The sequence below is a fragment of the Zalophus californianus genome, chromosome 4 (genome assembly GCF_009762305.2).
Source record: "Zalophus californianus isolate mZalCal1 chromosome 4, mZalCal1.pri.v2, whole genome shotgun sequence".
NCBI classification, from domain to species: domain Eukaryota; kingdom Metazoa; phylum Chordata; class Mammalia; order Carnivora; family Otariidae; genus Zalophus; species Zalophus californianus.
The window spans coordinates 13,613,007-13,754,540 of NC_045598.1; the positions used below are offsets into that span (position 1 = coordinate 13,613,007).

At 55.3% G+C, this 141,534-nt stretch overlaps 3 protein-coding genes across 4 annotated transcripts; all 3 read right to left on the reverse strand.

The window, feature by feature from the left end:
• Positions 1 to 11,981: 11,981 nt before the first annotated feature.
• Positions 11,982 to 36,577, reverse strand: TAS1R2 (taste 1 receptor member 2). Its single transcript, XM_035726984.1, is given in 13 exon segments — positions 11,982 to 12,103; positions 12,106 to 12,903; positions 14,180 to 14,303; positions 21,785 to 21,994; positions 24,438 to 24,537; positions 24,539 to 24,632; positions 24,635 to 25,208; positions 26,691 to 26,991; positions 28,740 to 28,923; positions 30,214 to 30,324; positions 33,790 to 33,943; positions 34,080 to 34,145; positions 36,533 to 36,577. Coding segments are annotated over 13 exon segments (2,883 nt in total).
• On the reverse strand, positions 35,891 to 65,071 carry ALDH4A1 (aldehyde dehydrogenase 4 family member A1). Its single transcript, XM_027568768.2, has 15 exons — positions 64,789 to 65,071; positions 56,039 to 56,132; positions 55,373 to 55,465; positions 50,129 to 50,176; positions 49,204 to 49,359; positions 47,665 to 47,814; positions 47,508 to 47,582; positions 46,267 to 46,454; positions 43,954 to 44,027; positions 41,670 to 41,866; positions 41,455 to 41,502; positions 40,476 to 40,628; positions 39,654 to 39,775; positions 38,816 to 38,934; positions 35,891 to 38,161 (listed from the first exon to the last, which is right to left on the reverse strand). Exons 1-15 carry the CDS (start codon positions 64,848 to 64,850, stop codon positions 38,049 to 38,051), a joined length of 1,692 nt encoding a protein of 563 aa, XP_027424569.1. The 5' UTR covers positions 64,851 to 65,071; the 3' UTR covers positions 35,891 to 38,048.
• A 2,319-nt stretch (positions 65,072 to 67,390) lies between these two features.
• Positions 67,391 to 114,635, reverse strand: IFFO2 (intermediate filament family orphan 2). Of its 2 annotated transcripts, XM_027569925.2 has the most exons (9): positions 113,659 to 114,632; positions 82,535 to 82,595; positions 81,184 to 81,279; positions 79,828 to 79,968; positions 78,415 to 78,554; positions 74,344 to 74,464; positions 74,158 to 74,250; positions 73,115 to 73,245; positions 67,391 to 71,908 (listed from the first exon to the last, which is right to left on the reverse strand). In XM_027569925.2, the coding sequence occupies exons 1-9, from the start codon at positions 114,327 to 114,329 to the stop codon at positions 71,803 to 71,805; spliced, it is 1,560 nt and encodes a 519-aa protein (XP_027425726.1). In that variant the 5' UTR covers positions 114,330 to 114,632; the 3' UTR covers positions 67,391 to 71,802. The 2 variants fall into 2 exon arrangements, with proteins under 2 accessions (XP_027425726.1, XP_027425735.1); XM_027569934.2 differs by lacking the exons at positions 67,391 to 71,908; positions 73,115 to 73,245 and adding an exon at positions 73,393 to 73,657 and having other exon boundaries at positions 113,659 to 114,635.
• Positions 114,636 to 141,534: the final 26,899 nt, after the last annotated feature.

Sequence of the window (141,534 nt, forward strand, 5' to 3'; positions counted from 1 at the left end):
TCTGGAACTGTCCTTCAAAGGGCCTCTGCCTGGCCCTCAGCTGCCCTGGGCCAGGGTCACAATCCTGAGAACAAGCTGGGGTTGAGGGAACACCCTGGTACCAAGGTCTAGAATAAGGCTCATCATCAGAACCTTCCGGGAAGGTTCGTACCCAAGCTGGGCACCACTCCCCTTTTATGAATGGGGAAACTGAGGCCCCAAGTCAGGGAGTGATGAGATTACTGGTTGTCCCGGGAAGAAGGGCATGGCAATTTCACAAACGGAATGCTTTCTCAAATTCTCGGACTCCTTTGGGGGATCCACGTGGTGGCACCGGCAGGCGTGGGTGAGGCAGCGGGGAACACGCTGGGCTCTGCCCTCGCTGGGAAGGCCCACGGTGGCCCCACCCAAATGGGTGCACACACAGTTAACCCCCGTGAAAGGAACAGCAGAGGCGGGGGGGGGGGGGGGGCGGCAGGAAGCCGCACAAGGATGAGGGATGCGAGGAGGGCCAGGCCACAGTCCCACAGCGCGGGACCCTGGCCCAGTGCAGGAGGCAACGTGGCCCTGCATTCTGCTGATGGGGAGCCTGAGGCCCAGAGGGTGGAGTGGTTCCTGAGGTCATAGGAGCCGAAGGCTGGCTGGGAATTGGCCCAGGTCCTCTGGCTCCCAGCGCAGAGCTCTTGCCTTCTACATGGCTGGCCCCTTCCTTCCCTGGGGCTCAGAATCACCCATTCCAGGGGCAGGGGGCTCTTTCCGCATCCCTGGTGGCCATGGCTGAGTGAGGCCCTGGAAGGGTCTGGCTGGCCTCCCTCCTAGACCAGAGGGCTCTGGTGAGCCTCACAGTACAGGGGGCCTGGACACACGGCGGCCTCGAGCTGGTTCCTAAGCCCAGCCTTAGGCCAACCCACATCCCTGTCCCTGGCGGCCTCCTATGAAGGGGTCGATGTCACAGGCTCTCGGGGGCTGAGGGATTCCGAGCATCAGTGGTCAGATCACGGTAGCTACTGTTTATTAGGGGGTGTGGGGTCGTGTCCCTGCACGTGTACCCTTCTATCCCACTTACGGACCAGGAAAGCAAGCCGCGGGGAGCTGCAGGAGTCTCCCACCCGCACAGCACCCCTAGTGGCTGCACCAGGACTCAGAGCTGGGACTCTCGCCCAGAGTCCAAGACCCCGCTCCCTGGCCCCCTGTGCCAGACACAGGCCAGGACAGCGCTTGCGTCTTTGAATCCATTTAGCAGGATCGGCGCTCCACTGCGACACGGGTACGCAAACACACAGAAGTTCATTAACAAGTATTTATTAAGCACCCACCTGCTGTATCTGAGGATACAGCAGAGAATTAAACCAACGAAACTCCCTTCTACTGGGAGACAGACACACAAGATGAATCAGCGAAAGACACACCCCACCAGATGGTGATACGGGTCGTGGAGCCAAGCACAGCTTGGAGGCAGGATAGGGAGCATGTGTATGGGGTGCGGGTGTGACCCTACATAGGAGGAGGGTCAGGGAGGTGTAACTGAGGAGGGATTGTTGGAGCAGGGACCCGAAGGAGGTGAAGGAATCAGCCAGGTGGACGCGCCTTCCAGGCTGAGGAACTAGCATGTGCAAAGACCCTGAGGTGGGGAAGCATGTGAGGTTAGCGTGCTGGAGAAACAGCAAGGGGGCCCGTGTGGCCGGAGCAGAGCGAGCAGAGGGGAGAGCAGGAGGGAGTGAGTGCAGAGGGTAACAGGGGGATCAGGTAGAGTCTTGTGGGCCCCCATCAGGACTCTGGCTTCCACTCTGATGGAATGGGGAGCCATTCTGAGCAGGGCAAGTGGCAAGCCCTAACTTAAGTCTCAAAGGGCATTTTGCTGTTTTGTGCTTAAAAGACTATAGAGGGAGCACAGGCAGAAGCTGGGAGACCAGTGAGGGGCTGCCCAGAAATCCGGGGGAGAGATGAGGGTGGGTCAGGCTGAAAGAGGTCATATTTGTGATCTGTTCTGAAGGTAGGCATGCACACGCACGCACACACACTCATAGAGGAAGCCACGAGTGGACCCACCCACAGCTGTAAAGGGACCAGCTACACCAAACCACTCGCTCTCTCTCACGTGGTCCTCAGGTGATCAAACTGCACCAAGGCAGAGGCCCAGCCAGGCAAGCTGACAGCAAGCCCAGGCAGGGTTACCAAGGGAGCCCAGTGCGGACTCCCTGTGTCACTGTTGCCCCAGAGGCAGTCCTGTGCCACTTAAACCTTCAGCTCTTGTCCCATCCCCTCATTACCTAAGTGGGGAAACTGAGGCACAGAATAGCAAAGGGATTTGCTAGTCATTCAGGGAGTCAAATCCAAGACACAGTCTCCTGGCTCCCCACCCAGTGCTCTCTCTCTCTTGTGCTGCAAGCCCAAGGCCTGCCCTGAGGACTGTGGTGACAGAGGTCAGGGGCTTGGTCAGGCCTGCCCACCCTCTTCTACAGAAGGGGGTTGAAGTGGTGGCTGGGAAGGAACAACTTTGTCCACCAGACTTCATCCCCACTCTACTCCATCCACTGTCTGCTCGGCCCCAGCCAGAATCTGGATGGATCGTCTAATGACCCAGATCTGACAAAGAGCAAAGTCTACACCCTGCTGGTATAAGCAAAAACAAAAGAAGTGACCTTGGCCTTTGGCCCCTAAATCAGAGGCTTAATGAAGGCATTCAGCCAGAAAGAAAAGGATCAGCATTAACATGTTCTTCACTGTCACCACCACCACCACTACCACTGCCACCATCACCAACATCACCAGGACAATCACTGACATCGCCAATACAGCTAACCCATCACCACCACCACCACCATCACCAACACAACCAGCCCATCACCATCACCACCACCAACACCAATACAAACACCACCAAGAACACCACCAGAACAACCAGCCCATCACCATCACCACCACCAAAGCCAATACAATCACCAACAACATCACCAGCACAACCAGCCCATAACCATCACCAACACCAATACAACCACCACCAACATCACCAACACAACCAACCCATCACCAACACCACCACCAACACCAATACAATCACCAACAACAACATCACCAGCACAACCAGCCCATCACCATCACCAACACTGATACAACCATCACCACCATCACCAACATCACCAGCACAATCACTGACATCGCCAATACAGCTAACCCATCACCACCACTACCACCATCACCAACACAACAAGCCCATCACCATCACCACCACCAACACCAATACAAACACCACCAGCACAACCAGCCTATCACCATTACCACCACCAATGCCAATACAATCACCACCAACAACATCACCAGCACAACCAGCCCATCACCATCACCAACACCAATACAACCATCACCACCATCACCAATATCACCAGGACAATCACTGACATCACCAATACAGCTAACCCATCACCATCACCAACACCAATACAATCACCACCATCACCAGCACAACCAGCCCATCACCATCACCACCAACAACACCAATACAATCACCACCACCCACATCATCAACACAACCAACCCATCAACATCACCACCAACAACACCAATACAATCACCAACAACAACATCACCACCACAACCAGCCCATCACCATCACCAACATCACCAATAACACCAGGACAATCATCACCACCACCAACACCAATACAACCATCACCACCATCACCAATATCACCAGGACAATCACTGACATCACCAATACAGCTAACCCATCACCATCACCACCACTGTTACTACCAATAGCATGACCACAACATAAACACTGCCACCACTGTCATTACTGCCACCATCACCTTCACCCCCAGCATAAACACCATCATGATAGTCATCTTCATCATCATCACCATCCACACCTTGTCACCCTTTCCACCATGCTGAGTGGACCTGAGTTGGGTTGCACCATGGAGCCGAGGGAGTGCCCCGCAGCTGACACCAAACCCAGAAATCTAGCTGGAGAGAATGAGGGGGCTGAGTCCCAGGCCCTCTCCCCCATGGAAAGCCAGATGACCTGGTTCGTGGAGAGGGAAGTGGAGCTGGGAGGATTGGATGAGCCTAGTGTGGGAACTGGAGAGTAGAAGCAGCAGACAGGACCTCTCCAGTGCAGGGGTCAGGCTGACCACAAGGAGGAGGGACTAAGAGTCTGAGCAACTAGAACACAGGTGACAGTGGTTCAAATGGAGAGAGGAGAGCAGCCCCCCAGGAGCCCGCTCATGAGGCAAGGGCTCAGAGTGAGGGGCTCCTCAGTTGGGGTTCAGCAGGCAGGTAAGCCTACCCCAGGGGAGCGAATACCAAACCTGAACCATCATGGCTTCCCACTCCTGTCACGGGGATGGCCCGCACCATCACAACAAACAGCCTCGTGACAGCACGACATATCCCATTACCCCGCCACAAAGCCAGCCTCCCAAAGCTGGTTGTCGCTGCCCATCTGTGGCCCCTCTCCCTCCTTCCCTTAATGGCACGCTCCCTCGTGCACTTGATGGATGCCTTTGCAGGTTCTTCTCCCAGGAAGCAGAGCCCGAGATGGACATTAGTGGGCAGGTTTATTGGGGAAAGGAGTGGGGTTGAGTCCAGAGAGAGACCCGGCTGCAGACCCCTCAACGAAGGTCTCGGCAGACCCCACGAGGACCTCTTCACAGCTGTCTTGCATTGTACCTAAGAGACTTGGCCTTGACGTTCCTGGTATTCCAGCAGCCCCCAGTCCCTTTCACTTAGACCTGGATCCATCACCAAACAGGGACCCAGGACGCCCCTGAGTCTCAGTCCTCTCGTCCGTGAGGTGGGGATAAGAACCCCCCCAGTGGGTGACTATGAGATTAAACGGGATGATGTGTGTGAGATGCTAGACACAGCCCGGGCTCACAGGAAACACTCATAAATGGCACCCACCGTCACTGTCGTGGTTGCTCTTTCTCTTCCTAAAACACCTGTGTTGACCAACACGGGAAAGCCATGCCTCAGCGCCTCCCTGGGTCTTGGAAATGTGCCTGCTGAGGTGGGGGGCCCGAAGTCCCACAGCTAGAGCCTGTGCCTTCATGTCGAGTGACCCCCAGCAGGTTCCACAGGGAGCAAGGACCAAGGTCCCCCCCCCACACACACACCCAGTATCTCTTTGACTCCTGGATGTCCCAGGCACGGCCACCACCATCAGGAAGCCACCCACCCGAGAGCTCCTCCCTCCTCCTCAATGTAGGAGCTCATGTGGGGAGTGCCGGCCCCCCCTCGTTGGTGCGGGGGGCAGAGGCAAAGCGGCATCTGCCCGGCGCTTCAAAGCTCTTTGACACTTGTTAATGTCTTCCCGCTTCCGTGCAAGAGGGTCTGGTTCGCATTAGCACCCCAGGCCCCGAGGTGGTCAGACACAGGGCTTGGGCTCCGTCCAGAAAGTGTCAGACTCCGCTGGGGCTCCTCGGACTACTTATCTAACATGGAACATCGAATGGTTTGATCTGCCAATTAGGCTCCCTCGGAGCTGCTAACTGGAAGCAGATGAACCTATACGTTATTGTATGGAAACCCTGCACGGCCCTCTCCCCTCCAGAAGCCCACCTCCGCCCGCCCACCCTGCACACGCCCCCGGATGGCAGCAGGTCTGGGGGCCTCCTCGGGGGCCCTGGGGTGGGACACCTGACCAGGGAGGGTCGGCCCCACCTCCGATTCCCAGAGCTGGAGGACACTGCTGTTGCCGGACCGGGAGTGAGCTGGGATGAGAATCCACCCACGCGGCCCCCAATTCCCAGAATGTCTACAAGCTGCTGCCGCTGGTTCCCTCCATCGCAGGGCTTTGTGTAGCAGATCAGCACTGGCCCCAGGGAGGTGTGAACGAAGGGGTCCCTCGGCTGGCCCAAGCCCACCCACAGGCTTCTCCTGCCGCTGGCTTCTCCAGCCGCTCCCACCCACCCCAGGATCCCTCCCGGGCCCACCTGTCACCAAGGGTGGTGCCCCAACTCCGTGGCACCACGGGTCCAGGCCACCATCCTCGCTCAGCGGGACCTGGTGGCTGACACCCAGGGGGCCTCTCGCCTCCTCTCTCAGACCCACGTAGCCTGTCTCCTCTCTTCAAAAGCTCTTCAAGTGTCTCTCTTAGGACAAAGTCCACGTTCCTGACAATGATCGCCGCTCACACCTGACCCTTGCTCTGTAGCAGGCATCCTGTAAGCGTTCTCGTGGGGCAGCTCATGTGGGCCCCTGGGCGGCGGGCGCTGTGACCATCACCCCGGCTTATAGAGGAGGAAACTACAACCAGGAGGCGGGGAGGGGGGTCCGTGAACCCCAGAGTCACGAAGCCGGAAGCCACTCCCTCCGTCCTCTGTCTCTTCTCTCTCTGCTCCATCTGTCTTCCTCCCTCCCTCCTTCCGTCTCTCTTTCCCTCTATATCCCTCTGCCCCTTCCCCTGTCTCCCTTCATCTCCCTCCTTGTGGTGTCCTGAGTCCTCCACTAGGACACAAGCTGCCTGGGCACAGAGACCGTGCTCTGTATCCTCCGTGTGCTGCGAGGGCCTGACCCTAGCCGTGCCCACGAACCACCGGTTGAGTAAATGAATTAATGAGTGAGAGAGAATGAATGCACCGGTGAATGCCCCTTCCAACACCCTTCCCTTGCTCGCGGACCTGAACCACTCACCCTGACCATTACCTCCCTCCCCTTCCGACCTGCGCCTGGTTCTCCTGGCTTCCGTCCCCGCGATCTGTCATGGTCCTGGCCCATTCGTTGACTCATTCACCCAACCAGTATTTGCGGAGAGCCTTCTCTGTGCCAGGCACTTTTCTAGGTGCTCGGGATGCATCGGTGAACAAAACAGACGAAACTCCCTGCCCTCAAGGAGCTTACAGTCTAACTGGGGGAGAAAAACAACACACAAGCCAAAGAGGTAAAACATATAGTGTGTTAGTGGTAAGCGTTAAAGGGAAAAGGCTAAGCAGGAGGAGAAAATAAGTGAAGGAACCAGCCGTGTGACAATCTGAGAAGGAGCATTTCATGAAGAGGGAGCAGCCAGTGCAAAGGCCCTGAGGCATACACATGGCACGTCTGGGGATGGTGAGGAGGCCAGCGTGGCTGCAGAGGCGTAGAGGGAGGGGTGTCCACAGCAAGGTGGGAGAGGTGGTGGGGAGCCCTGTGGGCCTAATGCCAGCACAAAGACCATGGCTCTTCATCTGAGAGAGATGGGGAGCCCCGGGCACTGGGCAGAGGAGGGATAGGAAGTGACCTAAGTTGTACAAGGAACAGCCTGCATATGGTGGGGACCAGGGCAGAAGCAAGGAGAGCAGCTAGGAGGCTGTTGCTGGAACCGAGGCTTACCCCGGGGCTGGGGTCTCTTCTGAAGGTAGAGCCAACCATGTTGCTGACAGATAGGATGCAGGATGAGCGAGAGTGGTCAGCGAGACTGAAATTTCTGGTCTGAGTGGTGGAGGGGCTATCAAGTCCGCTACAAACCTGTCCTTGCCTGGGAGGCCCAGCTCCAGCTTTCTGCCTTCCCTCGGTCACCCTCTCCCTTCCCCCTGCAGCCCAGCCACCAGGGAAGAGCACACTTGGCCTGGCCCGGCCCCTGGGCCCCAGACCGCAGCCAGCTCCCACCAGCTCCCACCAGCTCGGTGCCAGCCCTGCAAAAGGCCCCGGCATTTCTTCACCCAGCCAACAGGGGCCCAACGCCTCGAGCAGCAAATGCATCAGAGGGGACATGAGAGCTGAGACGAAGGCCACACAGAGAACAGCCTGCCCCTTGACTCAGGTGGTCCCAGACCAGAAAGGCACGTCAGCAGCACCAGCGGGAGTTGAACTCAAGCAGCTCAGGGAGTACCAAGGATTTCCTCTGCCCCAAGGCAGGGAAGTCTTCCTCAGGGAGGGAGCATTTAAACTGGGCCTTAAGGGATCAAGGTTAAGGCCAGCAGGGGGAAGAGAGAAGGGAGAGCTTGAGCATACGTGTGAAGCCAGGCAAGTGTTTGGGGAAGAGCCAGGAGCCCACCGGAGCCACCGGGAGGTGAGGCTGGAGAGGCGAGCGGGACCCCGATTTCAAAGCACCTGATCGGCACAGAAGGAGGCTGGGCGGTGTCATGTAGGCACCCGGGAACCATGGAAGGGGTCCAAGCTGGGAAAGCTTGTGACCAGGACGGGGCTAAGGGGACATCACTCAGCTGCACTGGTGTGGGAAGGATGTCAGGGGCCCGGGAGAGGGAGACTCGAGAGATGCTCTAAGAGAGGCGTTTACAGGTCAGCGTGTGCCCAACAGAGAGAACTACGATGGTGCTCAAAATCGGGTCCGAAGGGCAACTGATGACCTTTAGACCAAGAAGAGATGATCTGAAAACGCAGTACCATACGCCCCAATTCTCCAAATCCCAGCTCCCTGACTTAGAAGCTGGGTGACCCTGAGCAAGTTAATCAGCCTCTCTGAGCTTCAGTTTCCTCTTCAGCAGGATAAAGATGTGTTGGGTTGCCAGGGGCGGAACACACAACTCCAACTACCGTAAGCAATAAAGCACATGAATGGACTCAGCAAGATTTCAGAGGGGGCACTGCCTTCAAGCCGGATCCGTCAGCTCAAAAGTTTCCAAGGACCCCGTTGGGGTCCAAGGACTCCCACTTTATCTTCTGCGAAGTCCAGCTTCCCTCTAAGGCTGACTTGCCCTGTGGTCCCACAGGAGTTGCTGAGTCTCAGGCTTACTAGTTCCTACAGAAAGAATCCCTGTCCCAGGAAACGTCCTGAGAGTCCCTCTGATCAGACCAACCCTCGGCCTGGGTCACCTGCTCCCCCCCACCGCCCGGAGCCAGGACAGGGTCAGCTTCCCCAGAACAACATAGATCTCTCCTGGGAGAACAGGGGCTGCCAGGTAGGGTGGGACAGAAGAGGATGCCGGTAGGCATCGGCACATGGCCACGGATGGCCACGGGTACCCACCGGGCAGGGGCGTCGCGGGGACTACAGTTCGCAGGTGTGAGGCACCTGTCACAGGGTCAGCACCCCCCGAGAGGCAATTATACTTGTTGCCACTACGTACAAAAGACCATCATGAGAAAGAGGAATGAGATTGAATTTGTGGTCCCCGAAAGATGGAACTAAGGTCCGTAAATAGAAATCCCGAAGAGCCGGGTTTGATTCAATCTAAGGAAAATTTCACTGGCGTTGTCCTCCGTGAGCCTCCCGTCCCTGGAGGTGAACAAGGAGGACGAGGCTCTCAGCTCGGGGCAGCTGTAGAGGGAGGTGTGGAGCAGGTGCCTCTGAGGTCGGTGGGATCCCGGGGTTCTCTCTCTGATGGCCGTCCGCGAGGCAGAACCAGGAAAAGGAGGTCATTATCTCTGAAAAAAAAATTTTAAGCCAAGGCGTCAGAAGCATGCAAGAAAAGAGAATTAAGAGCTTAAAACTCCCTGAGCCTGGCAATCTGGTCCCGAGGGCGAGGGGGACGGGGCACAGACACATCCAGGCACAGACAGCAGAGCTGCTCGCTGGAAGCTCAGGGCTGGGGTGAGGTCTCCCCCTGGGCCCCAAGAGCAGGGGATGGAGGAGGGATGCGCACACACAGCAGTCCATCCTTGGGGTCTTCCCCCGCGGTCTCCAGCCGTCGGGCCAGGCCAGGGCTCAGGACTGTGTGTGGGAAGAGGACAGAGGCGAGGGACAGCCAGGGACAGCCCCTCGGGGGACCCAGGACGGGACAAGCCAGCATGCGCACGGACGCTGGCGGTGGGCGCCAGGAGGACAAGCTCAGACCCCCGGTCAGAGTGCCCCCACGTCCAGCCCCAGCTGGCCTTCCAAGCCCGGTTCTCACACGGGCCACCTTCAGCCCTGCGCTCCTGGTCAGGCTGCCCGGGCCACCTGGCACCCCACCTTGGCTCCTGCTATCTCCCCACTCAGACTCCCTGCCTTCCAGGCACTGCTCTGCCTTTCATTGTTCTTTCCAGATGCCAGCTTCCCCCCGGGGTCTTCCCTGGGCACCACATCGTCCAGCCGTCTCCCTAAAATCTGAGGCCCCCCCGGCACACCACAGCACCTGCTGGAGAGACTGCAACCCCCCTCCACTGTGATCATGGCTCTCCCCACACCAGGTCCCCAGGCAGGACGTCTGGGTCCTTCTCCACAGAGGGTCGTGGCTCCAGGGACGCGCTGGGAGGGGCCAGGGAAGGTTCATGACCTCTGGGAGGGCCCTTCTTTCCCCACCTGTAAAACAAGGACCCTAACAGTACGGGACTGCTGGAGTTTGGTGAGGAAATAGTGAATGATGCAGCAAAGCCCGCAGGGAGAGTAATTCATGTTTGCTGTTGTCCTCATCGAAGGTGAGCACAAGAGTTTGTTTTCTGTTTCTCGATGCCGCTCAGGATCCGGCACCAAAGGCCACGAGACAAGCATGGAATTAATGATGCTGTGGCTCAAGGGAGCGGGGTCGGGGGTGGGGGCAGCAGAGTGACTTAGCTTCTCCGTCAGTATTCGTGGAGCACCTGCTCTGGGCCAAATCTGGCAAGAGAAACAGGGTCTGTCCCCTGATTCTCTTGGGGTGGCTGATGAAGAAGCAGCCCCCAAACGTCAGGGCAGTTCTCCCAAACTCCAGGTGATTCAAACCAAGATCCCACCACCCACCTCCTTGAAGCATGAGAAGGGTAAATCCAGGACAAGAAGGAGATAGTCCTGCCCTCCCTGCTGCAAATGAGCTTCGGGAAGTTGCTCCTGCCAGGGATGGTGTGGGGCCAATCTAGAAACCGTTCCCGGGGGGCTCTGAGATAGTCACAAGGTCACCCCGGTAACTGGGTCTTCAGGGAGCCTGAGCCTCTGACACTCCTGCTCCCACCTTCCACCTGGCCGCCCTGGAGCCGGTCACTCAGCCTCTCTGGGCAGCAGTTCAGAGGCCTCAGCACTGAAATTCTGGCTCGCCGCGGAGCTCTGAGAGGCCAGGTGTGACCCCCGGACAGAAGGGTCAGGGCTCCTCCTGCCATCGAGGGTGATGGGCATAGGCACAGCCGCACCCAGAACAGCCCCTTCTCGGAGCTTCAGCTGTGCCGAGATGGCAGCACACGTGAGGCCCAAGCACCCCCCCCAGACAACACCCAGAATTTTCTGGGGGCCAAGTTAGTTTCCAACAGAGGCAATACCCCATCGACTAGAATGTGTACCATGGACATTGGGGTGTAAAAAGGAAACACAGCCTTCTTTTGACCCTGACGGTTCAAGGGACATGTGGATTTGCAATAGTTGGCATTTATTGAGTACCCACTGTATGCACCCCACACCCATTCTCTCTGATCCTTCAGTGTCCCAGCGAAGCAGTTACTGTTCCTATTGTAGAGACGAGGAAGTGGAGGCTCTGAAAGGGTAAATAATTGGCCCCAAGTACACAGCTCAGAAGCGGCAGTGCTGGGAGAGAAACTGAGGTCACTGACTGAAATTTTCTTTCTCTGAGGACCTCTGCAAACAAGGAAATTCATTCACTTCGCCCAAGTGAGATTTATTTCCATGCATTTATGAAGCAGCCCCAATGCCCAGCCGTTACTCAGAGGCGCTGGGTCACAAGCTCTGCAGGAGTCTGGGAGGTGAGGTACGGACCCGTGGGCAGCTAGTGACTGACCCCCGGCAGACATCCCCGCACACCAGCGCGGCCTCCCTTCACCCTGTGAACAGGACTGAAGGGAAGGAGCCCGAACCTGCAGACAAACCAACTGTGGCCACCAGATGGCGACTGTCGGCTGCTTAAATCCATCTCTGCCTTGGAGACCAACAGGTCACCCTGGATAGGTTTTCCTAAAATAGGTGGCAGTGCCTGGCAAGCCAAACAGCTATAGGGAAAGTGTGAATATTTTTAGGCATCCACCACCAGGGGGGTAAACATGGCCAGGATGAAAAGAAACCTGGGGGGGGGGGGGGGGGGGGATACCAAATCAGAGCAGGGTGAGACAGTCAGGGATAGCATCCCTGTGCCCAGCTGGGGCTGAATAAGCAAGCCCCCCGCCCCCTGTCTCCATCTCCCAGGGCAGAGCCTTCCAGCCCCCTGGGCAGCCAGTGGACGGTGCTAGTCCTTCCCCATGGTGTAGCCCTGAATCATGCTGCTGAAGTAGACCTGCGTGTTACGCTCCGGATAGAAGAGGACCATGTAGCGTTTGGGACCAAAGTAGCCCGGGCTGATGCCCAGGGGTTGAGCATGGTGACCAAGAGGTCCATGTTGGTGACCAGGACCCCCTCGTAGACAGACATGAAGATGCAGAAGGAGATGGAGGAGGTGAAGTAGAAGGTCATGCAGAAGGTGATGAACTTGGCCTCGTTGTAGTTGGTGGGCAGCTCCTTGCCCATGTAGGCGAAGCTGAAGCCCACCACAGACAGGAGCAGGTCCAGGCTGGTGTTGACCAGCAGTGCCTTGTGGTAGTTGCAGGACAGAACCATGATCTTGGGGTCGTCAGGGTCAGTGCGGGCGGTAAGGTTGGCGCTCACGGCCAGCACATTGCCCATCACAATGACCACCTTGAGCACGGTGAAGGACGCCACGAAGACATAGGGCCCATGGTAGCGCACCCAGTAGCCGTAGGCACGTGGGAGGCGCCTGGCCATCTTGAAGATGCAGACGATCTGGAAAGAGCACACGGTGATGCAGGAGATGCAGATGGTGAAGCAGAGGGTGAAGAAGGTCTGGTGGCAGAAGCACGTGAAGAACGTGGGCTGCCCTACATACATGGGGACCATGGTGTATGCCAGCAGCAACGGCATCAGCCTCAGGAAGCACATGGGGCCCCCGGCCGAGCGAACCACGGGCGTGTGCAGGTGCCTCCAGGAGATCACCATGATGGCCAGGGTGCTGAGGAAGCCCAGGATGGACAACATGGCCGCAGTGAGGGTGGATGCCTCGTGCCATTCAAGGAAGGCCAGCCGCCACTTGAAGCAGGAGGTGTCATTCCTATGAGACCACTCGTAACTTGGGCAGGACTGACAGTTGAATTCGTCTGCAAGAGCCCACGGGAGCTCCCGTCAGCCACACCCGCCTTGCTGGCACCCGCATCCTCTGCACCTGTCCCGTGCCAGGCTTCGGGGTGGGGGTGCGTGGAGCTGAAGGCAACGCCTACAGTCCTAGCCGCCCCTCGCTGCGTCCCTTATATCCATCGGCCCATCAACTCCTCACTGCAACCCCATGCTCAGGGTGGCTGCTCGCAGCCCCAGAGTCACATCCTATCTGCCCGGTAACCTCAGGAAGTCAACAGTTGGGTGCTGTTACCTGAAGAAGTTGGATTAGGTGTCAAGCAAGCCAAACTGGGTCCCTACAAAGGTCTGAGGCTCAGCCAGGCAGTCACAAAACCAGTAAGAGGCAAGATTTGAACCGAGGTTCCCTTGACCCAGATCCTAACAACGGTAATCCCTTCCTTCCAAGACCTTACCCTCTGGTGGAATAGACATTCAAGCATTTAGTCAAAGAATTCATTCAACAAATGCTTTTTCGAGCACCCTCCGTGGTGGTGGGCATCTGAGGTGGGGAGCCACAGACATGGATAAAACCTAGCCCCCTGACTTCAGGCTACTGACTAACCAGGAGAGGAAAAGCCTGTGAAGTCATCCAACAAACTTTTGTTGAGCACCTACTCTGTGCGCTGGGCTCTGCTGGGCACATAGTAAGTACTATGGAAGCACCGATCTACTGACTGGTAGATGTCTATGTCCACTTATTTACTAATCAGGGAAGTCATAAAAAAATAATTTGAGCCCCAACAGTGAACCGTGCTCAACACTAATATGGACATTGTCCCCACCTTCCTGGAGTTTATGATCTATAGGGGAAGATATTAATTTGTCTAATCAAGGATGTCATTCAATAAATATTCACTGAGAAACCATTATTTGCTCCGAACTACACTAGGCACCGGGAGGTCAGAGAGATAAATCAGATCCTGTCCCGACCTGCCAGAGACATCTCTTCTATGGACAGAGACATTCATTCATTCATCCATCCATCCATCCAGTGGACCTTCTCTGATCTGACACCCCTGGGCCCTCGGCTACATGTGTATGGAGTGAGGATCAGTGACAGCCTTGCCTGGTTGAGAGCTGTTCCTTCTCCCACTCTCCCTAATAGTGTGCACTGAAGATTTTTCTCTACACCAGCTCCTAGGGAGATACACTGGAATCAGACACAATCCCTGGGGGAGACTCCAGAAACCCTGCTAAAGATGAAGGGCCCTGGGCAAGGCAGGGTGGGGCGGGGCAGGGGAGTGGGTCTGCAAGTCCTACCTGCAGTTCAGTTGAGGAAGGTGTCCGGAAGGCAGTCAAGACACTCGAAGCAGCAGGGATGGATGCCCACGGGCTTCTTCCTTTGCCCAGGCTGGTCGTCCTTGGAACACATGGACACAGGGATCTGGAGGGAGGAGGACAAGACCCTGAGCCCAACTAGCAGGATGCTCAGGAGAGAGAAGCCTGGCCCCTGTCTGGGATAGGGAAGGAGCAGGAACTGCCATTAGAACTGGACCTTTGTAGGGGCCCTCTTAGTTTGGCCTGCCTGACACCTAATCCAACATCTTCAGGTGACAGCACCCAACTGCTGAGACAGAGACTTCCTGAGGTTGCCGGGCAGATAGGATGTGACTCTGGGGGCTGTGAGCAGCCACCTTGTCTCCATGGAGGGGGAACACTCCCAAGGAAGGAACTGAGATCTGGAGAGAGACCCTGGATCCATCCATGCCTGAAGTCCACATGGTCTACCCCTGGAGTTTTCAATGATAGGAAGCAACAACTTCACTCTGTGCTTACATCACCTTCTGCCATGTGCATATAAGAGTCTAATTAACACAACCTTTGTGGAGGGGCAGGGGTTTTCAGAAGAACAAGAGCAGGTAGGCAGTGGCCATGTCTGTTGTTCTTACTGCTCTATTTCTAGAGAACAGAGGAGCCCCCCTGATGGTTTATTGAGCACAGGAATGAATTACAAGCAGAGGGAACAGTAAGGGCAGGGGAATAGAAGGGAGTCAGCATGCCCCAGGAGAAGGGTGGAGAGTGGGAGAGCCACATCCTGAAGGCTTGTGTGAGGCACACGAAGAATGAAGGGGCAGTGGGAACCAATGAGGGCCCCTGGGTGGGGGGCAGCCTGATTAGATCCAGGTGGTACAAAAATTGCTCTGATGCACAAATAGGAGGGTGTTGTTCCAAGAGCACACATATGGAGGGCCAGGGCCCAGACAAGGGGAGCCACAGTAGGACCACTTGACCCCAGAGCCCCTCCCTTCTTGCCTCTGACCGGTCACCTGCCTTCCTGCTCCGCCCCGTCGTCCCTCCTGCTCGTGGCCGTCAGGAGACACCTCCAGACGTCTTGTCTCCTGCCTGAAGCTCCTTCCTGGAAGAACTTCAGAGGCTCTCCATCAGCCAAAGTGAAACATCTGATCCCCCACCAACCTCTCCAGGCTGCTGGCAGTCTTCTCTGCCTCCCGTGGGACCACACACATGTGCCCACCTACACACATGCGCGCCTTATCCAGACCTACACCTTACTACCCCTTGCCTTGTGTGGTCCCCACCACCACCTTCCAAACTCATCTCTTCACTATTCCCTAAATAGCTAACTTAATTCTACTCTTACTCATGGACTCTCAACCTGCTATTCACTCATTCATCCATTCATTCAAAAAGGTATTGAGCTCATACCGATGCCAGACACTGAGAATTCAGCAGTGAACGCAAGGAGGCCAAATCTCTGTTCTTAAGGAATGAATACTTTCATGGGGAAAAGGCACAATACGCATATAAATATGTAACTTGACTGGTGGTAATAAATACCATGAGGGAAAGTAGGGCCATGCAGTGGGGATGGAAAGTGATAGAGGGGCTGATTGCGAATTTTGAATGGGGTGGGCAAGTGTGGCCTCATTGAGCAGCTGACACTGGAGCAGAAACCTAGAGGCTGTGAGGGACCAAGCCACTAAAAGATCTGTACAGGCCAAGGGAACAGCATGTACAAAGGCCCCATGGCAGAGGGCACACGGCATGGTCGCTGAGCAGCAAGCCTCACGTAGCTTGAGCACAATGAGCACAAGGGACAGCAGCAGATCCGTTCGAAGAGGTGGCATCAAAATACTTGGGCTTTTACTCTGAGTGAAACGAGAAACTACGAGAGGCTTCCACACAGAGGAGTGACAGGATCTGACTTCCTTTTAACAGGTTTGTCCTGGGTTCCATGTTGAGTTTAAACTGTGAGGGACAAGAGCAGAAGTGAGTAGGGTACTGTCACAATAGCCCAGGTGAGAAATGGTGGTGGTTCTAGCTAACGAGGCAGCAGCAGAACAGAGGAGAAGGGGTCAAAACACTTCTGAAAGAAGCTGAGACCTAAGTAAATGGAAAGACATTCCACGTTTATGCCTTGGAAGACTTAACATGGTGAAAATGTCAATACTGCCCAAAGTAATCTGCAGATTTAATGCAATCCTTATCAAAATCCCAATGACTTTTTTTTTTTTTTGCAAAAATAGAAAAACCCATCTTAAAGTTCAGATGGAATCTCAAGGGACGCTGAATACCCAGGGTACTCTTGAAAAAGAACAAAGCTGGAAGACTCACATTTCCTGATTTCAACACTTATTACAAAGCTACAACAATCAAAGCAATGTAGCACAGGCATAAAGACAGACATACAGACCGATAAAATAGAATAGAGTCCTGACACAAACCCTCACACATAGGGTGAAATGATTTTTGGCAGGAGTTCCAAGACCATTCAGTGAGGGAAAGATCATTTTTCCAATGAATGGTGCTGGGAAACCTGGATATCCACATAAAAAAGAATAAAGTTGGACCTAACACCATATACAATTACCTCAAAATGGATCCATGACTTCAATAGGAGACTTAAAACCATAAAAACAGCTAGGAGAAAACATAGGGCACAAGTTTCATGACGCTGGATCTGGCAGTGATGTCCTGGATAGGACTTCATGAAAATTTACAACTTCTGTCCATCAAGTGACACTCCAAGAGACAAGCCACAGAATGGGAGACAATGTTTGTAAATCATATATCTGACAAGGGGTTAATATCCAGAATATAGAGAGAACTCCTAGAACATAATAACTCAATTCAAAAACGGACAAAGGACTTGAATAGTGATTTCTCCAAAGAAGAGATAAAAATGACAAATAAGCACTTGAAAAGATGCTCAATCATTAATCAGTAGAGAAATGCAAATCAAAACCACAGCGAGAGACCACTTCACACCCATTAGGTTGGCTACTATGTAAAACAAAAACAAACAAACAAAACAGAACATAAGGGGTGTTGGCGAAGACGTGGAGTGTACTGGAACCACTTGTTCACGGCTGGGAATGTGAAATGGTGCGGCCGCTGTGGAGGAACGCGGTTCCTCAAAAAATCAAAAAGAGTATTAACACATGATCCAGTTTCCACTTCTGGGTGGATACTCAAAGGAGTTGAAAGCAGGGTCTCAACAAGATATTTGCACACCCATGTTGATAGCGGCATTATTCACAATAGCTTAAAGGTAGAAGCAACCCAAGTGTGCCCATCGATGGATGAACGGATAAGCAAAAGTGATATTTTTTTACTAGATTATGATTATTCATAATCACAATCCATTGATTGAATGGATTAGTCACTCTTGAAAAGGAAGGCAATTCTGACACACACTACAAAATGGTTGAACCTTGAGGACATGATGCTGAGTAAAATACGCCGGTCACAAAAAGACAAATACTGTGTGATTCCATTTTTAGGAGGTTCTTAGTCAAATTCACAGAAACAGAAAGTAGAACGGTGCTTTCCAGGGCTGGGGAGAGGCTGGAATGGGGAGTTAGTGTTTAACAGGCATAAAGTTTCCGTTCTGAAGATGAAGAGTCCTGGAGGGAGAGGCTGGTGGTGCTAGCACAGGAATGTGAATGCACCTAATACCACTGAACCGTGCACTTTAAGATGGTTAAGATGGTAAACTAGTTATGTATATCTTGCCACAATAGGAAAATTTGGGGAAAAAAATGGTTGAAGCGGTAAATATTGTTATAGGGTTTTTTTTTACCATAATTTAATTTTTTTTAAATTAATATATACCAAAGCTTATAGAATGCAGTGAACACAGTACTTAGAGGGATATATACAGCTCTAAATGCCTACTGAAAGAAGAAGAGAGCTCTCAAATCGCTAGCATTTACTCTCACGGCAGAGCTAAGTTTACGCTTCGCTCCATCAGGGTTTGGTCTACACGGAACTAGATCACTCTGGAATTCTGTAGAACGTCATGCTGGTCCACTGTATCTATGGCATCGTACTCATTGGATCTGATGAGTAGGAAGTAGCAAGTACTCTTTATGCCCCACTAGGACGTGAATCCTTAGGGATAAGTGTATATGATAAACCTTTCAAAGATTCAAAGGGGGCCTGCCACACCGGTGATGCTTTTAGCGGTCCCGTGGTCTGGGAAATGCCAGGACATCCTCTCTATGCTAAAGGACGAGTCATTACATCTTACATCTCCTACCATTAAAGAAGTATGGCACTTGATGAACCTTCAGAGGTGGGGGACAGCGTAAATTGCTCTTGGAAATACTGCTCCAACCCACATTTGGCAGGCGACTCCGATGGCTTCCGGTTTCAAGGTACAGAATGACAAGCCTAGAAAAAGACTCTGAAGAAGGACCTGGCTGCAGGGCACGCTCTCCTCATATGGCCAGGCAGATGTGCTGATGCCAAGGTCACCTGCAGAGGACAAGATGGGCAAGCCCCAGTAAGAGAGTTACACGATACAGCCACAACACGCCTTCCACAACAAGGTACGACGCAGTTTGCAAATCAGCTCCCGTGCCCTGCTGGGCCTTCGTGGAAAAACAGCACGTGGCCTCAGGACCTCAAGTGACCTCAGACGCACGGAGTCGTGGGGTCGGGCAGGAAGAGTGGCAAGTCTCCATGCAACGGAAATGATGTGCTCAGGATCAGGCCAAAACAGGCCAAGGGGGAGCAAGTATATTCCTCAAATCAGTGATGATGACTTTTGTGTCTCATGTGAATGCCAATCCAAGAACGCACGGAGTGAGAAAAAAAAAAACAGACGGAAAGGATGAAGCCCCCAGCACAGGTCAGCTGGCCTCTGCCCTCGCCGCCACCGCCTCCCCGGGGCTCACACAATGGGCCACGAGCAGAGTGCCCACGGTGTCAGGGATGGAGGCTGTGGGCGTGAGCGCAGCAGCGTGGGCCCCTGTCTCCTTGGTCGACAGAGCTATGGCCACGGCTGAGCACCCAGCCTTCCAGCCCAGAGACCATGATGAACCCTGGATTTGCTTCCACTCTACGTAGACGCTGGCACATCTACCACGTCGGGTGTCTTCTTCCCTGGAGGGAGCACTGATGCATCCGTGTAAAAACTCGCCTCTCCCATCCACAGTGCAATGCCACCTTCCAAGGCTGCACGGACTGACTGAGTCACCCTCATGGGTCCCCCCAGAACATCCCCTCAGACAAGAGACCCTTTGTATGGCAAAGGGGGTGTGATTGGGCACGTGACCCCCGGATCTACCGATCCCAACATAGACCATGTCGCCTGGAAGTACCCAGCCTAACGGGATGATGGTATGGCATACTAAGGGTTCAGGTAAGCTACCAGCTTGCGGAAAACACCTTGAGGGTAGGGCCACAGCCCTTTAGGATGAAGTATAAGCACTGAATGGGAGGCTGGTATATAGCACTGTGGCCCCAACAGCTAGAATACAGGGGTCCAGCAACCATGGGGCGGAAGGATTGGCCACGCTCACCATGGTTCTCGGGGGCTCACGGTGGAGCTGGGGTGTCTCATCCCCACAAGCCTGGACTCTGCTAGAACACAGGTTCTGGTCTCCAAAGAGGGACTACTTCCACCAGCAGACAAAAGAGGCTGTCTGGTTCCCGCCTTGGTCATTTCAGGGGCCTGATGCCAGTGAACAAGACAGCCAAGGAAGGAGGAGGTAACGGATTTGGATAAGCGTGAGCGGCTAGGAGGCTGGTAGTCAAGAGGGTAAGAAGCACTGGGTCTGGAATCCGGGAGGTTGGCCACGGCGGCCCAGTCCTCACTGCTTGCTGGACACCTGCCACAGCCACAGGCCAGCAAGGACAAGGCGACCACAGGCTCAGACACCTGGGGACGAGTGTCTGGATCACCCCAGCAGCCAAGTGGCTGAGGGTTAAGGACACTCCGGGATGGGTGGCAGAGGGAGACATGAGGAGTAGGGGCTCCACCTGGGACCCCGCTGAAGCAGCAGGGGCTGTGGGGGTTCCACTCAGCTCCCGGTAGAGGAACTGGGCTGGCTTCTGCCCTCGAAGCTCCACCCCACTGGCCGGGGGAAGGACAGCATCCCATCTCTGTGGCCTCCCTCACATCTTCTCCAACCTCCTTTTATTCCTGCCATGGCCACAGCAACTGCATCTTGTGGGCGCTACCTGTCAGCACCTCACCTAAGTGGTACTCTGTCTCTTTCGCTCTCTGCCCTGGGTCCTGGGTGTGAGATGCTGGTGGGAAATTGCTGGGCACCCACACATGAGTGAGCCGGAAGCACAAGAAGAGTCAATGCCCCATGGGGCGACCCCTGACCACAGGCAGGTGGGGGGGGGGGGTTGGTACAGATCCCATGGACCCATCCCATCTTTTTCTCTCCCTTGGGGACAGCTCTAAAGTGGCCCCTCAGAAGGTCCCGGTCAGACTGAGCTCAACCGCAGCTTGAGAACGTTCCCTTCTACTGACGTTCCCTGTGTCCCTGACGAGCTCTCCCCCATCACCTACTCCTATACCCAGGGAGCAGATCCTGGAATAAGCTATCTGCGGATAAACCTTAGCCTCAGGCTCTGCTTTAGGAGAAACCCAGGCAAAGACACTCTTATTTGTTGAATTGCCTGCCCTCAAAATTCACAGATTAAAGTCTGGACCCCCAGGACCTACAAATGTGACCTTATTTGGAAATAGGATCATTGCAGTTGTAGTCAAGATGAGGTCCTATCGGAGAGGGGTGGGCCCTACTCCAATAGGACTGAAGTCTTTACAAAAGGGGAGATTTGGAGACAGACACACCCACAAGGAGAAGGCCATATGGAGGCGATGGCAGAGGCCAGGGGAGACCACCCCAGCCAAGGAAAGCCAGAAATGGCCAGCAAACTACCAGAAGCTGGGAGAGAGGCCAGGAACATTCTCCCTCACAGACCTCAGAAGGAACCAACTCTGCTGACACCTTGAGTTGAACTGCCAGCCCCCAGAACCAGGAGACAGTGCATCTGTGTTGTTCCAACCCCCAGACTGTGGTCCCCTGGGAGAGAGGCCCTCCTCACAAATTAATCAAGACACCCACCCAACCGACTCCATGAAAATCCCCACAAAGCGCAGAAACTAGCAGCACCAAACCCCCCAGAGACGAGAATGAAGTGTGGGGGGCGTGGGGAGGATGCCGATGAAGCCTCCTGGAGCTTTTCTATCCGCTCCCCCTCCACACAAGGCTGGGTCTCTGCCCCTCCCCACACCACCGCCATCGCGACAGCTTATTATCAAAGAGGGTAAAACAAAGGAGCTTTCGAATGACAGATGGCAGACTCGGTGGAGGGGACAGCGACTGTAGCAAAATCATGAGCATTGGTTGACATGAGAACTGAAATCCTGAACACCCACGTGGCACAGCCCCTGAGCCCCTGGGTCCTGAGCAGCCAGAAAGCCCTAGACGTCCCCAGGGCTTAGTCACTGGGAGGGACAGGGCCCCGACACTCCCCCAACAAATAGAGCCCCCACCGGCTGTCGATAACAGATCTCGGGCCCAAAGCGCCCGGGGCCACCCCAGCCCGAGCCGGCCGCCCAGCTACAGGCCCCGGCCCCCCAGCAGCCGTGCGGGAGCCGACCGTGTTGTTGGCGTTGTGCCAGGAGACATTGTGGGTGGTCTTCAGCTGCCACCGCTGGGGGTAGTAGGAGGCGATGCTCCGGAATGGGTTCTGGCTCAGGTCCCATTGCCACTGGATGACCTCCAGGCTCATGAGCAGGTCCCCTTGCTTGTCAAAAAAGATTTCGTGGCCCCGGAGGGTGAAGCTGACCTTCCAGATTTCCTGAAGTAGCTGGAGGGGCCAAAGGGAAAGGAAGGGAGGCTGGCACAAGTCCGGGCCAGACCTGGGGGAAATTCTCCCCACCTACTAGCCTCGATTTCCACAGCCGCCCAAGGGGGCCGTGGGACTGTGCAGGGGGCCATCCGGGAGGCAGTGGCTGAGAGCGCAGCTCTGGAGTCAGATACCTCTGGGTTTAGACACCAGCTATGGGGCCTTGGACCTGTCGCTTGACCTCTGCGAGCCCCAGTTTCCTCTTCAGCGAAGTAGGACAACAAAAACCTTGCTTCCTGGGCTCTGAAGCCATCAGTGAGTTTACCTATGTTGGGAACTTAGCACAGTACCTGAAAACGAGTAAATACTCACCTCCCGCAGCGGTGTTGGTGGTATTCCTTCTCCCTGGAAGTCACCTCCGCCATCCCTTGGGGATCCAATACCTGGGCTCCAGAGCCCACTGGCCTCTCTCACCCGCAAGGGTCAGCTGCACCTGCCCCTGCCCTCTGGGTGCTTCTTGCCTCCCCAACCAGTGGAGGCCACTCTCCAGTCTCTCCCGATGCCATCCCCCATCACTCTGAGTGCGCAGAAGCTGGTACAAACTGGAACATGCTTTGGACTGGGCATCCTGTGGCCTGAATTCCAATCTGAGCTCTTTCCCTAATTTGCTGTGTGACTTTGGGCAAGCCATTGAACCTCTCTGGGCTGACCCCCCAAAAGAACTTCCAGTGTAGATACTCCATCAATCTGGCTCCTAGATTTTTCCCTCCATAAATGGGAGAGTCTATTGGGCTATATCTCGGGAGCCCAGAGCTCACCTCCACTCTGGGACCGACAGACAGCTAGCCAAGGAATTCGGGGCCCTGGCCTTCTTCCCACTCTGCCCAGGGAGTGAGGTCCTGGCTCTGGAAGCTTCTCTGGAATTTGCACATGTTGCTAACACTAAGGGCAATGGTCTTGGGAGCTGAGAGGAGGGAGGTTCCTCCCAGGTGGTAGGCCTATGGGCGGGGGTCAGAATGGTGGAGTCCCGCGGGGAGCCGGGTCCTGGTGTCCAGGTCATATCCCCACACTGACCTGGCCAGGCCAGACTGAGCAACCTGGGATTCCAGGGCTCCAAGTTAGGGGGTCAGAAAGGATCCTCCCTGGGATGCCAGGGTGGCTCAGTTGGTTAAACATCTGCCTTCAGCTCAGGTCATGATCCCACGGTCCTGGGATGGAGCCCCACACCATGCTCCCTGCTCAACGGGAAGCCTGCTTCTCCCTCTGCCTGCCACCTGCCCTGCTTGTGCTCTCTCTCCCTCTCTCTCTCTCTTTCTCTCTCTCTGACAAATAAATAAATAAAAATTTTTTAAGAAGGAAGGAAGGAAGGAAGGAAGTATCGTCCCTGCAACTCTCCTGAGTGGGAGGAGGCTTGGACTATCATTGTCCAGACACTGGTGTCAGAAATGGATGCGGACAAAGAGGAAGACATTCAGCTCCTCTCTGCACCAGGTCCCGGGCACACGGCATGGTCAGTCCTCCCCAGAACTCAGCACAGTGCCTGTTATTCCTTCTATTTCACACATGAGAAATCCAAGGCTCAGAGATATTCAATAACTTGCCCAGAGACAAGGTCTCACAGCTAGTGGTGGCAAAGCTGGGATTCAAACCCAGGTCAGCCTGAGTACAAAGCTCTGCCTGCCAACAGATGGACAGAGGGGCTGTAGCTGAGAATTGGGGGTGGACAGAGGCGGAGAGAAGGACGCAGTGGAGAGCAAGTGAGGATGGTGAGCAAATGACCCAGCGTGCGGTCCTGGCTGGCTGGTCACTCTGAGAGCTCAGAGATGCTGGATAACAAGGTCTGAAGTGTACATCTCTGATGTAAATCCCTCCGCTTCTCCAGATCCTCAGGAAAATCTTCTAGCCCTGTGAAGATTTCATGGTTTGGGGTGTGTGTGTGTGTGTGTGTGTGTGTGTGTGTGTGTGTGTGTGTGTGCGCGCGCGCGCGCGCGCGCACGCGCAAATCAGAAAAACATAGATTTAAACTCCAAGTCTGAATCCAGATGACACAACCCTGGGACAAGAGAAGATGCATAAACCCCAAGCAGGGCCTCAGAGAGCAGACAGAATACATAAGCCCGCCCCCAAGGCCTCCAGCCCAGAGAGAGACGGCAGGGGACCTGGGGCGCCCACTGCCTGCCAGGCTTCCTTCCAGGGAATTTCACCCAAATCTCCTCCTAGGACAAGCCATCTTGGATGGCAATGATTACATTAAGACAAAAAGGAGTTTTGTCACCATGAAGGACTTCTGTCTGGTTCTGTGTGTCTGGAGGCAGGGCATGGTCCCATGGCCTCTCCCCCCAGTTTGCCCAGAAGACAGCAAGGAGGGGAAGGCTAGTGCAGAGGAGGTGCACCCAGCGGTCTCCATGGCGACCGCTCCATGCCTGCCCTGTGGGACCCTGACTTTCCATGGGCGGGGCCTCACCGGCCAGGGGTTGACCACCCTCTTGGAGCAGGTGGTCTGGGTGCAGCACAGAAGGCTGTGTAATGCCTGGGCCACAGCGTAGACAGCCGAGTACATGCTAGACCACGCGCTCACCAGAGAGCGCGAGGATGGTGTTGAAGGACGCGGTGGTGTCCTGGCAGGTGTCGCACTCCTGGTTGCAGGTGGCCCCCAGCTGGTCCTGTTGGGCGCAGGTGGCCCAGCCTGGGCGGGGTGCATGCGGAACTCGCTGAAGCCCGGGATGGGCACGCTCTGGGTGGTGATGCCCAGGAAGGTGCCCGTGTTGCGCAGCTCGGTGAAGTTGTGCGGGACCGGGTCGATGGCCCGGGACTCAGAGGCAATCCACACGGCGCCCGTGAAGTTCTGGCGGAGCACCTCACGGAAGAAGTTGTGCGGGACCAGGTCGGGCGAGAACAGGACCACGATGCGCGCCGAGCTCTGCTGTAGCTTGTCCACGATGGCCTCCAGGCGCTGGCGCTCCCACTGGGTCACCTCCTGGTTGGGCTGTGGCGTGGGCAGCGTCTCCTGGAAGGCGATGCAGATGTCATGGGTGGTCAGGCGCTCGTTGAGCAGTTGGCTGTTGTAGCGTCCACAGTCATCGCCGCTCACCAGCACGATGATCCAGTTCGAGCGGAAGTGGAGCATGACCTGCACCATGGCCTCAATCTGATGATCCGCACCCGGCACCATGAGCAGCAGGGCAGGGAAGCACTGCTTGTCCCGCAGCTCATCACTGATGGCGCTGTAGGTGATCTGCCGGAGGGGACCGCCACCAGCGTGAGCAAGGGCCTCCCCAGGCCACTGTTGCCCCGCCTGGGTCCCCACAGCAACCCCTCCATCCTTCCCCCTGCGGTCTCTGCTGAACGTGGCAGCCAGGGGACCCGGCACGCACGTGTCAGTCACCTTACTTAACTCCTCTGCTCAAAACCCTTAACAGCTCCAAAAGTCACTCAGGGGCAGCCAGAGTCCTTAGTGGCCCCCAAGAGGCTCCATCACTGACCCCAGCCCTCACCTCTCTGACCTTATCTCCTTCTACTCTCCCCGGGGTCCCAGTTCTGCTCACAGGTTCTGTGAACACACCAGGCACCTGCCGGCCTCTGCATTCGCTGCCCTCTCATCCTGGAGGCGGGGGGTGCTCTTCTACACACCCACATGACTCCCTCACCCCTTCACCTCCCTTGGGTCTTCATCCAATTGTCAGCGAGACCCGCCTGACCACCCTGCTGGAAACTGCAGTCCCTCTCTACCCACCTGTCCACCGACCTGTCCAGCCTCCCTCACCCTGCTTGCCTTTTACTTCTTGCTTACTTTACTTGCTTTACTTGCACTGCACTTCTCACTTTCCAGCAGCCTTATCCCGTGGTTCCTGACATGGCCTGTCTCTCCCGCTAGGAGATGGGCTCTTATGTTTTGTCCCCTCCTGTATCCCGAGCCCTACAACAGCACCTAGCACCGGAGGAGCTCAATAAACGTTGGTTAAGTGAATGAAAGCATGAGTTCAGTCCCAGACTAGATGCCTCACATAAGTATACTAACATTTACTAAGCACCTACTATGTGTCAGACCCTTGGTGCTTTGCATAATAAAAACGACGGCAGAAACTATAGTATTTGTAACTACTGACTGTGGGCTGTCTTCTTGTGCTAGCTGATCATTAATGCATGAAAATTTCAGGCCAATTCTGGTCAAGGCATTTTCAGTCGTGATGACGATGACACTTACAATAATAGTACTAATACTAATGGCCCTTTTTGAGGACCTACTGTGTGGTAGACCCTGTGCTAGGCAACCGTACGGGATAATAGTAAGCACTTTCTGAGTCTTCATTTTTGTGTAAAGTGCTTTACGTAATGGCCATTGCATCACTGAAGACATACCGTACCCCACAAACTCCTACAGAGGTTAAATCCTTTAACTTTCAGACAGTCCTAGGATGGAACTCTTATCATTCTGTTTTACAGGTGGGGAAGCTGAGGCTCAGAAGGGTTAAGAGATTTGCTCAAGGCCTCACAATGGCCAAGACTCAGAGCCAAGAGGCACGCCCAGGTCTGTCTGCCTCCAAAGCCTGAGCTCTTAACACATCGGCCAGGCTGCCTTCCCAGGGCTGGGGTTGGCATCCCTACCCTGCTTCCCGCCTCCTCCTACCCCCATGACTAATGGGGGGAAGTGAGCCCTCTGGACAACCACTCCTCTGCGCCCTCCCCAGCTACTTCTCCCAGGAGCCGGGGGCCTTACCTGTGGAAGGAGGAAGAGGGAGAGGAAGTGGGCCACAGTTGCGGTGGACTCGGAGTTGTCAGGGCCAATGACGGCCACTACCCGGGGCACATAGTGGCTGTAGTCCTCCTGGATGGGCAGGGAATAGTCCTCCTGAGCCAAGAAGTAGAGCGCGGGCTGGACATTGCTGGAGATGTAGCAGACATCCACCATCTCGTAGCCCAGCAGCACGCCGGGCAGCAAGCTGCTATGGTTGTTGATCTCCTCCACCACAAAGCGCATGGCCTGCAGGAGGTTGTAGCCCAGCACCTTCGTTTCATACCTGGGGGAGCCGCGTGGGGTGGGGTGGGAAGCAGGTCCAGAGTGAGAAGGGGAAGGGATGGGAGAGCCAGCTTGTCCCCTCTGCCTCCCATAGGAAAACCCAGGAGTTGTCCAAGGAGCTGCTCCAGAAGACTCGCATTTTTATCACACCACGGGCCCCATACCATACCATATCTCTAGAATCACCATCATCCCTAAGACCACCTCTGATGTTATGATCTCTGTGGCTACCCTCGATCACTACCATTGTCACCACTACCACCTTCCCTATGATCTCTACCACCACTCTACCAATGTCCACCAATGTGATCACCATTACCCACTACAATCTTTGTCATCACTGTCACACTGCCACACCCTCTATTCCTATGACAGTATCATCACCTCTGCCATCACTAAGACTGCATGTCTGTGACCACCACAACCAATGCCACCATCACCTCCACTGCCACCGCCATCATCACCATCATCGTCTTCACCACCATCATCATCTTCACCACCATCATTACCATCATCTTCATCACCGCCCTCACCACCACTGCCACCACCATCACCATCATCATCTTCGTCACCACCGTCACCTCCACTGCCACCACCATCATCACCATCATCATCTTCACCACCATCATCACCATCATCTTCATCACCATCGCCACCATCACCACCATCATCTTCATCACCATCGCCACCATCACCACCATCATCTTCATCACCATCATTACCACCATCTTCATCACCACCCTCACCACCATCATCACCACCATCACCACCACCACCATCATCACCACCATCACCACCATCACCACCACCACCCTCACCACCATCATCACCACCCTCACCACCACCACCATCCTCACCATCACATACTCCTCACCATTTGCATTATCACCAGTATTACTGCTATTAACATTATCAATATCACCCCCCTCACCACCATCACTTCACTGGACTCCCCACCATCATCACAGGCATCAGAACATTCAACAATGAGCCCAGTACCATCATGGGCGCCATCACCCTCACCATTCTCAAACCAGCCTATAACTTTCCCTAACATCACATAAAGGGTGCATTTCTTAGAGTCAGCCCTTTATCATCTTTTGCGCACTCCTTCCTTTATCCCGCTCGCTCAGAATGCCTTCACCCTCTCTGTACCAGGTCACTAATTCATAACCCCATGCTTGCATGAAGATGGCCCACCTAATCTCGAGTGATGCCGCCACCCCATGGGGCTCACAGGGGAAGGGTGAGCAAAGGAAATCCCTTCCAGTCCTGGAAGCACCCCACCACCACCACCTAACCACAGCCCTAGGGAAATGCAAACTTTCCCCTCTAGTCTGAGAACCTGCCACAGAAAAACCACATTTATGCCTTCCAAAGGCATAAGCCTTGGTTTCTAGACTGGGCCTTGACCATGGACTCCCTTGCCAAAGTGGGTGGGGGTGGTTTTGATAGTCTCTACAACCCCTCCAGGCTCAAATATCCTGTAACTCTTTATTAAGAGATGTGACATTGGGACAACCAGGTCTCCATGTTTCAGGACACAATTGCCAAAGATCTTGGTAACATGAACTATGTGGGTTCTCCCTCCGAGCCAGTGGGGATAATCCAGGATGAGGGTTTGGCAATGAATGAGGAGGAGCATTTTGAGCCCTGGGTCCTGGCCCGGTCCCCCTGAGGACCGCAGGACCAGTGCAGGCTTCCCACCCTACCCCCATTGCCGCTTCCAGCCTCACACTGGAGACTCACTCCTTGCACTGGGGCACCTGAAGGAAGTTGAGGTGGACGATGACTTTCACGTTGGCATGGAGGGTGAAGAGGCCACCCAGGAGGTAATCCCCAGCCAGGTAGAAGGCTGAGTTCTCAGCTGGCACAGCCAGGACCTGCAGCAGGATGAACACGGAGCAGACTGCCTTGGCCTGGGGTCCTATGGCTGGGAAGTGGGGGTCCCTGGAGGTGGCCCTGACTCATCAGAGAGCTGGCAGCTTGACACCAGGGGATTTGCACAGACATTTACATGTGCATGGCCCATGGGGCGGGGAAAGCACCTGGGACAGATGGAGAGGTTTGAGAACTCTGGAGGGGAAGGAGGATGCTGCAGTCCCGGGATCGAGTCCCGCATCGGGCTCCCTGCCCAGCAGGGAGCCTGCTTCTCCCTCTGACCTTTCTCTCTCTCATTCTCTCTCTCAAATAAATAAATAAAATCTTTAAAAAAAATATTTAAGATGATCTTTTCCTCGGGCACGTGGGACCTGGGGGGCCTGGGAGAACCCCATGTGGAAGTAGAGAAAGCATGTCCTGCTAACTTGGACACTCCCTAGCCTTCTGCCACTTGATTGAGAACAAGTTTCATGCCCCTAATGTTTCCAACATTTGGGAGTCCAGGACACAGATACTCACCCAGGAGACAGAGTAGGCTGGCAAATGGATCCCAAGCTTTAGAGCCTGATCAAGTGGAGCCTGGCATATAGTAATTCATATACGGCATCTGACCCATAGCAGGAGTTCCAGAAGTAGCAGCCGTTGTCAATAAGAACCAGGCATCATGCTACGTGCTTGCCATTCACCATCTCGTTTAATGCTCACGATGACCAGGACTATTACCCAGCCCCATTTCACAGATGAAGAAACTGAGGCACAGAGAAGTTAAGAAACCCGCCCCTGGTTGCACAGCCAGCAAAGCTGGGATTCAAATCCCACAGTCAGATTTTAAGGCCTGGCTCTTAATCTCCATGATATATTACATCATGAAGTGATTTCCTTTGAGAAAAAAAAAAAAAAAAAACCAGGAAAGCAGCCACAAAGAGAATGGAGGTGGGAGTATGGGGAGGCAGCGGCCATCTGTTAGCGCAACAATCCATCAATCAGCTCTGCTGAGTGAGCCCCCTCGGGGCACCCCCTTGCACCCAGCACCAAGGGGCGGGGGTACTATCAAAAAGGAAAGCTGAAAATTTCCAAAGTCAAAGGCGACTACCCCCAAGGAGTGGGATGGAGGGGGAATGGTTCCAGCAAACCAGGCACCCATTTGAATCAGAGACCCAGACCACGTAATGTCGTGTTGGTCCTTGCCAGCCCTAATGATGCATGGCCTAGTGGGAGCCTCAGGGCACCTGCTGTGGAACGCCCAAAACAGACAGGTCCCATCAGGGCCCCTGGGGTCCAGGGCTATGGGGAGAAGAGGCTTCAAGGCACAAAAAGCTGACCCAAGTCCCCACGGTCTCACCCTGTCCCACTCCAGCCAGGCCTGGCTCCTCCTTCAAGGGCTCGTCGGAGCCTTGCCTCCTCCAGGAGACCGTCCCTGGCCCCAGGGCACAGGAACCACCCTGGCTCCGATCTGCAACGACCCTCCGGTCCGAGTGGTCACGGGGCACGGCTCAGCCTTACATGGTTGACTGGTTCCCGCCCATGACTCTGTCCACACTCGAGGCAGCTTGAGGCAACATGACTCTGGCCAACCTGGAGTGAACAGCGCGGTTTGCTGTGTGATCACAGGCAGGTACTAACCTCTCTGAGCCTCCATTGTCTCCCCTCCTGAAATGGGGACAATAACTCCAGGCTCGCCGGATGGGGGTGGGGATTACATAAAATGGCACGTGGGAACTGGGGGGTGCAGAGCAGACCCTGGAGAAAGGTAAAATGGCTGAAGTGCAATATTGTCCCTTCCCGTAAGGAAATGAACTGCCACGGGGGGCACCACGGACGCTGGACCTTGCAGAAAGAGCCCAAAGCTTCGTGAAGCTCCCCTGAAAGGTGCTGGATATCTTTAGCAGCTCCTGAGGGAGCACCTCTCCCTCACCTGGACCCCTCCTGTGGTGAAGTCATCCTGCAGACATTCAGAACGACAGGAAAAGCCTCCTGGTGACGTGGAAACACGCAGGCTTTGCTGTGTGATCTTGGGCCTGTCGCTGCCCCTCTCTGCAAAGCAGCCATTTTTACTCCCATTTTTAAAAACAAGGAAACTGAGGGGCATCTGGGTGGCTCTGTGGGTTGAGTCTGCCTTCGGCTCAGGTCATGATCCCAGGGTTCTGGGATCGAGCCCCACATCGGGCTCCCTGCTCAGCAGGGAGTCTGCTTCTCCCTCTGCCCCTCCCCCTGCTCATGCTCTCTTTCTCTCTCAAATAAATAAAGTCTTAAAAAAAAAAAAACAAGGAAACTGAGGCTGAAAGATTAAGCAACTTGCCAAGAGTCACACAACTAATAGGATTTAGACCCAGGCCGCCCCAGCTCTTAACCCCCGAGCTGTCTGACTTTGGGGTGGTCTTTCCACAGCAGCTGTTGCCATGATGCCCACCATGGGGGGGCGCGGGGGGGCTGCGCGCTGCCCTCCCCTCTGCAGGTGCCGCCCGGAGGCCAAGGTGCTAGAGAAGGACCAATCATTCCAGGGCATGATGACCACACACTGCCGTTCTGAAGAAGGAGAACCAAGATGCCGGTTGTGGACAGGCTCTGGGACGTCCTGGAGACTCCCAGCAAAATCAGCCAGGCTGGGGGTTAAGCAGATGGTAGAGAAAGAAAGCATCGAAATTAACCGGAGCCCCTGGGCGCGGGCCCAACCCCCGGGGTGCGGGGCTGGGGGTGGAAGACAGGGTTGGCCAAGAAAGCCATTCACCCAGTGGGCACTGGTGAGCCCCCCATGTGGCAGGGCCAGGTGGGGCCCAAGGGCCACAGCCGGGACACACAGGGATATGGCCTCCGTGGAGGAGGCGGCGTCTGGGCCACGCGGCCTGGGAGGACAATGGCGGCGAGGCACATGGTCACTTCCGTTGCTAACGTGTTCTACGGGCTCATGACATGCCAGGCACGGAGTAGAGTCCTCTCCATCCCCGTCATCCTTCCGATGTGCTACTGTTCTGTCTCCATTTGGCAGATAAGGAGGATAAGGTTCAGAGAGGGACAGTAACTTATCCAAAGCCACACAGCGAATATGTGGATTAGAGAAATCCGGGGCCCTAATAGGGGCTGCAGGAAATGGTGGCGCCTGAGGGGCTCCAGTGAGAAAGGAATAAGGGCCCCCTTGACAGGGATGATCTCTCTGAAGACCAAAATCTCTTGAAGAAGGAGCACTGGACAGAGAGTCAGGAGTCCTGGCTTCCGGGCCCGCTTTGCCCCAACTACCCTTGGGCAAATCACTGCCGTTCTCTGGGCTACAGTCTCCCTACCTGTAAAACTGCCTCAGTGCTTCTTAACATTTCAGGGCCAAGGATCCCTTTGAGAGTCTGACGAAAGCCCTGGACACGGATGCACGCAGAGGGGCAAGTGGGTGAGGCTGGGGCGCTGGCGGCGCTGAGGACAGGCACCCGGGAACCCGCGGCGCTGTGACTCGTTCAGGGCCGCACGCACAGCACGTGCTCCAAGGTGGCCGGGACCCGGCACAACTGTCACCCTCACGGCCCAGTCCAGGCCCGAGTCCCCATGTTCGCACCTGTGTGGCCATCGGCGGCCAAGGTGGCAGAGAGCCATGACAGGCTTATGCAGAGTACACGGGGGAGAGGAGACAAGGACACGGGGGTCAGGAAAAGCTGCCCATTTGCCTTGCGTCTGCTTCCCCCGCCCCCCGCGCTCACAGAAAGAAACTGGCCACATTTGCTTTGGTCTGGAAGGAGCTGCCCTGAGCCTCCCTCCTCCCCCTGCCGTGATGGTTGGAGGGGGGATAGAGCCCAGGGGGCGCCCCAAAGAGAGGCCTGACCCAGGGACTGGGGGCTGCGTCAGCTCCTCTCCTCTACCCGACCCTCCAGTCTCTCTACCGACTTGCACGTCGTTCCCTCTCCTGCTCTGCACCCCCCAAGCCCCCCCTCCAACCCACCCCAGCATTTTCCTCCCCTTTCTTCCCTGCCTGTGCCGCCTCCTCCAGAACGAAATTGGGCAGCTGGAAACCTAGCTCCAATCTGGCCCCGGGGCGGGGGTTGGGGGGGCCCAGGGGCAGCAGGACCTCCGCCCCCGGAAAAGTTCTGGCAGACAGACAGCCGCCTGGTTCAGAGACACCCCGGAGGAGAGGGTCCCTCAGGAGGCCTCAGAGCCAGTTCTCAGGAACCCCACCTCATCAGTCGCTCCTCTGAGAGAAGTTTCAAAGTCAAAAGTGGAGCAGATGGTGTGGCCCCTGAAGGAGGCCACGGGGTGGAGAAAGAAGCAGAAAGCATGTCCCGCAGGGAGCGGATGAAGGAATGAGGACATTCAGCCCGGGGAGGAAGGCTCAGCGAGCTCTTGCCAGGAGCGGAAGGGGCCCGGACGGGGAAGGGGGTGGTCCTGTTCCGTGCAGCTCTAAGGGTCCAGCCCAGCCCGGGGGTCAGGGGCCAGGGAGCAGGCCCTGACTCCTCTCCACTTCCTCGCCTCTAAAATGGCCACAGGCACCCTTGATGAGGGCGAGTCAATGAGATGAATGCGTCAGGAATCTGCTCAGTGAATGATCGCAAACATCATACACCACAGTGTCAAGGGCTTTGTTCCTGGCCTGGCGCTCTCGATTTTAACCCCGATAAAGCGCTGGGCTCTAGGACTCTGCACAGCCCTTCTGAGGCTCCCATCTGCCCAGCCTGGTTTCCGATCCTGGCTCTGCCACTTACTGGCTGTGTGAGCTCCCCCAGGCCTGTCCCTCTCTGAGCCCCGCTCTGCTCCCGAGGCCTGCTGGATGCACGTCACGGAGCAGGTGCCCGATGGCACCTCGGCTCCCTTGCTCTGCCCCGCCCAACCCCGCCCCCCGTGCCAAGCGCTCCAGGGGCTGAGGGCGACTGCCTGGCCACAGGGGGTCTGGAGGGAGGACATGGCAGAGCCCTTGGGCAGAATTCCAATGTCCATCGGGCACCTGGGGGTGTATCGCCCTTGTCCCACCATCCAGGGAGGCTGCCAACAACCCGAGTGAGAGTGGAGATGGGCTGCTTGTGTTTGGAGCCACAGTGACAGCCGTGCCTCATGCCGCCCACTCGCCGGGTGGCTCCCACCCAGAAGCTGCTGGGTTCCTGCAAGGGACCAGGGCGAAGGGACCAGGGGCTGCTGGTATGGTCCCCAGGGAAAGTTCTGTCCCTGCCCCTTACTGAGCGGGTCTTCCTTCCCTGGGCCTGTTTCCTCATCTCGGAAACAGGGCAAAAAGCATACCGCCTCCCGTATGGCCCCAGATAACTGGTGGGAGCCACTGGCCCGGTGACAGGTGCTCAGGGACGCCTGGGCACAGGTATCCAGGACGAAGGTGTGGGGGAGGGTGGAACATAACAGGTTCTTATTCACCGAGCACCTTGGTCTGCAGGGTACGTATCATGTGATCCTCAGCTCCCCAAGAAACGCCAAGTCTGAGGGGGGGAGTGAGGGCCAAGCCTCAGGGAGGGGGGGGTGGCTAAGACGGGACGGGATCCCAGGCCTGCCTGACACCAGGCCTGGCAGGCAGAGATGGGGACCATCTGCTGGTGTACGAGTTACTTCAGCCACACATGCCTCAGTCTCCCCTGTAAGAGGGGCCTCCAGGGGCTGTGGTGAGGCTCTGAAGATGTGGCGCAAAGCCTGGCCCACGGCTGCAGCCACGGAATGTGGCTCCTGACAGACCACACGCAGGGACCGCGCCCACCGTGGCTTCAGGAAAACGAAGTCACAAGCTTGTGAAGAGGGTGGGTCTCCACCCTGCCTCTTCCTCGAGTGCCCCCCCCAAGCCACCCCCCACGGGGAAGCTCTGGGTTAGCCTGGAGGCCAGGAGCCGGCACAGGTGGCCCCTCATTTCCCTAGAGCGCATGCCCGACTGGCAGCCCGTGGGACACTGGTGGCAGGGACATCCGGCCCCAGTCAAATGGTTCACACTCCGAGCCCGGACTGGTGGCCGGGCCCCCGAGCACTGCAGGGAAATGAGGAGGCTCCTTGGGCCCCTGCGGACACGGGCACTGATGGGGGCGGCCATGCAAAGGGGGCGGGCACCGGGCCCTCAGGAGCCACCAGCCGCAAGTCAGGGCGCCAGAGCAAAGGAAGGGAAGGAAGGGCTTGGGGCCCCCTCCCTGCCTCCCCCTCCCCCAGCCCTATAATTAAAAGGAGGCAAAGGCACCAGGTGGGGGTGTTGCAATGGAAAAGAAACAGCTAGAAATCGTGGACCTGACAGAGCGGCTGGCAAGGAGCACGGGCTGTGGACACACAGCCCCGGGTTCAAACCCGGGCCCTGCTATGAACCTGCCGCGTGACCTCTACTAGTCCTTCCACAGAAGGCAGGTAACAGCCAGTAAGGTCAATGTCGGCTAGATGAGACCAGTTAGATAAAGCCAACTCTGCTGTGTCAATGTGACCCTGAGCAAGCCACTTCATTTGCTCAAAGACTCTAACCAGCCCTACACATCCACTATAAATGCAGCCACCACCTTTCCCGCCTGGGAGCTCCAGCCAGGGCCCTCTGGGGGCAGCCCTTTGTCCCCGAGTGAAGAAGCCCCCTCTGGCACAAATCCCTGGTAGCCCCTGGGGAAGCCAGTTGGGGGTGCTGCAAAGGGCAGAGTCTCCATCCCCTCCCCACAGCTCTTGAGATCCTGCCCACCAACAGCCCTGACCAATGAACCCTGGGACAGGGAGGTGTCACTCGTCTAGGAGCTCTTTTTACGTCCTTTGGAGGCAGACCAGGCCAGTTTCCCCTCCACGTTGGCCAGCCAACATGGACTTCAACCCACAGATTGTGGGCTCAGGCTAACTGGCCGGGGTTGCTTGCCAGCCCCCACCCCCCCAACCCCCATCATTTGGTCTTTCCAAGGTAGGTCAGTGCTGTGTATGGACATCTGGGGAGAGGACAGCAAACGGGTTTGGGAACCACAGGCGTGGCCTTATGTCCCAGTGATAGACCGTACCCTTGGCGAGCCCCTTCATCCCCTGTACCCGTCTCCTCTTCTGTGAAATGGGAGCATGGCAGCGTGTGACTGTGTGAGAAAACAGTCCTCCAGAGAAGCAGAACCAACAGCATACACAGATTTATTGTAAGGAAACTGCTTGCACAATCTTCTAGGCTTGGTTAAGTGCAGAATCGGCAGAGTAGGCCAGCGGGCTGAAGACCCAGGGAAGAGTCACAGCTGAGTCCAAAGGCTGTCCATCGGCAGAATCCCTTTTTGCTTGAAGGAGGTCAGTCTTTGTTCTATTGAGGCCTTCAACTGATTGGATGAGGCCCACCCACAGTATGGAGGACAATGGGTTTTGCTCTGAGTCCAGTGATTTAAATGTCAATCTCATCCAAAAACCACCTTCATAGAAATATCCAGAATGTTTAGCTAAATACCTGGGCCCCAGCTAAGTTAGCCCAGCTAAGTTTTCACATAATCCTAACCATCACAACACAGTAACAATGGCTGTTGCAATGTATTCGTGGTTAACAAGGTTGAATCATTAATTCTGTACCTGGCATTGTTCTAAACAGTTACATGATCTCATTCAGTCATCTCATTCAGTCGTCACGACAATCAGCGTGCATGTGCATGTGCATGTGTTTGTGTATTAGTCCCCATCTCACAGATAAAGAGAGAGAAGATCAGGGAGGCTGCACAACTTTCTGAAGGCAGAGAGCCGGGATCTGAACCCATCTGACTCCCGAATTCCCATACCTCCAGCCCATATTCCCCAAAATCAGCGTCCACCGTTCCTTCCATCACACCGAGGGCCCTCACTCCTGGACGTGAAGGACGTATGAGCAACATATGTCCCACACATCAGCCTTTGTATGAAGAAGCTAGCCAGCCCCCAACACCCCCACCAGAAAGATCGCGATTTGATTAAGTAACAAGTATTTATTAGGATGGCAGCAGAGCGAATCACACCGCCACCTCACTGTGTCGCACCAGTAGAACCAGGCCCACCTCCAGTGCCTCTCCCCAGCCGACTGCCCTGGCCTCTCCAGGCAGAACCTGCGCTCTGCTCCGGAGGCTTGACCCCGGGCCGTGGGCCACAGTGGCAACCATGGTGCTCGGTGGCCAGCCTCATGGGGACCCCTGCCGGTGGTCTTTCACGAAGGGCCAGGACTCTTGGGGACCCTTAAAAACTGTCCTCCGAAGTCACCCCTTATTGATCCCCAGCCCCCTGCAGTCCAATTTGCAGGTGTTTCTGAGTGTCCACCAGCTGGCTGCATCAAAGAACGGGGCCGCCTAGGGGCCAGTCCACACAGAGCCACCTCTGTGCAAAGGAGGGAAGGTTCTACGGGCCATCCTCAGCTCAGGCCAGAGGGGAACCCAAGGCCAAGTCTCGGGGCTGGGAGAAGGTGGGAGCAGTCTCCCCAGGCCTGTTCTACCACAGGTGGTGAGGGCCGAGCCCCTGCAGGAAAGCCTGGACCAACACAGGCGGAGAGGTGTGAGCCGATCGCAAGCTGAGATAAATGGCACCAAGGCCCACCCAGGGTTTTCCAAAACCATAGCCCAAACGGGAAGGCCCACCAAATCCTGTACCTCGGCAGATAGTTTCTGCCGGCCCCCCAAGCCCACCACACGAAGACTGCCAGGAATCACGCGGGCCTCGGGAGAACACAGGTGCCCTGGGGAAAGGCGCACGGGTGATTAAGGCATATGGTCAGGCCCAGGTACCTGCTGGCCCAGGTGGGCGTGGGCCAACCGCTGGTGAGGAAGGTGGGCAGCCCAGACCAAAGAGGGCCAGGCCAGCTGGTGCCCCCGTGCCCTGCAGCCACCCCAGGTCACACCTCATCCTGGAGCCCTGGAGGAGCCAAGGCCAAGGCCAGGAGACTCTGTGGATGCTCAGGTTCGCCAAGGAGCCCAGAGCTGCTTCCCTGTCCTGTAAGGGATCCTGGGAGGCACTCTATTGCCATTCCCCCGGTCCCTAAGCCACTGGGCCGCAGCATAGAAGAAGACAGGCGGGGAACCTGCCAGATAAAATCTCTACAACAACCGTGATAAAGGCGTGGCAGCCCTGTTCCTCCCCAGCAGGGTCTCAAATCAGAGCCCGCACCTGCCCCCGAGGGGTGGGACAGGCCAGCATGTAGCCCAGTCAGGGCAAGGGGGCAGTCTCGGCCCTGGAAAGGCGGCCGTGCCACGGGGAGCAGGTCAAAGGGGCTGGAGTGGGACCAGGGCACTGAGGTCAGCCGTCCGGACAAACAGCAGAGGCGCCAAGCGGGGCTCACTGCATGTAGGCGTAGCACCAATCCCCCAGAGGCTCGTGGGTCTCCTTGATGACCTGGGGCGACGTCCACCGCAGGATGTAGTGGGGTCCCCCTGGCTTGTCATTGGTTCCTGTGGAAAACACAGCTCTGTTTTTCTCTGAAAAGATAGGGCAGCTCCAGGCAGAAGGGAAAGGGGTGGGAAGAGCTGACAGACTAACCGGGGCACCAGCACAGGCAATAAGCAGCTCAACAAAAACTGAATGTGTCCACGAGGCCAGGGTTCCCTGAGCACGCCCAGGTGGAGGTCAGGTGAGGCAGGACCCACGTTCCCCGGGTCCATGTGCCCCACCTGCCCAAGGGGTGTCTGGGAGCACTGTGGAGAGAGCACTGCACTGGGAGCCAGGAGCCCTGGGTTCTGGCCCTGGCTTTGCACTAAGGCAGCTGGGATCTAGGGTGAGTCACCGCCCCACTCTGAGCCTCAGTTTCTCCATTTGTAAATAGGAGGAGTTGCACTGAGGTGACCCAGAGCACGGTGGTAAAAGGCGTGGGTGGTGGAACCAAAATGCCAGCTCTACTACTTCCTAGCCATGTGCCCTTGAGCAAGCCACTCCAGCTCCCTGTGCCTCAGTTTACTCCTCTGTAAAATGGGAAGAACTCTACCTTCCTTAACTCCAGCCCACAGAGTTTGCTATTACTCTTAACACCCTTGACGTGAGGGGTGTTAAGGCAGGTTCTGACCTCCTGAGAGAACCTGCCTCCCCTCTGGAAAGGAGGACCCACTCACCAGAGGCTCGGGCCCCCCCAAAGGGCTGCTGGCCCACCACAGAGCCAGTGGACTTGTCGTTGATGTAGAAGTTGCCGGCCGTGTTCCTCAGCATCCTTGTGGCCTCCTGGACAACATCCCTACACGGCAAGGCAGCGTTAGGGCAGCCGGCTCACCTGCCCCCAGCCCAGCCCACACCGGCTGCCTGGCTGACGGGGGCTGGGCCACAGGGGCTCTAGACCCCTCGGGCGGGGTCTGAGAGCCTCTGAGCCCCCTCCTCCTCTGGGAAGTGGCTAGCACGTCTCCCTCGCAGGGCTGCTACAAGAGTGGAACGGGAGGGCGAGGGTCAGGCTGCGTGCACTCAGGGAGCGGCCCATTCTGGTCCAGTTTTCCTGGTCCCCCAGGAGCTGGGGGAACCCCCAGACCCCCACCCTGCCCCAGGTTCCAATCTCATCTCCACCTTAGAGGCCGACGGGGCAGCAGCTAGTGCCACTGAGAAAGGAAAAGAAAAGGGTTTAGCATCATGGCATCCTGGCTCAAATGTGGCCTCTGCAAGATGAGCAGTGAGCCCCTGGCCCCTGAGCCCAGTTTTTCTGCTCTGCAGCATGAGGCAATGACCTTGCTGAGCGGGGCTCCATCGGACCCAGGGGAGCTGGTCAAAGGCTTGTATGCTGTGGCCCTGCCCCTAGAGATTTAGTTCCGCTGCCTCTGTGTCCCTGTGCTTGGGATGCCTGCCTGCCAGTCAGGGCTGAAGAGGGGCAGGGGCGGCATTAGCACTAGGATCCTCATCCAGGGGGTGGGTGCAGGACAGGGTGCGGCAGGACACAAGGCCAACAGCGCAAGGCCGGTGGCCACTCACTTATCCTGGGCGAACACTGCCCCCGTGAGGCCGTAGCTGGTGGTGCTGTCGACCAGCCGCAGCGTCTCCTTGTACTTGTCGTCCGGGTAGACATAGACGGTCAGCACCGGCCCGAAGATCTCCTGAGACAGAAGCCCCAGGGTCAGACTGCACCCGGACCGGAGCCCCAAGGCCTCCCAGTCCCCCTGCTCTAAACTCTGCCTCTCGCCTGTCCCCCCGCCTCGGTCCACAGCTCAGCACCTGCAAGAAGGCCAGGCACCTCCCGCGGGGCTCCCTCAGGAAAGAGCCACGCCTGGTTCCTGCCCCGCCGACCCCATCCCAACCTGGCAGAAGATCCCAGGAACCTTTCTGGCCCTTGGTGCCAGCCAAACCCACACCTGAGAGCAAGACTCCTGGCAGCAACTGGCACAGGAACTGCCCAGCAATATCACGGTCCCCCTGGCCACCCATGCACTGCCATCCTGGGCAAGTGCTTTGACCCCTCGGAACCTCAGTTCCTCATCTGTAAGATGGGAACAATAACACCGATAACACCCTCTCCTCTCAGTCAAGGGCCCAGCTGTCACCACAGGCCATAGAAGTGCTAGGACACCGCCAGGCTCAGCAGTGTCCAGGACACAGCCCTGGATTTGGGGTCAGGAGGCCTGAGTTCAAGGCCTGGCTCTGCTCTCGCTGGGAATGAGACACTCCCTTTCTAGGACCTCACACTCCCATCTGTGAAATGGGGTAGCACCACAAGAAGGAAGCAACACACAAGCGTCCTGTGTGCGCTGCGCTCAGGGGAGACTGACGTCTATGTCCCAGGCTGCCCACCCCACTCACCTCCTTCATGATAGGCTCCTGAGGGTCCTTGCTCTCGATGATGCAGGGCTCCACGAAGTAGCCCACAGAGTCGTCACACTTGCCCCCGGCCAAGATGGTGAGGCTGGGTGAGGAGCGCGCGTGCTCCAGCCACTTCTTGATGCGACCGAATGACTGGGATGGGTAGGAAGGAAGGGGTGTCACAGATGGGCTAGGGAGGCCATTCCCCAGCAGCAGCGCCCCCAACACACTTGCTCCTGAAGGGCCCAAATTCCGGAATGGGGGAATGGGGAGAGGGCAAAGCCAGGGTCTGGCCAAGCCATGGCAGAAACAAGGACACGCACGCCCATTTGAGAGAGAGAGAGAGAGAGAGAAAGAGAGTGTGTGTGTGTGTGGCAGAACCACAATTATACTTACAGAAACACAACACACATGAATGTACACACAGGCATGTGCACGGCCACGAGGCTTCATGCATAACTACATGTTTACATGCATGTCTGTGTTACACATACATGTATGAACGCACACGGCCATCTATATACAAACAAACGTACACATGAACACGTGTGTGCACACACGAGGTGTATCTGTTCATGTCGGAGAACATGCAGAGGCGTGTATGTGGGCGTGTCTGCTTCCACGGGTGACCCACACACCTGCCTACACACCCAATCAGTGTGTTCGTGGGCACACGCACGCACGTGTGTGTTTGAGCGCATGCTGCAGCCCTGCAGGCCGTCTGCGCGCGCGTGTGTGGACCTGCACTTAGTGGGGGCTTGTCCAGCCTCAGTGCGGGATGCGCGGGAAGCAAGTTGTCTGGTTACAGATGTTTCTGCCGGTTTCAAAGCGCAGGGGGGGGCGTCCGTGTGGCCACCGGGCTGCCTTGCCGGAAGCAGTGGGCCCGGGTCAGCCCCAGTCAAGGCCCCCACATCTCCTCCTCCCTCTCCCACCCGGAGCAGGGCCCGGCCCCCCAGGAACGCCTGCTTCTCGCCCGTACCTTGGCATCAATCACGGCAGAGAAAAAGGTCCCAAAATCCTCTGCTGGCTGGAGGCGAGGGAGGCACCAGAAGAACTGAAGTCACCACAGGCCGGAGACAAAGGGAGCCCCTGCCCCGCACAGCGCCCCCCCCAACCCCGGCCCGCACACCGCCCAGGAGCCTCCAATCCCATCAGCCACCCGCTGGGCCGCGGCGGGGAGGCCGCGCCACTCACGTCGCCCACTTTGATCCTGCCATGCTCCTGCAGCAGCCGCCCTTTGATCTGCGGCCACAGCGACTGCGGCACATAGAGGCGGGAGCAGGCTGAGCACTTCTGGCCGCCATACTCGAAGGCTGAGCGCAAGGTCCCGCTCACCACGCTGTCCACGTCGGCTGAGCGGTGCACGAAGTGGAAGTTCTTCCCCCCACACTCTGCAGGGGAGAGGGGGCATGAGGGGAGCCGGCTTCCCAGCCCTCCCACCGCCCCACCTGCACCTATGCACAGGTGTGCGCAGCCCCAACCCCGGAAGCCGGTGAGCCAGGCCCATCTCCCACCCTACGGCTGGGGAAACTGAGGCTGGGGCAGGGGTGCTCCCATCATCAAGACAGAAGGACCAGAACCCAAGGCTCCCAGGAGCCAATCCATTCCCAGAAGCGGGCGTAGCTTTCTTGGCGCCTTCCTGAACCCCCAACCCGGTGAGAGGAGAGGGAGGGGCTCCACTCCATGTTGGCTACCAGGGCTGCTCCCTCTTCCCTACTCATGGCAGTGAACCACCCCCCTCATTTTCTCAGCCCCTGGGCCCTGGTTTCCTCCCTCCGTGAAACACGAGTGACCAGCAGCTCCCGGTCACAAAGCACTAACCACCTGCCAAGCTCTACTCAAAGCACTTCCTGTTTTGTCTCATGAAAGCCCCAAAGCAATGCTGCTACCAACCCCATTTTTAAAGACAAGAAAACAGCGCATGGCTGGCTCAGTCAGAAGAACATGCAACTCCTGATCTCTGGGTTCTGAGTTCGAGCCCCATGTTGGGCGTAGAAATTACTTAAATAAATAAAAACTTAAAAAAAGAAAAGAAAACACAGAGAGATTAATTCTGGAGGCTGGGAGGTGATAGAGAAGCAGTGGTCTCCCTCCCTTGGAGCACAGCAGGAAGAGGGCAGAGAACAGAAACCCAGAGACAGCTTGCTGCTCCCACCTTCTAAAAGGTGGACTGGGGTAAAGATGCCACAGCTGGCTGAGGGCGCACCTTCCCTGACCCCAAATCAGAGTGCCCACCAGCTCAGGAGTGGGTCCGGTCTCCCTGCAGACCCCACATCATCCACAGGAGCAAGAACGCTGAACCATCAGCCCCCACTCTGCGGTTGCTGTGTGACCCTGGACGGCCCTCTCTTATGCGCTCAGCCCTCTCCCCAAAAAAATCTTGGTCCATGGGGGCCTCCACAAAAATGGGGTTCTATGAGCCAAAGAGTTTGGGAAACACTCATCAGTCCTTGCTCCTGAAGATACATCATGCCTTTAAAAGCATTAAAGGCTCCGGGAAGTCCTGCAGACACGGAATCTGTTTTGCTTCAACACAGCAAATCTCCTTGACCTTGCAGGTGTTTCTTTGTGGGAAACTTAGTAATATTTCAGTAAGCTCCAGCCTTGCTGAGCTCTCGGGCCCCCGTCCTGCCGGCCCGCGCCCCCTACGCCACCTACACTGGCCTCATTCCCACCGCGTGGCCTCCGCACCCGTAGGTCCCTCTGCCTCGATCTCGGTAAATAGCCGCCACCAGACACAAGTGGCTATTTACATTCACACTGATTTAAATGAAGCAAAACAAGCCATTCACTTCCTCGTTCACACCAGCTGCCTATCAAGTGCTCAACAGGCACCCATGGCTACCGACCACTGGCCACCAGCCACCGGCCCGGACAGCACAGACACGGAGCATTTCCATCACCGCACAAAGCTCTACCACACAGCACCAGGGCCCGCTCTGTTCTGCCTCCCAGGTCTTTGCGAGGCTGACTGGCTTCCTCCCTGCATCCAGGTCTCAGCTCAAAGGCTCCTTCCTTGAGGAGAGAGCCACCCGACCGGTCACCCTAGATCACCCACCACGCCCGGTCCTGGGGACTCTGCACGCCTCCTTTCTCTCGTGGATTCTGCACATCATCTGTGTGCCCATATCTGCCTCCTCCTACAGAACTCAAGTTCCTGAGGGCTGGGTCTGCGTCTCTCGCCATCCAGGCATCCCTGGTGCCCAGAAAGTGCCTACGTAGCTGCTTAATATTTTATTTGCTGAATGAAGAATGAATGAATAAATGAATGAATGAATGAATGAACAACTGCACAATCTAGGGCACAAGCCTCAGGATCTAGCAGAGCTGAGGCTCCGCCCCTAAGGCCTCTCACGGCTCAGCTCCTGCAGGGCTACCCCCCTCTACGGGGGTATCACCTCTGCCTCTTCCTCTTCCATGACAGTCAGGAAGGGGTCCCCAGGGGCCACAGGGAGGGCGCCGGGAGAGGGATCCTTACCTCCAGCCAGGCGTGGGAAGGTGCGGAACCGGTCCAGGTTCTGGGCCACCTGCTTCCACAGGTGTTTGAAGGTGCTGAAAGCAGAGGACAGGGCAAGGATTAGGAAGTGAGGCTCAGGCCCCTGGGACAGTGAGGGTCCTGGGGAGTGGGGAGCAGGCCCTACTAGAGGAAGGGGCCCCAAAGCCCAGCAGGTGGGGGCAGGGGTCAGAGCGAGGGCTGGAGGGCAGGAATGGAGTAGGTGGGGGCAGCTGGAGACAGGCTACATTCGGGACCCGTGGGGAGGGAGCAAAGGTAGGCTTGGTGGCAAGATGATGCAGACAAGGCCAGGGGTCTCGACTCCGACACTCACGGCCATGTGACCTTGCACTCATCACTCAACCTCAAATTGTGCACCTCATCTGGGAACTGCAGAGAACATTCCCACCTGGCAGAGCTGTTCTGTGGTGGCTCTAATGGGAGTCAAGTGCTTAGGTCGGTGCCAGACACACTGCAGGTGCCTGGTAGGGGACAGACATGGCCATGGTCTGGGAGGGGCGCCCCCAGCCCAGCGCCCCGGTTCCAGAGGCCAAACCAAGGAGGGTCCTGGGAGAGGGAGTGCAGGCCCCCACCTCCTCCCCAAGCTCCGAGTGTGACCAACCTCAGCACCACAAAACAATAAAAATGCTAATCACCAGGGAGCCTGCGACACAGTAGCTAATACTAATTTATGACTCTCCTACCTTTAAGCCTGCTGCTCATCAGAGCATGGCAAATGGGGGCCAGGCCTGCTCCGCCTGCTAATAGGCAGGGACCCGTGGGGCCTGCGCTGGCAGAGTGGGCCTTTTTGGAAAATGGTCCTCCTCAGCAATTCTAATGCCTCCATCACACCCGGCAAACCCTGGGAAGGGGGGGTAGGAGAGCCTGAGGCCGGGTGAGGGAGAATGGAAGCTCCAGGAAGGACGCCCTAAGGCAGACCCCGACATCTCCACTCAGATATCTAACCGTGAGGCACCTCACAAAGTGACTAGCATGTGACTTGTCATGTCCACCCACGCCTTCCAAGTGCCCCTCTGCCCAGAGCCTAGACTTTCCCATGGACCCCCCCATCCACTGATCCAATCCCACGGACACGTGATCGCGCCTCCCTGCCACCTGCTCACTTGAATCCACTCCCACCGTCAACCCTGGTTCAGGCCTCTGCTGTCCCCTCCTGGACGTGGACAGCCTCCTCACCACTCTCCTGCTTCTGGCCACTGGTGACTTGTCCACAAAGCAGCCAGAGTGGCCATCCGGGACAGAGGCTGCGAATGCAGGGCGCCCGCGGTGCCAGACCAGGAAAGAAGGACCACGTAACAGAGAGGCCTGGTGCCTGGTGACGCTGCCAAGGATCAGAGAGCACTCCATCCCACCTCTAGCCAGGGGTGCCCCATGGGCACACAGGCCAGAGGGGCAGGTTCTCAAAAGCAGCCTGAGATCTCAAAAAGATTTTTGCATGAAACCATCCCAACTGTACAAGGAGCCAAAGTAGAGCCACTTGCCAGGTTCAACTAGAGAGCGACCATCGGCAGCCTGTTTGAAATAAAGCTGCTTCATGCACATCCTGCGTATAAAACCTTCCACGGCTCCCAGTCACCTTCCAGATAAAGTCTAGACACCTCTGTGGGCTCATAGGGTCTTACAGTCACGGGACTAAACTCCCCAAGAACCAGGACTCGTCCACACATTCTTTGGACACACACACCTGCTCCTTACTGAATAAATGAGCAGTCACGATCGAACCATTTCCTGCTCACATGCTTACCTCGGTCCCGGCACCCCACACTCCAGCCCCACGGAACCACCCCCAGCTCCCCGAGCACAGAGCTTTAGCCCTGGGGCCCTGCACGTGTTGCTCCCTCTCCCAAAGCACTCTCCCTACCCCTGCTTTGCTTGGCTATCTCCTCTGCCTAGATACCACCACCTCCAAGAAGCCTTCCTGACTCCCGTCCAATTCATTCCAGGCTCCCTTGTGCCCTTCCCAATGACAGAGGTGGCATCAACATCGACATCACCAAATGTCTGTAGGCTGCTTCCAGTCTGTGAAGTTCTTCCTCTTTGTTAACTCACTGGAGCCTCACAATTACTCTGCAAGGCAGGAACCATATTCCTGTTGAGCAGGTCAAGAAATGAAGGCTCAGAGAGGTGAAGTGGGCCACCCATGGCCACACAGTGAGTCAGTGGGTATGGTCAGTGCCTGACCTCCGGCTCCTGCAGAGGTCATGAGGCGGTCGCCTGGGGAACGTACGTCCCCATGCCGCCTGACCCACCCCACCCCACCCCACCCCAGGGGCTTACGGCACGCTGCCTGTGAAGTTGATACCGCAGAGGTGTTCCGAGCTGGTGACAGTGTCCCCAAATGTGGGCCCATCGGCTGGCACAAACTGGATGATGTTGGGGGGCAGGCCCGCCTCCCGGAGGATGCGGTAGACGGCATAGCTGGCCAGCATGGCCGTGTCGCTGGGCTTCCACAGGACCACGTTGCCCTGCCCAGGAGGCACAGTGATGACTCACAAGGCCAGGGATCACCACCCGACTGCCCCCCTCCCTCATCCTGAAGCACAGCCATCCCTCACGTGGAGCCGCCAGGTCCCCCAGGAGGCTGGGATGTCCCCACTGCCCCAGGTGTCGGGCATTGTGCCCTAAAAACCCTCACCGGTGGGACCACACCCTGCCCCCACTGCTCCTTCACTCTGGCCACGGCCCCCTTCTTCTGGAAGCCTATACGACTGGTCCTGCCAACGCCCCTCAGGCAGGTCTGCTCTGCGTGTTTCCACGTCGCTGAGCACTCACTGAGTGTGGCCGGCAAGGGCTCACGAGGCTGAGGACACGTGGGCACCTGGGTACGTGCATGTCTGTCTGCACACAGATGCACAAGGACAGCCCTGGGCAGGAGCATCCTCGAGATCAGCCGGCCGCCCCACTTGGGGCCCAGGCCCCCGCCACCTGCCAGCCCTCCTCCTGCCACCCCATGAGCCACCCAGGCCCTCTAAGGGCAGGGCTGCGTCACCCCCTTTGGCGGGAGCTCATGAGGGCAGCGGCCACCTTCTCCCTGACAAGGGCAGAGGAGCCAGGGACTTGGAAGCTAAGCCCGAATCCTTACTGTGTGGTCGTCTCCTAGACCTCACAGATCTCTGGCAGGGCTCACAGTAGGCACTGGAAAGTGATCTGCCATCACCATCAACATTCCCCGCACACGAAGCCCGCACCAGGCCAGACGTGTCCCACGCGCGTGTCCCACACACAGCTTCACTTGCTCCCCACAACCCTGTACCCTGGGCTTTCCTAGATTTCCACTTCGAGGAGGAGGAAGAAACCACCTCAGAAGTTTGGGGGCTTGCCTGGGGGATCCCCCAGCACGGGGCAGAGCTGGGATCCAAACCAGTCTCGGATCCCAAAGCCTTTCCGGGGGGCGGGGCCCGCACTGCTTCTGCCTTCAGGGCGGCTGTCGTCTGTGGAGGCAGGAATGAGAGCCCCCCGCCCGCCTCCCCAGTCTCATCACCAAGGTCATCCTCTTACCATCAAGGTCATCATCTTACCATCAAGGCCGGCGCCCCCGCCAGGTTGCCACCGATCGCCGTGAAGTTAAAGGGGGAGATGGCTGCCACGAAGCCCTGGGGAAGGGGAAGAGGGAGGTGGTGCCAAGCCCGAGGCTTCCTCTTGCAGGCTCCTGCCCACCCCGCCGCCAGTGGGTACCTCCAGTCCCCGGTACACAACGCTGTTGGTGCTGGGCGGCACGCTGAGGGGCTGCTGCCCCTCTAGCTCCATGGCAAACTTGGCATTGAACCGGAAGAAGTCGATGAGCTCGGCCGCCGCGTCGATCTCCGCCTGGATCACCGTCTTACCCTGTGCGGACAGCCAGAGGGTCAGGGGCAAGAGAATGCCTCCCGCTGGCCCTTTTCCAACACCGACCGTGTGCCCACGGTGACATGGTGCCCACGGTGCTGGTGGCTCCGTCCCCCCGGGTGAGCAGGTGCCCCCACTAGGGGCGTTTGGAGCAAGAAGCAGGAGGCCTAACAGCAAACCCGTTCCTCCCGACAGACTTAAGGGTCGGGGAGGGCCTCTGGGCTGCAAGAATGGCGCTTCTCCATATCAGGGCAGCCCCTTCTTGGCACACAGGGTCACTGGTGGTGGTCACCCTGCTTGGGACCTGGAGCCACAGCAGCTAAGATGCTCTGGCCCCGGCTCTGTGAGGCCACCACACCTCCTACAAGCTCCTGACTCTTTAGTCCAATAAGGCACCTTAATCTGGCTGTCGAGTGTGTGTGTAGCTCCCCCGGGACACTGCGGAGCCCACAACCACCCCAGGGACCACTGAGAATCAGGAGACCCTTAGCTAGTAAGGAGCTGTCATGCCACCTCCGTGCAGCAGAGGGGGCCCTCACTACAGGACGGGGAGCTGGCCCGGCCAGGGCGACCTGAGGGCCTAAGGCTCCCTCCCAGGGAGGGCGAAATTAACCCTTTCTCCCTGGGCTCCCTTCCCCACTTGGGGCTGCTGGTGCCACTCCCTGGCTCCTCATGCACTCAGTTGAAAAAGCTTCGCTGACTCCAGGGAGATGTGCTGCAAGGCCCAGGAAGATGAAGAACAGCTAACTCGATGACTTTCTCCAAAAAGCTTGTAGAGAGGTGACAAACACAGGAACTCATTATACCCAATACGATCTGAGCTGTAACTGGCAAACGAACAGCATGCTACAGGAGCACAGGGGTGGGACGAATCCTTTTGGACAGAGAAGATTCTGGAAGCCTCACAGAGGAGGTGCTATCTGGGCTGGGGCTCGAAGGGAAGAGTTCACAGGACAGAGAAGAGAGAGTGAGCATTCTAGGCAGAGCCACCGGGCAGAAGCCGGGCAGGGAGACGGGATGCGTGCAGTTTCCAGGAATCCTGCTAAATCCACACTGGTGACCTCATGGGCAGAGCAGCCGGCGAGCTGGACACGGGCCGGAAACAGAGGGCCCTGAGCGCTGGGCACAGGACTTGGGACATGACTGTCGGTGAGAGAGAGGCCCTGGTGGTTTGTAAGGCCGCAGTGACCCGCTGGAGGTGTCGGAGAGCCCACTCTGAGGGCTGCGGAGGTCCGACTGCGCCCGGAGGACGGCACGGGGCCTCAGTCTCCGGCACGCAGAGCACGTCCTGGCACCCAGAAGCAGCCCAGCTGATGGCTGCCATATTGGATGGAGTGGGATGGCCTCCCTCCCCCCACTCCCACCCCACTGTGCCCACGGGTACCTCACCTGTCCCACCATGGTCTTGGCAAGGACCTCTGCCCTGCGCGGCCCGCTCAGCATGTCCGCCGCCTTCAGGAAGATCTGGGCCCGGTCTGCAACAGGCTTCAGGTCCCACTCTTTCCTGGCGGCCAACGCGGCCTCGATGGCTTTGTTGAGTAGGGCCTAATGAAGAGGAAAAGGTTCAGGGCTGTCTCCCACAGCGGGAAGGGCCCCAGGGGAATGGGCGAGGGAGACTGGAGGCCACCCTCCACTGGAGACCCGTGGCTCCCCTAGCTCCAGTGCTCTCTCCCACACACAGCGGCAAACACAGTGTCCCATCACCTGCCGGCCCACCCCAGGCTCCGAGCTTGTCTGAGGGACTTGCCAGGTAGGTCTGCATGCCAGGGACTTGGCACTGAGTCCCTCAGCTGTTAAACGAGCTCTGCTTTCTCTTGCGGTCTCATCAGGGCCTCACCTTCCTCCTGGGGCCCCCAAACCCACCCACTAGCACCGCCGGCCCTCAAGGTCAGGTGGCTGCCCAGAACCACAGCCTGAGTCATTCACCTGACACCAGCATGCCCTCGCTGCCCCATGAGCCAGCTCCTAGACCTCCTGCCACAAGGCACCGCAACCCCTCTCGCTGTCCCTCCATGAAGCCGATCCTCTGTTTGCCTTCCTATCCATGGTGTTTCCAATGTCCCTGACTCAGCCTTGCAGAATCTACTCCCCTTTGAAACCCCGCTGCCTCGCAGCCATAGGCATGTCGGGGGATGTCAGCCCTGGCCCACGCAGCTCTCATCAGGCTCAAATGAAGCCCCGGCGGGCCCGGCCTCGTGAAAGACTCCACCCCCCACGGCCAGGGAGGGAAGCAGCAACTGACATCCGCCTCCATGCCGGCAGCCAGTGGGGAACAGAGGGCCAGCGCCCCTACCCGAAGTCGCCAGGGCCTTACCTTGTCTGCATAGCAGAACTTGGCCACCTTGTGTCCATGGTTGAAGGGCTGCAAGATGAGAGAAGAGCAAGGTCACTGCCCAGCAGGGAGGTGCCAGGACAGGTGGGGACGTGGCCAGGCTCAGAGCTCGCCTTCCGGGCAAGAGTCCTCAGCACACTCGCCCTCTCCCCTCTAATCCCCACATCCATCTCTCTGACCAAGGGTTACAGAGCACCTGCTTTTCGGTGAGTAAAGATCACTCCTGCTCTGGAAGGTTCACGGTCCCGGAGAAAAGCATGGACTGCAGTCTTTGAGGAAAAGTGTGGACTTTGTGGTCAGACAGACACAGCTTCGCATCCCAGCCCCGCCACCTACTAGCTGGGGGCCAGAGGGAAGTAAGCTCCCCTTTCCAAGTCTCCTCCTGTGGGAAATGGGGACCCCCTGCCTCACAGCATGTGGAGAAGACCCAAGTGGGCTCAGAGGAACATGCTGCCAGAGCGCGTGTGGCACGCGGCTGTGACTCAGGCATAGGCGCTGTCCCCCCGCGAGGCCCCCAACGATGCACTGCAATTGAGACCCACTCAGGATTTCTGCGGTCCCGAGTGCCTGGGGGACAGACCAACCGCTTCTCCAGCCCCCGGCACGGGACCCACACAGACTCATGGAAAAGGGAAGACCCTCCACAAACATTTACAAACAGAACCTGGCAGCGCCAGATGCTAGCGTAAGCAATAAAGCAGGGAGAAACTTCCCTTCTTTCCAGCACACTTGTCAGTATTTTTGCCACCTAGCAGTCTGCCAGTGGGCTGTTTGGGGCTTTCCTGTCAAACGTGGCAGCCACTAGCCACATGTGCCCGCTGACATTTCAACCCCGTTCCTCGGCTGCACCTGCACATTCCATGTGCTGGACAACCACGCGTGGCCCTTGGTGGCCATAGTGGGAGAGCATGAGGATCCTGATCAGCCTAACTGCAGAAAGTTCTACTGGGCAGTGCTGGTCTAGGGTTCAGGAGAAAGTGGCCCTCTGCCCCTTCATTTCAACCCCCAGCAGTCACCTGTATCCTGTCCACACCTGAGACTGGCCTGTGATGCTCAGGGGCTGAGGAGGCACCCCGGGGCCAGGCCCTTCGACTCAGCATGCCCCCGTGGACCGCATGTCCCCCACGCCAGCAGCCACGTGCCGACCACTGCCTCCCACGCCTGGGCTCCCCCAGTTACCACGTGGCCAGGTCAGAGAGGCACCGCGAGCCATGAGAATGGGAAGTGCCTGCCCAGAGGGTGACCAGAACCCTAGCTGGCAGCTGGGACAGTGCTGAGGGGCCGGGTGAACTGAGTGATTGTAGGCTTTGCTCCCAGGACTGCGGGTGTCAGGCCCTCTGGTCGCCGATCAGTAGTGGGGGCTCCAGGCCACCCCCTGTGGGCAACTCCTTCCCGGGGCATCCTCAGAACCCTCGGAGCTGGGGGCCGATGGTCCTCACCCTTACCCGGCACGCACCTGCTCAGGGTTCCATCTGGACAGAGCCTGAATGTGCCTCCCCCATCCGCAAAAGGGCCAACCCTTTACTCTCCCCCAAATTACAGATCTAGGAGTTTGCTGGTCCAGCCAAAGTGTAGGTCAGTTCCTGGCTCAATGACCCTGAGCACGTGGCTTCTTAGGCTAATGTCATCAAGGGGCTTAGCCCACTGTTGGCCCCTAAACCGCCTTCTGGAGAAATCCATCAGGAATCATGGAAGATGCTGTGTGAACTCCTCAGGACCTTCCTTGCCTGTGGGCAGGACTCAGTTATGGGCTGGGCAGTGTGGCCGTCTGGCAAGTGAGGGACACCACAGAAAACCCACCCTACACCTGCCCGAGAAAGCCTCCTGCCATCACGGTCAATGGCTTCCAGAGGTTTGAAACACAGACGGGTCTGTCCCTCATGCTTTTTTGGATGAACCAGCTGCAGGCTCTGAGGGAAACAGGGACTGTTTCTGTCACAGCTGACGTCTGCTCAGAGGCCTGCACGCGGGCACCAAGCACTCGGCACGGATCAATCCGTTCACCCTGACAACAACCCTATGCACCACAACTGCTACCCCCATTTTACAGATGAGAAGACTGAGGCACAGGAAGGTCAGCCAGCGGGCAGGAAGGGGAACCTTTTACACACAGGGGCCTCCTTAATGGAGACTCGGGTGACCTGCAGCTCGGCCTCAGGAAGACTCAAGGAGCCCGGCCTGAAAACTGAGGCTTCTCTCGTCCTCTCTCCTCCTCTGTGAGGCAGTGCCCCGCACCTTTCAAGAGACCCACTGTGTCGCGTGTCTCAGAGGTGGAAGGTGTCCTCCCCGTAGCTTCCAGCCCCTCAAAGCGAGATGTCTGTTGCCAGTTTTAAGTTCTAGGGCCATAAATCCAACCGGCCCAGCTGGGGTCGAGTGCCCACTTCTGGGCCACAGAGTGGAGGCCCACGGTTTCGAAGGCAGCCAGCGGCCACCACCCACCACCGTGGGGGCAGGCGGGGAGCTCACAGATGTGGGCAGACCCTCCAGAGAGGTGCGCTGTGCTTCCCCACCTGGGGCTGCCATTCCCCAGGCTTTGTTCCGGCTCTTTCACGGCCCCCTGCATCCCAGCTCCTCGCCTGGCTCTCTCCCCACCTTCCCGCCCAACTCCCCAGCCACCCAGCAGTCCCGGACCCCCAGAGGTCTAAGTCTGGACTCACAGGTGCTGCCAAGCCCTCACCTCTTCACTCTGCTGTCCTGAAATTAGAAAGCATTCTCTTGTAACGAACAACAGGGCTCTTCTGGAAAGTCTGGCCCTCCTTAACCCCCTCCAGTGACTCCCCAGAGCTCATGGAATAGGTTCCCTAAGCACAGGTGGTAAGAACCTCAGGAAGTCACGTCCGCCCACCCCTCTGCCCTGAATCCTCCATCCCGCTAGCTTCCTCTCTGTTGTGCAGCTCACTGAGCCTCTTCCCAGCTCGAGACTCGACCCGAGGACTGAGCAGCCCTCTGCCTGGCAGCGAACCCCCACCCACCCTCATCCTCAGGCTTTGACTCAGAGGTCACCCCTCCATGGAGCCCTCCGACCGCGCTGCCTGATGTGGCCCCCGCAAACCCAGCACCGCCCCTGTGCCTTCCCCTGTCCCTCACCCGCTGGAACTCCCGTTTCTTTCTTTGTTGACCCAGGACCACCTGCTCTCCAGCAGGGCAGCTCCAAGAAGGCAGAACCTGCCATCTGCCCCGAGCCTGGGCGCGAGAGGCGCGGCTGGCTGGCTGGGTTTTATTATCCTGACTTACACATGCCCGGCGAGAAAGAAGAGCTGGGGTCTCTTCCAGCTTCACACAGGTTTCTGGGTGACACTGCCACAGAGGAAGCCACCTGGCTGACATACCATGGCTTTCATTTTGCAACTGGTTGCTGGACACAAAGCTAGAAGCTGCATGTATACCCATCTGCACAGGGTCTCAAAACATGTATGTGTGTGTGCGCACACATGTGCACACACTTTTCTTTTTCCATAGCTGAGGTGGGTATTTGCTTTAAGCCTACAGGGCTACAGGTGTTGTGGCCACGCCGGGGACAAGAAGGGATGGGGTGAGTCCTCTGCCTAGGGCTCAGGCTCCCTGACAGGCCAGCTGCAAATGCCCACTCAGCCACGAGTCCTGGTCAAGATCCCCAACTCTCACAAAAGCAGGTCCCTCCCACCCTCAAACTGACAGGGGTGGGGGTACGGAGCAGGTGACAACCTCTTAACCATCAAAGACCACTGGCCTCTGGCACCTGCTAGGAACGGCCGGCTGTCGTGTCACTGTCCCGGGTCTAGCAAAAGCCCAGCCGAGGGAAACATGCCGGCAAGGTGCCTGAGGGACGCGCAGGCCAGCCACTGCCCAGCTGGGGCCAGAGAGGCAAGAGCTGTGAGTGCAGAGAGCTGGCATCATGCACTAGGGGTGGTGGGGACCACCGGCCCCCGCCAGAGCCGCCCACGGACTTGTTCCAGCCACATGGTACCTTGTGGCCTTGCCAGCCTGGTGCGGCCACATCACCCCACCTTCCAGACGAGCCAGACATTTGAATGTGTAGGGGAAATCTCCCCCTTGTTAGGTGTGGAAACAAAGTTGCCGGTGTCCATTCATACCCTGAACTCCAGATGGCAAAGCTCCCCCAGCAGCAGACACGGACCTGCAGGGTGACCCCCCCCGGCATCCCCAGGCGCTGGGCTTTGGGGATGTCCTCTGCCTGTGCACAGTGACAGTGTGCAAAAGGCGCCTTCTGTGCATGAGCCGAGACTCCTGTATGGACACTGCTCATCACATCGCCGCGTCCTTCTGACACCCTCGGGAGACATTTCTCTCCAGGGCCCGCTATGGGGAAGGGCTGTGCTTCTCCCATCATGCAGCTAGAATTTATTTCAAGAACACTCTGACTAGTGTAGTGATGTGTTCGCTTCCCTACAGTCACTGGGAGGAGTAAAGGCAAGTCTGGGCTGTCTCCAGCATGCAGGGCTCCACAGTTCTCATCTCGGGACCAGGAGGCCACAGCAAGATGATCCTACTGCACTCTTATGAGTTAATATGCTGCTTCCAAATCCTCCCTAGAAAATGCACTGAATCAAAATCAATGGGACGTGGCTCTGGAGAGCTAGGATTCATCATCCCTAGTCCAGATCTAACTCTGCCACCCTAGGCGGGCCATTTAATATCTCTGAGCCTGTCTCTTGATCTGTAAAATGGGCAGCGAACGCCCCGCTCTTCCTCCCTCGAAGAGAAGTGGCAAGGACCGAAAGAGGAGCCCGTGCAGATGGGACAGGGCCTCTCAGATGTATCCGCAGACGGAGCACGGCTCCAGCGGGAGGGCTTCTAGGAGGAGGCCCGGCCACATCCTAGGTGCTCACCCCAGATGAGCTTATCTTCCACTAGAGCAGCAGTTCCAAAATAGAGTCCAAGGCTTTGGAGATTGCCCGCTCTTTGGAGGGATTATCTTTAATTCTGACATTCTGTCCTTTCTTCCTACCCTCCAGGTGTCCAACGGGTCCATTTTCTACAGAAAAGGCAAAGCTGTGGCAGTCCCTGTTTTAACTCCCTCCTGGCAGGCGTGAAGTCGGCATCTTTTATGGTGATACCCCCAAGACTACTTTTGGAAGTTTTATACCGGCACACAGAATTCAAAAGCAGGGAACGGACCATAAACCCCTTTGGAGGCAGAGACCTGTGTGACAAGCTGATCTGTTGCCTGAGGGATGGACCCCAGGGTCGGGGGGAAACCGAGCCCCACCGGCCCACTGGACTCACCGACACCTGGGAGCGCACGTCTGACGTCCACAGCTCTTCATCCCCCACCACACACGGAACGGCTTCCGTCCGGCCCTTCAGGTCCTTCAAGGCCTACGGAGGGGACAGCAGGGTGGATGGGGCCTTCCTCCCTCCTCTCCGCTCCTCCTAAAACCCCGGTGCAGGGCCTGCAAACACAGATGCCCAGGCGGGAACAGAAGTACGAAGGGGCAGGGCTCTGAGGTCAGAGAGCATCTGCTCTGCTCAGGGGGCATCGGGACGCAGCCCCTGTCCGCCGTCACTTCCTGTCCTGCCGGAAGGGGAGGCCAGGGTTGCCAGGTCCTCCCATTGTAGACAGAATAGAAAACTGTATCTGAAATGTACGTGACATCTCACAATTTTTAAAATACTGGCAATTAACAGGACAATGTTTTTAAGCAGAAAACGTCTGTGGGTTTACAACCCCCGACCTGGACGGAGCCCCAGAGTGGCCCGGCTTGCCCCCCACCCTCCGTTGCCCCCGGCCTCTCCGTCCTCCAGACGCACGGCTGTCCCAGACCCAGTTTCCTTCCAAGGCTGGGGGTGATGGCCGTAGGCATGGAGAGGCATCCTGGGGGGGTGGGGGGTGCTGAAGGCTGTCCTCTCTCCGTGCCCTAACCCCACTGGGTGCCCCCACCGGCCCATTACCTTCTGCAGCGCATCTCGCTCCGGGCTGCCCTGCGTGAATGCTAAGACCGGCTCATTGGCCACCTTCAGGGAGGCCGTGTGCTTCCACCACAGCCTGGGGCGGGGAAGAGAGGCACACAGGTCAGTGGTGGCCGCAGCCAGATCCGGCCCCTCTATCTCCACCGGGGGGGGGGGGTTCCTGTGTTGGCCCAGAACCCTGAAATCCAGAGCAAGTATAGAACTGGGGGGCAAGACCTGGCCCTGGGGTCCAAAATCCAAGTTCCAGGCCCAGACCTGTCACTGTGCATCCTCGGGCACGTAACCTGCCTCCACTGGGCCAGTTTCTACATCTACTAAGTGAGAACCACCAAACAAACCCACACAGCCATTTGAAGTTTAAATTCAATCAATGCAAAACCACTCCTAAGCGTTTTGTACGCGGAGGGGGTAACTCTCCCTTTCCTTCCCCACAATGCAGCCCTTATCCCCAAGGGCCCCGAGTTACTGCTTTCTCTGGGCTGAAAGGGCAGCCAGTCCCAGAACTCAAGTTTCATCAGAATGGGACCCAGCTGGGATTCCCTTGGCACCAAGAGCTGAGCTCTGGGTGGGCAAGAACATCCAGGATACGGGCCGGCAACTTGGAGGAGTGACCCTGAGCTCAGCTCACAGCCACGGGGAGGGCGGCTTTCAGGGTTCAGGGTCCGATTCCCGGGTCCTGAGTTTCAAGAACTCCTTGTCCCGGAGCCCTTGCTCAGTGTTGACCCTATGACCTCACTGACTGATGACCACTGGTGACCACCGTCCCTAACATGTCTGAGGATGGGGGGGCAGGTGGGTAAGAGCCAAGACGTGAGATCATTCATTCCTGAACTGGGGCCCCAGCTTGGGGGGTGGGGCCTCCAGGCCTCAGTGTCACTTGGGCTGTGAGTGTCGGGGGGGCCTTTTTATTCTTTCTCCCTGGGAATGGGTCTGGAGGCTCACGGACCAAAGGCCTGGAGGAAGGACACAAAACCAGGGGCCATGAGGACTGGTCCGTCATTCATTCTACAAGGTTCCCGGGCACCCGCTATGCCTCTGACACTGCTCTAAACACTGGAGACAGCAGTGACCATGACAGCAAGGCCTCGGGCCGCATGGGCTGCAGGATTTCCTTTTCCTTCCGGCGCCCCGCGGTTCCGAGTAAGGCCGCTTCGAAGAATCAAGAGGTAGACCAGCAAAGCAAGGTTAATTGAGTGACAGCGAAGTGATAGTACAAAGCTCCCGAAGGGAGAGGGGACCGAGAGGGTTGCCACCACTTTCTAAGTCTCGGGGTTTTTATGGGCTTGTGCGTGGGCTGTTTTAATGTGATCGATCCTCCCTGAGCCTATCGTCCCATCTGTTTTTTGCCATCTACCTATCACAGTGGGACAGGATGAAGGACTCCCTCTGCGGTGGTGCAAAATCCTTTCAAGGGTGGGGCGCCTTGGCCCTGCCTGCCTTTCTTCCAACTATACTTCATCACAAGCAGCTCACCTCCAGTGGGGACCATGGGCAAGAAGCAGGTGAGGACAGAGAGGATGGGAGAACGAGTAAGGGGAAGAGTAGGGCTGCTCCGGCCTAGGTGATCAGGGAGGACCTCTCAGGGGAGGCGTCCTCTGAGCGCCATCTGGGATCTCAGAAGGACTGGGAAGAGCATTCTGGGCACAGAGGAGAGCAAGTACAAAGGCCCAGAGCAGGAAGCGTTGACAGGAAGTGCTGCGAGGGGCCCGGGCGGTCCAGGAGGGAGGAGGGCAGGGCCCGGTTGCCCAAGATTTTGCCTAACGGCTCTAAGTGAGCTGGGCCTTCTCCCTCCTCCCCCACCCCACCCCCCAGGCAGCACCCACCCCACACTAGGAGGCAGGTCACATTCCTCAGGCCCCGCCTTTCCCCTAACCAAGGGCAGAAATGTGGGGCGAGGCCAGCCTCCCACCAGCCCTTCCCTTGGGTTACTCTGAAGAGCGGAGGAGGCAGTCACACAAAGCTACAGGTATATCCCATAAATTCAAGTCTACACTGACCCCCCCCCCCCACCTATAGTGGGGGAGGAACAGAGAGGGTGGAAAACTCCAGCCGCCACAAGCCTCCACACGTCAGGAAAGTGGGGGTGGCGTGTGCCCCCAGGGCCCTCTGGAAGGTTCCAGCAGCAGCACCCCACCACCAATCAATCAGCTATAGCCAGGAGGGTGCCGCTGAGAAGGAGTGTGGGCTGGGAGCCTGGAGGTGCGTGCCCCAACCCCAGCCTGGACCCCGGCTCGAAGGGCGTGCAGAAAGCCCAGCTCCAGAAGCAGACATCTGTGGGACCGAAACCCCCATGTGCTCCGAGAGACATCAGCCCATTATTACAAACTCGGTGGGTCTCAGATTCCCCACCTCAAAAATGGGGGCGGTACTGTGTGCCCTGCAGGGGCATTGCGGGGTTCAAAGTGCTTGCCCTTCCTCACCCCTCCTGCTCTGTACTTCTAAGAAAATTGTCTTCGTAGATGTGTCTCATATATGTGTGTATATATATATGTACACGTATGTATGCAAACACACACGCAGAATGTTACCGCACCAGGCCAGGTGTTCAATGGCAAAATGGTTCTCAGACACCCCGAAGGTCACAACAATCAGGGGCTAGCCTGGGCACTCAACAGATAGTGCTGGAATAAACTTAGTACCACATTCCACCCAGCTTAAAATGCAGTAGCTACCAGTCCTCCTGAACCTGTTCCCTCCCAGGCGGTGTCAGAAGCAGAAATGCTGCAGGCCTCTCTCTACCCTCCCCAGGGCAGAGGCCCACTGTGACCACAGGATCACATTCCCCCCTGGCTTCCCCTCTGCCTGGAAAGTCTCCAAGCCCCGGCCCAGCTGCCCATCAGTCCAAATGTGGGGAACAGAATTCAAAGATCAGCCTGAGTCAAAACTGGAGCCAAAAATTATCCAAGGACACCTGACAAAACCAATCCCCTCTCCCCCTTTTATTTTGGCTCATGGGCCATTCGGGATTAACATGAGCACCCTTCCCTTGGCTCTGGGGAGGGCAGAGAAGAATCACTCACAGAACCTGGAACCTCTGTGAGGATCTGCGAGGCCCTTCCAGGCAGGACTGCATTCTTCACCCAGCAGCAGCAGTCTCAAGGGCACAGAGACAACTCAGATACGGGCAATGAAACCTGCCTACTCAGGGGCTTCTCCTCTCTTCTACAACAAAAAATCGGAATCCTTACTGAGGCCTCCAGGCTCATTTCCCATCATCCCTCCACCCTGCCCACTTCGTCTGCCGCCATCCAGCCACCTGGGTCTTTCTGGAGCCCTCTGTGCTGGGGACGCTACCCTCCAGCGCCTGGACGGGCTGTATCGGGTCATCTCAGAGCCCACGCTCTAGTCACAGCACCACCAACAGTGCTCTGCCTTGTCCGTGGCTCCAGCCAGGCCATCAGCCAACCCCCTCGCCCCCCACCTCGCCACTCCCCATGGACACCCGCCTGGCGCACGGGAGCATTGGAGAAATACCTTTTAAAACAAAGAATACACTGATAAACCTTTGTATCAGACTCATCAAGAAAAAAAGGGGGGGGGGGCAGGAGAGAAAAACAATGAACACCCAAAGCGTTGTCGAAGCAGCACCAGGCCCCCTAGTGCCTGGGGTCAGGGGTGACCAAGGCCAAGGAGAGGAGGAGAAAGGAAACTACCCCTGCTTCATTGAGCTTCCACACTTTCCCAGCTGTTATCTGGGACCTGATAAGGCCAATCCTCCTTATCGCTGAGATAAGGGACGGTGAACTGTGAGCAGAAAGTGCAGGGGGGCGAGGGCAGGTCTCCAGAAGGGTGGGGCATCAGGCCCAGGCTGAGCTATTTCCACTTTATTGCCCTCGAAACATCAAGGAATATTTATTAAGCACTTACAACATGCCTGGCGCTGCGCGAAGTGATTATCTCCTGACTCCAGCTACGAATGCATGAGGAAGGGGCGAGGATTACCACCACCACCACCACCACTACTATTATTATTATTACAGATGAGAAAACTACTTCTGAGACCCCGGGTGCTCACGCATGGCTCCGGGGCACTGCTCCCTGCCCCACAGAGCAGCACCTGAACCCAGGGCTTCCTCACTCAGGAGCCGCCCACGACGGCAGAAGCACCTGCCACCTGTCAGAGACCCCTGAGCAACAGGGCCGCGGGGACGCGCTCATCCTCCTCCTTCCCAGCGTTTCCCAGCTCATGAGAGGTGGGCGGCGGCTTGCTGTCCACGGGCATTGACAGCTCGTGCCAGGAAAGGAAAGGGGGGGCGGGGTAAGAAACTGCCAAGATGGGCGGGTGTCTGCCCCCGCTCCCCTGGGGCGAGCAGGCTCAACCCCAACACCAAGGGTTTTGCCTCGGGGTCATTAATAAGGATAACGGGAAAGCACCGAGGGCATCCGAGCTCCACACCAGCCTCCATCCTTGCACTGTGGGGCCCTCTTGTCTGAATATTTCTGATCCAGGGCGATCACTCGGGACAGCCCACGGCTGGGGGAAGGGATCAAAATAATACTTAAAGCAACATCGTCGGGGCGCCTGGGTGGCTCAGCCAGTCAAGCGTCTGCCTCCGCCTCAGGTCATAACCTCAGAGTCCTGGGATCGAGCCCTGAGTCGGGCTCTCTGCTCAGCTCTGCTTCTCCCTCTCCCTCTGCCGCTCCCCCTGCTTGTGCTTTCCCTCTCTCTCTCTCTGTCAAGTAAATGAGTAAAATTAAAAAAAAAAAAAAAAAAAAAGCAACATTGTCCAGGTGCAGATACTCTTCAAAGTGGTTTTTGTGTATGAACTTATTTCCTCTCCAAGGCAATCCTACGAGGTGGCTACTACTGTCTTTAGCACATGGGAACACAGGCAGCACAGGGAGGTTGAATAATCTGCCCAGGGCCACAGAGCTGCTAAGAGGTGGAGCCAGAATCCACCCCAGGCTGTCCTCTGGGCCATTCCAACAGCAAGCGTGCAGCACCTACTGTGTGCCGGGCCAGGGGCTGGGTACCAGAAGCAGGCGCTCGAGGTATGCCAGTGACAACTGCAGGCCACGTGGGGGTTCTAACAATTCTAACAACCTCTGAAGCCCGTATTAGGATCACCGTCGATTCTAGTTATTCCTTCACTCAGTTACATAATGGGTACCTGTCACATCATCTCTAATCATTCTGCTATGCGGCTTATGGGATTCTCCCCATCATACAGACAGGACACTAAAGGGCCAAAGGAGGGCCACCTTGCCAAGGCCACAACGGGCTGGGTGAGTGTGGGTTCACCAAGGTGGCAGGGGAGACTATTCCAGGCAAGAGGCACTGCATGAGTAGGTCCAGGAAGCAATGGGATGTGCCAGCCCCCTGCCCAGCCCAGCCTGTGCCCATTGCAGGGGCAGGCAGGCTGGGACAAGTGTTGGGGAGTTCTGAAATGCTGAAAATTAAGCAGGCAGGTGGGCTGCGAGGAGTCCAAAGTGACCCGGGATTCTTGCAGGGAACAGGACAGTAGCCAATTCCAGCCTGCCCGCCCCGTGATGGTGGGGGGGCCCCTGGCACCCAGGAGGGTCTGGTACAAAAGCAAGTAATAGAGAAAAACTCACATTCAGTATAAGCCTACTATGTGCCTGGGCTAGTTCTTTTACTTATTAAATTTATATATAAATATAAATATGTATCTTGGCTCTTCCCAACGAGAATTTGCAGAGACATAACTGAAGACAGCCCTGATAAAGTCAATGAAATAGAGAAAAAAGCTGGAAGTCAGGGCCAAAGGAGACAGGAGGCAGTCTTCTGGGGCCTGGTGTTTATTGGCTTAAAGCCTTAGACACGTTTTCCTTAATTTCCAAGGACCTTAGTTGTTTAATCTGTGAAATGGGAATAGTAACGCCTATAAAACTCTCACAGGCTGCTGAGGAGCTCAGTAAAATAATCCACTTCATTAACTGAAGTGAGGACAGTGGTTACCTCTGTGCAGTGAGATTCCAGGCCATTTTTGGATTTTTTTGCTTTATCTATACTTTTTTACAATGGACATACATTAATTAAATAAAAAGAAAATGCGCAGGGGTGCCTGGGCCTGCGTGGCTCAGTCCCTTAAGCGTCCAACTCTTGATCTCAGCTCAGGCCATGATCTCAGGGTCGTGAGATGAGCCCTGTGTTGGGCATGGAGCCTGCTTGGGATTCTCTCTCTCCCTCTGCCCCTCCCCCTACTCATGCTCGCACGCTCTCTCTCTCTCTCTCTCTCTCTCTAAAATAAATAAATAAATCTTAAAAAAAAAAAAAGGAAAATGCACAATCAAGAGTATTTTTAGGGGCACCTGGGTGGCTCAGGCTCTTGGTTTAAGTATCCAACTCTTGATTTCAGCTCAGGTCATGATCTCAGGGTTGTAAGGTGGAGCTGCTTAAGATTCTCCCTGGGATGCCTCGGTGGCTCAGTCGGTTAAGCCCTTTGGCTCAGGTCATGATCCCAGGGTCCTGGGATGGAGTCCCGCATCAGGCTCCTTGCTCAGCAGGAAGCCTGCTTCTCCCTCTACCTGCCATTCCCCCTGCTTCCGCATTCACTCTCGCGTGCATGGACTCTCTATTTCTGGCAAATAAATAAATAAAATCTTAAAAAAGATTCTCCCTCTTCCTCTGCACCTCCCCCACCCCTTTAAATAAATAAATAAATAAAAGTAAATTTGGGGAGAAAAAAAGGTATTTTTAAAAATCGGTTGAGATTCCAGGCACTCCACGCAAAAAGGGAAACACTATGAATATTACCCACACCGGGTCCTCAAAAGAGGTTGTTTTCCTCAGCACTAGTTTTACAAACAGGACCCTGAGAGATACTATTAAACAAGTTCTAAACCTGTTTCTCCACAAATAGCCCCAGGTGCATCCGAAATATTAGTTGAATAAATGAAAAAGTGGCCAAACATCAGACCTGTTTTTCTAGAGCAGGGGCTATCAGCTAGGAGCAATTTTGGCCCCGGGGACGTTCAGCAGTGTCTGACATTTTTATTTTATCCCTACTGCGGGGTGCTTACGGCATCTCATGGGCAGAAGCCAGGAAAGCTGTGAAACATTCTCCAAGGCACAGGACAGCCCCCACAACGCAGGATTACCCAGCTCAAAATGTTCATAGTGCCAAGGTTGAGAAACCCTGTCTAGGGCGCTGGGCCAGCTACTCCATCGAAAGAGGTAACCTGAGCCTTCAGATCAGGTTGCAAAACGCTTTAGCTCCACTCCGGAGGCTCTGTAATTAAGAGCACAAAGCTGGAGTCTGACTGCTATGTTCACTCTCCATTCGCCTTAACTGGCAGATAAGTTTCCCATCTGTAAAAATGGGAATAATACAGTGCTTATCAGCACAGTGCCAGGTCCGTGGTTCTTGATCGCTTGATGTTATTGCTATCATGTTTTTTTTTTTAGAAATATGGATTGCTTTCTACTAGGTATTAGAGGTTTTTATGGCTAAGGCCTCCCCCCGCAACATTAAACTAAAAATTCTCTGAAAGGCCCCATCCACGTGGGAAGTCCCCTGGGTACCCCTCTCTTCCAGGGTTTAGCACAACATCGCACACAATAGGTGCTCAGTAAATACATGAATCTATGGACTTCCTCCCCCCATGGTGGGGGGGGTGTCCCGAGTACAGGGAGAAGTTTGCAAAAGAGACTGCACTGAAGGTGTGTGTGGCAAGTGTGGCCCCCAACCTTGGTTTGGGAGAGAAGTCCTTCTCCCCCATGTGTTCTTCCTGTCCTTCCTTGCCCTTACCTATCAAGCCCCCACCCACAAAAGGACGCTCAGCAGTGTTGAAAGTGACCCATGCCCAGGGCACCCTCTCCCCCCCCACCCCCACCATCCCTTGGGAAACTGATTAACTTAGAAAAGGCATAGCTCAGCATGTGAGACAGAGCTGGTCACCATCCTAGCGGTCAGGCAAACAAAACTCAAAACTGGGGGCGGGGGCTGCCCTGCCCTGAAAGGCCCACAGACAGACCCGTTCATCAGACTGAGCCCTCTGGGACAGGGTCTGTGTCCCACCTACACGCCACCCACCCACCCACCCACCCCCGCCATCTAGCCCAGAGGAGTTCTAATAACATGTGTCACAGACTGGGCAAGGGTCCAGGAACCCAACTCCACCACACGGGTGTTCGCAGGGCGGATCCACCCGGAAACTACACCTTGGTTTCTTCACCTGTAATTTGGAAAATCTCCTGCACAGTTTAAATGCACTGTTCAATGCACTTCGCATGCAGTGTCTCTCCCTTAGCCATCACAGTGAGGCATGCACCAAGTGCCTAGCCCAGCGTCTGGTACATTATAAGCACTCCCTAAGTATTACTCTCCCACCTACCAAAAGGAAGGGTCCCTTTTCTGCCCAGTAGTTAATTTGAAAAGGGAAAAGAGGAAAGAGGAGTCCCGGTAGAAAGGAGACAGGAGACTCAGGGAATCCCAGAGGCGAGTCCTGAACGTGAGACCCACGATGGGGAGCTGAGAAGCGCTGTGCGAAAAATCGAGATGCATTCTGTCGGTGGGTTCCCATTAGGAGGAAGACGAGCGCGAAGAAGGTGACTTTCCGAGCGTGGGATCCGGGAGGGGTCCCCCTCGCGGAAGGAAAGAGACGGGGGGGGGGGGCGGTCGCAGCGGGAGGACGGCCTGGGTGAGGGGCAGAGGGCTAGAGGAAGGGACCCCCGGCGGGGGGAACCCTCGGGATCGCGGCGGGGATCTGGCAGGGAGAGGCGCCCGGGCACCCCCCTCCCGCCCGCCGCGGGCCCGGGGCGCACTCACCCGGGTTCCCTCCAGGGGCGGGCCAGCAGGGCACGGCGGAGCGCTGGCCCGAGCAGCACCATCTCGGGCTCGCGGCGGAACTGTTCGCGGACGGCGAGCCCCCCGGGTTGTTCACAGACCTTGAGCCTGGGGCGCGACCAGAAGGCGGAGCCCCGCCGGGAGCGTACCACCTCGGCGGGCGGGGGGAACGGGTCACACGCCGTCCTCCGCGTAGGGCTCACCCGAAATGACCCCGTATTTCCTCCTGTTAATACTATAACTCTGATTTCGAGGGCACTGCAGAGGCAAGTATGCGACACAGGACAAGGCAGCCCCAAAGAGGAGCTTTGACATTTATACGTTTCCCCTTTGCCTGTTATGGTATGCCCAGCCGCCCTCCGGGGGGCGGGGAGGGGGGGGCGTGAGCCTCCTCGACCAATCAGAATGACACACCGAAGATTGTGGGCCAATCGGATGGGCGGTCTTGGGGCAGCCTTCTCCGGCCGGCGAGGGCGGAAAGAGCCAATGAGAGAGCCGGAATGGGACACGTGGGAGGAGCCGCGGAAGGACAGCGGGTCGGTGCGTCAGGTGTCGCTAGCATCCCGGCCTGATCGGTGGGTCTGCCCTTGGCCGGGTGGCCATCCCCACGGCCAGCCCCGTGCCTCCACCCGGGGGGCTGCAGCCCCTGGGATGAGCCTACCGACCCTGCCTCCAGCCTCCCTCTGGTCGGCACCCAGCCACCCCGCACCTTGGGGCCTGGCGCTTAGATAAATCGGCCGGCTTCCCGGCGGACTAGAATCAGTGAGGGATAAAACCCAGCCGGTCCACGATTAGCTTTCTCTTCAAAGCCCCTGACCTCGTGATGAAGGATAGTTGGAAGAAAGGCAGGTAGGGACGAGGGGCCCCACCCTAAGAGGAAACCACCCTTAAAAGGATTTTACACCACCCTGGAAGGAGCCCTCCATCCTTTCCCATTGTGACAAATAGATGACAGGCACATGGAGGGTTGATCAGATTAAAATAGCCCACCAACAAAGTCCATAAAACCCCTAGATCTAAATGCCAAATCGGCAATCCTCTCGGGTCCCCTCCCTCTTTGGGAGCTTTGTACTCTATCATTCAATAAACTTTACTGTGGCTCAATAAACCTTGCTTTGCTGCCCACCACTCTGTCTGGTCTACGTCTTCATTCTTCCAAGCAGCCTGACCTAGAACTACGGGCACCGAAGGAAAAGATATCCTGTAACACTCAGAACCGGTTGTCCGGTGCTCCATCTCACCCACTAACCCCACGCCCCCACCCCCGCTGTCAAAATTTTGGTTTTCTCTTGGAGAAGTTGTTTGCTTGAACACTTTATTTAAAACTCAGATTCTGGGGGTGGCCTGGGTGACTCAGTGGGTTAAGCGACCTACTCATGATCTCAGCTCAGGTCATGATCTCAGGTGAAATGGAGTCCCCAGATCAGCCTCCACACTCAGCCAGGAGCCTGCTTGAGACTCTTTCCCTCTGCCCCTCCCCACCCAACCCCACCCAACCCCACCCCACCCGCCTGCTGATGCTCGCTCTCGGTCTCACAAATAAATACATCTTTTATTTTGTTTTTTAAAGATTTTATTTGACAGAGAGAGACACAGCGAGAGAGGGAACACAAGCAGGGGGAGTAGGAGAGGGAGAAGCAGGCCTCCCACCGAGCAGGGAGCCCAATGGGGGGCTCGATCCCAGGACCCCGGGATGATGACCTGAGCCGAAGGCAGACGCTTAACGACTGAGCCACCCAGGTGCCCCATAAATAAATCTTTTAAAGTATCAGATTCTGAAGGCTTCCTGATGGCAGGCTCTTCGGGATTCATTCCATTCCTAAATTAGTTGAAGCTTTTAGAACATTTTCCAAGGGCAACGGAGAACCTGTTGAGGAGTGAGAGTGCTGATGCTGATCGTGGTTCCTCCTTAAGACATTGGCAAAATAGCTCATTTCCCTGGGCCTCGGTTTCCATTTCTGTAGAAGGGGGTACCGCCCGCATTAGTTCACGCTACTCCTCTTTCTCCAAGTCACACCCTTTAAAACACTGGGGAATTTAAAAAGTGGGAAGTTCCATCAAGTGCAGGTCTTAAATATGGTAAAAAATAGCCTGGAATTGGCAGTTGTCTCTCTGAATCCTTAGAGAAGACCCTAGTGGGGGAGCAGGGCCTGCTCACAGGAGGCAGTGTCTCCCCGAATTTGGCCATTAACGAGAAGAAACGAGAATACTGAACAGTGTCAAATCCAGAGTCCCAGAAGGTGGCCCCTCAAGGGCACCATAAAAGGAGGTTAAACAAACGGGGGCCTTTATGATTAGCAGGACCTCCACTGCAAACCAGGGGATGCCAGTTACTCAGCCTGTGATCTCTCTGGCTCGCTCTTCCCCTTCCGCAAAGTGCGTATGATAACAAATCCCACTCTGTTGCCTTCCAAAGATTTCATAGTGAGTGCCCATATAACAGGGGATGTGAAATTTCCCTCTTTTATCACAAACTGGCTAATGACTCTGTTTTGGTGTTTATGCGGCCCTCAGTCTTTCCTGACCCTCCCCCATCACCACTTCATCCTCAATTAAAAAAAAAAAAAGCAGTACCCTCAATTCTAAGACATTTCACTTTATTTAAAAGAAGCCAATATACAGGATATAAAGGGCATGATATTTACAACAGTACAGTAAACAGGTTGGTTTCCGGTAGGATCAGTAGTCTTTCAATGAGTATAAACCCCCCCTTCCCCCTTGACACTAGACCCAACTGGCAGACAAACAGCAACAGTGGGGTGGGATGGAACTTCAGGATATAAAGTCTCCCTGGATGGGGCTAAAAATCAGGTAGATGCTAAAATGTCCACGAAGGGGTCTTGCCGGGGGTGGGGATGGTGCCTTGCCTCCTTTCTTTGAGGGCCCGGCAGTGGGAATGGTGAGGGATTTGCCCAAGACCAACACACAGTCCACCCTGAACCTGGAAATCCTCCAGCCAAGAAAAATTCCCTTTCAGAGAGAATTTGTCTCTACCCATACCCACCCAGCTGCCTCCGGACTCCCGTCAGGAGAATGCCCTTCCAGAATGAGAGCTGGGTGTCTCGAGATGGTGAACCCAGGTCTGAGGAAGTCCCAGCACCCCGGTTCCTGCCCCAGGACCTGGAGGAGCACATCAACGACTGTAGCCCAGGCCGAGGCCTGGAGTAGGCACAGCTGGGGCTGGGGGGTGGGCATCTCCTGGCCCTTCCATTCCTGCTCCAGCGGCCTGACCACCTGGGACCCACCAGGGCCCAGGCCCCAAGGAAGCCAAGTGCTCCCTGAACCCACAGTCCCATGGCCACCCACAGTCCGCTGCTTCTCAACCTCTCCCAAACACAGCTGACTTGGAACTGGACCTTGGCAGACCAGAGCATGAGTCACCAATCAGAGCCCACCCTCTGAAGCCAAGCTTGTCCCCTACCTGGTGCCCCCTTTCCCCTCCTCCCCACCCACCTCAATTCTGAATTCCCCACGGCCCACCCACTTCCACAAGTGCCCCCCGCCAGAGACTTTCAAGGACCAAGGAGCTGGGGGGTCAAGGAACAGGGAAATGGGGTGAAGTGGGACCTAGGCTCTGCTGAAGCCACTCACGGGTACAGGTGAGTGGGCAGTGAGACCGGGGAGGTAGAGGGGCACTGATTATATTCAGTCCAGCAGCGACATGCATTTCTTGTTCACAGGACAACACAGGGCTACCCTAACTGCCTACCCTAAATTTAAAAACCCTTTCCTTTCATAAAAATAGATGAGAATCTCTTACTTTATAAATACATTACATTTAGCTTAAGTTACACCTTATATTACCCCCTACCCCACACCCTCTCCCCCATTCCAAGCCAAAGTGGTTTGCTTCTCCGTAGGTCAGAGCTAAGTCCGCCCTTCAAAGACCTCAAGATATATTGCTACAAGAAAACAAGGTGTGTTCACTTGCCAATGATTTTTTTTTCCCCTGTTTGGAGTCTCAGAGGAGTGTGTGTGTATATGTGCGTGCGTGCGTGCGTGCGTGCGCATGTCTTCCACAACCAGGGAGCCAAAAGGAAGCTACTCTCCCTGCCCCTCCCCAATCCTCTCTTTTTATAAAACCCCCAAAAATAGGAGAGTGAGAGAGGGCAGCACAGGAGAGCCCATCTGAGAACAACCTTAAAATACCAATGTCAATATGACACTGGGCTTAGAAATAGAAATTTTAGTATTTACAGCTTTACAAAGGATGGACCAGTTCATCCCAACTGGACCCAGTGCTGCCCCAGCGAGCGTTGGGGTCTTTCTTGGCAAGCTGTGGGCTCATGGCGAGGTCACGAGCAAGGGCCCACTGGCAACAAACTCAAAAAAGAACTTGGTGGGGAGAGAGAGAAGCAGCCGGGCCCAGACCCAGGAGGCTGGTCTGCCACACCCTGTGTGGCATCCACCCCCATCCACCTGCCCCAATCCTTGCTCCCCAGGGGAGAGCAGCTATGGAAAACCAGCAGGAAGGAGCTGCTCGGCCAGCGTCTATCTCGGGCTCCTGCCATTTCCATACTCCCTGGACAAACTTCGAGCACCCCAGTCCCAGAGGCAAACGTACAGGTACACGTACACGTACGTGAGGGGGAAAGCATACATAATCACCCAACGCTGACTGCCGAGGTCCCCTTAGTTACACTATATATACTATATAACTTATAAGTAAGTTATACTTACACTGCTGCCTTATGTCTTAACACTAAAGATAGGTCTGCCACCCACCCCACCACCTTGAGAAACAACCCGGGGCTGACCTCTGCTCTGCCTCCCAAACCACGCCATTCCCTTACCCCCCTCAGCCCTGGACAGAGGGAGGCCGGGGGCGGGGGCTGGGTGGTGTCCTCCCAGAAACGGAAAATCTTTCCAGCAGCTGAGGTCCAAGCCCGACTGGCTCTGATAACCTTTGGTTACAATAAGACTAAAACTAAGACAACAATAACACTAATGACAAAAATAATCAGGTATGTTTGAACCCTGTAACCTTTAGAACAAGGGTCAGTGAGGAGGAGGGGAAGGGGCTGTCTCTCCTCTGAACCCATGGTCCCTCCGCATACCTACCCAGGGACTGTTTGGCTGGGATTGGAAGCCTCTCGGCCAGACCGCCACAGGGAACCAGCAGGTTCCTGCGACAACCACAACAGAAAAAAAAGGGGGGGGTGGGGACTCACAATAAAGGCCACCAAGTTCTGATAAATAAAAATTACATACAGTCACTAACATACACTCTCTCTCCATATATATATATATGTATACATATATATATCATATGAGTATTATGTACAACGGTTTTAAGACTGCAAAACAGGTGGGGAAACGGAAGAGAGAGAAGGCCCTTACAGGTCGCTGGTACCCTGAGGAAGAAAGACAGGGGGCTGCAATCCTATTAAAAGCCAGAGTCCCTCCTCCGCCTCCACAGGAGAGCGGTAGGTGGGCAGTTCTGGGCCTCGGGCACATTTTGCTCCTTGGACCTCCAGGGGGAGCTCCTGGGCCAATAAAAAAACAAAAACCAGCAATCACACCCACAGGAGTGGGTACAAAAAGAAATTTTTTTTTTAAAAAAAGCAAAACCTGCTCGGCTGGCTCCAAGCTGAGATCTGACAGGTGGCCTCAACACAGTGCCTTCTGACACAGGCCCACCCAAGTCTTGGGGAGATACTGGCTCAGATTAACTCCCCACTGGTCGGTCAATCGAGTGAAGTATGGAACAGGCTTGCATATGTCCGTGAGCAGAACAAAGGATGGTTCTCACTCCAGCTCCACTCCTGCCTCCTCTGATTAGCCAGCAGCCCTCACTGCCTCCCCCTCCCCCTCCCTTTCCAGTGCCTGCCGGTGGCCAAACAGCCGGCGACTGGGGGCAGTGGAGAACCAACCAAGATGGCGGCAGGCGGTACGAGCCCAGTTCCATTGTGGAGGGGGTGGATACCAGGCCTGGCCCCCTTCAGGCTTTCTCACAGAGAAATTACAGATCTATAGTCCCTTATCATTGGCTGGGAAGGGAGAGAAAAACATCAAGTCATCAGGGCAATAAAAGACCCCTCCCACCCCACAAAGGTCCCAAGAAAGCAAGCAGTCAGGTGGGCCGATGGCCTTGCAGGCCCCCGGCCTCACTACCGACCTTGACAGAAACCCCACTCCCGAGTCAGTGCTCACCCTCAGAGGCTGCGAGAGAGATCACCCTAGCATCGGCCTCTCTCCCAGCTCCAGGGGAAAACCAGGAGTCTGGGCGAGGGCCTACCTTCCACAATGATATAAGGCAAGCTGCTTTTTTTTTGTTTTGTTTTGTTTTGTTTGCATAGTAGTTTAAACACAGTGAGACTCCACTTTCCCCCACAGTGCCTTGTCCCTCCGCTTCGCCACTCGATCCAGAAAGAAAATAAAATTTTGTCTTCCCTCCCTCCTTCCATCTTTTCTCTCTTGTCAGTTAAGTAAAAACACTTGGGGGGCCCCCCACCCAGACCTGGAAAGGTTGCAAAGGCAAACAGCTCCTTCCTGGTGGGTGGGGAGGTGGACCACCCCAAGGCCAACTGGCACTGGCCAGGCAGAGGAGGGGAGGGCAGAGCTCATGGCCAATCAGAGGAGCAGGTGGGAGGGTAGAAATCCACATTATACCACGCCAGGGGCCCCGCCCTCACCTTAGAGTTTTGTATAAAAACACCTGCTAGGAAGAATTCTTTGGAGCTCAAAGTGGCTCAGCTTAAGGGAAAAGGCACAGTTAACACTGCATCGTCCGGACAGAAGTCTGCATTTGTAATGTGGAGAACAATAGAAATTGACAGCACCATTCCTTGGGTGGGTGGATGGAGAAGGGGCACTGGTTGGTGGTGGGGTGGAAGGAAGGAAGCAGCGGTCCCTCGGGGCCTCCAGAGAAGGGAGGGCAGAGGGAGTCTGTGTGGTGAGGACTGGAGCCCCACTCCGAGGAGCCTTCCTGGCCCCACGGGGAGTGGGGGCAGAGGCCCCATCACCAAGACCAGCAGGCACTGGGGGCCTCCGTCATCAGCTGACCATGGGTTCCACATCCGCCTCCCGCTCAAACTCATCCTGGATCTCGTCTGTACTTCCTGAGTCACTGCTGGCCACGGAGCTGGGGGACGGTGAATTCCTGGAAAGCATGAGAGAACGGGGGTCATGCAGAGGGCAGCCTGGGGACTCCTGAAGGGAGGCAAGGGCCAGGAAAGACTGAGCAGCCCCTTGTATAAAATCTAATCGTCGATGATCCTGCCCTGAGACCCCGCCCTCGCTCTGCTTTCCTTAGAATCTTCTAAGCTCACGAGTTGAACGTGGCCCTCAAGACCTCTCGGGACCCCCCGCACTGCCTCTTAATTGCTCTGGGTGCCGAGAGCTCCCTGGGAGCAGGAACCATGGATCAAGCTCCAGTCCTACCCTCCAAACACCTAACGCAGGTCTGTGCACAGAGTAGGTGCTCAGTAAACCCCACTTAACTCAGAGCTCAAGAGGCCATACAGGAGAGTGGCTGGTAGTACTGGGTTCAGATTCTGGCCCTCTCTCTGATGAGCCGGGGGGCCGTGGGCAAGCTGTTTAACCTGCTCCTCCATCTGAACATGCACGTGATGACAATGGGTTCCACGGGCCACAGTGAGCTAAAGGGATGACATGCTAAGCCCAGGGCCCCCCACGCAGCTTCCCACCGGGCTGCCCCTCCCTCTTTTATAGCCTGAACCACAGTCATAAAAGAGGAACGATTACAATGAACATATTTGTGCTTTGTGCCCAGCACTTTTCACGTATCATCTCATTTTATTACTGGCATATCTGTCTCCCCACAAAAGGTGCACGTTCCTAGAAGGCAGGGGGCTCTGTCTTTGTTTTGGCGTTCCCTGGCAAATACAAGGGGCCTGAGGCTCGTCAGTCTCCTGGGGACAGACCCAGTGGCCTTTGGTCGGAGGACAGGAAAGGAAGGGAAACTGCTTCCCACGGACACTAGGAGCCCCACCAGCGGTGGAGAGGAGTGCCCTGCATACCTCCTCCGCCCAACACCTGGGCAGAAAGTGGGGCACGAGCCCCAAGAGGGCAGGGGCTTGGCTGTTCTGTGCATCACTGTCCCCACAGCCTGGCACAGAGCAGGCCTTGGACATGACAAGTAGCTGCCGAGAGATCTATATGAGATCAGACACATAAGTCATCCAGCACACAGCAGGTGGCTAATACTGGATGCACATGGAGGGAGGGGTGGATGGGTGCACAGGTGGGCTGGGCAGATGAAATGGTCCAGGCTGTAAGTTGCAGCCCCACAGATACCCCCCAAGGACACAATCGCTGAACCCGCAGGGAGGACGGGACTGGGTACCTGTCTGCAGAGCCTTTGATGAGCCGGCGGCAGGTCTCCATCTGCACGTCCAGCCCGCGCTTCATGCTGCACATCTCCATGTACTCATGCAAGTGCCGGTTCATGTCACTCTTGGCCGTGGCCAGCTCCAGCTGAAAGGCCGCAGGTGGGAGAAAGATGAGGCCAAGTCACCCTCATTCCGGAACCCTCGGCCACTTCCTCCACACGTCCTTGATGGTGACAGTGCCAAGCCCCCTCACCCCACCCCCCAAGGATGCCATGCCCTCCGCTCCCTGCATGCCAGCCCCCAGCCCCCAGAACTGCTTCCACTGAAAGGGAAATGGCTGCTTAGCAACCCTAGGGGTTGCCTTCGCCAGGTCTACCAACTCCACCCCGCTCAGCATCCCACACTGCTTTCCATGGACTTGCGTAGGAAAGTTCTCAGGTCTCCGTTATGTTTCTGACCCTTGTCCTCTACCAATGACACAGCCCCCGGGGAAGGAGCCGGCCTTCTCTTTCTCCAGCAGTCACTCTCACTGAAAGATGTGGCCAGGTGCACAGGATCTAGAATGCAGACAGCAGGCTTGAAGGCTGCTTCCCAGCTGGAGGCCTTGGGCCAGCCACTTGGGTCTCTGTCATTCTCATCCCCTCCTCTGCACGATGGAGTACATGGCACCCGCCGCGCAGGCTGGAGGCGCCTAGCTACCTCTAGGCATGTACAGAGGGCATGTGGGTACCAGGGAGGCTTACTGAGTGCCTAGCGTCACTCGATGTCACTCAAACGTCTTCTCTCATTGTTTGAGATCACTATCTCCATTGAGTAACTTAAAAAACTCTCTGGGACAGACAGGGATCACCACCCCCATGTGATCTATTTTACACCTGAGAAAACCAAGGCCCTAGGAGGGGCAGGACCTGCCCAGCGCCGGGCAGGGAACTGCAGGCCTCCAAATCACGACCTTGTGCCCGCTGCACCCGTCCAGCACCCCCATCCCCCTCAACTAACAATCGAGACCCCACATCGCAGGAGCCTCACCAGAGGGCTCCAGAGCCCGAGCCCTCACCTCGATCTGGCCAATCGTTTCCTGGTACTCCTTGTCTCTCGTCTTGAAGAAGGATTCTGTCTCGTGGATCAAGTTGCCCAAGTTTTCCTCTTGCTGGGGACACAGAGCACAGGGGACAATGAGCCGGGTGGCGCGGGTTGCCGGAATGAGCGGGGACCGGGGACGGCAACCGGGCCAGGGGCTCACCTCGCCCTGCAGGTCAATGGTCGGGTTGCAGTTGGTGAAGTCCTCCCAGAGCAGCAGTGTGTCTTCATTCTCTTCCCACGTCAGGCTGTCACAGTCATCGTCAAAATCAAAGGTCTCCCGCCTGTGGGGTGACAGCAGAGGACAGGGCTGACCTGAAGCCCGGCTCCAGAGGCTGGGCTGGGTCGGGGGAGAAAGGGGCACCGCCCCAATGGGTACGCTTCTGCCAGGCAGCTGCCCCACACAGACGGGGTGCCGGCCAAAGGAGACACGTGCCTTATCCGGGGCGGGGTTAGCTCTTTTAAAATGCAGAAAGTGGGGCGCCTGGGTGGCTCAGTCGTTAAGCATCTGCCTTCGGCTCAGGTCATGATCCCAGGGTCCTGGGATCGAGCCCCCCATCGGGCTCCCTGCTCAGCGGGAAGACTGCTTCTCCCTCTCCCACTCCCCCTGCCTGTGTTCCCTCTCTCACTGTGTCTCTCTCTGTTAAGTAAATAAATAAAATCTAAAAAAAAAAAAAAAAAACGCAGAAAGTACTGATATATTACTTATACCGTTTTAAATGTCTCTTTGTAAAGACGCCAGTCTTTAATCAGTGGAGACTAAAGGTATTTTCCTCCCCACCCCAATCTGGTGACTGTTTTCATTCATGTAACAGCTCATTTCTGGAGCCCCTACTCTGCAAGAGGCGATGTCTACAGTCTTCTCCACAACTCGGAAAGGTTGATATCATGCCCATTTTACAGATGAGGAAACTGCAGCTCAGAAAGAATAACCCACTTGTCCAAAGTCACACTGCTAGCCTGTCACAGAAACTGGGGCAGAAAACCAGATGTCTCCTACGGCATTTTCGTCCCCCAGTAGAACACATCAAGCACCCGTTACGTGCTGGGTGCAGGACTGGCCACTAGCATACATTAAAACTGCACTTCCTTCCCTCCTCCTAACATTCCTATGAGACAAGCAGGATTCTTAGTCCCATTTCACAGATGAGGAAACTGAAGGGCACAGGGATTAGGTAGACTTCTGGACCAATACATGCTTGAAATCGGGCTTGGATTCAAAGCCTGAACAAATTCAGGGCTTCCCTATTCACTGGAACTGGAAGTAGGGTAACGGACCATAGAGGCTTGCCTGGGACTGAGGGGTTTCTGGAGATGCCTTGGTTCCCCCAGCTGAAGGGGAACTTGATCAGATGGGATGGCTGACGTCTACAGGGCTTAAATCAATTGATGGATCAAATGAGCCAAAGAGGAGAATGTGGGTCCCAGGGCTCTCTGTCAACACCCCCAATCCCCCAGGGCACTGCTCCCTACCGTCCCACAACGGATCAGGCTGCGGGGCCACCCGGCAGGGCCCAAGAATTTCTGGTTCAAAGCTGCCTAGAGCACCCCCTGGAGCCAGGTCCCCCACCAAAAAGCAGTTTCTGCTAGAGCCTGTAGGTGGCTCCATGAGCCCAGGGACCAGAGCCGGCAGGGGCGGGGGGGGGGGGGGGGGGGGGGGGGGACAGAGCAGCATAAGAAGGCGCTGCTGGCCTGGACTAGCTCCAGATTAGCCCCTGGGGTCCACCGTCACCGCAACACATACTTGACCGCTGACTTCACTTCCTTTCTAGCGTCTGGGATCTGAAGGAAACCCCAGCTGAGGAATGGGGAGCCAGAAAGGACAGGAAGATGGGCAAGAGAAAGGGGTCAGGAGATCGGGAGGGCAGGGCTGAGGAACTGGCCATGGTGCAGGGAAAGTAGCAAATTCCTCCCCTTCTCCTTGGTCTGAAGCCCAAGCAACAGATTTTGATCAAAACAAAACAGCCCTGACATGGGGCACATTATTCAAAGACTTCAGGGGAACTGGCGGGGGGCAGCCTCTGGCTTGGGTCTCAGCCCAGCCCATAGCCGGTGGAGATATGGGAGGCGGGGTTCAGGGCCCTGCCCAGGGTGGGGTCAGCATGGCCTTGGCTAGAACTGCAAGGGTGGAGGGGATGATCAAAGGAGATATGTATATACATATATATATATATTTTTTTTTTTTTTTTTAAACCAAACAACCTTACAATCCAATAAATCTACTTGGATACTGAACCTAGTTCAGACCTGTCAACCCCAGGCACCCGATTTTGCACGAGACCTCCTTTGTACAATAGTAGTGCTGCCAGGGAGTCCCCAGACCCAGCTCTTGGAACTGTTCCTTTCAGCCCAGCCCGTTCCCAGGCAGCCTAACTATCCCTTGGGAACTTTCTGCAAACAGGGACAATTTCTTCAGAGAAGCCCTTTAATTCACCCAAATGAACCCAGCCTGGGTGTGTGGGGTGGACAATCCCGCCTCAGGCTCAGGAACGCCCAGCGCCACGTTCAGAAAACCTGGATCCAATCAAGGGTCCCCTTCCACAGCCCCTGTCATCACCAAAGGATGAGAACACGACATTTGGAGAGGATGTCGGAAGACGGAATCAGGAGTCCAGGAGTCTCCTTGTCCCGCTCCAACAGCAAGCCCCCAAAACACAGCGAGCGCCACCTCAGTTCTGTTCCCAGGGAATGACAAGTACAAGAAAGTGTCACACAAACCCATCCCCACCGGGGTCTGACTCCTGCCTCCCTAAGAGTCATCCGGCTCAGAGGCAAAGGGACCAGGCCAGAGATGGTATTGCAGAGAGGGCAGAGGGCGACTCTCTTCTGAAGGCAAAGACAGCTAGCTGGGGACAAAGGACTCAACTGCGGGCCAGGGGCCCAGCTCTGTTCCAACTCCTGGCACGCTCCTCTGAACCTCAGTTTCCCTATCTGAATGTGAAAGGGCTGGGCTGAGTGGCCTTTGGACTCTGTAATGCCAAGCCAGACCCAGGGCTCTGCAGGAGGCAGGCGGGGGAGACCCGTGCCCCAGCTTCTGAACCGAGTACAATGTCAGAGGCCACTGCCTAAACGACACGAGCCCCTGGGGAGGGGTTCTGTGGGGTTTTGTGACGGCTCCTTAGAGTCAAGAGCTCAAACATAGCCCTGCTGTTGGAAACCCAGAGTCCTGGGGGAAAGCGGAGTTCTCAGGGCTCAGGCGCCCAACTGCAAGGGGCTCCAGAGACAGAACAGGCAAGAGCCACCAGAGGGGCAGGAGGAAATAAATGTGGGCAGCCCAACCCTCCGACTCCAAACCTGTCGCAGCCCAACCCTCCGACTCCAAACCCTCAGGCAAGTCACCTAACGCCCGCAGGGGCACCCTCCTCTCCCCTCCCCCACCCCACCTCAGGGCACCGTGTGGACTAGAGTCAAAGACAGATTCGGATGGAGAATATGGCCCTGGACAGACCAAGGCCACAGTGTCTCCCTGCCCCAGGCGACTCCATCCAATGAGGTTCAAGTAAACCAGCTTTTGGCAGCGGAGGGGAGGGTAGCCCTGAGGGCAAGTATCTGCCAATGTCCCACTGGGGCGAATTTTCAGCTACTTCTGTGCCATGGCTGAACCTGGAGCGGGCGGCCGCATGCGCGATCAGCTTTCATGAGCCGCTGCGGGCCGGCTCCAGCCCACCACGGACCAGAGCCAGCCCCGGACTCCACCGCTAACCCGCAGCATCTCCAGGACGGAACCCGGGCGGCAGACAGGCCTGGCTCTGAACCTCAGCTCCGGCCCACACAAGTGGAGCAGTTGTGGCCAAGGGCCTCCTGTCTGTGCGTCTCCGCATCCTCGTGTACCAAGGGATGTGGTAATCCAACCTCCTCGGCTGACTGTCTGGAGTCACCGAAGCCTCATCTGTAAAGCCACCCGCCCACGGAGGATGCTCAGTGGCTGTCGGGAGCCCGCCCTCGGCCAGCACGGTGGGCCCCAGTGCGGCGATGCGCCCAGCAATCCCACCCCGGGGACAACCGGTCGGAGTGTAAGGCTCGAGCCCACAGGACCCACTGCTACCATTTAGGCTCTTCTGAACATGTGGAACTCCCCAAATTATGAACGCTGAGACTAAATCCAAATTCTTTCAGAAACCCATGCCGGCCAGACAAGGCACTGTCAGAGCAGGCCACCCGTTTGCAGCCCTGCCCCCAGCAGCCTGGACAGGTGGAGCGGAGCCCCGGGGGCCAGGGCAGCGGAGATACTCACAGCTGGTTGAACATGCGTTTCATCTCGTCTGTGATGTTCATGGAGCCGACCTCGTCGTCCGAGAACCGGTTCACCTCCCCATCCTGCTCGGAGATGTCGTCGTCCGAAGCCACCTTACGCTCTTTCTTTTTGGGGACCACCTGACCCGGGAGGGAAGAGATGGAGGTAAGTGGGAGCCTCTGCCGGGAGGGAGGGTGGGCTGGGAAGGGAGTGAGCACCCCGCAGGATGGATGGAGCGTGGCTGGGGCGGCCACTGCCGGGAAAGATGCGGAGCTCCTCTGAGAAGCAGGCGGCGTTAGCAGGAAGCATGAGGTGGGACACATGCAGGAGGGAGGTCAGACGGCCTGGACCCTTCCCTCCCGCGGTGGGTGGGCCGGCTCAGCTGGGCCCTTCATCAGAGCAGCAGCTGCAGGATCTGGGGAGACCAGTGGGCCAGACCGGGGTGCAGAGTCCCCTGGGATGTCTCAGAGCCAGCCAGAGAGAGAGAGAGAACCCTTCACAGAGGCCCAGAGGGCTCCATGCTTCAGAGCCCTCCTGCTCACATGCAAAGGCAATGGGCAGGCAGCCCGAGGGTCACCAAGCTTCCTCCACTCCAAGCAGACAAGACACGAGCAAACCAAACAAAGCCTGGAATGGTCACCCCCTGCTTCCCAGCAGAGGGGCAGCCAGAAGGCACAGAGGTGGACGAGCCCAGATCTCTCCCGTTACACCCAAAGTCACACACTTAAAGCAACAACACGCTGGAATGCCCTGGGCTCAAGCAAAAGCCAAACCACGACCCAGAATTCAAGAAGCGGCCTCTGGAGAATGACACGTGCCCTTCAAGCCGCTGGACTAGCCCTCAAGCCCTCCCTGGAGGACAGCCCACCAGTGCTAACTGCCCCATTGCCTTGTCTCAGGACACACACTTGTTCCTTGAGGGCTGGGGGTGGGCCCTGAGAGACTCTTCGGTGGGAACAAAAAACAGGCCATCAGCTCCTCTTGGGAATTCTGAGGCTCATCTACCAGGGCTGAGCCAGCTCACCCGGCGCTCCCACAGCCTGGCCAGGGCTCTCAACCTTGGCGACAGCACCCAGCGGCCCGTGGACCAAGACCCCGAGGGTCAGGAGACCTGAGTGCCAGTCCCAGGTGGGCCTGTCCCTCCCTGAGCCCGTCACGTCCCCCCACCGGGCGAGTGGCCTCCTCAGCCACAGGATGAAGCATTCAGCCCGACAAGCCTACGAGTCGCCGGGTCCCTGACTCTGTGTTGTCCTGGGGAGGCCAGAGTGGGGGCCGAAGCTAGCTCTGGGAGAAGGGGAGTGGGCGGGACTGTAGGGGAAGAGGGCCTGGCCATGCAGGGTAGAGGCCGGGCACTCTGGGACGGGGCAGTGGCAGGGGGGAGTGGCGGCTGGTGAGCAGGGCGACCCTATTCACCTGGAAGATCTTGGACACGTCTTCCGAGTTCCGTTGCTGTGCGACATCGCACAGCTTGGCCGTGATATCGATCCGGCGACAGATGTCCATGTCCACCTTCATGGCCTTTTCTTGGATCTTTGTGTCCAGGTCTGTCATGGGCTGCAGGGAGGACAGCAGGGGGGTTACGTGAGCGAGCATGGGGGCGCAGGGCGGGGCCGTCACTCCCAGGCTCCTGCTGGGCAGAGGGGTGCGCAACCCCAAGTCCGAGTCCAAGGGGCGGGGCCTGAAGCTTCTGGGGGGGAGGGCAGGGCCAGCGCTGCTCAGGTTGGGGGAGGGGGTGGAGAGGTCGTGGGAACTAAAGGCTTTGGCGCCAAGTGGACAATGTGAGGCCATGTTTGCCGGCCTCCCTAAGGGCTGGAAGGCGTCCTCTCAACAGACACAGTGCCAGTGTTTATTTCGTCAGAGCAAAGAAGAAAGACACCTCCCACTCTTGAAAGACTTCCCTCTCTCCCACCCCTTCTGCCCCACCTGTCTCCCCCCACCCCACCGACAGAGGGGCCTGCCATGGTGCACGCTCTCCCCAGGCTTCTTCCCATGGCCACGGAGTCTCACCAAAGATGAGGGGGGTCCCCCAGGACCCCAGTGAGGGGAAGCCAGGTGGGCTCCCCCAGCAGCCCCCTCCCCTGGAGGCTTCTGCCAGCCACACCCAGGTCCACAGCCCTTAGGACCAGAAGCCACCCCAGGCTGAGTCACCCGCCCAGGCTCCTTCTCCTTTTTGGCGGCCCTCCCTACATGCTGCCCGCTGCCTGAAGGGGGCAGGAAACCTGGGTCCCCAGCAGGAAGGAGGCTTTGGTTGCCAACAGCTCCTGGCACCCACAGTCACTCAGAGAGGTTCCAGTCTTCAAAAGGATGCAGACGCTGGCCTTCCCTCACTTTACAAAGCAACCCTGCTGCAGGCTGCTGGCCTGAGGAGCCTCCCCGGCTGACAAAGACTGGACCCAGGGGCCTCCTGCAACCTGCCACTGGGCCCTCCACTGTGCCCAGACATTGAGGCCCAAGGCCACCACCCGCCCTCAACGTGGCGAGCTGGGACGAGTCGGAGCAAACACAGACAGACCGTCAGAGGAGCCCAGGGGAGGGAGGGATGGGTTAAGCAGCAGATTAATGCATCTCTACTCAGACCAAGGGAAGCGGAAGTGGGGTGAGGGGGGCTGGTCTCCGATGCATCCGTCATCCTCATGGGGCAAACGCAGCCAGCCAGGACTCTAACTAGAAGCCGAGCTCTGGAGCCTCGGAGTGAATGAAGCATTTTGCATGATGGGTGTTGGGGGGGGGGGTGTCATGAAGCTTGGGGCGGCGGCCAGTGGCACTTACGTCACTCATGAGCCCCTTAAACACCACCAGCTCGGCCTTGAGCCTCTCGATCTTCTCGTTCATCTCCTCCTGGATGGCTTCAGCCTCCTGTGCCGCCTACACAGGACAGAGTTGGGGGCGGGTTTAGAGGATAAGGGACCCTGAGGGGTGTGAGGTGCTGGACACCAGGGTCCATAGCCCTGGACACCTGATGTCCAACCAGGCCAGGCACCTGCATGCCAGGAAAGGGGTGCCAAGCACCTCCCCCCTGCCCGGCTTCCTGCCGAGCCCGGTTCACTGCAGGGCACCACTCAGCTTAAAACACCTTCCAAGGAGTATCTATCACATGGAAAAATCCCCAGCAGACAATAAGAAGAAAAAGAGCCAGGTTAGTGGAACAAGTGATTCCAATAGGTCAAAATGTGAGCTCGGTCCTTGTGAAATTGCCAATAGTTGACCATCTCCCACCTCAAAAATGGCAATGCCACGTGTGTCCATGTAACCAAACATACGCATGTACACATGTAGAGTACATGTGTGTTTGCACAGAAAAGACAGAAGGTCTCCCAGTAATTTATCAAGTATGCAGGGAAGAGGGCAGGTAGAACTGGAGGAGAGTTTTATTTTCTTCTCTGTTTCTGAATTTTCCAAATATTTGACCGTGAACATGTCATGTTTGTAAATAAAAAGACTTCTGTTATAAAAAAAAAAGCGGGGGAGCAGACATTCATCCTTTTCCTTCTACATATTGACATTACTTTATTCTGTCTCTTAGAAGATCAGCACTTTAAATATCGGAAAGCAATTTTTAAAAATGTTTGAAAGAACTTTGCCTTGCCTTCTCATGGGTTCGTTATTCAGAGGCCTAGAAAGTGAAGTTTGCTGTCCAGGGGACGCAGCAGGTGGGTGAGAAGCAGAGCCCAGACCCAGAGCTACCGAGCCAGCACCACAAGAGAATATTCTCACCGGGAGCCCACCCAGTGACACGCCACCCATCCTCTCTAAGGCATTCAGCCCCAAGTCAGTTCCTGCAAGCTGGGGTAGGACAGCTCAAGAGACCATCCAGTCCTGAACTCAGGTGGGGAGGAGAGGGTCAGAAGGAGTCACTGGACCAACATCACCCAGCTGGGCTTGGACCCAGGCTTCCCTAGTCCCATCCCCGAGCTTTTCTGCAACACTGTGCCGGTCCCTTCCTAGGTCCGAAGCAGAAGACAAAGAAGAAGGCTTGTGGCTCCCTCGAGGAGCGACTGAGGCAGCAGGAGTGCCGGGGCTGAGCCGGGAACAGCCTCCGACTTTGCCCCACGGAGACTGCATCCCTAGGCCACACGGTTCCCGCAAGCCTCTCGTGGTCGGGACCTCCGGGGGTGCTCACCTCCTGCAGCGTGTCCACCATGGTCTGCAGATTCATGCGCTTGGCCAGTTCCTCCTCCCACCTGCAAGAGCCAAGAAGGACAGGTGGTCAGACGGTGGCCTCCCCCTGCCAGTCCCGCCCTCAGACACCAAGCCAGCACCCACCCTGGGCCTGTCCCCGGGCGAGGCAAGCAAGGTGCAGCCGTGAATCCCTCCCTGCCCGCCCTCTGGGAGCTCCCAGTGTAGGGGAGGGGGACAGCCAGGCCGACACATACCCATAACATCAGGCGGGGGTGACAAGTGCCAGGTTCCCAGCATGAGCACCGCACCCCGGGGAGACAAAGGCAGGAGGGACGACCAGGTCCCCTTCACACAAACTGTAAAGTGCCATGCAAAAACCACTGCTCCTGCCATTGGTGCATCACACCATATGGAGGCTGGCACTCAGGAGCCCGGCTGAAGCCAGCACCGCAAGAGAGAAACTTATTGTGCTGATCATCATGCTCCGCGGGAGTCTTTCTGTCCGGCGGCAACCCTAATCAGCAAAAAAATCTCCTACACAGCTGTTATCCCTGTCTCACGGATAAGGAAACTGAGGCTCAGAGAGGTTACGTGTCTTCCCCAAAGACACTCAGCTAGCTAGTGGATGGGGCTGGAATCCAAACCCAGGACTGTTTTATTACATTAGAACAAAAACAATAAATAAATATAGCTCTCACTTAGTCAGCGTTTATTATGGGCCAGGCCCCGTTCCAGGGCTTTCTCTGTATTGTCTCATTCGAGTACACGTTGGTTAAAGCCCCACAGGAAAGAATAAAGGGCAGGAGGCACACAAGGGCTCACGGTGCACCCCCAACATTAACTGGAGGTGGAATGGGATGTTAATAATCATAATCACTGGGGGTGGCTGGGTGGCTCACTCAGCCAAGTGTCCGAGTCTTGATTTTGGCTCAGGTCAGGCTCTCAGCGTCATGAGATTGAGCCCCACATAGGGCTCTGTGCACAGCAAGGAGTCAGCTTGAGATTCTCTCTCCCTCTGCCCTTTACCCCTCCCCCATGGCCTCGCTCTCTCTCTCAAATAAATAAGCCTTAAAAAAATAATAATCCTAATCACCATTCCAATACCAGCTCACCTTAAGTGAGTGCTTACTTTGTACCAGGCACCGTTCCACATGACATAATTCAATCCTCCTAACAAACCCCCAGCACAGCTGTACTGTTAGCCCGTGTTACAGATGAAGAAAGGAAAGCCAGGCAGAGAGTCAGGGGCCCAAGGTCAGGGTGAGGACAGGTGGAGGCAGGACTCAAAACCCAGGCTGGAGGCCCCAGACTGAGCACTGGTAACCAGGATCCATCAGAGCCCTCACCGGGCTCCCCACCCAGCTCCCTTCCTTCCCCAGAGGAAGCCTGGGGCAGGTTCTTTCCCTCCCTGCATCCTGGGACAGACAGATGAGCTCCTCTCTCTCCTCACCCCATGGCCGCCTCCCTACATGGCCTCAGAGCAGGCAAGTCTGGAAGCCTTTTAGGATGCTGTCGGGGCCAGCTAAAAATAGGCCAGAAGGGAGGAATGGATGAAGGGTGCGTTACATCACTGGCTTTTGGAAACAAGAGAAGACGGGTACTGTTTGCACACACAGAGGAAAATTCCTCCTCTCCCCCACACACTCCGCTTCTCCCTCATTCCCTCTGGTCTTTACCAGCCCCCTGGCGTTGGTAGCCAGGCCTAGATCTGCCACGGGCTCCGGGGTCCAGCACCTGGCGGGCAGGGGGGCTGGACTCCTGCCAGGGATGAAGGACACAGAGGAAGCTGAGGAGGGGCAGCGAGAGAACCTAAGGGTTGAACCCAGGTGAGACCATCTCACGGAGCACCCCCACTGTACAAATAAGGAAGCTGAGATCCAGAGTGTACAGGCAATTTGCCCGAGGTCACCGGTATGTCAGGGCCAAGGCCAGGAGTCCAGTGGGAGACAGGGATCCCTGAGGTGTGTGGGGAGACAGCACACCTTGGGAGACAGGGATCCCAGGTGGGGAGAGGTTCACAGGCCGCCCTCCACCTGCCCAGCAGCATGGGGCTTCTGGGGCTTCTGTCGAGGGAGGCCAAGGCCCAGAACACGGGTCTGAGCTGAATCATCATCTCTCCTGGCCCTGCTGCTCTGGGAGGGCGAGGGGGGAGGTGGCAGGGGACTCAGCTCCAAGCCGCTGAGCTGAGCAGGTGCAGGGAAGGGTTGCGGCCTGCCTTCAGCAACAGCAGGAGCCGCAGAGAAGGGGGCAGCGAGGGGCAAAGGTGTGGGCACCCAGGGGCCTCTCACCCCCACACACCCGCTTCCCAGACAGGAGCATCGAGATGAGGCCCGGCCCCTCTCACTTTTCCTTTGAGCAACCTTTTGATGAGGTGCCACAAGGCTCCACAGACCCATGGTACAGACAGGGAAAAGGAGCCCCAGAGAAGGAAAGCGACTTGCCCCGAGTCCAGCCCGGAGCGAAAACACGAGCCAGGCCTTTGGCTCTCCAGACAGTAGCAGGAGCGAGAACCCCTGACGGGCCAGCCCGGTCTGCGTCCCACGCTCTGAGCTCGGGGCCTCACACACATCTCACTGGTGTTTCTAAGCCGCATCCCGACAGAGGAGCTTCGTACCACTGACTGCACGGGCCTTTGTGACTTCCAAAGCCGGGTGGAGCGGGCAGCCGGCAGTCCTGCTCCCAGAAGACCTAGGACAGACCCCCCCATGCCTGTGGTAGCCGGCCTGACAGACCCAATCCGCGGCCCGCACCGCGGTGAGAAGGGCTGGCTCTGCCCGCGCCAGTGTTGACGGTGCAGAAAAGCTGTGCCCTTCAGCTGCTCTGGCTCACCGGGGTGGAAGGACAGCAGTGAGGGGCTTCTTAAGGGGCCCCAGACGTCCCCACATTCGCTGCAGCCCAGCCCCAGAGGGAGCAGGCAGCTTAACCGAAAACTGGTCAACCAAGTTACGGCCACTTCAATTGCAGCACCTATGTCCCAGGGACAGTCCCCTCCCCTGCCCTGGATCTGCCCACAGGAATAAGGTTTCAGTAAGGACGGGTGCTTCGGGCAGAGGCGCCCACAGAAGCAAAGATGGGCAGCAGGGGGGCCAGGGAGGAGCCACTCCGAAGGGGACACACCTAGTAGGGGCCAGGGCTCGGTCGATAGCGTGTCCCGTAAGCCGGCTCTCCCACTTGGCCCCCACTGAGCAAAGGCGCGCACATTGTAGGCTGTGATGCTACCGAGAACCGCCCCCCCGGCCCCATTCTACAGGTGGAGAAAATAAGGCCCAGAGCACAGAGGTAACTCCAGCCAGGGCCAAGGCGGCCTGAATCACTTGGGGCCACCCCTGCCCACCCTGACCCACTGGCTCATGAAACTTCCTTAAACTTTTCTTCCTTAAAGTGCTGGATACGAGAAGGGAGAGGCGGCACACTGCTTGGTCACCTTCTGGGTGGCGTTCACCGTGTCGGCCATTCGTATACACGTAAAACAGAAAGCACCACTTAACCTTCCCCCAAGGACTGTCCCCATCATGCAGATGAGGACGCAGAGGCTCGGACGGAACCCAGTCACCCTCTCCCGCTCCGCCTCAGCCTCCTGAATCCTATGCATTCTCTCGCTGCTGTCCCCAATGCCATCTCTTCCCCAGACGTCACTTGCGTTCCCTCCTTGAGCTCTGGTTCCAGGCAGCCGGGCCTCGGGATCCCTGCCTCCTGCGCCGCTTGGCCACGGGACCTTCTCCCGCACGGCTCTCACCCAAAGAGCCAGCCGCGATGTGGGGGGCAGGGACGGACTGCCCTCCATCTTTCATTTTCTCCACCTCCAGAAAGTGCTCAGGGCCCCGGCCCGGCACCAGCTGTGCCCCCACCACACCACGGGGACCTGCTCTCGCCCCCCTCAGCCTCTCCCTCCCCACCCTGCAGACGCCGTCGGACGGCAGTCTCCGAGGGCTCTCTGTCCACGGCACGCGGCAGCAGGGCAGACAATGACGGAGGAGGAGAGCAAGACCACTAACAGAGCAGTTACTACGGACCGAGCGTGCACCGTGTGCCACACACCCTTCCTAGGAGTGTCACGGGTACAACCTCACTCAAACAAGCCTCACGGTCACCTCCAGGTACGATTATTATCTCCATGTTACTGATGAAGAATCTGAAGGCCAAGACCATTACCCCAGATCACACAGCTGGGAAGGTGGGGTCATGTCTATGTCACACCTTTACTCAGAGAATCTCCAAAACTGAAGGCTGGAAGGGGCCAGAGTTCACCCAGTCCACACCTCTGAGGGTACAGAGAGGGAAACTGAGGCCCGGGGTCCCACAGGGAGTGGATGGCAGAGTGCCCTCCACTCCCTTAGCCCAGGCCACAGCTCACGAGGAGGGAGGCGGAGGGATGGGAGTCCGAACCCAGGCTCAGCCTCCCCGAGCACCTGCCTCCTTCTCTCAGAGCCTGGGTCTCTCCACCTACACGGCCCCAGCCCACACCAGGGACACTTAAGAAGAACCCATCCTGTTCCCACACTCTCTGAAGGTCATGCAACCAGCCCTCAGCTCTGGCTGGACTGGACCTCAGGGCGCATCTCCCGGCCCCAGCCCAGCCTCCTGCCCCCTGCGACTCATCGCCCCAATCCCTCCAGTGGCCTGTGTTCAAACCCTCCCACTGCCTGGAGCCTTGAACTGAACAGGAAATCAAGATCCCAGTGAGGAAGGGGCTGACGCATGGCACCCCCAGAGCCCCCGGAGTGCAGCCCAGCATGACCCACGGCTCGGCGGCCAGACGGAGGTAGCGGGCAAGGGCAAGGGCCATCCTGGAGGGCCTCTGCACCAGTTTAGAGGGTGAGGAGGGGCTCAGACTTGGGAGTCCACAAATCGGGAACTTGGACGTGTGTGCGGGCAGCATGGAGAAGCCCTCCAGCACCCATTTCAGAAGTCTTAGGCCCCCTGTGCCCTGGCCTGACGGGGCATGGAGGAAACACGAGAGAGAGGCCTGTTCTAGCGGGAGAAGAGGCGCAGAGGAGGGCTCCTCAAACAAGTCCTCAGACGAGTCGGGTATAAGGCTGGGGGTCCAGCCCTCCCACCAGGACCGAGAACTGGTTACAGTTACCATTCCTGCGCTCACTGCCATACTCCTGCACCTAAAACCCACCTGCACTTGGTGGGGAGCCTAACAGTTGTATGGATTTGTTGAATGAATGAATGAATGAATGAGTGAGTGAATGAATCCGAACCACAATCACTCCTCAGCCCTCCTGCTCACCCCTTCTGCCTGGAACATTCTCCACCTACACCACCCCGGGCTAGAGGCTCCCAGCAGCCAAGTCCCCAGCACTAGCCTTCCACTCAGCAATGTCCACTCCAGGGCAGGAAGGGGGCAGGGAGAAGGAGAAAGCTTCCCCCCCCCACTTCCCACCACCCTAGGGGCTGAAGAGGGGAGGCAGGGGTGTCAGGACAAAGCAGGCCATGACAGGAAATGACCCCACACAGTGAGGTCTGGGGCCTCAGCCCCCACCCTTAGCAGGAGAACACGTGTGAGGCCAGGGGCCGGGGCAGGGGGTGGCGGCACAGCCCCAGCCAGATGTGATCTCCCCGCGTGCCAGGAGAACCACGGCCACAACCACAGGATGGAGGAGAAGTCTGGCAGGCCACTGGGGGGGAGGGGGGAGGCAGCTTCATCGCCAGCCTCCCCCCACCCCCACCCCCCAGCCAGGGTCTCGCCCCCCCCGCCCCCCGCCCCGCCGCTGACCCCTATCAGCTCCCGATGACACACAGAGCCTCAGGAAAGGGACTGACAAAGCCTGGACTGCTGGGGGGCGGAAAGCCAGGCTGAAGTCACTGGCAGAGGAGCTGACTCACAGAGTTTTCACTTCCTGTGCCGTCAGAGAAAGGAGGTCTGGGGCTCCAGCTCCAGAGGAAAGTGGGTACAGCCCCAGAAAAACAATTAAGGCTGCAGGGACAGCCATGGGGCTGCTGGGGAGAAAGTCCTGAAGATGCCTAGGCAGCAAAGAACTGGGTTTGAATCCTGACCCCGCCACTTCCCAGCTGTGTGACCTTGGGCAAAACAATCACCCTCCCTGGGCCTCAGTTTACTTATCTCTGAGATGAGAAGCACTCCACCCCTTTAGAGGGTGGTTGTGAGGATGACACAAGGTGGGCAGTATGGGCAAAAACACTCAGCCCCGCCCCTGGCACAGAACAGACAATAGATGCTTGGCAGCTCCGTGTGAGCCGTGGAATGCCACGGCTGGCTCCAGCACCCAGACCTCAGAGAGCTGGGAGCGCGGCCCAGGAATGGTCCACACCTACCCAGGGAAGGTAAGTGGCTGGCACACCCTGGCTGACTCACTCAGGTGATGGGAAGCGAGCTCAGGTGAGGGTAGGCCGGAGCCCACAGTGGAAAACTTCGTTCTGGGCCAAGCATGGGCCTGGCCTCCGGTGGAGAGTAGGTGGCAGACAACAATTTCCACCCAGAAGGACGGGGAGCTCACCCCCTTGCAGCACAGCTGGGTGCAGGCTGCCACCAAGGCCAGGGCCATGCCAGGGCCATCCTGCCCACCCCCCTGGGCTCCCACTGGCTTCTGCGTATGCCCCGCCCACAGATGCACAAGGCACTGCTCCCCTTCCCACGTGGCTGGACCGTGTCCTGCCCCTGGCCTCACTGCAGAGCCGGGGTCCAGACTAACATCCGAGCTGGGGGACAAGGCGGCCCGGCCCATAGGCACACCAGGGGGCCTTTCCTTCAAATGCATTCTCACCAAAGCCCACGGGCAAGAGATCAGAGTGGGCATGTCAAAGGAGCCCCGGTTACAGATGAAGATCCAGAGCCGCCCACCCTCTTAGTTTCCGCTGAGCCCCCCCTAGAGAGCTTCAATGTCACAACTGAGTCAACTTCCCATGCCCCAGCACCCCCTTGCCTCATATCACAAACAATTCCCACTTGTGGCAGAAAAGAAACACAGATGAGCGGAAAAGGCAGTGGGGGTGGTGGGGCTGGAAAGACAGCCCTCCTCCCAGGCAGCTAACTGCTCAAACTCCCCTCTCCATCCTGACTTCCTCCTCACACGTGGTTTACCGTGAGCACCTTCTCCCTCTAGCAGAAGGAAGGCTGAGTGCCCCCGCCTGCGAGCAGAGAGGCCCCGGCCCCCCGCGCCCCCGAGCCCAGCTCTCACAGGTGCCTCCTGACACTGCCCTGCTGAGGCTCACCGCCCTCCTCCCGTCTGCGCTCAGCCCCTGATCCCAGGGAAGGGACCCCGCGCAGACGTGCCCATCAGCAGCCCGGCTGCCCAGCTGTACTCCGCTGCTCAGAAGGAAACACAAATTAAATGCCAACTGATTGTGTCCACGGAGGAGGTATTAAATTAATGTGCACACTTAACCAGGGCAGCCGATTCCATTACAGGCGGGCAGTAATGGCCCGCGGAAGGCCGCCGCGCAGGCTGTGAGCAGCCACCACACTGCGTGTGCACCCCTACCCAGCATGCTGCCACACACACGCACACGCACGCACACACACGCACACACGCACGCACGCACACACAGGTGGATGCGAGCACAGGCCTGCTTTCAACCTGAAAGGGCAGCCCGGTCCAGGGAGCCCAGCGGACAAGGCTTGCCATGAGCGACCTGGGCCTTCCAGAATCAAAGATAAGAGGAGTCTCCACGGACTCCACTAAGAAGGGTAGGCAAACTGTGAAAGCCATCTGCTACTCTGTGATTCCTGGGGGCCCACTTACCACTACCTAGGAGCCCCAGTTTCCTTCTCTGTGAAATGGGGGTGGGGTCCCACCTTGTGCATTACATGGGCAGACTTGGTAACCTCAAAAGAAGGGAACCAGGCACGCCTGATGGACGATGGCCATTCTTACAACTGTTGTCACCCTGCCTGTGCTTGCCTGGGGGAGGGAGACCCAGGGTGGCATGGCCGGACCACTGGAGCAGGGCTACTTCTCCATCCCGCCCCGACTCTGGGGATCTGGAAGCCCTGCAATTCAGCTGCCCATAGTTTCCCCAACACAGAGGTGAGAGTTGGCCCTGCCCATGGACTGTCACAGCCCCTGATCCCAGGGAAGGGACCCTGCGCAGACGTGCCCATCAGCAGCAAGGTGGGAGGCAAGCTGCATGGAGTTGTCCACGCTCTCCCTCCCTGTTCCTAGTGGCCAGGGGCACCCTGTGGAGGCAGCTGGCTGGCCTCTGGGGCTCTCCATGGGAGCCACCAGGCCTTGAGACAGCTGGGAGGGGCTGGCAAGCCCTTGACTGGACCCCATGCCCCAGGCCCGCACGTCCTCAGGCGAGCATTGTGCAGGAAGCCCTGAATCTGGTCCTGTCTCTGTCCCTAACTTGCTGTGTGACCTTGGGCAAGTTCCTTCCCTCCTCAAGCATCACTTTCCCATTCTTAACGGAATGATGTCCAGCTGAATAAATTCTAAGAGCCCAACCAGCCAGGCCAGAGAACGATTTCCGTGGTCCCTGGGCAAAAACGTCACGCTGACCACAAAGCGGTCTGATAAACCACAAAGTCTCAAGCCAGCTGGGATATCAGTCTTTGAGCTCAAACCAATGTGTGTAGTAAAGAGAAGGGTAGGGGCTCTGGAGGGTCCTGGGATCACACCCCAGCCAGACATCCTAGAGCAAGCTACCAACCCTCTCTGAGCCTTGGTAAGACCACCCACCTCGTGGGGCTTTTCCAACTATTCAGTGGACTCGTGTGTGACAGGTACCTAGAACAGTGCCTGGCACCCCATGAGCACGTACTCGGTGTCCCTGTCCATCTTCCTGACCTCCTAACAACAGACGGTCAGAGAGGTCCTGAGACTGACAGAGTGGTCCTGGACCGCAGTGCAGGTGCCACACCTGAACCCAGGACTGGCTGACTCCAGAGCCGCTATGCCGCCATGTTAATCATGATGATGATGGTGGTGATGATGAGCTAGATGCCACCATCAGCTGGCTGGGTGACCGGGGGCACCTGGGGGCAGGGGTGGCAGAAGAAAAGGAGCCAGATGCTGGTACTGCCAAGTCCACTGCTGGCAAGCAAGACCCAGCCGGTGTCCTGCCTCTGCCCTCCATGCCCCCAGATGCACCCCAAGAATAAACAGGCATGTACTCAGCCCTTTGTCTGTCCCGACAAGGGTCCCCTGATGGCAAGAGAGACCGAGGCAGGAGAGGTCCCACCCGCCAGAGCCAGCTAGTCTCACGACACCACCCCAGCAGGCACAAGGCATTCTCATGGGCTCAGAGAAGCCCCCGTCACCTGCCCCAGGGCTGATCTGAGGTTTCAGCCATTTCTATGAGTCACCTGTTCTAGTTACCCAGTGTCCATCTTCGCCCAGATTCCTAGGACCACTCCCACTTTGGTGCCATGTATGGAAACACCTACAGAGAGACGTGACAGCTCTGCATGCCTGTAATCTAGAGCTGTGTGCTAGGCAGCACCCTACCTCCAGTGCCGCTGTCTAGAAACCACACCTGAGGGGGCTCTACTCCCCCACACACAAGCCAGACCACTTCCAAGAAGGAAAGTGACTCAAAGGGTATCTCATGGCGAAGAAGAATCTGCACCCCAAATTGTAGGCCACCGTGAGGTTTCTGCGGCACCATCTCCAACCTCTTCCAGGCTTGCTACACCTTCATCACCTCCTCCAGGGAGCCCTTCAGGACTTCCACAGTGAGTCACTATGTCCATCAGGGGTTTCCAGTCCTGGCACATGCCTTCCTCATGGCATCCAGGGAGCTATAAACAGTCACTTTGCTGCCTCTCCCATCCCACTCGCTCTCCTAGGAGAAGGGGAAGACTTACATTGACTGGAAAATGCTTATTACGTGCTGGTCTAGTCACTCTTTTCCCACCTTAGCTCTGTGAGCCTGGTGTTCACGTGCCCCCTTCACCGATGAGCAAACAGAGGTCCAGATGCAGTGCTTGGCTCCAGGTCAAGCCCAGTCCGCCTGACTTTCCAGGCTGAACAGCCTCTCAGGGGTAAAAGTGTCTTACCAGCTCCACAAACCCCTCTCCCCACCATGCCCACCAGCACACCCGATTACCACCCCAGGGTCAGATGCACAGATGTGGACTCATGGGGTCTCAAGCACTGACTTGGAAAAGAGCTGCTTAGCCAGGGTATCTGCTTTGCCCGTTTACTCACTTCTGAGACCCTAGAACCCAGGTGGAGAAAGGCCTTAGCATTCCACCTCCAGTGGCCAAGTCTGATCTGCGAGCAGCCCCGCCAACCCTCCCACCCCCACCCCGACCACCAGCACGTGACCAGCAAAGGAGGCACCGGCTTTGGAGTCAGATTGAAATGGGCTCAAATCCCAACACGACTGGCCACAGGCTTCTGGGCAAATGATTTCCTGCCCTGAGCCTCCCTATTTGGACAATGTGACATGGAGATCATGAAGGACCCTCCTCAGGGCTGCTCCAGTCTGTGAAAGAGGTGATATATGCAGGCTCTGAATAAATGCAGGCTCTGCTTCCCTGCCCTGTCCTGCTGCCACGAGCTAGCTTTGAGCTCTCCCTGGGTCTCAGTCCCTTCATCTGTAAAACGGTCTGTTTCCTCTGGCTCTGCTGCTCTATGGAAACCGTGGTCGGGGGGAGGCTGCAGTTTGTCACAAGCCTGGGGTGCTGTGAAGGGCAGATGCGCGCCTCTGGGCAAAGCACCTAACCTGCGCTCCAGGTTCCCCACCTCTAAGGTGGGTGCTAATGGAAGCCCCTACCTCATGGAGCTGGTGTATCGAGTCTGTATGCATTAAGCGCTTAGTACAGAGCCCAGCTCCTAAGTAAACGCTCAACTGATGGAAGATATTAGTCATGGGATGGGGTCTTCCCGCCACAGAGAAGGGGTGGCTCACCTTGGGATGGCAGTCCACTACGTGAACTGGCCAGGGCCCCGGGGCACCAGACAGGATACCTGGATGCCCAACCAAACCCCTGCTATCAATGCCTGGTAACACACGGACGTTATCAATGCCAAAGACACAGGAGGACTTGTCATCACTCTGGCGTCCAACCCAGCACTGCCCGCATCCCAGCACCTACAGAAGACCTGGCACAAGGACGCCCCAGGGAATGAATGTTGGGGGTCACAGAGCCCAACAGCCTCACAGCATCCACTGCAGCCCAGCTTCACACTGGCTTGGATACCATCTTCTTCCCCCCCATGACAGTTTCAACAAACATTTCCCAAGTACCCGCTCAGGGAGCCAAGTGCTGGGGCGGGGGGGGGCAAAGAAGTGGATTCAGAGTATCCCCCTCCCACTGGGAGAGGGAGGCCAATTCCAGAGCTCTCTCCAGCTCTGTCTCTCTGGCTCCCTTAGCCTCAGGTCCTCAATCTCTCAGCCCACAGGCAGGACGGTCTGGGCACCGGCTCCTCGTGCCCCGGAAGCGGGGACGGAAGGGCCTGCTGCTCCTGGACTGTCGGGGCCGAGCGGCATCTTTGCTCTGCCCCCAAGCGGAGGGGAGTTGCCCCTGCCCCGCTGAACCCAGGGGCAGGAGGGAGGAAAGCAGGAATCTACCACCACAGTGGAAACAGAGGGAACCATGTGGCTGGGGGACAGGGCTGGGAGGGAGACTGGTCATGCTGTCCCCTGCTGTACCCTTTTTCTAAGTCATGATAAAATGCAAACATAATTTCCCACCATAACCATTTTTAAGTGTCCATCCCAGCGGCATTCAGTACACCCACCGTCTTCACCTTGCAAAACATAAACTCTGCACCCATTAAACAATAACTCCCCACGCCCTCTGGCACCCAGCTTTCTACTTTTTGTCTCTATGAAATGGACTACTCCTAGGGACCTCGCAGAAGTGGAACCATACGGTATTTGTCCTTTTGTGACTGGCTTAGTGCACTGAGCGTAAGGTCCTCAGGGTTCACCCACATTGCAGCGTATGTGAGAATTTCCTCTCCTGTATCTTCTCAATTTTGAATGATATAATGTGTCCATTAGTCAAAAAATCAAAACCATTTAAACCTTAAAAAGACAAAAACACCTGCTTGCTCTCCCTCTGGTTTAGGTTGCATGCGTATTTCACAACGATTACACCAGAAATAGAACAGGTAAGTGAAACAAGACAATAGAGACCCCACCCAGTCCCCCCTCCCTGAGAGAATCACCTTCACACCGGCTGCCCGTCCTTCCCAATGCCTTCTTATGAAAGCTTCTCTTTTACAAGTGAATCCAGGATCAGACAGGACGTGGCGTTTAAGTGTGCTTTTTACACTTAACATACAGCAAGCATCCTTCTGGGCTTCTGGGCGGGTCACACGGCAGGTGGCTGCGGCCCCGCTGATCTAACAGGTCCTGTACTGTCATTCCCAAGTCCTAACAATCTAAACAACGCCTCGAAGAGCTTCCTGGTATACACACATCTGTATATCTGTCCAGTTATCTGGGTGGAGTGAGTGCTGGGTCAAGGGGGTGGATGTGTGCCCCTCTAACGCGCCGTGTGTGACAAAGCTGAATTCTCGCGGGGCTCAGCCACTGCTGGAGCCTGGACAGCTGCGCCGGGAGCTAAGGAACAGCAGGATCCTGGGTCCCCCGTCCTAGTTCCTGCAGCAACACTGGTTTGTGCTTCAGTCTCCCCATTAATCAAAAGACTGGTGGGAGAAGACCCTGCTATAAATACTGCCCTTCCTCACCCTCATTGGGGTGGCATTCTGCCCCCTGCCCCCAAGGAGCAACGTGTTGGGAGATCAGGTCCATCCTCCCAAAAGGTAGAGGTTTTTCCATCCAGTGTGTGATGAGCCCTGGAGCAAGCAGCCTCATGCTAGCACGGGGCAAGATAAAACAGCATCCCCCATGGCACCTCCAGCTCCCGGTGTGCCAAGCCACCTCACAACTGCAATGCTTTTGCATGTGCTATACACTCCGCCCAGAAGGCTCTGTTCTACATGCCTCCTTTGTCATCTCTCTCTCTCCTTCTCATCCTATACCAACATCAGAACCTAGTTTACATACCCCTCCTCCAGGAAGTCTTCCCTGACTCTTTGGTCAAGGTCAAGCGCCCTCCTTCTGTACTCCAAAAGTCCCAGTCACTTTCTGCTCAGGTCGTCTCCCTATTTAACTCTCGCAAGATCAGGCCAGTCTCTGGCTCCCAACGGCAACTCCAGAGCCCAGCACAGGCCCTGGAACGTAGGCACCCAAAAAATGTTTCCTGGATAAAGGGTGCACTGAGTGTCACCTCCAGAGCCTTTCTTGGGACACCCAATCTGGAGTCAGTGCAGCACCGATTCACTGTGTCGCCTTGGGCATGACCTCCCTGTGTGCCCCTCCCCACCAACCTCAGTTTCCCCAACCTCCACAGTCCCTGCCCCCTCTCGTCCCCCGATGCTCTTCTCTCACCTGGTCACCTGGACCCACCTCCCGCAGGACAAACGACAGGACGGTGAGCTCACAGCTCTCTACCCCCAGGACTTTGCCCTTCTGCTCAGGCCCAGACAAACCCCCAAAGATGCTCCACCCCACTCCCCTCCCCAGCATCAGGCACTCTTAGCAGCTCTCAGATGCTGGGACTCCAGCTGTTGCTCAAGTCCAGAAGCCAGCAGGGGTTCTGAGCACCCAGGCCAAAAAGCAGGGGGCCTGGCGGGGGGGGGGGGAGGGGGAGGGGGAGCCCAGGAGGCTGGGGAGGCCCCACCCAGAGCTATGTTTACAGCTTGGAGGTAAAAACAGCAACTCCCAAGGCTATTTTAGAAACCTAATGTGCACTTTGGGTCTCCAGTTGTTTATTCCAAGCGACTGTGCCGCCCCCCAGGTAAGTGCAAAGCACTGTGGGTCTGCAGCTCCGTGTAACGCCCCCCCAAAGCCACATCACTCACTGGGAGCGCTGTGTACCCCGAGCAGCCCTGGGCCCGCGGCCTCAGAGTACAAGTTATCCTTAACATCTGCAGCCTGTACAAATAAGGGGTTGAAGCCAAGGAGAGCCCACCGGACAGGAGTTGGCACACAACTCACCCTGGATTTATACAGGCTCTGCAGCCTTGAGCAAGTCCCCTCTCCAGGCCTTGGTCTCCTCATCCGTGAAATGGGGGACAATGACCCCCCACCTGGGTTATATGAGGACAAGCAAGCACAGCAGATTCCATGTGTGAAAAAAAAAAAAAGAAAAGAAATCTCCAAACGTGGGATCCCAAGATGTCAGAAAGGGATGCTCTGAAGTCCAGGCCATTTGTCAATGGGAAGTCTGAAGCTCAGGGGGTTAAATGACATGTCCAAGGTCACACAGCCAGACAGCAGCAGAGCAGGGCCCGGAGCCCAGAGCCTGGATGCTTCCTTGCCACGCTGCAGTAAGGGGAGGAAGACATTCTTAAGCAATCGCCAGGGAGGAAGGAGGAGAGAGTGACACGGACCCAGGAAGCCAATTACACGTGGGGCTTGTGCCACTGAGGCTGGGTTGGGGCAGACACTGCCTGTGTGTACAGCATCCTAATTGTCACAACTGGCCGGACAGGTGATTAGTCTGCCACCGTCTGCGCCGCGAGGGATTAGTGACTAAACGCAGCTCGAGGGGACAGACTCATTGCTTAATACCAGCCTCCTGTCGTCATGCAGGCCCAGCCAGTGAGGAGGGCACTGGGTCACCGCGTACGCGCATGCACACACACGCACACGCACACACACACCCGCACACACAGTGTCCCTCTTGCCCATCCATGGGGCTGGGCAACCCCTCTCAGAGGACAGAGAGGTCAGCTCCCCCAAGGACAGAGGGGAAAGAAATGGAGCAGACACCCGGAGAAGCTGCTATGACAGTGAAGCCTCTGGCAGCTCCTTACTGGAGCGTCTGGTTTCTGCTGATAGGGAAACTGAGGCTCACAGAGAGGAGGTGACTTGTCCAAGGTCACATAATCAAAACAGCTCACATCATGAAGTGGTAGTTTGTGATGGGCTCTATTAACTCATTCAGTCCTCACGACAGGCTTAGGAGGTGGGTGCTTATTACTCTGCCCATTTTACAGATGACGAAACTGAGGCCCAGGGAGGGGAGGTGACTTGTGCAAGGTCAGAGTTCGAAAGTGGTAGAGAGCCAGGACTCGAATCCAGGCAGCCTGGCTCCGGCGCCCAAGCTCACGACGCCAGACTCCCCTGCTGACCCTGATGGAGTGGCAAATGCCGGATTAGAACATAGTCTCTCGCATCCCAAAGCCCGGGCTCCTGTCTCTGTGCCAGCTGGCTTCATTAATAGGAGGGAGAAGGTCAGAAAGAATGTATCTCAGTCTCCCAGTGGTGCTGTCAGAATGGACCCTGAGTTGCATCACCTCCAAACCCCAAAGGGCAAAGTGCTGAGGCTTCCATGACGACCTGCCGGGCTGGGCCCAGCTTGGCCCGAACCGTGTGTCCCCTGAAGTAAGGCGCCCACAGCCCTGGCTCAGCCTCCAGAGCCCACCAATAGGCAGAGAATCCTTTAGAGACCAGAGATCCTCCAAAGGGGGTCCCCCAAACATTGCTCAGATCCTGCCAGGTGCCCAGCCAAGGAGGAAGCAGAGGGTCACCATCCGCAGCCCTGCCAAGGAACCAGCAGGCTTCTCTTCTCAGCTCAAAGCCTCTCTGCTCCCTGAGACTTGCCCCTGCCCCCCCAGCCACACAACCCCTGGCCCAGACTGAGCAAGAGGCCGAAAAAGAAGACGGTCCAAGACAAAGGGACAAGGAGCGGGCTGGGAAGGGATGAGGCCCTCACACAGCTCCCCTGCCCCTTACCTCAAAACACTTGGACATCAGGCAGACAGACTCGGCCACTTCCAAGCTGGTGACCCAGTAAAGGTGGCTTTACCTCTCTGAGCCTTGGTTTCCTCGTCCGGGAAATGGGGGCAGCCACAATTCCTTCCTCCCAGGTTGCGGGAATGGTACAAGATGGTGGGGGGGCGGTGGTTCCAGGTCCAGAGTCCGAGGCTTGACTGGGACATGCCATTCTTCCCTGCAGACAGTTCATCCTCTGGGCTCCCCGCCCCCACCCTGGGAGGGAGGCGCTGCCGGTAGCCAGACTCTCTAAGTGCCCCACAGATAGTAGGCCCTCAACTGGTATTTACTGGATGAATCACTCTGGGAGCTGGAGCCATGGGGTAGAGCAGCGAGAGGGCCTGGGTGCGAGTCCTGCCCCTCCAGCTGCACTGACTCACTGTGTGACCCTGGTCCCGTCCCAGCTCCTCTCCGGACCTCACTGCCCGAGAAAGCTCTGACCGCCCCCCCAGGAGCTCCGGCTCTCCCTTCTCCTGCCTCTGGGAAACCCGTAGGCCAGCCACCTCTGGGGCAGCCTGCCCAGAGGTGAGCCCTTTCCCAGCAGGCCTGGCTTCCTAGGGACAGAGAGCCGAGTGCACGTCCACCCCTGTAAGCCGACAAAGGCAGCAGGCGGGCTTCCTCCTGGTGACTTTGCCTGGGGACAGATGGAGCACAGTGTGGCGTCTGTCAAGCCAGATGGCCTGGTCGGCCTGAGGGGCCCGGACACCAGCTGGGTGTCCAGCCCCAGCAGGCAGAGCTGCTTAACCCCTTCTTGTCCCAGGCGCAGGACTTAGCATCCCCTTGGCAACTCGGTCACTGCGGTACACTCGGGCTTCATGCCCTCCACCCCTGGAGGTGAGTGGCCTCCCTGGGGCCAAAAGGGAGTCAGGGAGGGAGTGGGGTGAGAGGGAGCCATGGGACAGGGGGGAGTGGAGGAGGTGCCGCCACTGAGTCCCGAGGGCAGTCCCGGACCGCCAGGAATGTGCCAACCCAAAGGGCAAGCAGGGGAGGGCACTGATTCCTGGCCGGGGAGCCGAGGGGAGCTGCGCAGAGCCAGCCGCTTTGCTTCCAGGACACCCATGTGGGGCAGAAGGCCACCAGCCACTTTATCGGGCCGGAAAACCCACTCCCTGGCCCAAGCCCCAGAATCAGCACTGCCCTGGGAAAGAGGAGACCCAACTCCACCAGGCTGGCTCACTGGCCCTCGACATGTTGCTCAACCTCTCTGGGCCTCAGTTTCCCCATCAGGAAAGGTGGAGCCAGAGTGATCCCTGGGCTCCAGGGCCACGTCCAGCTCCGAGGGTTCCATGACTCTGGGAGAAGGCATGTGCCACACTCCCAGGCATTGGTGGGATCCCAAAGGGAACAGCCAGATCCTTCCTAAACCAAGAGCATGCCCTAACAAGTGTGCATTGAGTCAGGAGGGCCTTTAGGAGGGAAGAGGGTAAGCTTAGGGGCTCAGAGGGGAGTGGTACTGTCTTCCCCAGGAGGTTGATGCCCACCCATTCCCCTACTCCATGGAAGGCTACACAGGGGGAATGCAGCAAATGGGATTATGGCTAGGGACCAGGAAGCATTTTCCAATGGAAAAAACTACAAGGCACATCCAGAGGAAGACTCTGTAATGCCCTCCCTAAGCAGTAAGATCTCTAGGTAGGATCTGCAAAGGTCCCAACCTCAAGGCTGGGAGGGAGGACCAAGTGACTTCTGGAGACCCCTGGGAAGAGCAAGCTGGTGTCCACAAGGAGAAGTAAAGCAGGGCCTCAGAGTCTCTGCACTCAGGTGCCCAGCCAATCTGGTATTCCAGAGGGGCTGTCATCTTGGGGCAGAGCATGGCCAAGCTCAGATCCAGCCCGGGACCGGCACACTGATCCAGCAGGCATCTTTAGGTATCTTTCAGGACAGAGGCTGCAGAAAACTCCAGAAAAGCCCCAAGACCACATCAAAATAGGCAAGGAGGCAGGGCTCGGCAAGAGGGCTGCCAGCCAGCAGTGGAGCCTCAGCGTGGCAGAGGCGAGAACACGGGGCCGGGGGGCCATAGACCTGGCCGTGAGATCTAGCTCTGCCACCAAATTGCTGTGCAACCTTGGGAAAAATCACTGCCCGTCTCTGAAGTGTGTGTTGGGGGAGAAACGAAACATTTGTCGGGACTCTCGCAGCTCTGATTTAACAGTCATTCGTCACGCTGGCTAGGAACAAAAGTCTGCCTTTCTGGCCCATGTAGCATCATTGCCAGGGCCCAAGCACAGGGCCTGAGCCCAGGAGCCCTGCAAACGGATGGATGGATGGGTAGATGGATGGATGATCAAGTGGGGTAATTCCTAAAAAGGAAGAGCAGAAGGTCCTAGGCGTCCCGGGGTGATTCCTTACACGTGCCCACAAGACCTCCTTGGATCGCTTTCCCACAACTACAGACCCTCCAGCAACCAATCCCCTTCTCTATTTTAAACATACATGTGCACGTACCTACCCGTGCATACTTGAATTCGCAACACATGCTCCAAGCACAGTGGCCTAGTTCTGAGCCCTGAGGACAGAAGCTCTGGACCCCAAAGCCATGAGACTCAACTGCTCCAGCCATCCCCCGGGGCATCGTGGCTTTCTGAAGTGCACTCCCAAAGCTGGGTTTGAAATGAGAGGCAACAGTGGTGGACCCCAGTGGTGATCTTTAAAGCCAGAGAGACCCACATTCCCACGCCAGCTCTGCTGCTTTCTAGCTATTAACAAGCAGCAGGTCGCTCTACCTGCCAAGACTCTGTGTCCTCATCTGTGCAATGGGCATGACTACAGCCACCCTTCAGGAGAACACCTCCGTGAAGTTTTGAACCGCACTGGGCATAAGAGACGCTCTTGGGAAACCGTGCACTGAGCATTCTGGGATAATGAGATCCTGGCTTCCTTCTTGGAGGAGCCGAGGGTGAGCCACACCTCCCAGTGCTTCTCTGCCTGGGCCCTGCAATCCCTTCCATCTCCTTTCCCACCTTGGTGGGTGATGTGCCTGGGCTCAAACCAGGCAGAAGCTACAAAGCGGCCTTTGTCTCGGACGAAACTCTAAACCAGCTGCCCTGATGTCACCCCTGGGAAAACAACGCTAACACGGCCTTCGACGTCACCTCTCTGCCAAGGTCTGGGAGTGCGCTTCACCCACAAGGCCCCACAGAGGCAATCTGTGGGCTGGACCAGAACCCAGAAGCCATCCTCCCGTGGCACTACAGAGTTCCAGAAGGAAGAACAGCTGTCCCCCTCCCCCACTGCTGAGAGGCTGGGGGGGACTCAAATCCCTGTCTCCCAGCTCCTCCATTTCAGCCCAGGGGCCAGGCCCAGGAATGTGCGGCCCATTGCCCAGCCTGGAAGACTGAGCCTGTGAGTGTGGTGGGAAGTAGTCCGGGAGAATCTGCCAGACTCAGATTCAAATCCCAGCTCTGCCCTTGCTTCACGGTGAGACCTCAGGCCAGGGATGTGACCTCCTGAGGCTGCCTCCACATCCATACAAGGAGTCTGGGACTGAGACGGCCCTTCCTCCAAGCAGCAGGAACAGGGACACACTCCCCCATCCAACAAGGCCACTGAAAGCCACAGGCTCTAGGCAACACACTGTGCTGGATGGCCTTGAATGCTAGGTCCTGCCCTACCAGTGACCCAGCGTTGACAATCTGCTGGGGAGGAGAGGGGATGTGACCTCCTCCTTGCTGGTCAGGCAGGCGGCTTTGCTGGGGAAAGGAAGTGCCCTGAACACAAAAGGCCAGTCTGTAGCCAGAAGGGGGAGGGCGTAGGCAGTTCTTATTTATGGGGCCTGGGACAGAGGGGCAGAACCATTAACAGCTAGGGGGTCAGCACCCCAGCAGGACCTGGCATGCCCTATTTCGCTGAACCTTCATTACAACCTTGTGAGTTCAGGGTGTCATCCCCATTTTACAGATGAGAGACCTGAGGCTCAGGGTGGTCTCAATTCAGTCACACCCACCCAGGTGAAAGCCGGTAGACTTACTATGCCTTAAGGCACAGAAAGGAACAGGCTATGAATTGGGGGTCCCCTGAACTTACCAGTAGCCTGTTGAGCTAGGGCCTCAGTTTTCCCAGCTTGGAAAAGTCCTGATGTTTTAAATGTCAGTATTTTCTTTGAAGACAAGTGTAGAGCCAAGCGCAAAAGAATATTAAGACTCTCCCCATAAACCTGTACAAACGCAAAAAGTACTATTTGTCAGCCACATCCCCAGAGCGGGGATCTCCATGGGGTTGGGGGACCCGGCTTTCCAGTTCACACAACTCCAGCACTGAAGGCAAAGTTCTCCGACCTTCCCACTCCAGGGCCCACGCCAGAGAAAAGAGGGATGGGAACAGCCCTGCCTGGGCAAGGCTTTTCGATAGCACTGGGGGAATCTTGTCATCCTATTTACACAGGGGGAAACTGAGGCACAGAGAAATGACACAGTGGAGCACAGGGTGGCAGACAGGGACTGTTACGCAGTCAGTCAACACCCTAAGACCACCAGGCTGACGCCAGGGAAGTGCCTTTTGTTGTAAGGAGACAAGCCCGAGGCACCCTCCGATGTGTCCTCCACAGGCTGACAGAGGCTCATCTGCACTGGGACCTGGAAACTGGCTCAGGGGCAGGACTCGGTCTCTGTGGATGCCACCTCACAGGCCCTGAGGCTTCTTCACCCCAAGAGCCCCAGCCTCCGGGAGTTTTCAAAACCCCTCTTTAAATGACTATCAGACCCAGGAAGGATCCCTTAGCTCAGGGTTTCAAAGGAAACCCAATTCTACTCTGTGACCTCAGGGGAGCTGCTCTCCTTCTCTGGGCCTCAGTTTTCTCATCTGAAAATGGTCATAGGTATGTGCATGGGGGTGGAGAGAAAAATATAAAACACTGAGGGACGAACTCTCAGAAGGTCTTTTTCAAAGACAAAGGCACATCTACTCATCTGCCTCGACAGGGGAATGATGCTGCCTGGAAGCAGGGGGATGGACTGGCTGACCTCAGAGAGCTGCTCACTGGGGGGTAAGATGAAGTCACAGGTCTGAGGGAGCAGGGGCAGGCAGGGCGGGCAGGCCCGGGAGGTAAGGCGAGCAGCCTAGCCTCCGGGGCCCCAAGCCCCTCCCCGTGTCTAATCCTAGGCTCATCTTTGATGGGGGCTGGGAGCTGGGGGCTGAGGTCTCCCTCGACCAGTGGTGACCTCCAAGACCCAACAGCTATCCCTTTCAGCAGGGAGCCTCTCCTGCCCCCCACAATGATATACAAGGGGTAGTACAAAGGGGCCTGGGGTGGCCGAAGGCAGGGTCCTGACCCCAAGGGTTCCAAGTCTGCAGGGTGCAAACCAAGGCTCCCAGACGCACGCGCGCACATACAGGCTCACAAAGCCCCAGCAGCAGACAAAGAGCCCCCCACAGAGGCCTGGCATCAGGTGGGCAGAGGGACAGGAACAGGAACCGCTTCACAGCCCTCCCCCGCCTCACACAGGGGACGGGGAGGTGAGAACCAGCCGTAGCAAGTGAAGACCAAAACAAGAAAGAACAGAAAGGGGGGAGAGGAGAGAGGATGAGAGGCAGCAAAACAGAACAAAGAGCACCAAGAAGGGCAGGAGGAGGGAGGGAGGACGAGAAGGAGAAGAAGAATGGGCAGGCTGGCTAGGTCCTGCCTGAGCAGCAGGCTCTGGACCGCGCGCTGGCACGGCAACCTCACCTCCAGGCCTTGGCACAAGCTGTTCTCTCTGCCTGGAGCACCCTTCCCTTCTCTTCCACTCTTACTAGACCTCCGAAACACAACTCAGGTGACACCTCCTCCAGGAAGCCTTCCTCGACTGGCCCTAAACTGGCTCAGGCATCTTTCACAACTCCTGGGTTTCGAGCACTGCAGGGTCCCACCCAGAGCTCCAAGGCTCTCTGGTCCTGTGGTGTGACTTGGCAATGAGCTTTCCCCAAAGCTATTCCAGTCAGTCTCCCCCCACGGCCCAGCATGGCCTTCTGCCCACTACCACAGCAGGCCAGGGGCAAAGAGGAGGCGCGGACAGGCCCTGGGAAGATGTACCAACCCTGCCCTGAGAGGAGCCTGTCTGCCGGGGAATTTCCCAAGGTCCACTTAGACCAGTGGCTCTTCCCCTCCCCCAAGACGGCAAACAGGGGGCACTGAGCCAAGTACCGTCTTAAATAACCCAAGTAATAAAAATGGCCAGTTAAGAGGGCGGAAGGCAGTGTCTCCACTGTGGGGGCGTCTCTCCATCGAGCAGATGAGCGGGGGGCTGTGTGAATGGGCACATCCCAAAGTCAGAGCACGCAGGCCGGAGCGCGCTGAGCCAGCATCTCAGAGGGAGCTCCGAGACAGCCCCCACCCAGTGCAGCCTTGAGGGGGTGGGGGGCTCCTGTCCAAGCTAGGGTCCAAAGGCCATTAGACCCAACCCCCCACCCCTGCTCCTCTCCCCAGAACCCCCAGCCTCACTTAATAACCACGATGGCAGCTGCTAACCTCTGAGCACTGCCGTCCCATTCAGGCTCCCTGCCACCCACGCACAGGACCGTCCCCCTTTCTCAGAGAAGTAAATGATGCTCTCAAGTTCATGCAGCCAAGAAGCAGCAGAAACACTCTCCGACTTCCTCCCTTCCCAGCTTCCAACTTGCACACGAACGCTCCGCTCCAAGCTGTCGAGTTTTGCAGGTTTCTGTCCAACATCCCAGCAGAGCTTGTCCCGGGACCCAGGGGCCGCATGAATGTAAAAAGGAAGGGGAGGACGGGACATCTCCTGGGGCTTCGAGGAGCCCCAGGCTGCAAGGGAAGCCGGGGGAGGAAACAGCCTCGTGCGTAGGCAGGACCCAGGCTTCTAATCATTTCGACCCCAAGGGCAAACACTTGACAGTTTATAAAGTGCTTCCACAGACATCGCTTCATTTCATCTTGCAAACAGCTCAGTGAGGTCAGAGGTACTATCCCCATTTCACAGAAGCAAAAACTGAGGCTCAGAGCATAGAAGCTACGTGCAGTGGCATGCCCCTTCCTGGGTACAGCAATAAAAGGCTCAATCTGGAGCCTGACTTCCGGGATGAAACCTTCGCTTCCCACCTGCTAGCAGCATCTGGGCTCAGTTCTGTCAATGTCTCTGTGGCTCCGTTTCATTCTCTAAAATGGGCTTAATGACAGTATCTAACGCACAGGGTTATTATGAGGTTACATGAATCAAACATCCCTAAACTGCTTTGAATGCAGCCTGACAAAGAGTAAATGCTATATAAATATTTGTTTCATTAATTAGTTAATATTTATTGTGCCCTTACTGTGCACAGGTACTATCTGAGCAGGTACCTGCCACATGGCTTTGTCACATCTGCCTGTGTCCCCAGACTCTGCGTTCCTGAGGGCAGGGGCTATGTCTGCTCTACCCCAGTGCCCAGCACAGGACCTGGCTCACGGCCCAGGCCCAGCCGCTGTCAGGAGAAGAGAACCTCAGCTTCTTAGACATCCACACCCAGCAGGCTCAGCTTCCCCGCCAAGAGGCACGGAATGACTGTAACAAGTTCCCTGCACCCAGGCAAGGTTCACGGACCCAAACAAAGGCACCAGTTCAGGAGACCCAACCCCAGGGTGGAGGGCAGTTTCCCTCCAGGCACCAGATGCCCACTGCTCTCTCCTTGTTACCAGCTCCTGAGAATCCCTGGCCGCTGCCCTGGGCGCACGTAGGTACCGGGCATGATCAAAAGAGCCTTAACTGAGAATCTGAGACCCACATCCAGCCCCGGCTTTGCTGTGTGACTGGGAGCAAGTTACTCTTCTCTCTGAGCCTGGGTTTCCATCTGCAGAGTTGGCACAAGGTTTGACGCCGACCATGTAGAAAGTGCCAGCCAGGTGATAACCCATGCTCCCTGCCCCCCCGCCCCCATTCCTCCCCCTGCCAGGCCCACCAGCCTCGGTGTGCCACCCTCTGTGGCTGACCAGGAACTCCCCCCAACCCAGGGTCTGGTCCCCCACTAGGATCACCTCCAGAGAGCAGGGGGCTGGACTGTCCTCTCTGGTGGCCCAGGAGGCTCATCTGTCTGCCGCTGCCAGTGATTCACTGGTTTCTCAAGAAATCATTACTGTCAAGTGACAGCAGGAAGTCTTCCTGGTGTAGCAGCAGCTGGGGAGACCCCATGCCTGCCTCCTCACCCTGGACCAGCCTTCAGCAGCCCTCCAGTGGCATGGAACCTGTCCAGCCTGTCCCCACTAGGAAGAACACTGAACTTGGGGTCTAGAGACCCAGACCACACTTGCTGCAAGATCTGGGGCAGAGGTTTTCCACCTCTCAGAACCTGTCACCTTGGCCCAGTGGGTTGAGCTTCCAGTTTTTGGTTTCAGCTCAGGTCATTATCTCAGTGTCCTGAGATCAAGCCCCACGTCAGGCTCTATACCGAGCATGGAGTCTGCTTGTCCCTCCCCCTCTGTTCCTCTCTCTCTCTCTCTCTCTCTCTAATAAATAAAAAATCTTTTAAAAAGAAAACAAAGAACCTCTCATCTGTAAAATGGGCATAATTGATTCCCACCTCTTGGGGTTGTCTGATAATTAAATCTCACTTACTTAAAGAACTCATCACAGAGCCCAGCACATAGTAGTTACTCAATCAATGGCGGCTATTAAGTCACTATGATTTATTTTTAAACCTTTTTCAAAATGCTTTCTCCATTACTTCAGATGATTTTTACAGCAACCCTGGGAAGCAGAACTCATAAGGAAACGTATCCCCATTTTACAGAGTGACAAACCGAGGTACAAAAGATTATATGGTGTGCAGATTCCAGACCACCCCAACAAAGTTACAGAGAGAACAGGATTCACAGGGCACTGGGCAGGCCCATCTTCCCACCACCCCCATTCCCAGGTGGGCAACCAGAAGCTCAGGTCATACCGCAGGCAAGCCAGGACCATGGCCTGGACTCCACAGGGCTCTAGCTGCCCCGTGCCACCAGCCAGGGGCTCAGCCAGGCCACAGACCCTTGAGGGGACCAGAGGCATATGCCAGGTTTACTGCTGGGTGACAACTACCGTCTCTTGTACCAGGAACTAAGTAACCACATCCTGCCCAGGAAGCCGAATGCCCCGTGCCCACTGGAGGTAGGAAATCCTCACCAGCCCCCCCGAGTCTGGCCCAGAATCCTCTAAGCACCACACAACCAGCAATGCCCAGAGGCTACATGACACCCAGATGCTGCCGGCAAAGGCATGGACCACCCTCCCTCCAGCTTCCAGCCTGGTTCTTGACTTCTGCCCACTTCACAAAGCCAGTCCCACTCACCCCTGAGGGCACCCACACATCTGCCCTGTGAAACCCTGCCATGTAACTCTTGTAGAACTTCCCCATTTATAAAGTGCCGTAGCTGCATGAGCCCATTTACCCTGCCCACAACTTTGGGACACAGATGAGGAAATGAAGACCCAGAGAGGCAAAGTGACTAACCCAACCTGGCTCAGCTTTTAACTCCTATGCTGGCAGCCCAGCATCTGGCACCAGGTGATGAGTGTTGTTCAAATTTGTTAAAACCGATGTTTGGGGGGACTGGAGGGTGGGTCTCCTGACTCCAAATCCAGACCCTTCCCTCCAGGAGCTGTGAGCGCCTGGATGTACAGCCTGTGTCGATCATCTGTGTTGTGGGGGCCTTACATTCCCCCAGCCGCACTGGGGGCCTACCAGCACGCAGCAGCCCGGCACAGGGCCCTCCCTCACTGCAAGACGCTTGCTCAGCATGGACTCTGGCCAGGCCCGGGCTGGGCTCTGCCAGTACACAGACCGGGAGCCGGCCCCCACAAGCTTACAGTCGGTGGGGGAGCAGACCTCCCAGGCCACTGAGAATCAGGGTGTGGCCTGCTGTGATGGCGGAGGTGGTGGGGGCTCAGAACGCCTGATGGAAGAAAGTCAAGGAAGACCAACGCATCCTGATGCTGAGCAGAGGGGACCGTAGCGCCTCCTTCCCTGCGCCAGGCCTTCAGGCATCCATGACACAGGAAATCAACACAACACCAGCCCGGCGTCGCCTCCCCGAAGTGATCAAAAGCCAGGACTCCCAAGGCAAAGTCCACAGTCTGCGGTGTCCCTGACACATGGTACAGTTTAAATCGATTCCCCTAGAAGTCAACGCATCTCCTTGCGGCAAAGGGCGCGTTCACATTCTGGGTCTCCCCTTCTGTCCTTCAAACTCCGACACGTGTGGGGAGGCGGGCCACGGGCCGAGAGAGGCTGAGAGCGTGTGAGCCCGGGTGTGCGTGTGCGTGTGCGTGTGCGTGTGTGTGTCTGTGTGTCTGTGTGCTGCGCTGGGGGGGCCCGGGGGCCTTGCATCCGGTGGCCAAGGCAAAAGCCCCGCCTCACATTCCTCAGGGAAGGAATCTTCAGCGTCAGCTGTCTCCCAGCTTCCTGCTTCCCTTTCTTTTCTGGGACCTCATTCCCCTGCCTCTGGCTTGAGATTCTGAAAATCCCTCCCAAATATGTCCCCAGAGAGAATGCCAGCACAGCCAAGAGATTCTGGGACACTGAGGAGCTGTATGGAGGGGGTTTGTGTGTTTCTTTCAACGGAGGTTGGAAGAAAGGGCGGGGGTGGGGGGGGTTGGCCAGAGATTTCCGGAGGCACAAATCAACTGCTAAGAGTAGGAAGAACACCCTCCTTAGATGCTGGACAAAGAAGTAGCCCTTTTTCTCTCCGCCCCCAACACTATGTCTGGCGCCTTCCATGGGACAGAGAGACTGCGACGTGTCTTGAAATGGATGTGCTGGGCAGTCCAGCACGGTGCCAGGAAATCCCTATAAAATGAAGGGAACAGACATTGCGGGGAGCCAGAGAGGGGACCTACCCGGAGCCTACCAAGCCCCAGGTGCCTTATCACAGGACCTCATTCGTTCCTCCCCGATTCCTAAGGGAGCAAAGTTCTTCCCCTTCTTTTACAGAAAGTGGTGGCTCCAGCGGCTCAGAGAGGTTAAGCAATTGCCTGAAGTCACATGGAGAGCGGCAGAGCCGAGATTTGAACCCTTCTCCCACCATCCCACGCTGCCTCCCAGGAAAATCAGAAATAAAGACTCCATATCGGTGACAGCTTCAGGAATAACCGAAGTGGCAGGAAACGATGCCTTGCAACCAGCTTTCCGGGGCAGTCTTCTGGCTTTGGGGCACTCAGGGGCCAGCACGCACCTGCTGAAGGGCCTCCCAGGGCGTGATGTGGAAAGGCAAGGGACACTCCAGCTGGCTCACCCACCAGCCCTTTTTGGAGCTCTTCATTCAGGCCGCCAGCCCGGGCCCTTCCGGGTCATGATCAGAAATAGCTGTGACAAAAGTCCCTCCCATCCCTGAAAGTAGCTTTTTAAAAAATGCTTAAAGGCAGACACACAAAAAGGTGGAGCAAACCCTACCAAACCCCAACCGAGGGCAGATGATGGGAGCTTCACCTCAGAGTAGTGGGGAAAGCTTTCAACGGCAGGCAAGGTCTTCCCAACTTGGCTTTGTGGGTCAGCTCCCTCTGGGCCTCAGTTTCCCCACCTCAAAAATGAAAGTAACTCAGCTAAATCAGCAATTTCTCTCTCTCTCTCTTTCTTTTTGTAAGCTGTAGAACCCTGTTCTCCAATGGAACCTTCTTCAGAAGACCAATCTGGCAGTCGGGGACATAGAGCTGCTATGGTTGATGGGGGCCAAATCCCAAGTGCTCAGCACCACCTCTCACTGTCCCTAGAATTGCCCCGAGGCACCCAGCTCTGGATCCCAGGGCTCCAAAGGGCCCCACTGGGAACCATCAGGCTAAATGATCACTGTGGTCCCTCCTGGCTCTCAAGCAAAGCTCCGATCATCCAACCACCAAGGAAAAACAAACCAAGCCCTTCATGCTGACTTGAGTCAGGGGCGCAGACACTTGGCAACCTGCAGGGTGAGGGAGGGAAACCCAGACAGTTCCAAACCATACTGGGCCTGGGACAGGAGTGGGGGGTAGGACTGCCAGTCCGTGAGGCAGGAAGAACAGCCTTGCCCCAGACCCCTCTGAGTCACAGACCAAAGTATAGGGTGAGTTGGGAGGGGTCACCAAAAGGAACCCCCTCCTGTAAAGGTGGAGGACCTAAGGCTCAGAGAGGGCAGCAATTGGCCTGAGGTCACACAGCACCTAGTATCAGAGTCTGACCTGGAGTCTGGATCTCTGAGAAGGGATGCAGAGAAATCCCCACTTGTTTAAAGTTCAGACAGACTCAGCAGGAATCTCCAGGGAAAGCCCCCAGCTTGCAAACTCAGAATAGGACATTTTGGTGGCACTGGGCGGTGACAGGACAGAGATGTTTGTTTTGGTTTCCAAATCAATGCTTGACAACCTTGTCGACGGTACAGTTTGGGCAACCACATTTCCCTCATGGTAAAGAGCTCAGAGCTGGTCGGCCCAAGGGGAAACCAGAGCCGTAGTGAACAGCGCCCAGGGCCCAGGCACCCCAGGCCAGCGGCTCTGGTTTGGGTTGGTGTTGTTTCCAAAGCATGGCTCCCATACCACTAATGGCATCCAAGATGATGTGAGGTGGTACAGGAGTGACTCCTCATATTTAAATTCTACTGACTGCATAGGTGAACCAATAAACAAACTATGCCCTGTCTGCACAGTGGAAAATTATTCACCAGTCTAAAGGAATGTAGTACTGAAACACGCTACAACGTGGATGAACCTCCAAAACATTATCTAAGTGAAAGAAGCCAGACACAAAAATATAATTGCTTTGATATGAAGTGTCCAGAAAAGGCAAATCTAAAGAAACTTCTCTCATGGACAGGGGACCAGAAGTGGGCTGGGAGCTCAAACTCAAGACTGTATTTTGTCAAAGCTGGGAAGACCTTTTGAGATCATCTAGCCCAGCGGTTTTTAAATTTTTTCTTTTAAGTTGTTGAGATGCCTGCCTTCCTCCCGAAAGCAAATTCTCACGAGAAACCCAAATACAGAAACAAGTAAAAACAGAATGTTACTGGTATACATTTATACTGTAAGTTCACATACAGAACAGTGACCTATTCTGAATTCCATCAGTCAAGTTGATGAGGCTATTTTGATTCATTAACATTTAGAACTGGGACCCACGGATGACAGTACCACATTGCGTTTAATTCTATCTCCAGTTTTGGCTGCAGGGTTTCAGGAAAATCCTGACTCACACAGATAAGTGGCTACAAATGGGAATGGTTTTTAGCGGTTTGCTCTGCAATCTCAGAGTACTCTTCAGACAAATAGAGAAGGCAGGCGGGGTGGCTTTAACTTGAGGCCAACTACTAACAAGTTAACAATTAACAATGAGTTGACATTAAAAACTTAAAAGTGAGCACATTTTTATAACCCTATTAACAGTATAATATAATTTAAAATATTAAGTCTTACATAATAGTCAAGGAACCCCAAGACCATCTCCAAGGAAGCCTCGGGCTTCAAGGAGCACAGTGCTAGCCCACTCACCCCGCACTTTACAGATAGGGAAACTGAGTCCCAAAGAAGGGAGTACACTTGCTTTGGAAAAATCCAACTTGAGCCCTGAACTGACTTCGGAAAAGATGCACCTCCCCAGTTCACCAAAAAATGGAGGAATAGAAGGCGCTCACACAGCCCAGGGGACGGGAGGAGAGGCACCCACACTCCACCTGCCCCAGCAGTGCCCATCTCATTCCAGGCCAGCGCCAGAAGCTGACATCACACCCCACACCCTGGGTGCAACTTGAACAGAGCATTGCTCAATGCCAACCTATCTCCCTCTGAGATTGGGCATGGTTTTTCCATCTCCTTAGTAGCCAGGTCCAAAAAGCACACACAATAAAACAAACACAGCAGAAGCCTGAGGCATGACGACACAATCAACAGTGGGGGACAGAAAGGCCCATCCCTCTGTGTTTCACCATCGAGAGCAAGTGCCTGTTCCCCTACCCCACCCCAGCGAAGCTGCCCACAGAGGCAGGTAGCTCCCCCTGGCCATGGCGGGGCACCAGGCCATTCTCAAGTCCTCACGAGAAGACGGGCCCAGGAGAGTGGCTCGTCCCCAGCGGGGTGTAAGACCTCCCCACAGAGAGCCAGGCCCTGCTTGAGAGAGACCCAAGACTCTCCTCTCGGGACCTCTGCTCCATGCTGGCCTGACAGAGCCTATCAACTTTAATAACATCAGCTGATTGCTCTATCCCTTCCAAAAAGCACCACCGACCTACTCTCCCCTTCTGCAACTGGGGGTAGATTTTATTATTCCTATCTGTCTAATGAACAAATAGGTTTCCAAATGGTCCAACGATCTCCCTGGCAGGTGATGGAGGAGACCCACGTCCTGCTCCCTGAGCAGACCTCTGTGCTCATGTGAGCACCAGGGCTCAAGGGCCTTCTCACAACACCCTCCAAGCCCTAGAGTTTGGAGCCGAGGCTCCCAATGCAGAGTTGCCCATGCCTGGGACAGCAGAGGGCCCTGCCCCCACCCAGGCCTGCGAGGCTACGGACAGACCCCTCTCCTCTTATTGGAAGCTAGCCATCAGTCCTGTCAGCCAGGCTGCGGACAGGAAGCAGCATCAGTTTTCCAGCTGGGGAATAGGGACGTGGCAAGAATGTTCAGGCCAGTCCTGCAGGCAGTCTGCCCTGCGCACTAGCCAGAGATGGTGGTCTGGGTCCAGTCAACAGCCAGTCTTCAGCCCAAGGTTCTCTCCTCCTGTGCGCCTTTAGGGCTGCGTCTGTTGGCACTCGATAAGCCATGACAGTAGGGGTTGGGGAGAAGAGGGGTGAGGAGAGGGGGTTTTGAAAGCTTGTGGCCAGTCTGATGGTAGTCTGGTTATCCAGACCCACCAAAGGGACCTTGCAGAGCTGGAGCAAGATGGCAGACTCTGGCCCTAGTGGGTAGGGACAGATTTACCCATTTTCAAACACATGATCTCATTTAATTCAAGGGACAAAAAAAATAAAAATAAAAAGCCAGTGGGTCGGTTAAGAGTTTCTTCTTTTCACCCATGGAGGGAGGGGAGCCCACCTCCTACATCCTTGGGAAAATACCTATAGTGCGAGACAAACTAGCCAAAAGTCGTTCAATTCACTAGTTTGAATCCTGGTTTCGCCACTATCGGCCAAGCCCCCTTTGGCAAGCCCCTTGCATCGCTGTGCCTCAGTTTCCTCATCTACAAAATGGGAATAAGAATGCCTTACACTCTGCGTTGGTATGAGGATTAAATGAGATCACATAAAACACCAGTGGTCATTATGTCACCTAGAAAACAACCGGCCCCGACCAATGACAGCACCGAAGTGCCCCTATGGTAGTAAGCACCCGCCCCCATTCTTGGAACTAGTAAGTGAGTTTTCCAAGCGTGTGTAGGGCGCTATGCAAACACAGCCCACTTGCTAGGACCAGCTGGCCGCCCCCAGCCCCTCCCGAACGCACGCATTCCGCGGCCTCCCGGACCCGGACGCCCCCTCCCCAGGAGTTGCTGGGTGGGGGGAAGGGCAGGTCCCCACTCACCTCCGCTTGTACTCGTCGCGCTCGCGCTTCACCTTGGCCAGCACGTTGTAGAGCGCGCGTATCTCAGGCGTGATGGTGTCGATCTGCACGCCCACGCCGTCGGGGTGCACCCACGACACGCCGGGGCCCTGCACAGTCTCCACGCCGCCGCCGCCCGTGCGCCGCACCTGCGTGTAGCTCCAGATGGTCCCGGGCAGGCGTCCGTAGTGCTGCGGGTGCGAGCCGCCGCCGGGGGGCAGGCCGCCCAGGGCCACGGTGTTGGCGTTGGCGCCCGCCGTCGCGCCGCTGCCGCTGCCGCTGCCGTGCCCCGCGCCGGGCGCTGGCGGCCGCAGCAGCTCGGGCCCGGTCTGCACGGCCTGCTCTCGGGAGAAGGTCTTGTAGCGCAGCCGCCGCTCGCGCTCGCTCTGCTGCTGCTCCAGCTGCTTCTCCAGCAGCCGGTTGCGCCGCTCCAGCTCGTGCACCTTGGCCAGGAAGCAGCGGAAGCGCACGTTGAGCCCCTTCAGGAGGTGGATGTTGGAGCCCAGGTCGTCCCGCAGCGCCGCCGTCACCGGAGACGGCCCCGGCCCGGCCCCGCCGCCGCCACCGCCCCCGCCGGGGCAGCTCCCGCCGCCGCCGCCGGGCGGGCAGCCGAAGGCCAAGGCCATCTCCCCGAACAGCAGCGAGTTCACCATGCGCCGGCTGCGCGGCTCAGGGCCCCGGGCCCGCGGCTCCAGGTGCGGCTCCAGCTCCGGGCAGGGCTCCCGGCGCGGCCGGGCCAGGGCGGGCGCGGGCTCCAGCGCGGCCGGCCGGGCGGTTCCAGATGTGCGCCAGATGCGGCCTCCGCAGAGACGGCGGACCGGACCGCCCCCTGGATGTGGGCGCCGAGGCGAGGGACGGGACTTGGGCCGCGGTGGAGGCCGCGAAGGCTGCGTGAGGTGGCGCGGGCCGTAGGTCCCAGCGCCGCGACTGTCAGAGACGCTGTGGAGGTGCCGCGGCAGCGGCGCGCAGAGGACTCTCGGCCGGCACTGCCCCTCTGCGGCGGGCCCCGCCCACTGCAGACACAGGCTCCGCCCCCGCCCTCGCCCCGCCCATCCAGCCTCCCTCTGCGGCGCTCCCGGAGCCCGAGGCCCCGCCCCCGAGGCCCGCAGCGCCGGGCCCCACCCACCAGCCCGTGTCTCCGCCCACTCCCTCTCTCCGCCGCTTTCTGGGCTGGGTAGACCTGCTGTCTGCAGCTCTGGCTCCGCCCAGCTCCCGGCTGGACCACGCCCTCTCCCGCGCCGGGTCCTGCCGCCCGGCGTGGCTCGGATGCTTTGCCTGGGGACGCGGACCGCAGAGCTGCATCAGGCCCGCGGTTAGCTGGAACCGCCGCAGAGCCAGCCCGGCCCCTTAAAGGGGCAGGCAGCCTGAGCAGCGCACGTTTCCCCGTTAGGGCGCCCCTTCCCCCCACGTCCTCTAACAAGGAGGCTCCGCTTCTCTCCTATCCCCACCCCGATCCCCCGGCCCTAGATCCCCAAGGCGTGTCCTGGAAGGGCTGGGGGGGCCATAGCGTCCGAAGGTGCATCCGCACCCCACCCCCACTCCAACCTGGGGCGGCCTAGATCGACCTTCCCGGGATAAGGCAGCGTTTCCGCCGGCACGTCCCCCACGTGGTGGACCCGGGCAGGCTCCTCCACCGCTCGCCCCCATCTATAGGCGCGAGCTTGTAGTCCCGAGATCTGCTTGGGTACTGCCGAGCCCGCTGGTCTTCGGGCCCACCGAGGCGCCGCGCCGGGTGGTGGGGGGGGGGGAGACTGAATGAAGACCCTCTCAGAATATGACACCCAAAAGCTCAGCCTGGGCTGCTGCCCCTCCCAGCCCTGAATGACCACCTCCCCACCACTGCACACTCACACGCTGAGATGCAGGGGACCCCACAGCTGGGGTACATTTCATCTAACCACTTAGGGGGCAGCATGCGGGCGGAGCCAGTCTTGGGGGCTGAGCCAACCCGAGGATTCAATCATTCATTCATTCGTTCATCCAATCTTTTCAGATCTACCACCATAAAGACCAAGTTCTCCAGCCTCCTGGAGTCTCTTGAACCAAATCGCAAATATCTATCATTATTTTCTTAATGATAATAATAGCTCCCATTATTGAGCGCTTCCTATATGTCAGGTGCCAGACATAGTTATTATCCCCATTTTACAGAGCAGGTCACTGAGACCAGAGGAGCAACAAACCATCCCAAAGCACATGCTCTAACCTGCAATCCTACACTGCCGGCCTCTTGTGCATTTTCCCATTTGATCCTCTCCATAAACCTCAGAGGGGAGGTGACCACACCTTTGAACGCCTGTGGCTTTCGCTGTGTATACTTAATCAGACATGTGGCATGTTCCAGATTCTCCCAGCTGCATTTTTTGAATTGCAATTTAATTTTGTCTTATTAACTTTCATGTTTTATCTCCTGTGTAAGCTTAAGGGCAGGTACTATCTTACAGGGACAATGGTTTGGTGTTCTCAGTGACAAAAGAGACACAAAGGAGACTTGGGCTTGCTCCGCGATGAGGTTGTGGTTGTTGTGTTCATCTGATGCTTTTGATTTGGTCACAAGAGCAAACCCTCCCTGTGCTTCCTTCCCTCAACCACAGCTCCTTGCTCCCTGCCAAAATGGGTTACCTTTACAACACTCAGCACCAAAACTCACCTGTCTTAAAACCTTCCTCTGCTTTGCCCAACCCAGTGTGGTCACTGTTCTTCACTCTTTGTTCTCTCAGCTCTTGGGGATTTTGTTTCTCTAACCTAAAGAATCAGGTTAGAGATTTGCCTTAAAGCAGGATTCCGGACCCCCCCACCCAAGAATTTATGACAGTAAGATGGACAAAAGTTTTATCTTTATTTTCACTAATCTCTAAATGGTATTTAGCATCTTCTTTGATCATGAGTGCAGGCAACCAGTAGAAGTCCCTGCAATTTTGTCACTAATAGAAATCAAAGATATTTTCCTATCAATAACTACAGTTACTGTAGATATCTCAAAATACCATTTAAGCTACCACAACTCTGAAATTAAGATCGTATTAGACTCACCACTAAATCTTATTATTTAACATGTTAGTAAACATTTAACATGTTAGTAAAGCACATATGTTAGTATATCACAAAATTTTTTTTAATATTTTGATAACTGTATTTTAGTAAAAAATTTTTTATTGTAATCCTAACACTATTTTTTTTAATTATTCTGAAAAGAGGTCCACAGGCTTCACCAGCCATCCAAGGGGCCTGTGGGACAGAAAGGGTTAAGAAGCCACACCTGGGGAGTGGCTGCCCTACAGTCCTGTTCCAGGAAGGATATGTCCTACCCAGCAGCATTGCCCTAGAGTTGGGGTGTCGGGGGGCACCCAGCCCTGTCCTGGGCATTGGAGAGATTCAAACATTCCATGATCATTCACTGAGCACTTGCTTCAGCACAGACCCTGCACTAATAGGAGGCAAGAGTTTAAGGAGTCCTGGGAGAGCTAACGAAGACAACCAAAAAGATCCTCCTGTGGCGAGGGGTTGGGGGGGCTGGTGCAAGAAGGGACACCTGGCCTGGAGGAGGTGGTGGAGCAGAGACCAGAAGATCTAAAGGAAATGGGGGAAGTGGTACCCAGGCTGAAAGGAACTTCCAACAGAGGAGTAGAAATATGATACGTACGAACAAAATGGCTAGAAAATAGTGCTGTGGCCACATAGGAACAAAAATGAGAAGCCGTGTGTCTTGCTCTTTGTGGGTAAGATGAGAGGGGAGGCTAACCTAATGTCCTTCTAATCAGGTGACCAACTGTCTTCATTTGCTCAGGACCAAGAGTTCACCTTGATGCAGGGTTTTCAATGCTAAAACCAGAAAGTTCCAGGCACACCAAGGCAAGCCCATGGAGCTCTGGAGACTTCTGAGGCCAGAAGTCCTGGTCATCCATGTCAGCCAGATGGAGCTCGGAGAGCAGCAAGCCCAGAGCTCCCAGTTTACAGACAAGAGAATCAAGGCCCAGAGAAAGTTAGGGATGAGCCCCAGGTCACCCAGAAAATTGGTGGTAAAGCTTGGTCTAGAATTTTGGTCTTACTCCCTGGCTGGTGTTCGGTCCTACACCAAGCTGCTCAGTGAGGTCAGTGTTTCCATCCCCTCAGCCCTGGACATCCTCACCTTCCCCACCCATCATCCAAAGGGAATGCAGGTGGGTCCTCACTAGGTGGGGGGATCACTCACACAGACAAAGGAATATCCCCAAGAGGGATGCCAGCCTCCTTCCACCTGCTGAACAAGGATGGGCTTTCTCATCAGTGAAAAGGGCATAACTTCACCCACGAGTCCCTTTTTATAACCTCTGCCTCTCGTCACGGCAATCCTGCCTGCTCTGGCAAAGTGCTGGGGGCACATGGTTGCTGAATGAATGGCTAAAAGAATTAATAAATGAATGGACAAACAACTTCATTCCCCCCCCCACTCCCCTGCCATTTCACCTGGTAACTACCCCTCAGCCTACAGGTGCCAAACTCATGCATAAAACCTCTGCCCTCCCAGAACCCTCCAGGTCTGGGGTGGAGTGCTTCCTTTAGGCTCCATTAGCACCCCTCCTATCCCATGACAGCCCCAGGTACACTCTCTTGTCATTGCTGGCTTTTTCATCTGCATCTCTACCCCATCCCTGCCCCAACCGTCCAACATTTGCCACACCAACTTATATAATTAACTCATCTCACTGGATTTCAGTAAGTTTACCAAGTTGTGCAACCATCCTATAAATATGTTTTAGAATATTTCATCTCTCCCAGTAACATCCCTAGTGCCCATTTACTATTATTCCCTCTTTCCACCTCCTGCCCCAGGCAACCACTGATCTACTTTCTGTCTCTATGGATTGGCCTTTTCTGGTCATTTCATATAAATGGAGTCATACAATACGTGGTATTTTGTGTCTCGCCTCTTCCACTGAGCATCCTCTTTTTGCCATGTTGTAGCCTTCCGGGATAATCATTCCTTGTTATTGACAACCTCTTTTTCGATTTTGATAGTTTGGATCCTTCATTACCTTACTTTTCTGCACTTCAGTTCTTCAACTGGAAATAGGACGAAGTATGAATATCTCCCTCCCACGGTGAGTGTCAGGGTTAAATGAGTTCATACATATAAAATGGGCATGTAGTCAATGCTCAATAAATAATAGCTATTAGCACCATTAAATTTTTTCCATTATTTTGCTTATGCGCCTACAAAAAGCCCACAAATATATAAAGAGGTAGGGGGAAAAAGCATCTCCCACCATCCCACACCCAGGGACCCTCTCTGGCATCTCAGATCGGTGCCGCTGCGAGGGAGAATAAACTGCTCCCTCCCCCTGCATCCCCCACCCGACCCCCCCAGGCTGCAGCTTCTAGAACATTCCCATCAGGTTTCTTCCCGGTAAAACAAAACAGTGCAGTAAAACATGATGGCACAGAAGAAAGGGAGCGGCTGCAAGCCCCGTATGATGCTGCAGGTGAAAATTAATTCTTTCAGCAGCACAGGCAAATTCTTGAGATGTCCCGTCTCTCTTCCCAGAAAACAATAATGACAACAACAGCCAAAAAAAAAAAAAAGAAGAAGGCTTGGCAGAAGGGCGACTCTGGCTGTGCCCATAGCAGCAGCACGTTGCGAGGCCTCATCCCTCCTGGGCGCTCCAGGGCTTATAAGCGGCTTAAGCTGCATGTTGTCTCGACAATTATTCTGGGTGGGTTTGCCTTCCTCGAAAAGGGCGTGGGTTTCACCACCGTCAGGCGCCAGAATGTCCCATTGGCTATCCAGACAGCGCTGATCTTGGTCAGCAGCCTTGGGGGAGCCCCGGTTGCTCCCAGCACCTTCTCCAGGCCTGTCTCATGAAGGCCAGCCTGGGCTGTATGACAGCGGGGTGATGAGGAGGGGATCCAGAGCCAGGCTCCATCGATTAACCGTGTGACCGTGGGCAAGTCACTCAATTGCTCTGTGCCTGGGTTTCCCCCTCTGTAAAATGGGAGGGTAGTAGTTCTCGAGGTTACTATGGGGATTAAGCAAGTCCGCACGTGTGAAGAACTTAAAGCAGTGCCTGGCACGTATAAGCGCTGGCTATCACGAGCCAGTGTTCCCTGAACCCCCACCAGGCGCCATTCTAGGTGGTGATCCGAGCTCCTTGTGACAAGAAACCAAGGCAAGGGTTGCAGAGGCCTAATCGGCGCCATGATGGATCACCCTAGGGGGAGCCATGACTTTGGGTGGCCCTCACTTCTAGGCTTTACTGACTGACTCCCATGTGACGGACATCTGTCGGGCATCTCCTTTATCCTATTACCAAACAGCTTGGAACTCCAAGTCCTGTCCATGCCTCTCTGGCTATAGCTCCCTCCTCAACAACTCAGAGGAGGAACATACTGACGTAGACCAGAATGGTGAGCTGCTGAAGGGATTTCTGCCAACCTATTCCCCACTGGAAACCTTCCAATAAGTGGAAAGAGGCACAGAGAATGGAGGTCCAGGGGCATCATCAAATGAGCCCAGAGCAAGGCGGAAAGCAACACCATGCACTCCTGCCTCTGGGCCTTTGCATATGCCAGTTGTTCCTCCGGGAGCACGGTTCCCCTTTCCTACTGGTCAGTTCTTACTTACCCTTCCAATCTTAGTTTGATGGCTCCTCTCCTTCTTCATTTGCTGTCTCGTTTTGACTTTGCATGGAGGTTTACCTTACGTTCAATAATGTGCACAAATGTGACACGTCCAGCCCAATGCATTTCTTCACGTGCACGCCCCAACAAACTCATCCGCCAGATCACTGCCCACACACCCGAAGTTTCCCAGGGGGAAATCAGATTCTCACTTTTCTCACCATGGACTCCCTGCCAGCCTTATGTAAGTGGAATCACACAGCACGTTTTGGGCTTCTTTTGCTCAGTCTCATCTGCGTGAGATCCATCCGTGTAGCCCTGTGTAGCAGCATGTTGTTCTGACCCTTTGCTGTGTAGCGTAGTGTGGGGTATGAGCACATCCCTAGTTATTTATCCTTTCTACTGCAGATGGACATTTGGGTGGTTTGCAGCTGGGGGCCTTTCAGGGTAAAGCTGTATGAATGCTCTCATGTATGTCTTTTGGTGAACGTGAGCTCTTGTTCCCCTGGGGGATAAGGCAGGGGACGGGACCGCTGTACCACAGGGCATGTGCGTGTTTAGAATTTGTCTATACTGCCAAACAGCCTTCCAAGCTGGCTATGCAATTTATACCCCCATTGGCAGTGCTTGAGAGTTCTGACTGCTCCACATCCTAGTTCGTATTTACTACAGTTGGTCCTTTTCATTTTAAACTTCCTGGTGAATGTGAAAGGTAGCACCGCCCCTGCAAGCCATTCTGTACCCCCCAAACCAGATTAGGGGGCTCCTGTTCTTCCCCCATGTGGGTTCATTTGTCTGTGGCCTTTCCACCAGTTCACTGTCACCCTCATCTCCTGGAGGGAGGGCTCCTTGAGGGAGGAGAGGACACCATGTATGTATGGGACCCATTGCTCCTTCGGGAAGGAGAAGCCAGACCCCGTCACCCCAGTCCCCAGCCACTCACCATGTTTGAGGGCAGCCAGAAGCCCAGGACCGGAGGACGCAGGGCCCCTCTCTTTCACGGGCCCTAATTAATTTCAAGCCCAATGCGCCAGGAGATGGCTCCTTACCGGGTGTGTGAGACCAGACGTCTCTGAGCCTCAGTTTCTCCGGCTATAAAATGGGAAGGCTACCTCGGCACATTAGGGCTGTGGCAAGAGCGAACTGAAATGCCACCTATTGAGTCCCGGGAAGGGTCCCTGGCTGGGGGGTGGCTCTCCGAAGTCACTCTAAAGCCTGCAGCCTCTCAGAGGAGACACCTCTCCTGGCTGTCTTCTCATTACCAGAAAGCTTCATCAAGTGCCCAAGTGCACAAAGCGGCTCGTCCAACTCTGCTCAAAGAGATGGGTCCCTGATGTCAAGGACCAACAGCTACCGAGAACCTTCTCCCTGCTCCCCGTGCGGCCTCTCACTCGTTCCTCCTGCTCCCCTGCTCGGCTCAGTCCCAGCAGCCAAGTCTGCATGCAAGGCCTGGTACGAGGGCTTCATGTGCATCGTCATATTCTACCCCAGCCTCATCGATTTGGGGAAAGGACCACCATTCCCCTTTTACAGATGGGGAACCGAGACTTGGAGAGGAGCAGCTAGATTCGTGCCCCCTTTCCAGGGCCCGGAGATCATAGGTCTGAAACCTTAGGTGCGGTCCTGCGTGGATACTGCATTGCCCACACCCACATTAGGGAGTGGGGCCCTGCAGCTGCATGGGGGACCAGGATGAGTGGATTGTTGCAGGAAGGCCCCTGACAGTTCCAGAAACCGCAAGGCAGGGCAAGGGAGTCCCTAGCCCCCTGGGGTCCCTCCTGTGTTCTCCTCCACCAGCTGCCTTGCCCCCATAAGTAGGGGAGCGGGGTAAATCTGCACTCGCCTCACCCAGAGGTGAGCCTGGTCTGCAATCAGCTACGTCACGTGTCGGGGAAAGCCCTCACAGTCAGGCAGGGTGGGTCCTCGGTGGCCTCGTGGACCTATTGCTGCTGAAACAGATGTCCCAGCAACGGGGACACCTCCTGGGAAGTGACTGCAAGAATGGGGTGAGTCAAACAAAGGCCTTCTTCCCAGAGGACTGCCCCTTCCAGTACCACAAAAGAAGGAATGTGTCTGAGCTCATCCTGGGCCCCGATGACAGGACCAGCTCCCTAATTGTCCTCAGCGCAACTTCCAAATGACTCTCTGCAAAAGTCACCGTGTCAGCCTTGGTAACTTCCCGGATGGCTGTTTCGTAACTGTAGGGCCTCAGCCAGCCTTCCCCGGTCTGCACCTGCCCTGCACCTTCCAGCCCAACTCCGGGGCGACATGGGACTGACGAAGGAAGCCATGGTGCATCCATAAGAAGAAATACGCAAACAATCCAGAGGCCAATACACATTGATATTTATCAGCATAGGAAGGGGCCCCCCCATTTAGCACTGAAGTGAAGAGGCACACGATAAAACACTATAAAACCCACTTTAAAAGTGTTTGTCTTCCGTCTGGGGGGCTGTCTCTGTGTATACACAGAGAAAAAAAAAAGTCTGTAAGGACATGCCAAAGGTCAGCTGATGGTTCTTACTTCTTAAAAAAATACCATTGTGTATCCTCTGAATAATGGAACAGTCGTCACAAAGCTCTGTGCCACAGGGACAACGGTAAGCACTTCATCAGTGTTCTCTCATCTAGTCCTCACATTGAGACAACAAGGTCGGTAAAATTCTTTCCCCATTTTGCAATGAGCCCGTATTGCTCTTATAAGGAGAAAATGGAAAACCATTTTCACTTTGAGAAAGGAATTGATTGCATACAGTGACATAAAAGGCACCGGGCCAAGTAGGAGATCTAGAGACGCGTGGGTGTGGCCCTTGACTTCTGGAAGATTCCAGCCCCGGGTATCTGAATAACTAGAATCCTAGTTGGCATCTGGTAAGTGGGACAGGAGAGGCAGGGGGCAAAGTATTAAGAGCCTATGGAACCAAAGACATAGCTTCGGGGGCAATGGAACAATTTATTGAGCACCTGCTATGTGCCTTCTGTTCTGAGCCTCTTATTCCATTTCAGGCTCACAGAGGCCGGCCTTCAGGATGGGCATAACTCCTTTCATTGCCCTCACAGGAGATCCAGGCTCAGCGAGGCTCCAGAATCTTCCCAGAGCCGTGAAGCTAGCAGCAGTGGAGACCGGATCTGGACCCCTGCCCCCCGAAGCCAACACCTTCTCTCCCACTCGTACACCCCCACCAGCCAGCCCCAGGGGGGCGTTCAGGACAAAGCAGCTTTCGGGTCCAGACTTGCTTCATAAGTCATATTTACACAGCAGTAGAGGCAACAGAAGGCAATTCTCTCTGCGGCCTCTGTTTTCTCATCTTGAAATTGGGGGCAGTAATACCTACTTCACAGGGTTGGCGCGAGGAAAGGGAAATCCAGTGTATTACAAGGCAGAGGCGGCCAAGATAATTATGTGTGTAAAGGGTCTTGAAGACATGTCTGGTGTCGGGGGCTCTAGACTTAGGCTGCCTGGGCTTCGTCCCCTCCCTGCCACTTACTGTGCCACATGGGACAAGTTACTCAACCCTTCTGTGCCTGACTTCCTTCATCTATAAAGTGAGGGTGATAATATAAGTCCCACCCTCATGCTTGTGTCGGGATAATTAAATAAGGGAACACACATAATAGGGATTCGAAGCAATGCCTGGCACGTAGTAGGCGCTTTAGGTAAATAGCTGTTATTATTATTGTTGCCATTTTGTACTCCAAAGGCTTTTGAAGTCATCAGACTCCGATCCTTGCTGATGGGGCTTTTAAAGGACCCTTTTAAATGAGAGCACCCCTGGGAAGGTTAGCAACCACCACTTTCCATCCCAACCTCTTGGACAGGGGCAGGAGATGGTGTCACAGGGAACAATGGAAGACAGAGGCTGGGCGGCCAGACGGGCCTTGAAGGACAGAACCTCTCCGAGGAGAGGCTCATTTAGGAGGAAAGACCACCATTTAGCACCTCACCCAGCCCAGTCCAGCAGCCTCACCTTGGGCAGAAAATAGTAACGATGATAGCTGACTTTGCTGAGCAGTTGCTATGGGTCAGGCACAGCGCTCTGCTTTACTCATGCGGGAAACCATTTCATCCTCTACCGATGCCATGAGCACGTGCTCAGCTCCCCATTTTACAGACGAGGACACTGAGGCCCAGGAAGCTCATACAACTTGTAAATGTCACACAGCTAATTTATGGTCTGGCTAGGACTGCACCTTGGGCTCTACGAAGTCTACATTCTCTCTCACACCCCACACTCTGTCCCTTTGACTTTTCCCCCTGATGCAGTGGATGGACATACACCTCTCATTACCCCCTGGCTCCCCAAAGTCAGATAGGTCCCCACCTCCCCTGCAGCTGAGACAAACCTCCGCCTTTGGACAGGAATCCATCCACGGGACCTTCTGACCTCCTACCAGTGATGCCCACGGCAGGTCAAAAGTGATGGGTGACATGGTCCAGGGTGCTCTGGAAAGTCAAAGGTATTCAGAGATAGGAGTGAGTATACCAGGCTAGGAGGGGCAGCAGGGGCAGGATGGGATGTTGTTCTATAAACCAAAGTCTTGGGGAATTTGAAAGTAAGCACAAGAACAGTGGGACTGCTGGGAATCTTGAAAGGCTTCCTGGAGGAGGTGGCCTTGAACTGGGTCTTGAAGGAGGCACACATGGGATGCTTCATGGGGATGCCAGCTTTCTGGCAACCCCTCTGCTTAGGCCAGATGCAGAGAAGAATTATTTATGGAACGTCTGCCCAATACCTAGCTCATTCATTCCTAATAGTGACCCTATTGTTATGGTGCCCATGCTATAGATAGGGAGGCTTAGTCTCCAAAGATTGAGTCACTTGTCCAGGGTGGCAGCGTGAAGGCTGAGCCCAGGCCTATCTGGCCCCCTAATCTGTGCCACTGCCCAATACAAAACTGCTCCCGAAGGGTTAGAGCCGATCCCACTCCCCATCCCACCTCGAGGTCTGGGCTCCATCAGCTTTCTGCTTTGCTTGCTACGTCACCTTGGGAAATGTACTCCAATTCTCTGATGCTTTCTTTCCTTATCTGAAAATACAGAGCATAAGAGTCCTTACTTGGAAGGATTTCTGTGAAGAGTAAATGGAATACTGTATCTCATATCTTCAATATAGTCCCTGGCATGTTATAAATACCCAAGAGTTGATCACTACTTTATTATTATTTTTATTATTATTACTATTATTAGTGATGATGGCAACTGTTTCTACTACTATTAAGACAAAGAGCAAGTCTAAAGCAGAGATCGCCCCTTCAAATGCCTGCTGAGGCTGAGCAGGCAACACTAATCTATGAACTCGGCCCATGCAGATCAACGGGGGGTGGGGGGATCTGTCGCAAGGTGGAGTGTGCATGCCCCTGCTTAAAGATGGTCTGTGGTCTAATAAAAAATAAATATTTGGTCTTTGTCTCTGGTTCCTGGTTCCTATTACAGAGTTCATAAAAACCTTGGAATTCACTGTCCCTTGCACACTATTGAGATGAGTCATGGGGATGGGGGGGCAACATAGCTTCACAATAGGGTCTGGTGGCCAGAAAGCCCCAGGCATGATTTAGAGGGTTGGGACTCTCAGCCTCCCCTCCCCAAGCTCCTGGGAAGGGAGAGGGGCTGGAGATGGACTGCAATCACCAATGGCCAGTGATTTTACTCAGTCATATACCTGGATGACAAAACCTCCATAAACACCCCTAAGCAACGTGTTTCAGAGAGCTTCCGAGTTCATGAGCATGTGAGAGGTCCCCCACACATCTCCTCCATTTGGCTACTCCTGAGTTACGTCCTTTAGAACAACCCAGTACACATAAGGGAAGTGTCCTCCTAGTTCTGTGAGTTGTTCTAGTGAGTTATCACACCTAAGGAAGGGGTCATGGGAACCCTCCATTTATAGCCAGTTGGTCAGAAGTACAGGTGCCCCCCAGGACTTGCGATTGGTGTCCGAAGCGGAGGACAGTCCTGCAGAACTAAGCCCAGAACTCCAAGTACTTTCCTGTCAGAACTGAACTGAATTGTTGGAAGCTTAGCTTATATCAGAGAATTGCAGAATTCCTGTGGAAAAACCCCACACCGCTCAGTGTCAGAAGAAAGACACCACATCATGAAAAATTTAAAAAGTGACGGGAAGAGGCACAAGGGGCTTCTGGGGGCCCTCTGTGCCGTGCGCCCTCTCTTGGCCCAGCTGCTCACCATGTGACGGATTTCTGAGCTAGTGGATTGCATGTTTCTGTCTATATGTCAGTACCTCATAACACATAATAAGTCCCAAAAGCTGTTTTTTAACTTTTTTTTTAAGATTTTATTTATTTATTTGACAGAGAGAGCACAAGCAGGGGGAGCAGCAGCAGGAGAGGGAGAAGCAGACTTCCCGCTGAGCAGGGAGCCCGATGTGGGGCTCAATCCCAGGACCCAGGGATCACGACCTGAGCTGAAGGCAGATGCTTAATCGACCGAGCCACCCAGACGCCCCTGTTTTTTTTACTTTTAACTATCCCAGTCAAATAAAACACAGCTAAGGGCCAGATCCGGGCCCCAGGCTGCAAGTTGGCAGCCCCTGAGTTAGGTACGTTCTCCCAGATGGAGAGCTCCCGGCCGCCGAGATGACAGGGCACATCAGGGAAGAGCTAGCAAGACAGGGATGGGACGTCAGGAGCTTGTCTGCTCCAGCCCCTTTCTCCTGCACACAAAGTATTATTATCACCGTTTTCCAGAGGAGGCCACAGAGGCCCAGAAACCTCCAACAAAAGGCCACATGTCAGAAGCCACCAGCTTACCTGGGGCCTTAAAATTCCCAACCGCCTGACTGCTGTCTCATCTCCTGAGCCTCCAAAAGCCCGAAGTCGTCTCTGCCTGGAAGGGGCCGCTGGGGCCCCAAGGCTGTCCCCACTTGGCTTTTTCACCAGGCCTAAATTGCTCTTCTGAACTTGACTTACCCTTGTTGCAATTTTAATTCTTATTTTAGAGATGCTTTTAAAAACGTGTTCTGAGGCCTTTGGGCACTAACATCTCATCACCCACCATTACTGTGATTCCTACTTTATTAACAATAATAATCCCCTGCTCTGGACATCATCTTGTCTTCTCGGATGATCCAAAACAGTTAGCAGGGGTGGACTCGCACCCAATGGGCTGGTCCGAGGAAGCATTGTTCTCCCCAGAAGGTCAATGACTCCTGATAAGTACTCAGGACCGTGCCACCCAGCAGTGCCCAGCACCACCGCCAGGCGCTTAGGAGACCACGTCAGGGCTGGGCCATACGAGACGCAGAGGTAACATTGGCTTCTATAATGAAGTACCCTCCTGTTCGTTCCTTTTCCACTTTTGTCCTGAATTTGACCAGAGAAAGTCTCAGTCTTGTCCTCTTTTGTCCTTGACACCTCTCGCAAGCTCCAACAAAGACAGAACAGGCCCCCCAGGGCTGGATCCAGCGAGAATTTAATGATGCCCGTTCGCTTTTCAAGGCTATTTTTACGGTCGCCTCCCATTTATGTTAAGGGGTGTTGGTGTGATGGACAGCTTCCTTTTCCGATAAATTCAAGCAAGGAAAGGGTGAATCTAAAGAAAGTATTAAAGAAAGCATAGTCTGGGTCAGGGTTGGCAAACTGGGGCCCGCGGGCCAAATCTGGCCCACTGCTTGTTTTTGTGTGGATCACAAACTGAGGATGACTTTTACATTTTTAAGTGGCCGGGGAAAATCAAAAGAAGAATACATGATAAACACCTGGGATTCAAATCCCAGCGTCCGTACATACAGTTTCGTGGGCACACATCGGTCCTCATTCATTCTCGCTTTGTTTGGCTGCCTTCACGCTACGATGGCGGAGCCGAGTAGTTATAACAGACACCAAAGAGCTCGCAAAGTCCAAAATATTTGTTATGAGACCCGCTCCAGAAAAATTTGGCCAGCCCCTGGTGTCGGTGATTGGCCGACACGACAAAGATCCTCGTGATGGTACCAGACTGAGAGAACCCCTCATCTGAACTCCGGGAGGTTATGGTCATTTCTTTCCACCCATTGTACAGATGAGAAGGAAACAGGCATAGAGAGGTTGAGTGACTTGCCTGAGGTCTCCCAGCTGGGAAGCAGCAAGCTGGGATTTGAACCCAGGGCAGACGGCAAAGGGCTTTAGGTAAGCAGGGCTGAACATAACATATGCTTTGCTGATCTTCCTTTTCATACCTTCTGCCCCACCATCCTATCCACAGCCCCGGAACACACCTGGTACGTTTGTGCCTTTGCGCATATGCCTCTTCCCCCATTGCGAAAGCCCGGCAAGACAGCGCCTCCTCTAGGAAGTCTTCCCCATGGCCCATCCCTCCCAGACCCAGGGCAAGCTCCCTCCTTTGTCCTCCCCTCCCCCCCCCCACTTGCACCTACAAGGCCGTGGATTATTCATCATCATTTCCTGACGATATGGCTCACCTCCCCAGGCTCAGGTAAGGCCCCTGGAGGGTGGGGACTGTGACTTATACAAAGAGCAAACGATTTAGCAGGACAGGGCAGGCCCTCCGGGCCTAGAGCCTGGTCTACAGCCCCATCTCACTTCTCCCCTGCTTATGCTTTATGCTCCAGCAATACAGAACAGCTTGCAACGCCCCAAATCCACCATGCTAGCTCAGGCCTATCTACCTATGCCCAGCTGTTCCTTCTGACGGGACACACTCTCTACCCATTCTGCATCCAACTCCTCTTCATCCTTCAAAGCCCCAATCAGGCATCAGTATGAAGACCGCTGTGTTTCCCACTCCTACCCCCAATGGTGCAGGCTCCCGTAGGCTGCCTCAATGCCACCACTTCTAGGGAAGCTATAGAGGGGAAAGCTTGGAGCCAGACAGCCTGGGTTCAAATCTGGCTCTTCTCAGTCCTAACTCTACTGTTGGACAAGTGAATGAGCCTTGCTGTGCAGCAACAACAGGTGTGGGTCAGTGTGAGGACTGGATGACAGAACGCCTGCGAAGCTCCTACATACAGTAAGTGCTCAATAAATGCTACCACGACTGCACTGTCATTATAATTGGCAGTTTCTTGGTTCCCCCGCCCTCCAAGTGTCGGGGGTCTGTGAGGGTAGGAACTGGCTCTCAGTGCTTAATGCAGCAGCAGGTCTGGGCTAAGTACACAGGAAAAGCGGGCTCCCCTGCACCTGTCCCTCCTCTCCTCCACCCCAACCCCTGCTCTCAGCTGAACAAAGTGAACTGGCCTGGGGATGGGGTCGGGGAGGGGTTGGGAATCCTCCTGCCCAAGTACAGCTCTGCTTTCTCATGGCGGGGGGTCTCTGACCCGAAACCTGGGGCCCCAGGCTCCAGGGCCAGGCCAAAGGCTGCCCTCACAGTGGCCCTTCCAAATCCGAGGACAGTACCCAGTAAACACGGTTTATGGGCCAGGAAACAGATTGAGAGGCTTGCCCAGTTCATGAGTCAGTGGGACCTCAAAGGAGGCCCAGGTCCTCTCCTGAGAGGAAGTTCCCCCAAACCATAAATCTGTAGAAAAACAACCCAGCCAAAGACACGCCGGGATGGTATCCTTACAGCTGGGCTCGGGCCCCATGCAGCAGCATGCAGAGCGAAGCAAAACCTCCCCAGTAAAGCCAGACTCCCCATTAAGTCTAAACGGATAAAAGCTGGGTCCCTGCCAGACAAGGCTCTGGGAAAGGCAGAGTAGTGCAGTGACAAAGAAGGCAGGCCCTGGTTTCAAGTTCGGACGTCACAGCTAATGGCTGTGCGACCTTGGGCAAGTCACTTTACCTCTCTGAGCCTCGGTTTCCATCTCAGTCAAGGGAGGCACCGAGCCGCTGTGAGGATAACACCTGGGAGGTACTTTGCACATAGTGCCAGGCACCAAGTAAATCTTCAATTCATCCAGTTCTGTCTTTATCTGGAGAATCCCCCCCCCCCCCCCGGGCCTCAGCTCCTTCCCCGACAAGACCTCCCTCCCTCAGAGCCGAGCAGAGCCGAGGGATGGACAGCGCCCTGGGAGCGGGATGGGGACGGGACAGCTGGGGTCACGAAGGTCAGCTCCATTGGGGCCGTGGTCATAGCTAGTGCTTGGGAGCGCTGCCTTAGAGCCCATATAAGGATTCACTACCTGAGCCCGTAGTTTCCTGGAAAGGTCATCCCAGAAGATGCCGGTAGGGGAGTGGGGAAGGCAACCAGCTAAGCCCTGGGCAGCTAGAGCTCAGCACCAACGGGGCGATTCTGGAAGCCCGTGTCAACCCCGCACTGAGCAAGGCAGGATCTTCATACACCAACCCGTGGCTGTCATTAAGTGTGTTGGGAAGAGGGATTCATTTCCCAGCACATCATGCCTGCTGTGGATGGGGCATGAGAAGGCCCCAGACAAAGAACTGAAGGGGCCAGCAGCCTGCACTGGGGCCAGCGTGCTCTGGCGCGGTGAGGGTGAGGGCCTCTGGGGGTGGCCACTGCCCCAGCTGCGAGCACCTACTCCCTTCCAGGCACTCGGTGCCCTCCGCAGGATTTCTCACCCAGTCCCCCTACAGCCTTGCAAGGTGGACATCATTACCTCCCTCCCCTTTTCTCTCTCTCTCTCTCTTTTTAAATTTTTTCTGACTTTCCATTGATCACAGCAAGGTCCCTCCCCTTTTAAACAGCCTTATCGAGGTATAATTTGCACGCCACAAAATTTGCCCATTTTAAGCGTGCACCTCAATGTATTTTATTACATTTACAGAGTGGGACGCCGTCACCACAACCTAACGTTGGAATGTTGTCCAATTACAGTCGCTCCCCATCCTCCCAACCAACACCCCCCACCAACCCTAGGCAGTCACAAATCCATGTTCTGTCTCCATAAATTTTTCTCTTTGGACATTTCACATAAATGGAATCATATACTGTGCGATCATTTGGATCTGGTTTCTTTCACCTAGCGTGATGTTCTTGAGGTTCATCCATGTTGTGGATGCTTCAGTATTTCTCTTTTTTATTGTCAAATAATATTCTGCTGAATAGATATACCAAATTTTGCTTTTCCATTCACCAGCTGACAGACATTTGCATCATTTGCATTTTTTGCCTATTATGAATAATGTTGCTGTGAACATTCACATATAAGTTTTTGGGTAGATGTATGCTTTCATTTTTCTTTTTCTTTTTTTTAAAGATTTTATTTATTTGAGAGAGAGCACAAGCAGGGGGAGGGGGAGGGGCAGAGGGAGAGGGAGAGGCAAACTCCCTGCTCAGCAGGGAGCACAACGTGGGGCTCGATCCCAGGACCCTGAGCTCATGACCTGAGCCAAAGGCAGACGCTTAACCGACTGAGCCACCCAGGTGCCTTACTTTCATTTTTCTAGGAGAGGGAGGGATCGTTGGGTCCTATGCTAACTTCATGTTTACCATTTTGAGAAAAATTTTTCCAAAGAGACTGACCACATGGGACATACCCACCAGCAGTGCATGAAGGTTTCAGTGCTGGACGCTTGCCCAGTGGATGTGAAATGGTACCCCATTGTGGGTTTGATTTGCATTTCCCTAACGACTACAGATTGGTTGAGCAGCTTTCCTGTGCTTATCGGCCAGGTGTATGATCTTCCTTGGATGTATATCTATTCAAATCATTTGCCCATTTATATTAATCGAAGTATAGCTGACATACAAGATGATACTAGTTTCAGACGTACAACATTGTGAGTCAACATTTACATACATTCCAAAATGCTCCCCACGACCAGTGCAGTCACCATCCGTACCCCGCAAAGTCACTACAGTATGACTGTATTCCCTCTACTGTACTTTTCGTCCCCGTGACTCATTGATTTTATGACTGGAAGTTCATACCTCCTGATTCCTTTTGCCCATTTCACCCATCCCCCACCCTTGCCCCTCTGGCAACCACCAGTTTGTTGTCTGTATTTACGAGACTGTTTCTGGCTTTTTCTGTTTGTCCATCTGTTTTGGTTTTTCTGATCCCCCGTATAAGTGAAATCATACGGTATTTGTCTCTGACTTCTTCCGCTCAGCATAATGCCCTCTAGTTTCATCCATGTTGTTGCAAACTCTTTTGCCTATTTTTAATCAGCAATGTGTCTTCTTCATCATCCCCCTTTTATAAATGGAAACCGTGGCTTTGAGAAGCAGAGCTGTCGCTTGGGAGTTACAGGCTCCCGAGCTACAGCTTGGGAGTGACAGGCTGCCTGACCCCTAAGGTCTGCCCTTGGCACTACTCCAGGCCATGTCCAGGCACCCATTTGACCTCATTCCCCAAAGGCATGTTTGGAGCTGTTGGGGGTTGAGCATCCGGTTCTTTGGAAATGAGGGGCTGGGGAGCCCCCCCCCACAGCTTTCCTAACTTTAGAAAGCTAAGATGCCCAGAGAGAAAGGTGCTTCGCTGCAGCCCATGCCCCTCCCCAGCACAGGACCAGGTGACAGCACAGAACCACCCTGCCAGGTGCTCGGAGTTTGAAGACGTGTGTCACTGACCATGAGGCTCCACCCCGCCTGCTTCCCGCTCACTCCCTCAGCCTCCGCTTCTGCTTCCCTCTCAGCCGTTCACTCGGGAGTCTGGCCTGCTTTCTCCTGACCTCAGGCTTTGGCTCTGCTTCCTGGCTAATGTTCTTGTCTCTTCCCTACAGTCCAATGATCCCACTAATGGCCCTCTGGGTAACACCCCTGCTGGCCTGACCCAGCTCTCCTCTAGAAGCCATCAGTCTGTCCTCTCAGTGGAGACTGTCTTAGCACCTGCCCGGTGCAGGATGCCAGGGACACAGAAAACATAGGACACGGTCTGTGCCCTCGATGAGGTGGACAAGGCAGAACCATAAATGATTGCTAGCCAGTGAAGTTTTATGGGCACTGTAACGGAGGAGAAAATTCTGTCCAGGGAACCATGGGGCGAGGATCAAGAGGCGGAAGTGAAGCCCACTCCCTGGGCAGACTCATCGTTGGAGGGGAGCTCGCTGTGGGTGGGTGAGGCAGGGAAGGGCGTTCCAGGCAGCGGGAACAGTAAGAGCCAGGGCAGAGAAGTGTGAAATCTGTTTGGCGAGTTTCAAGTAGCTCTGAGTTGCTGGGGTGTGAAAGGAAGGCCTGGGATTGAGTGGAACTGAGGTCATGGATGACCTTGAATGCCACACAAAGGAGTGGGGAGCCAGGGGAGTGAATGAGGGTTTTAAGCAAGGGAAGGACATGGTCAAATCTGTGCTTTAGAAAAATACAACCATGCTGATCAGTCTCTCATTAAATTCAGCCCACCAACACCCAGGGTGTTTTGTGCTGCTGGACGGATCCATTCCATTTGAATTCCCACTCTCATAGATGATCATGTTACACCTTCTCTCTCTCATAGCTTGGACACCTCCTCCCCATCCTCCTTCTCAGCTGATGACCTTCCTTCCTACTTCCTGAGGAAGCAAAGCAACCGGAAGAGATGCCCACACCTATCCATCACCTCATTCCAACCTATCTGCCTCTGTACTCTGCATTCCTCGGTTGCTACAAGCGAGCTCTCCAGCTATACCTGAGCGCCATCTCCCCTCATGCCCTGGACCCCTTCTGCTCTCCCCCACATAGGACATTGCCCCATGAACTGACCCCTGTCTGCTAGGTCATTCTCATCCCCATATAAATTTCTACCCCTCCTCAAACCATCACCATCATCATCATTATGATTATTACTTTGACCCTACACTCCTCTCCAGCTACTGACCCATTTCTCTGATCATTTCCACAGGAAAATTTCATAAAAGAGTGGTGAATTTTTCTGCAGCCACATTCAGTGTAAAGAATTGAATCAATTAAAAGGAGAATCAAAATGGGGTGCCTGGGTGGCTCAGTTGGGTCTACTCTTGGTTTGGGCTCAGGTCATGATCTCACGGGTCATGGGATCGAGCCCTGTGTCAGGCTCCATGCTTAGCGGGGAGTCTGCTTGAAGATTCTCTCCCTCTGCCCCTCCCCCGACTCATGCTCTCTCACTCTCTCAAATAAATAAATCTTAAAAAAAATTTTTTTAAGAGAATCAAACTGAGCAAGGAAAAAGAGATTATAAAGGTGACCATGGAAATTTGAAAAAGAGCCAAATAGAACCTCTAGGAAAGAAAAATATATTAAGTGAAATTATAAACATTAATGTCTGAATTAAATAGTGGATTACACAGGGTGAAAAGATCATCCAGGGAAATGGAAGTTATATCTGGGGAAACTGCCTAGAACTTAGCACAGAGGGATAATGTGATAAACTATGAAATAAAGACTAAAGACATGGGGGCCAGAGGAAGGGTGTAACACACATGTCATTGGTAGACTGAAAATAGCCCCCCCCCACAAAAGATTTCCATGACCTGATGCCTGGAACCTGTGAATGTAACCATATATGGAAAGAAAAAAAAAAAAAAAGGTCTTTGCAGATGTAATTAAGTTAAGTGTCCTAGGATGCTGAGATTAGCCTGGATTATCCAGGGTCCCTAAATGCAATCACATGTGTCCTTCTAAGAGGGTGGCAGGGGAGATTTGACAACACACAGAAGAGAAGTCAGTATGAAGATAAAGCAGAGACAGGTTTGAAGATGCTTCCCTTGAAGACTGGAGTACAATGGCTGCCAGCCCAGGGCCACTGGTGGCCACCAGGAGCTGGAAGAGACAAGGAGTAGATGGCCACTTGAGCCTCCAAAGGAAACATGGCCCTGCTAACACCTTGATTTCAGCCCAAACATACTTATTGAGGGGTTTTGGCCCCTAGATCTGTGAAAAAATGAATTTTTGTTGTTTTTTAGCCACCAAGTTTGTGGCTGCAAGAAAAAATACAATGGGAGAAAAAGCAATAATCAAAAAGATAATGGCTAAGAATTTTTTCAAAATTGATGAAAGATGTGAATCCTCATGAATTCAAAAAGCACAATGGAGCTCACTCCAGATAAAAGTTCAAATCCACATCCATATAGAACATAAGGAACGTACAGGAGAGCATGGTCAGAGAGAAAACACAGTCCAAGTAAAAGAGATTTGCCAACCAAAAAAACACAAGAGTTTGTGGACAGCTGACTTTTCAACTGTAACAACTATAGCCAGAGACCAAGGGAAAATAACTATCAACTAGAATTATATACCCAGCAAAACTATCTTTCAAGAACAAGGACAAAATTTTCAAACAAGCCAATATTGGGTGTGTTGACCACCAATAAAGCTTCAACAAGGGCACTTTTATTTTTTACTTTTTAAAATTAATTAATTTTGTTTTTTAGAAAGAGTGAGCAAGAAGCAGGGATGGGGCAGAGAGAGAGGGAGAGAGAATCCCAAGCAGGCTCCACACCCAGCATGGAGCCCAACGCAGGGCTCAATCCCATACCCCTGAGATTATGACCAGAGCTGAAATCAAGAGTTGGATGCTTAGCCGATCGAGCCACCCAGGTGCTACACAAAGACACTTTTAAATATGTCGCTCAGGGCGCCTGGGTGGCTCCGCTGGCTAAGCGACTGCCTTTGGCTCAGGTCATGATCCTGGAGTCCCAGGACTGAGTCCCGCATTGGGCTCCCTGCTCAGCCAGGACTCTGCTTCTCCCTCTAACCCTCCCCTTCTCATGCTCTCTCTCTCTCTCAAATAAATAAATAAAATCTTTTAAAAAAAACGAAGATGTATCTCAGGAAGAAGAAAAATGATCCCAGATGAAAGGTCTAAAATGCAAGATAGAACAATGAGAAGAAAAGAGAGAACCATGAAGGTAAATATGAATAAATACTAACTATATAAAATATGTTTTTGCACAAATCCATTTTCACTCAGTGCAGTTCCAAATGAAATCCCAACAAGGTGCTCATGGCATTTGACAGTCTCTTTCTATACTTTATAAGGAAAAGCAAAAGGCCAAAAAGAGCCAAGACATTCCTGAAGAATTACAAGGTGTACAGTTTGACTTACCAGGTATCAATACACACAATACAAAGTGATCGTTTAGACTCGTTTCAAAGCATTAGTAATTGGAGTTGTGTGGGTTTGGCTCAAGACAGACCAGTGGATCCAACTAGAGATTCTACAAGCAGACTCAAGCATAAATAGAACTGTGATCTAGAGAAGAGGTGGTTTTGCAAACTAAGGAAGAAAAGGAAGCATTCCCTAAATAAAGCCAGAATGGTTGCTTACCCACCTGGAAAATAACTGAAATTGGATCCTTACTTATATAAAATCAATTTTGGGTGGACAAAAAGACCTAAATGTGCAAGGCAAACTTTTGAAAGAAAATATAGGACCTCAGGGGAGGGAGAAGTTTCTTTAAAAAGACACAAAAAGCACACACCATAAGGAAAAACCTGGATACATTCTCCTGTGTTAAGAATAGGAACTTCTGTTCACAAAAAGTCACCACTTAGAAAGTGAAAGGACAAGCCACAGATTTGGAAATGACGCTTGGAATGCAAGTAATTTACAAAAAATTAGGACCCTAATATATAAAGAGCTCCTAAAGAATCAATAAGAAAAAGACAACATGCTAGAAAAAGGACTAAAGGACGTAACCAAGCATTGCACAGGCAAGGAAACAATATTGCCAATAAGCATGAAAAGACTCCCAACCTCAGTGCAAGCTAGTGCCGCCACTCTGGAAAACAGTATGGAGGTTCCTCAAAGAGTTGAAAATAGAGCTACCCTACGATCCAGCAATTGCACTAGTGGGTATTTACCCCAAAGATACAAATGTAGGGATCCAAGGGGAGACATGCACCCTGATGTTTATAGCAGCAATGTCCACAATAGCCAAACTGTGGAAAGAGCCAAGATGTCCATCGACAGATGAATGGATAAAGATGTGGTATATAGACACAATGGAATATTATGCAGCCATCAAAAGGAATGAGATCTTGCCATTTGCAACGACGTGGGTGGAACAATAAGTCAATCAGAGAAAGACATGTATCGTATGACCTTACTGATATGAGGAATTCTTAATCTCAGGAAACAAACTGAGGGTTGCTGGAGTGGTGGGGGGTGGGAGGGATGGGGTGGCTGGGTGACAGACATTGGGGAGGGTATGTGCTATGGTGAGCGCTGTGAATTGTGCAAGACTGTTGAATCACAGATCTGTACCTCTGAAACAAATAATGCAATATATGTTAAAAAAAAAAAAAGAAGAAGAAGATAGCAGGAGGGGAAGAATGAAGGGGGGGAATCGGAGGGGGAGACGAACCATGAGAGACGATGGACTCTGAAAAACAAACTGAGGGTTCTAGGGGGGAGGGGGGTGGGGGATGGGGTAGCCTGGTGATGGGTATTAAAGAGGGCACGTTCTGCATGGAGCACTGGGTGTTATACACGAACGATGAATCATGGAACACTACATCAAACACCAATGATGTGATGTATGGTGATTAACATAACAATAAAAAATTTTTAAAAATTCTCCCAACCTCATCAGGAATGAGAGAAATGCAAGCTTAAAACCTCCATAATATGCCAACTTACACCCACCAAATTGGCACCAATGTTAAAGTCTGACAACACTTGGTGTTGTCAGGGCTGTGGAAGGATGCAAACTCTTATACACTGCTCGTGGGAGCATAGATTCATACAGCCATTTTGGAAAGCCACTTCGCATTGTCAGGTCAAGTAACCCAGCATTTCTCTTCCTTTGCGCCTCACCTGGAAACCCCTCCATGTGTGCGTCAGGAGATGTAATCAATGTGGACGGCAGCAACACTGTGTCCATATAGAGGAGAATGGATTGATGATTTGTGGTTTATTCATACAAGACAGTGCATTACGGCAGCAAAAACGAACGCGTCACAGCTGCACTCAACAGTGTGGGTGAATGTCACAAACAAACGTGCAACAAACACACACAAGCCCTGTAAGAAGATGCCGTCCAATGCCATTTCTCTGAATTTCAAAGGCACGCAAAGCTACACAATATATTGTTCAAGACTGCACCCCACTGTGAGAAAACTATAAAGAAAAGGGTAAAGGAACAATAAATGCAAAATTCTGGGTAGTTATTGCTTCCAGATGGGAGGGAGAGGAAGAGCTGGGGAGACACATGGGGGAAGCTTCAAGAACTTGTAATGTCAGCTCTCCCAAGATGGATGTGGGTGTATGAATTTATTGATATTATCATTGTCAACATCATCATTATTAATATTTCACATAGAAGGCATGTTTTATGTGGATGAAACATTCTTAACTTCCTTTTTTTGTTTTTTTAAGATTTTATTTTTGAGTCATCTCTACACCCAATGTGGGTCTCGAACCCACAACCCCAAGATCAAGAGTCGCCAGGAGCCCCTGAAATGTTCTTAATTTCAAAAAGGAAAGGCAACTACCACACCTAGACACCCATACTCTGGCAAACGTGAGGATGGTGTGGACTGCAGACTCAAAATGACGGGGGAGACCTGCCGTGAGGCTGTTGCCTCTCTGGGGTCTTAGGAGCATTACGTGAAATCACGAATGCTACAGTGCTCAACAGAATGCCCTGCCCGTGATCAGCTCTATGTGAGTCTTTGTTCTTATGGCAATGATGAGTGTGTGGCTGGGGTGACATAGCGGGTACAGAGGGAAAAAGGAATATATCTGAGAGATCTTTGCAGTTCAGGGTGACTGCAAAGTGGGGGTCAACAGTGATACTATGATTTCATGGCACCAATGAATATTCTTAGTATTTGCAGAAAACCGAGCAGGGACCAGCAGAGGAGAAGCAGCTGGGGTGCTGGCTGTTCTGGATGCATCTTTGAATCATGTGGATGGTTTGGGGTTGCTTTTTTTATTTTGAGAGAGAGAGAGAAAAAGCGTGAGGGGGGGAGGGGCAGAGGGAGAGCGAATCCCAAGCAGGTTCCATGCCCAGTGCAGAGTCAGACACAGGGCTCAATCTCATGACCCTGAGATCATGACCTGAGCCAAAATCAAGAGGATTCAGACGCTTAACCGACTGAGCCACCCAGATGCCCCTCAGGTTGTTTTTATTATTATTATTACTACTACTACCACTATTATTATTGAGGTGTAATTGATACATACCATTATATTAGTTGCAGGTGTACAACATAATGATTTGATATTTGTATATACAGCAAAATGACCATGTGAATGGTTACTTTTATCCATATGTTGCGTGCACTGGACCAAAGATGGGTAGATGCGGAGCTCGTATGAAGGATGGAGGGTCGAGGATTTTTTGGAGAAGCTGTCCCCAAGCCAGTCCTGGCAGCCAAGTGCACAGTCCACAGCCACTCCAGCCCTCAGGCAAACTCTGGAGAATTTATTGGTCACCCCCTGGGCCCAGCACGGAACGCTTCTCTCACATGGCCTGGTCTTTACCTCTTAACAATGCCCAGAATCCTGTCTGGGGAGGCATACACCCTGTGTGTGGTGGCTATACTTGGAGACGCTCTGTCTTTGTGGCCCTCAAGGGAACCTGACTCCTGGCCTCCCTCTGAGGGCAGAGTCTTCGGAGAGCCACCCAGGGGCCTTGGCCCCCACGGTTAACCCTGACACCGTTTCCATGGTATTCTTGTCACTGGAACCTCATCAGTTCTGGGAGGGACTTCAGGGGTCTCCTGGCAGCTCTGCCTCTGAGACCAATCTGGACAGACTTACATCTCCTCCCTCTCTGAAAGTTTCCTGTGAGGAAGACTCCACTGATTCTCCTGGGAACATTTTCTCCCTTTGAACAAGAAGCTCCTCTTGAAAAACCTCGAGGCAAAGAGGACTGTCAGGAACATACTGTCCTGTTCAGTCTGCAAAGCCTTCTCTTTCATGGAAGGCAACTGGGCATTGTACACCAAGAGCTTGCCGGGGCGCCGGGCTGGCTTAGCTGGTAGAGCATGTGACTCTTGATCTCAGGGTCGTGAGTTCAAGCCCCATGTTGGGTGTGGAGCCTACTTTAAAAAAAAAAAAGGGGGGCTTCCAAATCACGTTAACCCATATAGTTTTCCTAATAAAATTCCCCTAAATAAACAACTGGACAATTGCATAAAGAGGCGCTTAGGGGCGCCAGGGTGGCTCAATAGTTAAGCATCTGCCTTCAGCTCAGGTCATGATCCCAGGGTCCTGGGATCGAGCCCCGCATCGGGCTCCCTGCTCGGTGGGGAGTCTGCTTCTCCCTCTCCCTCTGCTTGTGTGCTCTCTCTCTCCTTCTCTGTCAAATAAATAAATAAAATCTTAAAAAAAAAGAGGCACTTAAAAGTTTGTATATAATAAAGAAAAATTAGAAATGTGTTATGTGTCAACCATAGAGGATTTAAATATGAAATGGTAAAACCCAGCAGCATAAGACAATGCATTTAAAAAAAAAAAACAAACTTGGCTTGGGAGAATTTTAATGGCATGGAAAGATACGAAGTGTAAAAAAAAAAAAAAGCAGGTCATAAAATAGTGTGTTTAATAATAGAGTCATATTTTTAAAGCATGGGAAAATACAGGAAAGATTTGGAAACAAAGACCTTAATAATGGTTACCTTTGGGATGTATTATTATAGGTATTTTTCTCCCCTTCATTTTGCATAACTGCATTTTCAGAGGGTTTGCAATGAATATGTGTTTTAGTTTGAACTTTTTAATTACACCAGTAATGCACAAAAAGAGAGTTATGGGGAAGCAGTGAAGGAAAACGCCTAAGGCCAGCACCCTCTTTAACCCTCACCCCGGTGCCCATCCCCTCCCATCATTGACTGCTGTGAGCTGCTTAATGTCATTTGAGTCCCTTTTCTGTGCATTTTTGCATGGATATGTATGTACATTTAGAAAGAGGCAGCATTCTTTAGGGTTTTTTTTCTTTTTTTACATAATTGGCCTCCTAACGTAAGAACTGTACTGATAGTAACTTACTTTTTCACTTACCCCGTGGCCTGGGAGAGCTTTTGGTAAAGATAGCTCCCTCGGTCATTCTAACTGCTACGTGGTGTCTACCGTATGGATGGACCACAGTTTGTCTACCTATCCACAAATGGTGACTATTTAGGGTGTTGGTTTACAGTTTCTGACTAATGGAAACACCAGTGCCGTGAAGATCCCAGGCCATGCTTACAAGCATGCAGGTACATACATACTCATTTCTTAGGGGAGATTCTAAGAAGCCGAGTCTATGGTCATGCATATTTTAAATGTAAATATATAACCCCAGAGTACTTTCCAAAAATAAGATTTGCCCGGTGGTTTTCCCACTAATGGTATTCAAGCTACCTCTTTTTCCAAGTCCTTGCCAACATGGACATCATCCATTTTTTTTTACTTTTTTGTGTATTACTTCAATGAGAAGGAAGAAAAGAGGGTTATCAAAGGTCAGCCCATTTAACCTCTCCACATGGTGCCTGACTGGGTCTATAACACCGTCCAAAGGGTC

What these genes read in the sequence shown, in the direction of transcription:
- IFFO2 (XM_027569925.2), bottom strand. Translation starts at nt 114,329, where the DNA reads ATGGTGAACTCGCTGCTGTTCGGGGAGATGGCCTTGGCCTTCGGCTGC. An exon ending in TTAAGGGGCTCATGAGTGAC is followed by an intron (nt 79,969 to 81,183) that starts GTAAGTGCCACT and finishes TCCTCCCTGCAG; the next exon opens with CCCATGACAGACCTGGACAC. An exon ending in AAACGATTGGCCAGATCGAG is followed by an intron (nt 73,246 to 74,157) that starts GTGAGGGCTCGG and finishes GCGGCCTTTCAG; the next exon opens with CTGGAGCTGGCCACGGCCAA.
- ALDH4A1 (XM_027568768.2), bottom strand. Translation starts at nt 64,850, where the DNA reads ATGGTGCTGCTCGGGCCAGCGCTCCGCCGTGCCCTGCTGGCCCGCCCC. An exon ending in CGGGGGCGCCGGCCTTGATG is followed by an intron (nt 46,455 to 47,507) that starts GTAAGATGATGA and finishes CCTCCTGGGCAG; the next exon opens with GGCAACGTGGTCCTGTGGAA. An exon ending in CTGCCGTGATTGATGCCAAG is followed by an intron (nt 40,629 to 41,454) that starts GTACGGGCGAGA and finishes TACCCATCCCAG; the next exon opens with TCATTCGGTCGCATCAAGAA.